The following is a 144,179-nucleotide window of genomic DNA, read 5'->3' as shown; positions in this document are numbered from 1 at the left end:
ACAAGATAGGATAGGACAGGATGGGATGGGATGGGACAGGACAGAACAGATTAGGATAGGATAGGACAGGACAGGATAGGATAGGATAGGATAGGATAGAATAGGATAGGATAGGATAGGATAGGATAGGATAGAATAGGTGTTCAAACTGAGTTTTGAAGGAAGCCAAGGAAACAAAGATGTGGAAGTGAGGAGGATGAGTATTCCAGGCACAAGGAACAGCCAGAGCAGAGCTACAGAGATAGAAGAGCAGATGTCATGTTCAAGAAACAGCAATCAGATCAGTGTGGATGGATTATAGAATGTATAGAGAGAAGGGAAGTATAAGAAGCCTGGAGAGGCAAGAAGGGCTAGGCTGCGAAGAAATTTAAATGCCTAACATAGCCACCCTCATGCAAGGGACTTCAGTATACATGTTGGTTCTCCTTCAAATGCCTTAACCTCCAGCTCAGTCTCTACTCAGTTCTCATTACCTCCATCTCCACTCACAGAGATGGCCATGCCCTTGATCTAGCCATCACCCACAAATGTTCCACTTCCATGTTGATGAATTCTGAAATTCCCTTATCTGGCCTTAATCTCTGATCATTACAGCTTTCCCTATGTCTTATGGCTCCTAACACTTCTTCGTCTTCACCATGACTTCCATGCCCTCCACTCCTCAGTATTTTCCCAAGCCACTACCCCAGAATTGGCAATACTATCTTTTCCATACTTTAATCCTCCAGTGAATCCGTTCTCCTATACACTGTCCTCTACACCCAAATCCCTTGCCCCTTTGACCTATCACTGATCAGTCTTCGACAGACTCAACCCTCGGATTATTCCCACCATCTGGCTCAGCACATAGTGCTGAAAGGAGCTAGAGAAAATCACAAAACCATGCTGACTGAGCCCACTACAAATCTCAACAGGGTCAGCAGTGCAGGAAGGCAATCAGTTAAAACTCCCTAGTCAATTTGCTATTCCCCTCACTACAGTGGCTATTTCAAATATTCTTGTTTCTCCTTAAACCTCCCACAGCAACCCTTCTTCCTGCCCTCTCAGCTAAAGAACTTGTCTCATAATTCAATGAAAAAAATTGAGGCCATTCCTTAAGAGCTCCCTCTTCTCGCCTCCTCATCTCACATCCTTCAGTCATCCTCCCCCACTATTTCCTCCTTCATGCCTGGCCTTTCTCTTTACCAAGACAAAAACCTCTACACTCATCCTTCTGGAAGGAAGTAGAGAGAGAGTAGATTAAGAGAAGGATGGAGCCTAAGCAAAACAAATGCTAATTAAGGACGCACAAAAATATTAACAATTCATTTTGAGGTGGCAAAGCATAACAATCTGAGGGAACACCCGTAAAATGTGGAATGGATGAGCAAGCGAGGGGATATAAATGTGATGGAATACTATTGTGCTGTAAAAACCAAATGAGGAAGAGGATGGTTTCAGAGAAACTTGGTCTTCCCTGATCATATAAGTCTTCTTTATATGAACTGAGGCAAAGTGAAGTAAACCAAACCACAGGAACAATTTATACAACGATATGATACAGACAAACAACTTTGAAAGAATTAGGAACTCTGATCAGTATAATGATAAACCACAATTCCAGAAGACAAATGATAGAATATACTACCCACCTCCAGATTGAGGCAAAGAACTCAGAGTACAGAATGAGACATTGTTTTTCTTGATATGGACATTGAAAATTTTTTTGTTTGACTATACAAAAAAAGGATAAAAGGGGTTTTATTTTTCTTTCGTTCTTAATGGAGATGGGAGCTGGGGGTGGGAAGGAGAGAAAGGGGATTTTTGCTGGTTGAAAAAAAATACATATAATTTAAAAAAAAACTCGACCAAAAATTGGCAGATGCCTTGGCATCAGTGTGAAGGATTTTAGCCTCATTCTTCAGTCAGAAAAACAGATACTCCTGTTTCACAAAGGAGCCAAATGAAATGAGGCAGTCACAATGAAATGGACATATAGACTCTATAGAGATACAACCAAGAGTTAAGGGGGAGGTAATTGTTGGAGAAGAATCAACATACTTCTTCAAATGAGACCTTTAACTTTCCATTTACATATTGAACTGCTTAGAGTAAAAGCATCTTCCTCATAGTATTCTTAATTATGTCACAGGAGCTTCTAAACTCAGTCATTTTCAGTTCGTTAACCAGAATACAAAACCAACTACAAGTATCCCATAAAGTGTAGGGTTATTCATCTACCAAGGCATCAATTCATTTGATTTCTACAGGGATTGGCATTGCACAATTGGAAATCCTCAACCCTTTTTAATGTACTTTCAACATCTACTAAATTTGATAACTGAAGATAGAGTGGAGGAATTGAGCCAAGCCTGGGCACACAATTTGGGTTTGAATCTGTGCCAGTCACATTCCCTGTGATTCATATAAAATTTATTTAAAGCGGCTGGTATGGGTTGGTAGTACTGTATTGTCCATGCCTACTGTGGACAGTGTCAAGCAGATTATTGTTCTAGAGACAGATGCCTTATGGTTCAGGTAGACATCTCCCAAAATCCTCCTCTGGGCAGGTTAGCCCTGACCTTCAGACTTATAAAGGAGGCTGACTTTGACTGACAGGCTCCCCTCTTCCATCCTTTGAACTTCTGGAAAGAAGTAGAAGGATCAATCATGTGAGCCAGGGAGCAAAGAAGGTCAAGGCAAAGAAGAGGGGTCGCTGCTAGAGAGGGGAATATGGAAGGATAACAAAGTCAGGCTTCTGGAGCTGAAGTAGTGTGGGTTAAGTTATGCACAGGCCACATTGTGGAAGATTCTGCATGGCTGGAATCTGTTCTGGCTGCAAACCTAGGCTAGTCCTCTCTAACCTTCACCCTGCTTCCATTTCCTTCTCTCTCTCCTGAGAGGGAAAGTGCCCATTTTCAAATTGGCTATTTCTTCCCACCTCCAGGATGGAAGGGTGTTATTCCTATCTTTTTAAAGTTTATTTACCTTTCTATGTATAAAAGTTTGTTTTCTTTGGCTAGCATAGCACTAGGTGTCACTATGGGTTCTGCTCATCTTAGCAAGTCAGGCACCTGTGTTACAACAGGTTAGACTCATTGTCTGATGGGCCAGACTGAAGGGCCTAGGTTCATAGTAATTCTGACCTTGAGAGTATAGTTGCAAAACATATGAATGAAGTGGTATGCCGGGAAATATTTAACTGGCTCTGGGGGGAAAATATACACTGGACACACTTTTAATTTAATTATATTAACATTTTCTGTATCACTTTCCTAAGTCTAGGCCAGGGGTGGGTGACCTGTGCTGTTGAAGCCACATGTGGCCCTCTTGGTCCTCAGGTGCGGCCTTTTGGCTGAATACAAACTCCACAGAACAGATAATTTTATTAGAGATTTTTTTTGTTTATTTTTATTTTGTTTATATTTATTTTTTAATTTATTTTATTTATTAGGGATTTGTTCTGTTTTGTGAAATTTGGATTCAGTCAAAGGTCTGCACTTGAGGATCTAGAAAGTCACATGTGGCCTCAAGGCCACAGGTTCCTCACTCCTCATCTAGGCAATCTACAAAACAATAAATCAAGGCCAGATTTGTAGCATTTGCCAATTTCTGAGATGTAAATGCTCACTACTAAAAATTTAACAATTATCTCTCCAAGCAGGTTTGGGCTGACCCCAACACATCTTTGTATGAATGGCCATGATTATGTCCCCAGAAAGTCTCTACCAACTCTCTATTATCCTGCCATTGGGATCTCAGCCATGCATGAGGAAAAGTCACTGCCTCTACTCTGTCACTCCCCAGCACCCTTATGCCACAAAGGAAAACAAAGAAATATGTAGGTTGGGGTCAACCATAGGTATTTAGCAGAAATAAGATCATGTCATTCATGTGCAGTCTTTAACAGGATAGAAGAACACACTTAGAAACAGATACCAGTTGTACCCAGCTAATGAAAGGGGAATTAGGTCTTCCAGATTCTCCGTGACACACCTGCTTTTTTTCAGTGTAAACACCTGAGCCAGTAATGGAGATTCAAAGCTTCCAGTCTTGATGGAGTCAATCTGCTCAGTTTTGTTGTTGTCACCACTACTGCTGTCCTACCATGGCTGCCATGCATCAGCTGCCCCATGACCATGGCAGAAGGGCTGTCACCTCCCTCCTCTTAGTGTGTCCTCTCTTCTTCCTTTTCTGGCAGGTTCTTTTTTGTCCTGATGCAGTCATAAACCATTTGATATTTCCCTTGACTCAGAAGGTGAGTGAAAAACTCCAAAGCCGCCTATGGTCTATGGACCATTCTTTCCCCCTCTAAAGGAGACTTTACACCAACAGATGTGAGAAAGCTGTTGGCCAATGAACTGCTAAATTGTGCATGCTATTACCTGAGTGAAATATTAATTGAAGCAATTGAGGATAGCTCAAGAGGAGAGAATTAAAACTTTTGCATTTGACAGTGTGCAATTTCTGATTAGAAGCTCAGAGCTGGAAAAAAAGAGTTAGGGGTTTTTTTTTGTTTGTTTCTTTTTTCTTATCAATTTGTAGTGTTAGAGAGAATACGTCTACCAGGGCCTGTGGGCAAATGAGTCAGCTGCAGTGATTAGGTAGCTAACTGGCTGGGCTGGAACAGGGGTGGGTATCTGCCATTACTGTAGCCTGGTTTGAATAGAAAACCAGTCCTCTAGAGTGGGTACAAGGGAGTGTCTAGAGAGAGTCACATTCCAAAGAAAGGAGTAGGCCAACTCACCAAAAAGTGTATGTGTTGGGATATGGGCATCATGTGGGGTAAGTCAGAATGATTGAGAATCTTGCTGCTTTGCTTACCAGTTCAGCCTACAGCAAAACAGTTGCTACACATAAAATTGTCTATAAAGTTGAATTGTGTATTGAGAAAAGAAAGAACGGGTATACTGGCTGTAGGAGTTTCAGAATGTGGGATGTGGATAAGTTCACAGTATAGAACATGAAATAGTTTTTATGTGTCCTCCTGCATGCTGAATTAAGTAGCATCGATTAAATTAAACAAGTTAATGAGAAATGAATAAGATCTGCCATTTTTACTTTAAGAGTTCACTTACCATTCCCAGTACTGGAAAACAACTTAAATGAGTGTATAGACAGGTCATTAGGATATTAAGTTATTTGTAATATTTTGCAAAACTATATGATCAGTATGCCAATACTATTTATTTCAGGCCCTGCATATAATTCCAATTTCTTCAGTCAACAAGAAAATCATGAAATAAAGTTTGTTTCATATAATAATTATAAGGGAAAGTTTAAAATGAATAAATATATATAAATATGAATATCTTAATGAAAGAGATGATATGAAGAAATTATACCTAAGATTACCATAAAATATTGCATTTGGTCTATTAAGGAAAGTTACAGAAAAAACCTAGAAAGAATGAATATTGCCAAAACTACCTTTGTTTAGAAGTGATTCATTTCATATTTTGACTAACACTTCTCTATGTCACATAGATAAAATTCAATTGGATGAATTTTAAAACATCAAAGAGGAAAATTATTGAGCTTTTTTTAAAAATCTGATTTTAAAGTAGTATAATAAACTGATTTTAAAGTAGTATAATAAACTATCTTCTCCTCAGTTATTAAGAAACCAATTTAAGGGTTTGCCTGAATTGGACTATTTAGTTTCAATGACACTAATCTATGTCCTTTTTTTTATTTGACCAATATGGGATTATGGCTTGAAGGTAGGCAGAATCGGTATCTCTAGCTTCTTCTCCCCTCACCCATCTCCAAGGGAGACTTTAATTCCTGCCAGTAGGGGAAGTAAGAAGATGGGGCCAGAGTCATCAGGGGATACCAGAACAGAATTTTATCTATTTGGTCCCTTAAATATTATTTGTCTAGGACAGGGCTGTTCAAAATGTGGCACTGTGGGCCCCACGGCCCACAGTGCGATTTATGCGACCTGCCTATAAGCATAGAAATTTACATAAATGCTTTAGTAAATGAAGGCGAGCTACCTCAGAGCTCTCATTAAAATGGCAAATCAAAATATATTGTCTATTGTTTCAATAAAAACCTAAGATTGGGCAGCCCTGATCTAGGATATGTGATTTTCAGGTTCAATCTAACTTCTGATCGCTAGCAATTCTAGTTGCTTTTGGGGGGAAGCAGGACCCCAAGTTTTATATCCAAGACTTGATTTCTCTCCCATAAAGTACCAATTATACCAAGAAACTCATGCATTTAAATTGGTAGCAAAATAGAAGTCAGAGAAAGTATTTATACGAGAATGTATACCATACAACAACAGTGTGAAGAAGTTCTCCGGTTGGGAGTAAGGTAACTCAGCTCAATGCAGCGAGTGTCCTAGATCTCATCCCAGAAGTTCCCTGAAATCTCTAGTGTAGCAATCTGGGGACAGGGTAATGATAAAGAATGCCAGTTCCTCTTATATCAGCTTCTTTCTGGAAGTTTTCAGGTGGGGTTGGGATCTTTCATCTTCTCTGTAAAACAGAAGCACCCAAAGCAATTGCAATGTACAAGGTCCCAAAAGACTTGGAAGAAACCTGAAGAGGTCCCAAGCACGAATTCCAAGCAAATCTTTCATTTCTCTTACGCTTGACAACTCTGCCCCACCCCTCTCACTGGGCAGTGCATTGATCTCCACCAAATAGTGAGAAAGTCCCATACCAATGAGCTTTGGGCCTGGGGTCACATTCCTCCCCTGGACCGATTCGCTTTGAAGTCCCTTGCAAAGATTAGTTGGGGTAAGTAAAAAACCTATACCTATACTGCACAAACATAAGCACCAACGCTTTTATATATGATTTTCCTGGTGTCCCAGATAACTTTAATATGATTGAAACTAAAACAAATACACATTTTCAGTACCAAAGCAGAGTTGGCACTGTACAGAGCATCACTTAGGAGGATACTGCAGCGATAACATGCCTAACTACATACAGGACATGACAATGCACAGTTCAAAAGTACACACATATCCACAGCAATTAATGAAAAGCAATAAGTATGGCTAACTAAGGAAAATTAATTAACTACAACAATAACACTATCAATAGGCCTATATATAAAGTACAACTAAAGAAGAAGCAGTAGCATATATGCAAAACAACTAACAACATAACACATAGTCACAAGAACATAAAAATTTTTTAAATCATGCTTCAACATGTAGAAATTCACATGTAGAGCAGGAAACATATAATTACATGCATTTCACATGGTCAGTCTCTAGTATGATTTCTTAGATTCAGTGTAAATATATTTTCATGTCCACCTATAACATCATAACTTAGCCTTGTGACTGGTCTAATAGGTCTAGTTCTCTTGTCGCTGATCTGCCTGCTCCTATAAGAGAGCAAGTAGTTGGTATGGGTTTCCCATCAGGATGATTACAGGCTTGTGTCTACACCCAGGCTGGCAGCCAAGTTAGGTTCGCAATCACTACGTTCAAGCTCTGTGGGTTGAATCTGTAGCATTTTGGGGAAGGGAAGGAGTTGGCTGTGGGTTCAGTAATAATGCACAGTTTCTTTCCCTGGATGTACCACTTTCAGTGTCCATACCTGGGTCAGGAAGTCTTTATACAAGTGGGGGACATGTATACTTATCCTCACCCATTTCCTAAATGAGTCTTCTTTATCTACTCATTAGAAAGCCCAACTAATGATGAACAGTCTAAATAGGGCCCCCTCCATTGTGTGGGACTATTTTGTAAACAGGCGAGTTGCCCTGTGTCTCAATGACCATGTATGGATTAACTTTCAGGTAACTTGTGAGTCCCTTGAATGATTAAAGCAGTCTTATCCTTGTCTATCTCTGACAAAGGATTCTAGTAATATCCACTATGCAAGTTCAAAACGAAAACCACTGGCTGCCTAGGAGAAGATCCGAGGCATCTCAAACCCATGGCATCGTGTACCCATCCATCTGTCACCTGATTGTCTCAAGCTCTGTGACTGCAGCTCATCATCACTGTTGGTGCTGCTGTCCTGCTTTGCCCCCGTGGCCCACACTCAAGAAGCCTGCTCAGGCTGAACTCTGTGGATCATATTGATCCTTGAAGCTCAGGAGTACTGGTCTTGCCTCAGTCATTGTTGGCAATGGTTTCTGTGTCTGCATATATCTGAAGACATCAGGTGCATGAGAGTCATGTTGCAAATCCTGGAAAAATCTCTGCAGTATAATTTTTCCTGCATTCTCAAGATGCATAGAACCTATCTGGGGACAGGGACATGATGGGCACTGCCGTCTCTTTTCCTATCAGTTTCTTTATTAAGAGGAAAATTCTACGTTCAGGCCTTCACCCTGATAAGAGAGGCAAAACTCAGGATGTGAACATTAAAAGGAGTTTATTAAAAAACACCAAGACTGAAACAGCATTGAGGGGATGGCTACAAGGGAGCCAACAACAGGGATTCGTGCTTTTAAAGATACCTCTTCATAATATGATCAAGACAATTCTGATTGATACAATCTGCAAAAAGGAGATGGGCCACTGTGTCTCAACTCCTCCCCAATTGCAGAATCATAGGGAAATGAGGGGCAGGTAGGTGGCAAAATGGATAGAGTGCCAGGGCTGAAGTCAGGAAGACTTATCTTTGTGAGTTCAAATCCAGCCTTAGACACTTACTAGCTGTGTGACCCTGGGCAAGTCAATTAACCCTTTGTGGCTCAGTTCCCCATCTGTGAAACCAGCTGGAGAAGGAAATGGCAAACAACTCCAGTATCCTGGGCAAGAAAACCCTAAATGGGGTCTAAGGATTGAACCACAGCAACAAAGGAAAATGAGATAAGAGATAAGGAGGGTGGGGTGAAAACCCTGCTGAATGTAGAAAGACAGTAATGTAATGTAAATTGTAATATAATGGTACTGTAAAAGACAGAGAAATGGGATCAAGGTACATGCAGACTGGCTGGGGCCTTTCCCAACAGGTTGATTAAGGCTGTGTACCAACTAGCTGGCACATACCAAAAAACAAGCCAGAGTGAAAACAACGGGGTTACTTTGGGCACAAATTTCAATGTCTTCCAAGAAGTCTTTTCCTTCAGCAAACTAAAGTGAGGTTGACATTTTCCATCTTCACTCTCAAAACTGGAAGCCAGAAGTGCCCAAAACAACTGCAGCATCTGCGCCCTAAAGAGACTTGAAGAAACCTTAATAGAGTCTCAAATATAAAGAGTGAACCTTTCCTCTTTCCCTCTCTTGACAACTCCACTCTATACCTCACAGAGGCACAGGACACTGCTCTTTACCAGTAAAGAGAGAGTCTAACATCAAGGGGCTTTGGAACTGAGGTTATATATATGTGGGTCTTCAAGGAACCTCCTCTGCTACTCATGGTCTTGACTGGTCTATAAACCTAAACCTCTTAACTCAGATATACATTATATTCCAGATAAAACTTTAACTCATTTTCCTATTATAAATCTTTTTCTAGTTCAATAGGAAAATTTCTGACTGTTCTAGACTTCTGAGTTTTGCTATCATTTACAAGATTCGTTCTACTATGGCAGTGAAATGCTACTATTTTCCTATAGACAGAAGAAAAAAATGAATTCTTCAACTTTGACTCCATCCCTACATGTCTGTCACCTAAAGGCTACCAGTACCAGCATAGTCAAAACAATTTGTTCTCTCCATTCTGCATTCTAGTCCAGGACCACAAATTCTGTTTCATTCTATTGCCCATTTTAGGATCTTCCTGGGATGTTATGAAAATGTTTTTGCCATGAGAACGTTCAGAAAGAACTTTCTGCGACTCCAGTTACAAGTTAGTATATACAGACAAATGTATTTATGTATTACGTTGATAATAGGCAGTCCCATTTTCTGAATATTAGTAAGCTCAGGACCATTAAGTGCTCATAGTTCTTTCCATATCTTGTTCCCTACCCTGTTTTTCTTTCCTCTCAATGAATTTCAAAAGATAAGATATACCAATGGTTGGCTGTTCAGATTTTTCCAGGAAACTATTTGAACTCACAGGGCTGTGAGGAAAAGCTGATCTTTACAAAGCAGCCTACATTTTCAGACTGTTCATGACTAGATCCAAGGTTTTAAATCTTTGATATTCATATCCTATTTTTAAAAAAAGATTTTTTTTCTTCTTGAAATCTGGCCTTTCCCAAGCAAATTTTAAGCTTCTAGCAGTCTGCACAGTGTAACACGAAAACAGAAGGGAGCAGTCGTATCCTCAGCCTTAGCACAGTGCCTGTGCTAAATAGGCACTTAATAAATGTTTATTGATTGATAAACACTTTAGTTTCCTTCCTCCTTTTACAATGACTTTTATTAAAGTCATGTTGGAAGGAAGAAAAAAAAAAGAAATTCTACAATTCCCAGGAAGACTAAATGGAGTACAACGTTGCATGAGATATATTACCTTTCTTCTCTAAATGTTGATGTTAGGTAAAATTATTAGCTTAATCTTCTCCACTTTTTCCTCTCTTACAGCCTTCGGGATATAAGTCCCCTGGCTGATTTGTCCTTAGGAAGTGCTGGTTATGGGCCAGGCCATTGTGGGACAGCCCAACTCTGACCCAAGGTGAAGGCATCTTGTGACCTCGGGCGAGTCATTTTATCCCTCTGGGATCCTGTTTGTTCACCTGCAAAATAAGAGGGTTGGAAGGATAATCACTAATTCCTCTCTGAGGTCTAACCTATAGTGCTATGATTCTGTGATTCTACAAAATGATGGAATATCTTCCTTTCCTAGAGCCACAGACTAAAACAGAATCCCACAATTTGGTCTGAAAGTACTTTTCAGTGTTTTGGTGCTCCTCCTCCTCCTCTTCCTCCCCCCTCTCCTTCTCTTCCTCTTCTTCTTCCTCTTCCTCTTCTTCCACCTTCTTCTTTTTCTCTTCCTCCTCCTCCTTCTTTTTCTCTTCCTCATTCTCATTTTTGTTCTCATTCTTCTCCTCCTCCTCCTTCTTCCTTTTCTTCCTTCTTTTCCTTCTCCTTCTTCCTCTTCCTCACCTTCTCCTTTTTCTTCCTCCTGCTCCTCCTCTTTCTCTTCTTCCTCCTCCTTTTTCTCTTCCTCATTCTCATTCTTGTTCTCGTTCTCTTCCTCTTCCTCATTTCTCCTCCTCCTCCTTTTTCTTCTCATTCTCATTCTTGTTTTTGTTCTCCTCCTCCTTCTTCCTCTTCTTCTTCCCTCTCTTTCTTCCTCTTCCTCTCTTCCTCCCCCTTCTCCTCTTCCTCCTCCTCCTTCTTCTTTTTCTTCTTCTTTGTCTTCCTCCTCCAGCTCCTTATTATTACCACATACTTGTTATTACTTATCCTAATATTCCTACTCAAGATTTTTGTCCTAGATTTCTTTCCCACTCTTATTAGTCTTTTTCTTTCCTAGTTAGCTACAATAATCAATTTAAGTTTCTTTTAGTCCCTACATGAATCAAAAAAAAAAGATACCTACTTTTTTCTTCTAGAACTAACTTTCCAACTTCCTATGCTTCCAATTCAACTACTCAAACCTGAGGCTATTATCCATATTATGATTGTATTTTTTTTATCACCTTGTGTCAGCAAAGCAATAATCACAATATAGATGATAATTGTCAAAATGCCTATGTGGTTCTGTATCACAAAGTATACACAAAGTATCCTACACATGGAAGGTAGAAGAAGTAAACCATTTATTCAAACACCAAAGAACCAGATCCCAAAACCAATACACCCAATCCATCACAGCAGCAAAGAATTCGATACACAACACCACAGCAGAGAACCACTCCATCCCAAAACCACCCTGCTGGGGTCTTCCCAAAAGCTCACTCACAACCACTACAGCATGTCTGCTCTTTCCCTCAGCTCTAACTGTCATAACTGTTCTCTCAGCATTTCCTATGACACAGTTTCCTTTTCCTGTCAGGAAGCTCCTCCCACCACATGTGACTTAGACTTCCTATGACATAAGCAGGTCACATGGCCTATTAATGGGTGGGAAAGATCTTCAAATCTAAATTGCTATTACACACCTCCTCTTGGTCCTCACAGGGCAGCTACTACCTCAAGGTTTGAGGGCAGTAAACTTGTGGGTACACATGCATGACACAAACTCCCATTAGTGTTCTTCCTAAGAGCAATCAGTTGGTGGCACAATTAGGTCTTAGCAAAGACATTTGCTAAGATAGCATAGTAGCTACAAAACATTCTCTGACAAAAAATAAAACACAACATCTATGGGAAGAGTGGAATCAGACTCAGAGTAGAGTGGTATTGAGGCACTCCTGTAGGATACATGGGTCACAAAGGCCAGAGGTCATAACTCCTAATACTGCAGGGCCTTCTAGTCTTTTATTTCTCCTTGTATGGTTTCCTGTTGCCCAAAGCTGCTTCCCCCCCTTCTGTCTCCATGTCTATAAGGAATTTATTGCTGTTCCTTCAACTGTGCCTCAAACTCAACTGAACTGATGAACTCTCCAACTGCAGACTGGGTTTTTCCTGCTCTGGTGGACACTGAGCCAGTGGTCAGTGGGGAGGGGAGATAAAAGAAATACCCCTCATTCCCTGCAGGAATCCTTTCTACAAAGCACTCCTGAGCCTACAGTCCCTCAAGTTCATAACTTATGGTCAATCGACTAATAATGCACCAGAGCTTCACTATTTAAATCCCTCAAGAGTGTGATTAATTTGCTTACTGGACCAATTGTAGTGATCCTTTCTGATTCATTCAAAGGACTTGTTATTGCCTCATTAAAGTGTGGTTACAGTCGAACAATTAACTTAATGACTTGTTGTCATATTAAAACCTCATCATCTGTGACTAAATCCTGTGACTGTATCAACTGAGTTATCATATCCCCTGTTCCTTACAGTTGCATACTTATTTGTTTATTCATTCCACAAACATCTACAATGTCAAAGGAACTGGGGAGAAGGAAGATAAAGACGAATAAGACATAATACCTGACTTAAGGAGTTTATAATCTAGGAGGAGAAATATGCATATTCATAATGCAAAATAAAATATGGAGAATTTCACAAGAGATATACAAAATGCTTCAAAGGAGTAGTGTTTCAAGAGTTCAAAGGAGAGAAAGGGCACTTCTAGTGAAGTCATCAGAGAAGCTTTCATAGAGAAGGTCGCATTTGAACTGGTGTTCCAGTAGAGCAAAGTATTACAGATACTTAGTCTTTTGCCTAGAGATCCACCATTAGAGTTGTACTTGATGGTCCACTATGGACCTTTTCCACCTCAAAATTTCTTCCATTCCATTTCCTTAGGACTACAGTCTCTCTCGTGTAGTAATTTGGTAATGTTTAGTTAATCAAATAAAGTAATCCCTACGAAGAACTGGTTAACTAAGTAGTTATTCTGTCACCCAGATAACATGATACCTCATGCCACTTTAAATAGAGGTTCTTAGCCTTCATACAAAGGTCTAGCTGACTTCTCAACATCTATGCCAGCACAGCATAAACTATGGCAGATTTTGTAATGCTAAAAAGGTCCCAAGTACTATTCCAGCCACAAAATGAATGCTGAGAATTAATGTAGCTAAGAATAAAGAGGTGCATTATTGGTAAATTGACCATAAGTTATGAATTCTTTAGCCATAGCAATCCATAGCACAAAGAAAAAGCCAAGATCTCCCACTGCATCTGGGGTCATCTCCAGTTGTTCTGACCTATGTGTTACCACTGGACTCAGATGACCTTGGAAGAGAGAGTGAGGCCAGTGACTTTGCCCAGCCCTGCCTCACTTTAATCCAATTCACTTGGAAGTCAAGACATCATTCTCCTGATGTCATTGGTCCCCTCTGAAAATGAGAGACAAACAACAATTTGTGAGTAGTAGTAGCTGCCCCACTGTGGACCCAATTACAATAACAGGGGGATAGAGAGGAATGTGTAGTGTACTATGGTCAAATCAAGGTCTAGCAATGAAGGGAAGGTGACCTCTGTAGTCTTATAAAGAAAAGAGCCTGCAGAGGAGTGAGTGAGGAGGAAAAAAGAAAGATTTAATGGGGGTAGGAGGAAGGAAACAGGCATTACTTTGGTGGTAGGAGGGGGTTCCACTAATGAATGCTCCTAAGGGTGAAGAGAGATGGTCTGTGAAGAGAGATGAGCACCCTATACTGGATATGGCCTGGGGGGATTTGATCATAAAAAAGCTCTACTCATCCTACAATGGGAGAGGAGTTGGAACCCCTGGGGGCAACTGGCAACTGGAAGAGTGGGAGGAAATGAACACAGAGAGGAGATTTTGAGGCAAATGTGGAATAAGACATAACTAGGAAAGGGATCAGTGGTAGGCTGCATAATCAGGGACTTGGTTGTGGAAGGGCCCCACCATGGGGCAGTGTTCCCTCTAACACTTGCAATAATGGACATTGTTTTGGGAGTGAGGCAGGTACAATGGAAAAAGGCAATCTATGGGACCAGTCTGACAAGGCACTGGCAGAAAATACACAGAAGGCATAGCCTAGAATGGATACCTTGGAAACTTTTATCACATGAGAAATATAAAGAAATGAAAAAGACCTGATAATTATAGAGATAATAAATCGAATTTGAGGTTCTAATATATATGAGATTATAATAATGAGGTTCTAAAGTAGATGGGAAAAGGGGTGGATGGTGAAGAGAGTAAGAGAAATCCTTTTGAGAAAGGGGCACAAATGAAATTTAAAAACCAAACAAAAATGAAATTTAAAAACTAATGAACAAGACTAGTTAAAGCAAGGAGAGGAAGGAGAATGTATTTCACTGAAAGGAAAAAGAAGGGAAGAATGATATAACCAGATAAAAGTAGGAGAGGAAAAGGAAATAATAAACAAAACCCCAAAAGGAAAGGGTAACAAATGAGAAAAGGGTTTCAGGGGTGAGGGGAAGGGAACCAGTGGGAACAGGGGGACCTTAAAAAAAGCTTAAAGTACCTAAAAGAGCATAATACCGTTTACAGAAGAGGAGGGAAAAACTCATAAATCAGAAAAAAAAAAAACCTTAATGTTGAAGGTAGATGGAGGAAAATAGAACCTTAACTCTTATAACTTTAAATGGGAATGGATTAAACACCAGTTGAGAAAAAAAATTATTCAAAAAGACTACAAAGAAGAATGGTAGAAGTTACTAGTAGTTTTACCTTTTAAAACAGCAGAAAGTAGTATAAATGAACAGATCTGTGGAAAGCTTGAGTTGAATCCAAATGAGTCACATATTTCCAAGATTATTCCTGTATGAAACAGGAGGAACAACAAATGTCTGTAAAATCAAGGATATTTGTCAATATTTGCATTACAATCTATTTTTATTAATAGCAACAGAGAAACTACCACATTTGAACACTAACATCTCCTTTTCTAATGCAATTTTTTAAAAAAGCAGAAATGGCACTGAAGAATACAAAGTTAGGAAAAATGATTGGACCAAACCAAATATACACTAAGAAAACCTGAAATGGAAATGCCACTATCTTACAAGCATTGAGGGGTTGTTTTATAAGATAGTCTATGAAAGGAAAGATAATAGCAGAATTGAAGAAAATCATTCATGATATTAATACCCCAAAAGAAAACCAAGAAAACATCCAATTACTAATAAGCCATATGGCATTTTCTATTTCTAAAGTCTTCATAAGAATAATCTATATGCGTATTGAAAAAGAAAATATTAGAAAGTGAGCAGATAGGTTTTGCAAATAACTTTCTATAGCAGAGCACATCTTTATAGTCCCACAATTAATTGACTGATTGTTGATTCCATAAAAGTGTTTGATTTATTAAAGCAAAACAACAGTCTTAAGTGCTCCCCATAGATAAGTCTGTTATGGTACTCTATATGTTAAGGTCATGCAAGTTTCCTTGACAAATGCAAACACAAATATAACTTTGTTCAGTGACCCTCTGATTATTAATGTCAAATATGGTATAAAACAAGAAGATAGGCTTGCTAAGGGTGTTTGCCACTGTCAGGGAACACATTTTGTATGAGGTCATGGAAAAAATTATTCCCAAAAGATAGTGAGGTCCTCCAGATCCTCCTATCTGTAGATGTCACTGTACTGCTTGCATTAAACTCAAAATATCAGAATGTCCCTTCAATGAGATCTATGATTAAGAAGAAAAAAAAAGATTGGCCTAATGATCCATGTAGGAAAACTAAATGGATGAAAAATGTCTATTTATCCTGACTGGGACATGTGATTGGGTGATCAGTCCTTTAAGATACTCTCTCCTCTCAGGGTTTTTGGGATACCACTCTCTCCAGATTCACCTCCTACTTCTCTTTTCTTTCTTAGTGTCCTCTGCTGAATCTTTGTCCATTGGTTTATTTCCTAGCCTTTGTTTTGGTCCCTCTTACCTTTCTACACTAATTTTTGAGATCAGTTATCTCAACTGATTTCATGAATTTAATTATTATCTCTCTGCATGTGACTGACAAATCTACATATACAATCCTTTATCTTTTTTTTTTAACTTTAGACCCAAATCACCAAACCCTTAGCAGACATATTCACCTGCGTGTATCGTAGGTATCTCAAATTCAACGTGCCCAAAATAGAAGACATTTTTATTCCCTGCCCTTCCCCACCCCCCAGAAAAAAACCCGACTCCTCTTCCTAATTTCCCCATTTCTGTTGAAGGTATAACTATCCTTCTAGTCACTTAGGTTTGTAACTTTGGAGTGATCTATGTGCCCTGCTCCCTTATAGGCAATCAGTTGCCTAATCTTCTTGATTCTACCTCTACGGTATGTCTTGCCACTATCCCCTTAGGTCCTCATCACCTCTCACCTGAACTACTGTAATAGCCTCCTAATTGATCTCCCTCTCTATAGTTTCTCTTCTCTCCAATTCACCCTGCACAGTTGTCAAATGATAGGACATATCATGTCACTCCCCTGGTCAAGAAACTTCAGTGGTTCACTATTGCCTCTAGGACAAAATCCAAATTTCTCTGGCATTTAAAATCCTTCACAAATATTGCTCTTCCTCAGACACTCTATATTCTAGCCTACTTATGGCTTCCTCTACATGACCCTTCATTTCCTATCTCTGTATCTTGACACAGGCTATTGCCATGTAGGGAATTCTTCCCTTTCTCACATCCACTTCTTGGAATCTCTAATTCTATCCAAAGCGATACTCACATACCATCTTCTACAATAGTCCTTTATAGATCCTCTCATTTCTTGGTTCTTCCTTTTCCCTGAGATCATGATTTCATATTTTATTTTGACATATCTCTGTATATAATGGCTTCCCACAGTAGGGACTAAGTTTCTTGAAGTCAGGGATTGTTTATTATTTTTCTTTTGTATCCAAGGAATTGCTACAGTCCTGGAACATAATAGGTGCCTAATTAATATTGTTTAAATGAATTGAACTAGTATAACAACACCTGTAGTTTCCATAGACGTTGCAGATTGGTAATGAGTTGGGCCCAGAAGTGAACAGAAGGAAGAAAGTGGTTAGGTTCAATTTGGGAAACTTTACAGTACTTTCAACAACCTCAAGATATTCCCCTTTAGAATTCCCCACAACATGCAAACACAAATACCCATATTTTCAAAGCAAATACTCTCTTGGAAAAGCTGTTAGGTTGTGAATCTTATGATGGCACAATCTCCAAGGCTTCAAAGTTGGAACAAGTCACTTTAAGAACAACAGAGAGATTCATGTTGGGAACAAACAGGCTGTAGTATACTTGTAAATTCAATTCCATTTTATTTTTTTGTCCCAAATTCCCTCTCTCTTCCTTCGTCCTTCCTCACCCATTGAGAAGGCAAGAAAAATAAAACTCATTACAAATATATGTAATCATGCAAAACAAATTTCTACCATTAGCCATGTGCTTTTCCCCCACCCCAAGGGGAAAAAAAAGAAAAAATGCTTCAGTCTGTACTTTGTACTTTACCTGGAGGTGGGTAACATTTTATATCATGAGTCTAATCATGTGTAGTAGCTCATTGTATTTATCAGTTATTAAATCTTTCACAAGTGATTATCTTTACAATATTGCAGTTACACTGTAGATTATCCTCTTGTTTCTGCTCATTTCACATCAGTTCATATAGGCCTTCCCAGGTTGTTCTGAAACTACTCCCTTCATCCTTTCTTAAAGCACAATAATATTAAAATCGCATCCAAATATTGTGATTTATTCAGCCATTCCCCAATTGATGGACAATCCCTGTTTCCAATTGTTTGCCACCAAAAAAGAGATGCTATAAATATGTGTGTGTATGTAGCTATGTATGCATGTATGTATATAGATACTTTTCGCCTTTCTTTGTTCTCTTTGGGGTATAGCTCTAGTAGTAGTATTGCTAAGTCAAAGGTGTGCACAGTTTTATAGCTCTTTGGGGATAGCTCCAAAATGCTTTCCAGAATGGTTAGACTAGTTCACAGCTTCACCAGCAGTGCATTAGTGTATCTGTTTTCCCACATCCCCTCCAGCATTTGTCATTTTTCTTTTTTGTCATCTTAGCCAAATCTGATGAATATGAAATGGTACCTCAGAGTTGTTTTAATTTAAATTTCTCTAATTATTAGCGATTTGGAGCATTTTTAATATGGCTATTGATAACTTTTATTTCATTCTCTAAAACTCTCTATTCATATCCTTTGTCTATCTGTCAATTAAGGAATTGTTCTTGTTCCTATAAATTTGACTTGGTTCTCCATATATTTTATAAACGAGACCTTTATCAAAGAAACTTGCTGCAAAATATTTTCCCTGGTTTCCTTCTTTTCTTTTAATTTTGGCTGCATTCATTTTGTTCGTGCAAAAGCTTTTTAATTTTATTTAATCAAAATTATCCATTTTACCTCCTGTGAACTCTCTGTCTCATGTTTGATCATAAAGTCTTCCCCTAAAAATGGATCTTAGAGTTAGTTTCTTCCATGTTCCACTAATTTACTTGTGATACCACCCTTTATATAGAATTTTTGAGCTTATCTTGGTTTATGGTGTGAGATTTTGGTCTATGCTTACTTTCTGCCAGATTATTTTCCAGTTTTTGCAACAATTTTTGTCAAATGGTGAGTTCTTGCTCCATTAGCTGGGATCTTTGGACACTGGGGTTACACTAGGTTACTGTGTGAATATTATTAATATACTTCTGTATATTATGTACCTAATCTGTTCCACTGATTAGCCTCTGTCTAGGTTCATTTTTCTATCATGCCTTTCAGGTAGTTCAAAAAGTCTTAAACGCACTCTCTGTTTTCTTCTCTGAATTTGTGTTTTGATCTTCCCTGCTACCATAGTAGCTTTTTATGACCAGGTTCTTTTTTTAAAATTGTTTTCTCATTTTTTTCAGCCTCTTTTGACTTTGAACTTTATGTCAAAGTTAGGCTCTGCTCTCCTGAAGGGTGGAACACTGTTTCAAACTCCAAGATTTCCCATGCTACTGTTTTCAGAGCTAGCTCTGGGGTTCTACATGTGCTTCCAAGGTAGTGTTATCCTGGGAGACTGCTCTCTTGGTCTGTACCCTGTATATACCCAGGAAGGGTACCCTGCTTCCCTATAGCCGTAAGTACTAGTGCTCCTCTCAGCCCTGATACTGTGACCATGTCCCCTGCAGCCACAAGCACTAGTGCTTCTCTCTGCCCTGGAACTATAGCCTACTTATTGCATACATAGCTCCCAATCCTGTGCCTAGTGTTAGCTCAGGGTTACCTGTAATCTCTTTCTGACCAGTTGTCCAATCCCCTTACTGTCTCTGCACTAAAAGCTACTGAAGCTGTCACTGCCATTGTTGCTACCTCTGAGGCTCACTGCTGGTATCACCACTATGTACACTCCAGGCCAGTCCCTGCCCCATTGTTGCAGACCTCTCTAACCCATTGTTGCAGACCTCTCCTGCCAATTTCCTACATTGTCTTGGGCTGGAAAAAATGTCTCACTCCAACTTTTTATTGGATATGACACTCCAGAATTTAATATGACATGTTATTTTAAAGTCGTTTGGAGAGGAATGTTGGGAAAGTTCAGCTGGATTTCTGCCTCTATGCCACCATCTTGACTCTGCCCCACTTATTTGATTTTTTAAATGATTGTTTTTACTCTTTTTTATCTCTTTCCTTAGTTCTTCTAGGAATTTTTGTTGGGCTTGTGTCCAATCCACATTTTTCTTGGAGGCTTTGCTTGCAAATGTTTTCAAATCATTGTCATCTTCTGAGTTTGTGCCTTGAATCTCCCTCTCATCATAGTAACTTTTTACAGTCTGGTTCTTTTTTTACTGTTTGCTTACTTCTCCAGCTTCTTCTTCTTTTTTATTTTGAACTTAGTGTTAGAGTTCAGCTCTGCTCACCCTTGTGCTGGGAAAAGATAACTGGCCTAAGCTTCTGTTTTTTTTGTGCTTTGCTGTTTTCATAGCTAGGTCTGTGAACTTGTCAGAGCTTCCAAAGTGGTATGATCTGAGGTATGTTCTGGTCAATGCCCTTCCGGTTTGTGCTCTTGTCCTTACCCAGTAAGGGCCTCTGTTCCCTCATAACTGTAACCCCAACTCTCCATCCTAGAACAGTGAAATGGAACAGGGTAATGGACGATGAGGCCATGAAATGCTATCTGATCCTGTTCTCAGTGCCAGCACAGGGGTCCACCTGGAATCACTTTATGATCAGGTGTTCAGTCTCCTTACCAATCTTGGATGTTGTGTGTTCCATGTTGCCACTGCTTCTGCCACCTGTGCCTCCAAGGCCCACAGCTAGTGCTACTTTAGCCACACTGAGCTCTGGGTCAGCTCTCACTCCTATGTCCATAGACTTCCCTTTCTATTCTTCTAATATGCCCTGGGCTGGAAAAAATTACTCACTGTCACTTTTTGTTGGTTATCCCACTCAGAATTCAGTTTGACACATTTTTTAAGGTTGTTTAGAGGGATAGATTGAGAGAGCCGAGCAGAATTGCTCAATTCACTCTATCATCTTGGCTCTACCCCTACATTATTTTTTCGGTTGTACTACTTGTGTCCTTAACTCCCTTTGTAAGTGTTTCTCCATATAACTTATTTTCTAGAAAAATATTGGATTACTGTATGGTCACACTCTGTATTCAAAAGGAAAAATGAAACCTTTACAAGAAACTAGGACTTATTTTTCAAAGAACATTTCTTTTTGGGATGTCGTGCTTTATGTGTTTATTTATGTATGTATTATATATTTATTTGGCAAAGTGCTCCAGAAATAATAAGAACGCCTCTTCCCCAAACCTTCTCCTCTGGCTCTAATAGATACTAAGACCCAGGTCTATTTTCTCCATAATTACTGCTAAAGTTCTTCATTTTAATTTCTCATTCATTATGTCCTCAGAGAAGGTATGGCCCATAAATCTGGACACAGGCCAAGAAGTCAAGAAGTTCTGAAGTTCTTGGTTCCATTCTTCTACTGACACTACAAACTACCCAGTCCATCCACAGTGTTATGGCTTCTGAATATCCTTACCTATAAGGTGAGTAAAATGATTTTTTTTTCTTCCAAGAGGGATCCCAAAAAATAATTGGCTAGTATCTATAGAATATATTCCTATGATAGAAACTCTACTTTCTGGTTAAAAATGGAATAATCTAAAGAAAAGAAAATACCAATGCCACTTCTAAGGTATCTCTGATTCTCTATTTCCAGCTTGACTGGGAGAATGAATGAATGAATGTCAATGTGCTAAGTACTGGGAATACAAATAGAAAAGGCAAGGTAGTCTCTGCCATAGGATTCTTACATTTGAACAGGAGACATCAAAACACAGAAGGCACTGGTGGCTAGGGAAGAGTGTTTTAGTCAAAGAAGACAAATCAATTATTTTAGTCACAGTCAAGTTTAGAAGTGATCTTCAACTGAAAGTTCCTGCAATATTACACATCTGTAGCACCCTCGACATCTTCTATTTCAAAAAATTAATAGAAATGTATTTTTTTCCCTCCCACCTTTAACATCATTGGGGAAAAAAAGAAAAAAGAAAAGAAAAGGAACAAATTTCTTGTTAACAAATATGCTTAGTCAAGTAAAAGACATTCTACAAAGGCATGAATTGAGAAGTAAAATAAAATAAAATTTTAGGTGGTTATTTAAAATATATGTGTACATATACATATATAATCTGATAATTTGTCCTTTAGAAATATGAACTCTATTATTATAGGATAAATCCTATATTATTTCTTTAGAATTCTTTAGAGTTTTTTTAATTTGGATTTCTTTAATTATTTGTGATTTAGAGCATTTTTTTTCATATGGCTACTGATAGCTTTAACATCTTCTGAAAACTACCTGTTCATATCCTCTGACCATTTAGCAATTGAGGAATGACTCATATTCTTGTAAAGTTGATTTATTTCTCTACATACTTGAGAAATGAGAGCTGTATCAGAGAAACTTGTTATAAAATCCTCCCCCCTCTCTAGTTTCCTGCTTTCTTTCCAATTTTGTCTGCATTGGTTTTATTTGTGCAAAAACTTCAATTTTATACACATGACCAAAATTATCCATTTTTACCTCCTGTGATTCTCTCTAACTCTTGTTTGGACACAAAATCTTCCCTTATCCATAAATCTGAAAGTTAATTTTTTTCCATGCTCCCCTAATTTGCTTATGATATCACTCTTCATGTCTAAATTATGTGCCCATTTTGACCTTTTCTTAGTATACAGTGTGAGGTGTTGGTCTATACCTAATTTCTGCCAGACTGCTTTCTAGTTTTCCCAGCAGTTTTTATCAAATAGTGAGTTCTTGCCCCAAAAGCTTGGATCTTTGGGTTTATCAAACACTTCATTACTGTGGTCATTTACATCTATATATTGTGTACCTAATCTAGTCCACTGATCAACTACTCTTATTTATTATCTAGTACCAGATCATTTTGCTTACCATTTTATAGCATAGTTTGAAATTTAGTCCTAGTCCTAGTCTAGGCCACCTTGCTTCACATTTTTTCATTGATCCCCTTAAAATTCTTGACTTTTTATTCTTCCAGATGAATTTTGTTATTATTTTTCTAACTCTATAAAATAATTCTTTGGGAGTTTGATTTGTATGGCACTAAATAAGTAAATTAAGTTAGAATTGTCATTTTTATTATATTAGCTTAGCCTACCTGTGAGTAATTAATATTTCTCCACTGTTTAGATCTTTGTGTTAAAAGTTTTTATAATTGTGTTCATCTACTTGTGTGTGTGTGTGTGTGTGTGCGCGCGCGCATGTGTCCTGGAAGGCAGACTCCCAAGTATTTTATATTGTCTTTAGTTATTTTAAATAAAATTTCTCTTTCTCTTCCTGTTGAGTTTTGTTGGTAACATATAGAAATGCTGATGATTTATGTGGATTTATTTTTTTTTTACTTTTTTTATTATTAATTTTTATTTTTAGTTTACAACATTCGGTTCTACATAATTTTGAGTTCCAGATTTTCTTCCCTCCCTCCCCTCCTCCCTCCCCAAGACAGCATGGAATCCCATATAGCTTCCATGTATAACTTCACATTGAATTAATTTACACACTAGTCAAGTTATGGAGCAGAACTGTGATCAATGAAATGAATCATGCAAGAGAAGAAATAGGACCAAAAAAAATAAACCAACCCAAAAACAAAAACAAAAGAGAGAAAAGGGAAAAATAAAGGGGTGGGGGGAAAGGCAAGCATGAAGTGTGCCTCAATCTGCATTCAAACTTCATAGTTCTTTCTCTGGATATAGATAGCATTCTCCATCGTGAGTCCTTTGGAGTTGTCCTTGCACCTTGTGTTGCTGAGAAGAGCGAAGTCTGTCAGGGTTGGTCCTCACATAATCCATATATCTGTGGTTGTGTATAATATTCTCCTGGCTCTGCTCCGCTCACTCAGCATTATGTCGTGTAGGTTTTTCCAGGTTGTTATGAAGTCCGTATCATCCCCATTTCTTATGGCACAATAGTATTCCATTACCTTCATATACCACAGCTTGTTCAGCCATTCCCCAGTTGATGGGCATCCCCTTGATTTCCAATTCTTAGCTACCACAAAAAGAGCCGCTATAAATATTTTTGTACATATGGATCCTTTTCCCACTTGTGTGATTTCTTTGGGATACAACCCTAGAAATGGTATTGCTGGGTCAAAGGGTATGAACATTTTTATAGCCCTTTGGGCATAGTTCCAAATTATGCTCCAAAATGGCTGGATCATCTCACAACTCCACCAGCAATGTAACAATGTTCCAATTTTCCCACATCCTCTCCAGCATTTATCATTTTCCTGTTTTGTTATTTTAGCCAATCTGACACGAGACATGTGGTATCTAAGAATTGTTTTGATTTGCATTTCTCTAATCAGTAGTGATTTAGAGCATTTTTTCATATGCCTATAGATATCTTTAATTTCTTCCTCTGAAAACTGCCTGTTCATATCCTTTGACCATTTCTCAATTGGGGAATGGCTTGTATTCCTATATATTTGGCTCAGTTCCCTGTATATTTTAGAAATGAGGCCTTTATCAGAGATATTAGTTGTAAAGATTTTCTCCCAATTTTCTGCTTCCCTCCTAATTTTTGTTGCATTGGCATTTTTTGTACAAAAGCATTTCAATTTAGCATAATCAAAATTATCCATTTTGCATTTTGTAATGCTCTCTATCTCTTGTTGGGTCATGAATTCTTCTCTTTTCCATAAATCTGATAAGTAAATTATTCCTTGCTCTCCCAAATTACTTATAGTATCAGCCTTTACTCCTAAATCATGAACCCATTTTGACTTTATTTTGGTATATGGTGTAAGATATTGGTCTATGCCCTGTTTCTGCCCTACCATTTTCCAATTTTCCCAACATTTTTTGTGAAATAGTGAATTATTAGCCCAGAAGCTGGCCTCTTTGGGTTTATCAAAGAGTAGATTGCTATAGTTGTTGACTTCTCCATCTTGTGTTCCTATCCTATTCCACTGATCCACAACTCTGTTTCTTGGCCAGTACCAGGTAGTTTTGATGACTGCTGCTCTATAGTACAGTTTAATATCTGGTATGGCTAGGCCACCTTCCCTAGCATTTCTTTTCATTAATACCCTAGGTATTCTAGACCTCTTGTTCTTCCAGATGAATTTTGTTATTATTTTGTCCTGCTCAGTAAAATAATTTTTTGGTAGTTCAATTGGTATGGCACTGAATAGATAGATTAATTTAGGTAAAATTGTCATTTTTATTATATTAGCTTGGCCTAACCATGAGCAACTGATATTTTTCCATTTATTTAGATCTGAGTTTATTCGCGTGAAAAGTGTTTCATAATTGGATTTATTTTTTATACTGCGACTTTGGTAAAGTTAATTTTTTCAATTTGTTTTTTAGTTGATTCTATAGAATCAACTTCTGTAAGTATGCCATCATATCATCTGTAAGAAGAGATCACTTTCCTTCCTTGGTGCCTGTTCATCTTCTTTTTCTCTTGTTACTATAGCTAGAATTTCCAGTACAATGTTAAATAATAATGGTGATAATGGACATATTTGCTTCATTCCTGATTTTACTGGGAAGGCTAAAAGCTTTCTCCACTTATCTACATTATGGATAAAGCTTGCTTTTCATTTTAGATAGATACTACTTATCATTTTGAAAAGCTCCACTTATTCTTATGCTTTCTAGTAGGTTTTTTTTTTCATAGAAATGGCTGTTTGTGAAAAAGGTTTTTGGGGGGCATCTATTTTGATATAATCATATGATTTTCTTGTTTTTGTTATTCATATGGTCAATTATGCTTATGGTTTTCCTAACATTGATCCAACCCTGCATTCCTGGTATAAATTCCATGTCGTCATACTATATAATTTTTGCTATGATTTCTTGGCTAGTATTTTATTTAAAATTTTTTGCAATGATATTAATTAGGGAAATTGAACTGTAGTTTACTTCTTCTGTTTTCTTCCCTCCCTCCCAAAGAAGGAATTTGGTAGGACTTTTTCCTTACCTATTTTTTTCAAATAGTTTATATAGTATTGGAATTAATTGTTCTTTAAATATTTGGTAGAATTTACTTATTCTGGGGAATCTTTTCCCCAGATCCTGAGGAACATGTTGTCCTGGAGATTATATAGTCCTAGGGATTTTTTCTTAGAAAACTCATTCATAGATTGTTCATTTTCTTTTTCTAAGACAGTTATTTAAGCACTTTATTTCCTGTTCTGTTAATCTGGGCAAATTTGTACTTTTATAAATATTCATCTGTTTCATTTAAATTGTCAGTTTTATTTGCAAGTAATTAGGCAAAATAGCTCCTAATAAGAGATATAATTTCTTCTCATTAAAGGTGCATTCACTCTTTTCATCTTTAATACTGGTAATTTGGTTTTCTTCTTTTTCAAATTTAATTTAATATAATATATGTATATACATGTAATTTATTGGGTTTAAAAAAATAAAACCACCTCCTGGTTTTATTTATTAGTTCAAAACATTTTTATTTTCAATTTTATTAATCTTTCCTTTAATTTTCAGGATTTCAAATTTGGTGTTCAGTTAGGAATTTTAATTTGTTCTTTTTATAGTTTTTTTTTTGTTTCATGTCCAATTTATTGACCTACTCTTTCTCTTTTTATCAATGTATGCATTTAGATATATAAATTTCCCCCTAAGTACTTCTTTGGCTGCACTCCACAAATATTAGTATGTTGTCTCATTGTTATCACTACTTTAATGAAGTTATCATTTCTATGATTGGTTCTTTGGCTCATTCTTTAGGATTAGAATACTCAGTTTACAATTTATTTTTAATCTATACTTACAAGGCCCATTATTGAATGTCATTTTTATTGCATTATGGTACAATAATATTCACAAGGTACATTTACTATTTCTTCTTTTCTACATTTGTTTGGGAGGCTTGTGAGCCCTAATACACAGTCAGTTTTCATGAAGGTGCCATGTACAGCTGAAAAGAAGTCCCTTTGTGTTCCTGTTCAGTACTACCCAGAGAGGTCTATCCCATCAAACTTTTCTAAAATTCTATTTATCTCCTTAACTTCTTTTATATTTTCTTACGATTAGATTTATCTAGTTCTGAGAGGGATAAATAGAGATCTACTATTAGAATAGTTTTACTATCTCCTGTAACTCATTTAATATTTCCTTTGAGAATGTTGATGCCATGCTTAGTATTGATATTACTTCATTGTCTATGATATCTTTTGACAAAATTTGATTTCCCTGATTATCTCTCAATTATTTTTGCTTTTCCTTTGTCTAAGATCATGATTACTAAATTGTCCTGGACTGGAAAAATGTCTCACCCCAACCTTTTATTGGTTATACAGCTTTAGAATTCAATTTGATGTGTTGTTTTAAAGTAGTTTAGGGGGAAATTTTGGGATAGTATAACTTGAATGATCCTTTTACTCCACCATCTTGGTGCTGCCTCTCAATTCTATACTATTTCCAATGAGTATTTCTATCAATGCCTTTCTTATCTTTTTAGAGTCATGTTTCTTTTCTCTGTCTCTTGTTCTTACTCTCCTTCCTTAGTCCTCTAAAAAACATTCAGGGTGAACCTAGATTTAAGAGATATTTAAGACAAAATCCAAGGTGTATAATCACTAGAATATATCTTTTTCTTGATAATTTAGAGTTGGATTGAGGTGTGATATGAAGAATAAATTAAACTAAAATTAGCATAAACCTGGGCTTTCAAAATATTAACTTAATCATGTGGTATCTTAAAATGGGAATAACCCTGCAATCTAAATTTTCATTAAATACAATGAATGAAATAAAATAAAAAGACATCTCAACAAATTAACCTAGAGAGATATGCAATGATAAATTGTGGCTGTTTTTTACTTTAATTGCTTAATAACCTGCTTTCAACTTTAAACAGGAATAATTTCAGTTTACATTCAATGGTGTTCTTCCAAAACATCAAGATGAGAGGTCATGAGTATTAAGATTTAACAATTTAATACATGTCAAAACTTGCCTTCTACTTGTGAGTTTTCAAATTATTCTATATGGAGTTTAATTTAACCCTAGATTACATGGTATAATTACATATTCCCTTAATTGAAAATTTGTTCTCTCTGATTGATCTTTGAAAGTATCCGTAATTTGACAAAGTATATTAGAGGAAAAGAAAGGATACCCTAACTTTATGAATTTGCTGAAAGACTTAGATCTCGCCTTAGTCCTATTTTAACATAACCTAGTTCTTTTAGAGACACTTATTCTATATACTGTACATGAAATATTATACATTAAAATAGTTCTACTACTTGGTATACTTCTTGGAATTTGATCAATATGTATGTCACATATACTATAATTATTAAGGATTAAGATTATATGGGAATGGAAATAGGAAATGTTAATTATTTTTAAATCACTGTTTTCCCCTTAGCTTTTAAGTTATTTATAATATCTTATAATATCTCTCTAAAAAATGGCATCCCTGTGCAATTGTCTGGTCAGTGAATTAGTCTTTATCATCTCCTATGTGATGGAATAACACACTGGACCAAAGTGGGGATTGTTGGCTCTTTGTTTGAAATGATCAGTTTTGATTGTTATTGACTACATATAATTAATTGTGGATTTTCAATTTTTAGATGTTGCTTTTTGTTATGGTAACTACTGATTTTGGATTGTTATTGAATCATTTGATATTTATTTTGCCTTATTAAAAGTTTTTTTTTCATTTTATAGCACATACTATAAACTAATGTACTCTGAAGGTTCTAGCTTGATTCACTTGCTAGCCATATAATGTTGAGCAACAGGTTAAAAAAACTAAGCAGTAGACTATTTCTACATATGATAAATATTCAATTTGCTCTAAGATACTGATGTGTCAAGCAGGCTTTCATTCACAGAGCCTAGAATCCCTATTCTAAATTACTGGAAATGAGCACAAAAGCCTGTTAAAAATCTTACCATCTAACCCAACCAAAACACTGCTATTGAACAATTAAGACTTTAAGTTTGGAGTCCACAGATCCCACTTTAATAAACTGTAGATATTGACATTGAAATATAAAGGCAGAGTAATGGGTAGTTAACATCTCCCCAGCAGAGGGGGAAAAGATTATAAATAAAGAATACATTTCCTAGGGCCTCAGAGAAAATAAGCCATATTAGCAAACCTTAATAAATACCATTGCTATCCTAGACAAGCCACTTCTCTGTGAACTACCATTCATCTCCTGTGTATAATTTCGTATCATTTTTGAATGTAGTCAGAATCATTGATATATACTTTTAAATATGTTAGGAATAGAAGCTTATGTGTAATATTAATGTTTATTAGGGATATGTTTATAATATATATTGATATATTGTTATATTTGTTATATATAACTATAATACCATATATGAACATAATACTATAACTGTAATGTGTATATCACCAAAAGAACTATGCTAGATACTAAGGATAAGATAAAAAGAAGAGGAAAATAGGGGGAAAAATCTAGTCTCTGTCCTTAAGGAGCTTGCAATCCACTGCCAACAAGCAATCTTAACCATTTAGAATGTTCTACCTAGTAAAGAAGGTGGCCAAAGCACACCAGTGAAAATAGATGGTCATCAAATAGAAAACCCAGAGAATGTTTCATGTTAAGTCATTATAGGAATGACAGAATAGAGGCTATGTCGCTCACCAGAAGGGTAAAAGCTCCTTTTTTAAAAATATAATATGAACGAGTATTTCCTAGACACAAGCACAATTATAAAATGTTATAAAATTGTGGCATTATGCATAAGAGGAATTAGGGCTGAGATGATAAATGGTTTAAAGCAAACCAAACCCACCTCATAATTCAAACCAACTCAAAACGCAAGACCTATTGATGGTGGCAGAAATCCCATTATTAGCAATTTAGAATATGGGCATACCTTATTTTATTGCGCTTCCCAGACACTGTTTTTCTTTACAAATTGAAGGTTTGGGGCAATCCTGTGCTGAGCAAGTTTATCGAGCCATTTTTCCAATAGCATGTGCTCACATCGTGTCTCTGTGTCACTTTTTGGCAGTTCCTGCAATATTTCAAACTTTTTCATTATTATTATATCTGTTATGGTGATCTATGATCAGTGATCTTTAACAGTTACTACTGTAATTGTTTTGAGGTCCCACTAACCATGCCCATATAAGACTGCAAACTCGGCCAATAAATGTTGTGTGTGTTCTGACTGCTCCACTGACCTCTCCTCAGGCTTCCCTATTCCCTGAGACACAACAATATTGAAATTAGGCCAAGTAATTACCTACAATGGCCTCTAAGTATTCAAGTGAAAGGAAGAGTCAATTGATATGGCAAACTTAATTGTTGTCTTATTTTAAGAAATTGCCACAGCCACCCCAAACTTCAGCAACCACCTCCCTGATCAGTCAAAAGCCATCAACATCAAGGTAAGACCTCCACCAGCAAAAAGATAACACCTTGCTGAAGGCTCAGATAATGGTTGGCATTTTTTAGCAAAAAAGTATTTTTAAATTAAAGTACATACATTGTCTTTTTTATGCACTTAATAGGCTATAATGTAGTGTAAACATAACTTTTATATGCACTGGGAAACCCCCCCCCAAAATTGCATAATTCACTTTATTGTGATATTCACTTTATTGCAGTGGTCTGTAACCAAACCTTCAATATCTCTGAGGTATGCCTGTACAAGTTAGTAAAACTTTACCCCATACATTGTCACAACGTAAAGCAGAAAAAAAGGATAATAGAAAAATGTATCTTGGAGCAAACTGGCTTCTAAATACAACAAGCCATTTAGAAATTTAGAAATATTTAGATATTTAGAAAACACAGTTATGCCAGGTTCACAATTAGTATGCCACTGGCCTTGGGAGCAGTTTATCTTCCAGAGGAAGGAAAAAAAGACTTCCAAATATGCTGATCTATCATTGGCCATAAGCAGGGCTGGGAGGGTCTGAGACAGGATGATACTGCCTTTTGAAGGTAGCCTTGAAGAAGAATGAAACTAAAGGAAAGAAAGCAAACTATAGGAGTTAGAGGTGGCTTAACACTGAAATGGAGGCATTCCAAAATGGACATGTCAAGAAACGGAAAAAAGTTTCCCTCTTTTTCAGTTCCTATGGTTCTCCTCTTTGAAGATTTTTCCATTTCTAATGGTTCTACACATGAAAAATTAGTACTTTCAGTTCTTGGGGCAGGAGTTAATTGATCAGTTGGATGATGTTCTGAGACTTAGAATATCAGAGAACTCTGGGTGCACATGTAGGGGCCTACAGGGTAGAAAAATCTAAAAGAAAATGGGCAGAAGGACTGGGAACTAGGATGAGATGAATGATCAGAGTTCAGGGTCCCACTCCAGTATCATGATATAGAGGTAGAGGATCCAGATGATATGGAGGCTGGAACATTTCCTATGAGTCCATCCTGGAGTTATTTTTCTTTTTTTCCATTGGGGCAAAACAATGCAGGACAGGAGGCAAAGGTGTCCAGTTCCAATGTGCAGTCAATGTGCAGAATGGTAGAGAAAGGAGTGGCAGGTATTAGGGCACTGGAGTTCTTTTATCATACTATATAGAGGTCTTATCTGGTCTTCTGATGGTGAATGACAATGCTGGTTGGTAACAGGACCTGAGACTGACATCCCCACTGGGGTTAACACATATTTTTTTCACTGATGGGCCTACCTTTCCTGTTGGGAATTATAACAGGAGTGTCAGGTGATTGGGGCAACTTCTGAACTGTTGGTAGTAGACAATCGGTTTCATTAGCTCCTGACCATAGTTAGCACCATCTGATTTGTTAGCTAGAGATGTGTCAGATGTCTAGAAACTCATAAGATATTAGACTATGTTTTTCTGTTCGCAATGTCCTCGGTGTATAACAGAGCTATAGGAGGCAAAGTCTAGTATCAGCTATTTTATTTAGTAAAATGAAATTTGGTCTTTTTACTTCCCCCTGAAAATTCAGGGGGCTGTAGTCAGTGAGAATACTATTGAATCTGCAAATTCTCACAATTTCTTTTATAACTTGTTCTGTAAAGTGGGCACCTCTGTCACTATAAAACAAAGGATACTAAATCTGGAACTAAATTCCTTTAAAGTCATGAGGTTACTGTAACAATATCTACTTTCTACAAGGAAAACTCCACTCTACCCTAAATACTAGCAAAAAGTTACATATATATATATATATATACATATGTATACATATATATGTATATATTCAAAACAGCGATCGACATTGGCAAAATCTACAAATTTATAAAAGGTGCTCGTGTTTGTTTCATCTTTGTAGGTTTCCCAATTTTTTTCTCAAAGATGGAACAGTTGAAGCACTACTGTTGGGCTTATGAAAGGAACCTTGAAGCAACTGTCTCCTAATTGTTTCAGTTAGAATTCTCCACCACCTTCCCGCCATGGTACACATGGGTAAAACATGATTTTGAGGGGAGGATGGGGCAAAGTTGTTCTGGAATCAGTATGAGTTTTTTGGGTCCTCTAAATCAATTTCTAGACCAATATTTACCATTATATTTACCAATATCATTATTGCTAATTATTATCATTACCATGATATTTGCCAAGATGTTCCTTAATGGATTCTACAGCCTGTATTAGCACCTTGAGCATAAAGGATTATTTAAAATTTGGTAATACAACAATTAGTTGATTTTACAAGAAAATTATTTCAACCCTATACTTCTATTACTGTTTAAGTGCACACTGTGTACCTTAACAATAAGGCTTCCACTGGTCAGAGGGATACAAGAAGAGGAATGGGACATTGCTAGGCATATATAGATACCTGCCAAATCAGAGAATGAAAATTGCCCACTGACCTTACATAAGGGAGGTTGAAACAGTTTTCTCAGCCTTGTTTCATACTAGGTAAAAGTCAGAAAATAATTTGGAACAGCAAACATATATTATTCATGACTCTACATTACTCAAGGAGTCTAAGAGACAGACCCATGGCTTCACAGAGGCATTCAGAGGAAAGAACCAAAACAATGGGGTTAGGGAATGGGGGGATACCTTAGAATGGTGCTGCCATTTTCTCCATGGATGCCTGCCACCCTAATCATCTCAGCAATTATAAAAAGCAGATCTAAGTTAATGATAACTATAAAATTTGTCAAATTTCCATTGATATTTGGAAAGATTTCCTTCATCACACCAGTGTGATTTAGTAAAAGAACCCTGGAATCACAGGACCTGGGTTTGGGCTCTGTTGTTTATCACTTGTGTGGCTTTGAGCAAGTTGCTCCTCCCCTGGCCTCATGTAAATTAAGGTTGTTGGACTACAGATTACAGAGATTCCTTCAAACCTTAAATTCTGTGATCTTGAACTCTTTGAAAGTAAGGACTGTCTTTTACCTTTCTCGGTATCTCCAGTGCATAGCGCAATGCCTGGCACATTGCTGGCTCTTATTGTTTATTGACTGAAAATAATGTTCTTAGCCTTCCTTTTTGATCAGGGCACTGAAATCACAGGTCACAGCAGCATCTAGTGGAAATGGATGGTATCACATGTGGTACCAGTAAAGAAAAAATTTGTAAGTGTTCTAGTATATTTGGAACTGCTTAGAATTTGTCATTTAATTCATTAATGCATCATAAGTTAGAGACATTAAATATCATGGTGTGTTTTAGTTGGCTTTTTTGCATTTCTTACATATGTGACAATTGAGAAATTATGGCAAGTGTGTGTCACTGAAACAAGTATTAGCGATACTCAAGATAAGGCCTCGTGTCCACATGAATCAGTTCAAATTACACACAACTTCCATTTGATTCCCATACCAATCTACACAATTTGATCCAAAATGAATAACAGTTGGATCAGAAGTAAAGGGCAAAAATGGAAAATTACAAATAATCACCATAACACCACCATCTATGTTTGAATAGCTAGAAAACAAATTTTAAGGAAAAATTTTCTAGAATACCTTATTTATTTTTTTAAATGGACTAAGGTTAGTTAAATAGTGATTTTACACTGAATCATAGGAATGGCACAATTCCTAATCTTATGTCAGTCAGTCCAGAAGCATTTATTAAACCTTGTTATGTTCCATGCACAGTGTTAAGCACTAGAAATACAAAGAAATGCAAAAACAATCCCTTCCCTCAAGGACTTTACGTCCTAAAATACTGCTTTCTATCAGGTAAATATTGAGATGAATTCGATATGCTATAGTAATCTGTTCTTACTCCAATGGCAAGAAATTTGAAAGAATGTGTATTCTTATCATCAATTAGGGCAAGAATTACAATTAGGATCTCCTTCTGGGTCCTCCTCACCTTATTTCCACACACAAAGATAGTGTGCTATAGTCACAGAGTTATCTAGGATCTAGAGTTGGAAGGAACTTCAAAAGCCATCTAATAAACTCCGGTGAGTCTGCTGAGACCCAGGGACTTGCCCAAAGTCAAATACAGCATCAAAGGTGGGATTTTGTCATGATCAGGCCATTCATTTCAAGTCAAGTCAACTAGTATTTATTAAGCACTAACTATGAGCCAGGCACTATGCTAAGTCCTGAGAATACAAATATAAGCGGAAAGACCGTCCTCAAGGAGCTTACTTTCTAATAGAAGAAGACGACACATAAAGGGAAGCTGAAAGGTGAGGATGGGGTGGGGTGGTACTTCCAAGGTGAAAAGTCCAGGAGTAGAATGAGCTTCCAGGGTGAAAAGTTTTCTATAGTATAGGAGAGAAAATCATAAATATAGCCTGGAAGGGAATAAAGACATGGTTGTCTTGAGCATTCTTCTTAAAATAGTTCTGGGAGGAAACAGCCAATCAGAAGGAGAGATCACAGGGGCATCGTATTTTCAGTGTGAGAAGTATTAGGACAGAGTGAGCCTCTAGTGTGAAGAGGTTTCTATGGTATGGGAGAGAAAGTTTAGAAAGTCAGGAGTACGTTCTGGAGAGGTATTTCCTGGTACATGCACCTTATCTACTTGCTGAAAATCATTCACAACCAAAAGTTTGTGATTGGTCTGACTGTCTTAAGGACTGGCCATAGAAAACAAAGAGCTTCCTACTCAGTGGATGTCAGATGGAAAGATAACTTCCACTCTCACTCTCTTCTGAAAGTATGGCTGGGGCTCTGCCAGCTCCCTCTTGGACTCAAAGAGATTCTCCTTCCTTCTTTCCCTCCTGGCTCTGGCAACTGCTTGCACATGCAGTAGAATGCATGTATTTTAGTTAAGCCAGCGGCTGGATCTCAAAGCTTTAGCATCCTCTTCTTTGTATTTCTTTCTCTGAGCATAGGTGACTGAACACCGATCCTAAGATGAAGATAAATGTGTGTGTGTATATACATATATGTGTATGTGTGTATATGTCTGTGTGTCTATATAGATACAGCTAAACATATATTTAGATCTATCTATCTATTTCTATATCTATCTATATCTATATCTATCTATTGATATAGATATAGAAGGATATAGATATAGATCAATATAGATATCAATAGATATAGGTATGGATATGATGAGGTCAGGGAACCATATGTTTTTAGGGGTGCTCAAGACCCCAAAATGCTAACACACTGGGTCCTGCTCAAATGAATTCAACTCAAGCCTTCTCACAGCCAAAGAAAAACAAAGTTTATTATAGATTTGCCATATTGATTTTTCTTAAGAAATCTCACCATTTGTGATGTTCGTTTTCACAAGCAGGCCAGAAGGAATCTGAGCACCTTCATGGAGGCAAGATGAAACTTATATGCACAAAGATTGTGGGAGGGATCTAAGGTCGTCCTGGGGTGATGGGAGAGAGGTTTAGGGAAGCTCTTGAGGAGGAGTCTATGGAGGAGTTTGATGCGACTGGGGTAACTAGAGATCAGACTCCAGAAATGGAATTAAGGGTGGGAAGTAGCTGAAGGCTACCCAGAGATAACAGACAATGTAGGGCTAGGCTCGTTTAAGGATAACAGATTTGGACATAGACCCTTTGATAGGATCAAGGGTGGAAACTAGCCAGACAATGGAAGGCTAGGTTAGGTTAAGAGTAACCTAGAGATGTGGGCCTAGCCATAATGAAAAGCTTATGGCCTCAGGCAAACGCCTCATCTAGTGGGAAGATTCAAGGGGAGTTCAAGGGGGCTCCCAGATCCTGTACCCCATCAGGTGTGTTTATAGATATAGATATAGATACAGACATAGACATAGACATAGACATAGATATAGATATAGACATAGACATAGACGTAGACATAGATATAGATGGGCTGCCCAGTAGTAAACAACTAAAACAATTTCTTGGAGAAGATAACTTCTGAGAGGAGGATGAGACTGTCATAACCTGGCTTGCCATAAGATGTGGATCTTGAGTGAATTACTGGAATAATGCAGATCAGACTTAAGTGATGGTGAAATGCCTGTTCAATAGTTCCCCAGTGTTTGATTATCAACCCTCTGAGAGAGAATCATATTTGAAGTACTTATTAATCAGTGTTTACGAGACTTGTGTTTTAAGAATTTCTTCTGTAGTGGCAGAAATTAGCTGCTGCCTTATACCTAACATCTACTGCTTTGTACATTGCAGACCTTGCCTAGAGTCCCTCTCTGTCATCAGGATTCAGCTTAAGTGCCACATCCTACATGAAGCCTTTCCTGATTCCCAGTTGCTGGTTTCCTCCCTCCCTAAACTATCTTTTATTTATTTTGTGTCTGTTTCTGCATGGACATATACATGAGGCAGCAGGGCATCGTAGGAGGTTAATATTAAAACTTACTTGGGATATAAACAGTTTTTGCAAGGCTATTAATTAGCTGTTTTACACTTGCACCTCTGTTGATATTGTCTGATCAAGCAACCAAGCTTGACTGTCCTGTATTGGCCTTACTAATGCTTCCCCTGACATCAGCCACTGTAGCTCCAGGGACCCAGGAAGCCACCAGTACACATAGGTCTTACGGGATTTTCTGACTTTTATGGACTTACAAAGCTATTCCCTGGACATGTATATCTCAAAACTAATAATTAGATATATATGGATGTGTCCACATTAGAACTTGGGCATATATTCCTGCAGCTAAATATAAGCCCCAGAAAACATTAAAGCAAGCAATAATGATTATCAGTATTAAATAATATAAAGTTATCTATGTTATTCAAATAACATGAAGTCTCCTTGATCCAACTCGTTCCTGATAACCCAACTCCAAATGTCCTTTTTAATCTGCTATTTCATCCTGGGTCTTAGCTGTCCTATGTAGCTATTTGATCCTAGAAATATTTTCCCTTGGAGATTCTGGAATAGGCCTCGTTCCCAAGGCAGTTCTTCAGAGGTATTCCTCTTAGTAGATTCACTTCCCTGGCTTCAAGTTACTTGCCAAGGTTTCACTAGATAATGCTACTAAAACATGCTAGTGAATTCAGTTTAGTAAAGGCCTGACACAAGCTCTTACATTTGGTCTTCCAGTAACTAGTTCATGAGGTGAAAACTAATTCAAATTGTACGGAGCTAACTTTGTTAATAGCAGAGCTACAAGAACATCAAATTCAGAACTCAAAATTCACCTGAAAGTTCAGAGAACTGCATAGACTTTTCCAATTTCTGTTAGGTGACTGCTTCTAATTTATGTAAACAATTAAGTTCAGTTAAATCATTCACAGAAGAAAATACAATGGTAAGGTAAAAACATCCTCCTAAGATTAAATATTCACCTGATAAGGTCTAAAGGCTGTAGACTGCAAATCATTTTTTCCCTTTATTTTAAGGCTTCCTTAGCATTCTCTAGATGGTGAAATTACCCTATACTAAAACAATCCATGAATCTATGATCCACCAACATTTAACCTTAGTTTTAGGAGGCTACAAACCATCTCCCCTCCCTAGCAAAAGTCCACTAAGATATTTCAGCATTTACAATAGCATTTAAGCTCTAACTTAGAAATTTACAATAAAGATATTGCATTTACAAATTTGGTCTCTAATTAGTTTACAATGCCATAAATTCTTTCTTTCTCATCTGCCTTCATCTCTGTCCCCTCAACTGGCCAGGGCTAAGAAGAGAAACTATCTTGCAGTTTTTCCTGATTATTCTAAAACCTTATCTGTCACTGTAAGTGTAATTAAAGGTGAGTGGAAATAAGTCCCTATTTATTGGGAAGGAGAATTCAACATCAGAATTGTAATATATTGCAGGTAGCAGGGAGAGATGTTTCAGGTATGAAGCCTCATTAATTAACTTAAGCTCATGCAAGATTTTAATTTTTAAAATTAAAAAGTTAAAATTAATTTTAAAAATTAAAAAAGAAATCTCTTATGATGCAGACAGCTTAGGAGAGGCTAGTACCCAAAGAGTGACATGCAGGTGCTTACAGAGGCAGAAGCCTCTTGTCCATCTTATATGGACGGATCTAGTAGCCACTTAACACTCACAAATATGTGACTCAAATCCATGTAAACTAGGCTTTCCCCTGAGGCAAGGAGGTCATCAAAGACTCCTGATTTAATCAAAGAAACAAAGGCCAGACTCTTCAAGGGTACTTGATTAAATAAGTGCTAAAAAATAAAACAGCAAAAGAAAGTCCCACCTTAATTACTGATACACTATGGCAGTCCAAAGCTTTGTTGTTGTTGGCAGCAACAACACTATAAAGTAGATAATTGAGACAGGAACTAGAAAGAATGATATCGCCAGATGATTTCTGACCTACCTCAATATGACACTGGGGTATATATGCCAGAGATGTATTTTTTACAATCAGAACAAGACCAGAAAGGTAACGTTTTTAACCAGACCAAACAGAGCCACTGAGATATTTTCAAAATGTTTAACAAACACCAAGGGGTTATTTAATCTATTCAAAATTTCAAATTCGAAATTCTTATTTTAGACCACCCAATGATCAACTTTGACCACCCCAGGATCAATCTTAATTCCCAGTGATCAACTCTGGATCATCTGGTGATGAGCCCAGAATTTAGAGACAATGGCCACAACACAGACAAATCTCTTATTTATGTTCTTGCAGGAAAAAAAAATTATATGAGGTACTGAAGCAAACAAAACATAAGGTTTGGAAAAGAAATACCTTATTCTCCCTACTTAAAACCCAGAGTTTCTCAGTGTAGCCCTTACTGCAGCCACCTGAATCACAGTGCCATGTTCATCCAAATGTCTGCACATCTACTAGACTGATTTCAGCAGACTTATTATTCAAATACAAGAGATCTAGCTGACCCATAGTAGCTGTCCCCATTATCCCTAATTATGCACCTTGTCACTGACCTTTGCCTTCCCCATGGTCATTCCTGACCCTCCAACCCTGCCATTTGCCTTGAAATCTACTCCCTGGGTCCCACTCTTCTAGGTGTCAGTAGAACCCTGATTCCCCTTCTCTCAGTGCAAAATGAGTGGTCTCTCTAAGCACCAAATCCTTGCAGATTCCTGCAGACCATTGCAAAGTCCTCTTCTCATGTGGCACCGTGGATAGAGCACCTGCCCTGGAATCCGGACGACCTCAGACACTAGCTGTGTGACCTTAGGCCAGTCACTTAACTCTGATTGCCTCACCCCCCCCAAAAAAACTCTTCTTCCTTTATATGTATTTCTCTTCTCACATGGAAGCATTCATCCCACCACTAAAACATGATTTTCTCTTTTCATTTCCATCTTTTGCTCCCCACCTTTTCTCCTGTGGGCTCTCTTCTACCCGAGAGATTACAGGAGTCATTTTCCCCTCCTTGTTAGCCTTTGACTTTATTATGGTACATCATATTCTATCTTCTTTCTTCCCGTCCTCCTTTTATGCACCCTACTATTCTATAATTTAGTCCTGGAATAAAACATTGATTCACCTGTTAGCAGGGTGTTGTGAGGTTTAGTCCAGGATTTTCAAGTCTGTTTCTCCACCATCACATCTATTTAACACCTGCTTTCACCCTTATCTCCTTGTGTTTATTTAGAAATAAATAAATGTTATTTTCATGTTATCCTAGTTTACCTTCCTATTATTTCTGTTGTCTGTGGTGTTTGAGAAGCAAATGATTTGTTCGGGTCTGGTTTTCTTTCTAGGAATACTTTGAACAACTTTTTATTGAATGTCCATCTTCTGGGACTTCTAGAGGAACAAAACTAGCCCCAGCTGGATGATGGGCTCTTTCCTTCAAGTTACATATAGATATACATACATATATCTGCATCATGCCCCAGTTGCCTCTGCTTCCTAATTTTCTGGCTGAGTTCTGCTATAGAACAGAGCATGGCCACATTGTTGTTAAAGCCTAAATAAGCTTCTGCCTTTTGGATTTTGGCAGCCCTGGGATGGGAGGAGGTGGGATGCAGTGTAGAACTGAGTTCTGTTGCAAGCCATGGATTGGTTTGTGCAACCCCACTACAAACGGTTGGATGGGCAGTTGTGAGAGGGGTTGTTGAATGAGGAATTGGCCTTCTCTCTTGTTAGTTCTTTTAATTGTTACCTTGTTTGGATTCTTGGTGTCTTAGACCATGGAAATAGATGAAATTGCTTTATTTTTTATGCATAATTCTTATTTTGGTGAGGTTTGAGAGCTCCTATGGATCATAGAGAATGTCTAGTCCTCCATCTTGTTGGTCATATGACCCAAAAGCTTCTTCTCTTCTCCTCCCCCCCAATTAGATTTAAATGAACACCAAGAGTAACCCAAAAGGGAAAAAGAAATTATTAGAACCAACATTCATTCAGACTGAGGGATGTGCTCCAACAGGGGGAAAGGTGGTTTTTTTCTGCTTTGCTTCAGTGATAAGAGGAATTCAATGGGATCATTAAAAATACATGAGAATCTGAGAGGTTTTTAACCTCTTTGCTATACTTTCTAGTCTCCATCCAACCTGATATTGGGTTCCCCCAAAATTACCCAGTTGCAGTAAGTGGACTTTATCTGTATCCTAAGAATTACCATACTACTGGCAACCATATTCTATTCCTAGCCACAATCCAGATTTTCTGAAGCAAAGTCTTAGGAAGGGCACTGTTTGGCATTTTACACTTAATCAATGAATCAACAAACATTTATTAAGGACCTACCTGTACCAGGTAGTGCCATAGGTGCTGAAATAATCCCTATAAACATGAAGATTATATTCTAAAGGGGAAGACGATGAGCATATACTGAATGAAAATAAAGTGAATAAATCCAGATTAAATATAAGGAAGTTTGGGCATAAGAGGATCAGGAAAGTCTTCATGTAGACTGTAGTACTTGAGCTGTATCTTGAAGGAAGTAAGGTATTCTATGAGACACAGGTGAGGAGGATATCTATTTCAGGCATGGCACCGAGACAATCTTCATGTTGTATGAGGAACAAAGTGAAGGCCAGTTTGGCTGAATGGCAGAGTGGAAGATGGGGAGTAATATACAATAAGGCTGGAGAAATTGATTTTGGCTAAAGCTCCTTAAAAACTAAAGAGAGAAGCTTGTGTTTTATCCTAGAGGTGGTAGGGAGTCACTGGAGTTTATTGAGTGACATAATTAAGTCTGCACTTCAGAAAAATCACTGGCAGCTGTGTAGATGGACTGACATGGCAGAGACTTGAAGCAAGGAGACCAATTAGGAGACCGAGGCAATAATTTAGGTGAGAGGTGATGAGGGTCTGAACTAAGGTAACAGCTGTGTGAATTGGGAGGATAAGTAGAATTTTAAACAAATATGGAAAAAGGAGATTTCCTTTTGACCTAAGTTGTGCATCATTTTACTTTGTTTGCAGTGAATTTAGGGATTGATGTTGAAAAAGAAACTTCCTTTTCCTTCTTTTCCTTTTTTTGTAGGACAGTCCTTTTGTTAGAGCTTGTGAAAGTATATTCAGGTATGTTTCTAAGGAAGGAAGGAAAGGAGGAAGGAAGCAAAAAAGGAAAGGAGAAAGGGAGGGAGGGAGGGAGGAAGGAAGGAAGGAAGGAAGGAAGGAAGGAAGGAAGGAAGGAAGGAAGGAAGGAAGAGATAAAATAAGCATTTAGTGCCTACAATGTGCCAGTCACCTCATCTAGTGCCCTAATTTTACAGATGGGAAAACTGAGGTTCAGAAAGATAAAGAAACTTGCCCAAGGTCAAGTATGTTACAAATAATAAGGCCAGGACCTTATAAGTCTAGATCTATTTTCACTCAACTATACTAGATACCAAATGAAAAATGCTCTATGGTCAAAAATACCTTTTAAGGGAAAACTAGCCTGATGGATGTGGGGGGAAGAGCTAGGATATTTAGGTATTTAGACCTTCCACAGGACTTGTTTGGCTCAGGGTACTAATGGCTCATGCTGTTGACATCATTTCTTCATTGCTTGAATACAAATAACAGGATTGAAGGTAATTGTGAAACAAATTCATTTGGGAAGAAATGCCACAGGAATAAGAAAAGGGGACAGAAAGGTAAACATTGGATGTGGCTAATAGAGGAGTTCCTTAGCTTGATATGCATATTTGATCTGGGATGGGCCTGATTTAGGTGGTTTAGGATCAAGACCAGAACAAAATGAGACTCTTCAGGTCATTCAACAGTTAACAAAAAGATTTATTTGTCTACAGCAGAAGAAGAATATTGAACAAAGATGGGCACTGAGAAGAGTAAAACTGATCAAGTTCCTACCACAATGGCTCCATTGGTGATAAGGTCCTTAAGTTCTTCTACATGACCTTCCACCATTTAAATAACTTTAGGCCTATTTCTGATCAACTCTGACTGCAACACCAAAGGAAAAATTGAAAACTAAAACAGAAACATAGCAAAGACAAGACAAATAATACAACAGTTCCCTGAAGCAGTGACTGAATTTGGGAGGGTCACATGTTCTAGGTCTAAATGGTCACATCCATGTGGTAGATGATGTGGGTAGTTGACTGTGGGTCTTTCAACATAAAAAAAAAGATAAGCATAATCAAAAACAACACCAGGAACATCAAGTCTACAGCAAAGATACTTCAGGTCTCATAGTCACAATCCTCATCTCAGGTCAGGGAAAATTGTCCTGTAGTAACACTCACTTAAGTGTTCCCTAGCACATAAGCTAGGACTTCCCCCTCTTAGGAGCCCACTGGGGAAGCAGTGAGGGGAATACAGAATCTTTGCCCCATGAGAGGTCCCAAGGGTCAGCCCCTCTTCTTCTGGAGAGGTTAGTTAAGCTCTTTTCACCTCCTATTACCAGGAAGAAAACCTCCTTCCAATAATATCCTCCCCTTAGCTCTCCGTGAGGGAGGAGTCATACAGTGGTCACAGCAACGTGAGAGGGGCAACTAAAATGTAATAAATTATTAATTTTATTGAATAAAATGTAAGCTAATAAAATTATTTTATAATTGATTTTATGAAGAGTGGAGAGCACAACAGATAAGTACTCAGGGATATGAACAAACAATTCTCAAAAGAACTACAACTATTAAAAACCACAAGAAAGAATGTTCCAAGTCACTTGTTATTGCTCATCCTTTTTTCTCAAAGAGGACCAGGGACATCATCAGGATGCTATATTGACTTGTACATGAATTGGATTTAAGTGAGGCAGAATGGGAATCAAAACGACTGTGAGGATTCACCTCTGTGATAGGAACAGCTTTTCCTTGACAAGGTATCTCTGTTTCCCTTGACTTCCCTGACTTCTTCCTCTCCTGCGATCTCCAACTTCCTGGCACAGGTTCCTGGCCTAGAGTCATAAAAGGTCTCAGCTGCATTTAGTCTGTGCCTCTCAGATTTTGGTGGTTAACCATTTGACTTGACCTTCTCTTCTCTTCCCTCCCCTCTCCTCCTCTCCTCTCCTCCCCTCCATTCCCTGTGCTTTCCCTTTTCTCCTCTTCCCTCCCCTTCCTTTCCCTTCCTTAACCTCCAAACAAATGGCATTTCTCCTCTGCTATTTCGCTTTTTCCCTTAAATTCAATTTTATTTTCAGCTCTAAATTCTCACACTCTCATCTTCCCTTCCCCCAACTGGGAGAGCAAAAAAAAAAAAATCCAAAAACCATTACAAGCATGTCTTGAAAAACAAAACAAAACAAAAACCTGCATTAATCATGTACAAAAGGAAAAAAAACCTCAATCTATACTCTGAATCTGTCACCTCTCTATCTGAAAGTGAGCAACATGTTTCATCATGAGTCCTCCTGAAATGTGGCTGGTCTTTCTAGGTTTCTCTAAAACCATCCCCTTCATCATTTCTTATGCCACAGTAGTATTCTATCACATTCTGTCCAGCTATTTCCCAAATTGATTGGCACATCCTTTCAATTCTTTGCCACCATGAAAAGAACTCTTATTAATATTTTTGTACATATAGGCCCTATTTCCTCTTTCTTTGATCTTTTTTGGAGTATAGACCTAGAAGCAGCATTTCTGGGTCAAAAGGTCTTCACAGTTTAATAGCTTTTCGGGCATACTTCCAAGTTGCTTTACAGAATGGGTTTACCAGATAACAGCTCCAGTAACAGTACGTTAATCTATCTCTTTTCCCACAGCCCCTCCAGTATTTGTCATTTTCCTTTTTTGTCAACTTTGCCAATCTGCTAGGTATAGGCTTCAGAGCTGTTTTAATTTGCACTTCCTTCACTAATTATTAGTGATTTAGAGCATTATTTTTTCATATGACTATTGATGGCTTGGATTTCTTCCTCTGAAAACTCTTTGTATCTTTCTACAGGAAGCTTTCCCTAACTCCTCTTAATTCAAGTACTTTCCCTCTTTTAATAATTTCTTATTTATCCTGTATTTGTATTGCTTGCTATCCATCCACCCATCTACCCATCCATTCATTCATCCATCCATCCATCTACCCATCCATCCATTCATCCATCCATCCATCTATATCCATCTATCCATCTAGCTAGCTATCTACCTGTAGTCTTTTCCATTAGATTGTAAGTTCCTTAAGAGCAGGCACTGTCTTTTGCCTCTTTTGTATCCCCAGCACTTGAGCACAGTGTCTGGTACATAACAGGAGCTTAATAAATATTTATTAAACTGAATTTGACCATTTATCACTTGGTGAATGGCTCTTATACTTATAAATTTGTTTCTGTTGACTATATATATCTTAGAATTGAAACTTTTATCAAAGAAACTAATTGCAAAGATTCCCCCTCGCAAGTGTCTACTTCTCTTCTACTTTCAGCTGCATTGGTTTTTTTTTTTCTTTTATGTACTCAAAATTGTCCATTTAACCTCCTAAGCCTCTCTCTCTCTTTCTCTCTCTCTCTCTCTCTCTCTCTCTCTCTCTCTCTCTCTTTCATTTGGCCTTGAACCCATATCCATGGATCTGACACATTATTTTTTCCATGCTCCTCTGATTTGTCCATTCCTCTGACGCCACCTTTTATATCCAAATCATACACCCATTTCGATCTTCTTTTGAAGGTGTATATTATGAGATGTGGGTCCATACCTAGTTTTTGCCAGACTACTTTAGGAGTTGCTGTTATCCTGCTTTACTCCTGCAGCCCATATTTGCGAAGGCCTGCAGTCTGCTGAGCCTGAGCCCTAAGAATTATATTGATCCCTGAAGATCAGGAAGGCCTGTTTCACCTCAGCTGTTATTCACAAAGGTTTCCTCTGATGACATTAGATGCATAAGAGTCACGTACCAAGGCCTGAAACAGTCTTCAGTGTCATTTCCATCATTCTCGGGATGCACGGCACCCATCTGTATCAGCCTCTGCACACGTTGCTCTGCTCTGAGGAAGAACTCTATAGTTTTTTCTCCTTTAAACTACATGGTATTAGAGACAAAACTAGAGCAGGGGTCATCCAGTCTTCCCAAACCAAGTCTTTGAGATTGTTCTCCTGGTGGATATGATTCATGTGCAAAAAAAATGCCAGTTTTCAACATATGGAATGTGTATACCTCAGGGAGTATGGTCTTTGCCTTACTCATAGAGGAAGTGGAGTTTGGGGAATTAATTGTGACATTCAGTTTCTCTGTAGAAATGCCTCCTTTGAATAGAGGGGCTCCTACATCTTTTAGCAATTCCTCCTACTCCAAGGATCAACAAATCTGAAATTCCCAAGAACAACTACCTATCAGTAATTCTGCAGGCATATCTCCATGGTCAAAATTCTCAGGCAAGATTAGAAAAGCTTCCTGAATTGTCTCACTTGCCTTAACATCAGTAGCCTTAACTGTATGTTTTTCCAATCCTTCTACTTTTCTGTCCAATATCCTTAAAATGGCCTCCTTCTTGAAGTATGGGTGTACTCCTGTAGACTCCATGATTTTCAGCTGCAAAAGCAAGCAATACTCCTCAGTGAACTTTTCTAGAGATCATTCCACATGTGCCAATATTAACATATGAATATTAGTGCATTTCATAAATGTACAGTATTGCAACAATAGTCTGTGGGATTAACAAAGGTTTGGCTGCGATTCTTTGATGTAAACCATTGGGGTAGGCATTTGAAAGGTCAATACTGAATTCTCCCCAAGAGCTGAGAGCATTTCAGAAACTGGGGATGCCAGTTGCGTGTGCCCATTTACTCAGCTGAGGACAGGCAGGGTGCAGTAATTCTCTCTGCTCTGCCTCTCTGTCTTTCTCTCTCTCTCTCTAGCTTCTACTGAGGGTCTCCAGAAGAGAACAGAACTCAGGGCTCATTTCCTCAGTGACAGCAGAAACAGCTACTGCATCCAAATGTGAAACAGAGCATTTGAACTGGTCTAGAGAGTCTCTGGTTTTGTTGCTTTTTGCGCTGTTTGAGCAGTCAGGCAGCAGCAGTAGCAGCACCCACGGCATTCCTTGGCAAGCACAGGAAGGCTCTAGCAGGCCTATAGCAACCTTCTGCATGGGGGAAAGGGGAGAGGGGGTTGGTGAAGAGGAAAGGTCAGCCATAGCTGAGCTGAGTCAGGCCTCAGTAGAGGCGGCACAATGATGCTGAAGCCTACCGCACTTCTGTCTCAGCCTAGGGCAGAGGAGTTTTGGATCTGCCATGACTGTATCAGAGAGGACAGCAGGTAGAACTTTAGGTCACAGTGGCAATGGGGTATTTATTGTGTGGGGAGGGTGTGTGTGTGTGTGTGTGTGTGTGTGTGTGTGAGAGAGAGAGAGAGAGAGAGAGGAAGGGAGAGAGACTTGCTCGAACCTGCACTTTAGGAACACCATTTTGACTGAATGGAGGATGGATCGAAGTTGGGAAAGACCTGAGTCAGGCAGACCCACCAGCATAACCACAGGCTATTTGCCCATATGTGTCACCTTTAAGTGCAAGCTAATACTTATCTATGCAATTTTCTCTAAAACACCCAAGCCTTTGAAATTTTAATTCAGGAGACAGACAGATAGACAGGCAAACACAGAGACACAGAGAGACAGACACAGAGACAGAGACAGAAAGAGATAGAGAGACAGACAGGGACAGAGATGACATATACTTAATTGGCTTGAGCCTTGTTTGGAAATCAATTCTTTTTAAGGGATAATACAATGAAATGGTGGGAAAATTTCTTCTACGAATGTTAGTTCGAGATTCTGTTGAGAGTGATACGATTTGACACTCCTCTAGAAAGTTAATGTTGTTAACCCATATAGCGGCCAAAGAAAATGAGAGATTGACAAAGGTCATCAGTTAGTGTCACCAGAGGTGTTCTATAAATGTCATTGCTTCTGGGTAAGTGGTACCTGTCACCTCCTGCCCTCTCAACCAGCGTTTTACAATGAAAGGAATGCTAAGCTCTGAGAAGTAGTAAATAGTGTAAATAGTAGTAAACTAGTATACAGGATAGGTTTCATCAGCAGAGAGCCTGCTGTGGTAGAGAACATCCAGGAGCAGCTAGCGGTGCGACTTTTTCTGAATAGGGATTCACAAGGCCTTCTGCTCTGTATACTCTCATGAGTTCTATAAGGAGGTCTCCTGAGGCAGGAAGATCAGACGTCCAATTCAGAAGTAAGTGGACAAAATTCTTCCATCACTTTCAGAGTCTGCTTCACTCCAGGAGAAAGGAAGAAATTTGTTAAATTTTGCCAGAGTAGGTGTCAGCCTTGGGAGCAGCAACAGTTAGATTTACCCCATTGGCATCTTTCCATTAGTCCCCATTGCATTACTTTCCCCCTGCACACAGTGCTGAGGCAGAGTTGTTCACCATGTGCTTTCCAGGGATGAGAAGAGAATGGCCCTCCTTTCGATTATTTTGTTTTTGTTTTTTTGGGCAGGGCACTTGGGGTTAAGTGACTTACCCAAGGTCACACAGCTAGTACAAGTGTCAAGTGTCTGAGGCCGGATTTGAACTCAGGTCCTCCTGACTCCAGGGCCGGTGCTCTACTCACTGCACCACCTAGCTGCGCCACCTCCTTTCAATTATTATATTTCAGTGAGCAGAGGGTCCAGTCTGATACTATACCGTATATCTCTCTTAATAAGTATGAGAATCCTAATGAGAACTACATGGAATCTTTGTCAAGAATCTAAACAGTTACCATTATCTTGCCAGAGTATAAGAAGAGAGAGCTAATTTTTTTTTAAAAAAAGGGAATTAGATTTCTTTTAGAGTTGCAAAATACTGATGCTCTGAAAAACTTGTAGAAATCCATTCTAAGATTTTCTCTCCTTTTTGCACACTGCCATTAAATTATTTAATTCACTTGCTCTTTTATTTCTCTTTTCCTCTCTTCCTCAAGTCTGGCACTGTCCTCCCCCTCAGAAAAAGCCAACCCAAAAAGTGATTATTAAATTTAGCTTCTCCTCCTGGCTCCGCTTTTAGTCAATCTCACATGAAAAATTGAAACAGTAAAAGATTAATGTCTGGATGCTATGAGGTTTAGGGTTTTGCTCATTAGTTCCAGTTTGGGTTGCCATGGTTAACATCATCATGTAGAAGGCTTTTACAGCGGGAATGGCAGCTTCAAAAGCACATTTTATAACCCTAATTCTGGCCTTTCCTCAGGGTGCTCATAACCCATCCCCATGTATTAGCTATAATTATCTGGAGAGACCTGAGAAGTAGCTATTATTTACCCCCATTGTACAGATGAAAAAAACAAGGTCTTGAAGTTAAGCAGCTCGCTCAAGGTAAAGGAATAAAATCTGGATTAGAACTGATTCAGGGATCCCCAGCAGACTTGCCTTTGCCAGCTCTTTATTTACCATCAAATGGAGCTAGAATAACTCAAATAGTAGCTTTCGAACTGGAGGGAGGATATTTGAGGCTAGGGTAACTGCCTCTCGGGACTAATAATAAAAAGGTAAGTAAAAGTAAGAGACATTGACTTTTTGTCCAGTGATTTTAAAATGCCTCTAGTTGAGGTTTTGTAGAATTTTTTAAAATTCTGTAATGAACGCCAATATGATTGTAAAACACATTTCCTGCAGCAACTATTGTTTGAAATAAGTACTTCACCGTGTATTGTAGAACTGGCAGAACGAAGGAGCCTAAAATAATGACTGAATCACTTCTTGCCTTCTAAAAGGCCTATCTGAAGGGCTTTTGAAAGACATAGACTAGACTAAAACCTGGCAGTTCTGAGGAAATGTTCAGCGTTTCTGAAACCAAATATTCTTCCTCTCAGCTGATTTTCACATTCCATCCCCAAATTTTCAAGTGCTTTCACTGTTCAGAGCGAGTAGCTATGTCACAGGTTTCTCATGCCAACAGAAACCAGAAAGTTTTCCAACGCAAGGGATTTGTTTGGCTAACTTCTTCCTATGCCTGGCCCAGAATTTCCTGAGCAAGCATCTCCTCCTGCTACTTAACCATGTAAAAAGGAAGAACAGAGAAGAGCTCAGAAGAGCTTCTTCCTCCCTTCAAGGTGAATTAAGTTTCTATTTTTCAGATTTCCTGTCCATTTCCAAAGGGACTTTGGGCAGAGTTTCTGGTGTGAAGAAAAGTCACCCAAAGGATTTGCTCAGCCTGATCACTTTTGCTTTCAAATATGATGGGGCAGGGGTGGGGGAAAGAAAGGGAGAGACAGAGAAATCTCTAGCTTCCCTGGAACATAAAAGCAGGTATACAGAATATGTTTCCATTGGCTGCTGTCTCTGGGCTCAGAACACCAGAAGCAGCTCCACTCCCAAAGATGACAGTCAATTGGACTGCACTTAAATGAAAAATAAACATATGAAACCATACTTCCCATTCTATAGAACACTGTAGAAGTGTCTAGTGTTTCTTTTGGGACTAAAACTAGATACATTCATCAATTCATGAAAAGGAGGTGGGGTGGGTAGGGGAAATCTCATTGGCTGGTTTCTGGGAAAATGCACAGAGCCAGTCAAAGGTAACAAATCTATGTCAACCAATACTTTCCAAATTAAATAAATATCCTTGTTATTCCACATCCTTTTGAAGACTAGGCAAGAAGTACTGCAAATTATTTTCTCCTTTTGGTTTTATAAGGACCTTTATAATCTGGAAACATGTTCACAAACCTCCCCCAGCCTAAACTAATTTTTTAAAATAAGAAAACTCAGGACTCCACTAAAATTCTACCCATAGGCCTCATCGTTGTATGGAGGAGATCCTAGGTTTGTGGGGGTCTTCCAAGGTTTGTTTTGCAATCTCTGGCAAATTCTATCAAACTGAGAAAATTGGCAATATGTTGCATATTTTTCCTCCCAGTAGCAGCCTAAACTAAATTTGGAATTATTCAATTCCAGAAAATCAGTCTCAGGTTTACGGATTTTTTTGGATATGGCAATTCATCAGGACCATCAACCAAGGACCAGAAGGGTTATGATCTGCATCAGTGATGTGAACTCCCATAAAGATGAAATATTGAAGTATTGTTCTAAGAAAATTCAATATTTTTAATACCTCTTAATGTAGGCTAAATCATATTAATACCAGAAACTCACTGATAGTTTACGGACTGGCTCTAAGAGACAGTAGCAAACCATCCTTTGAAGAGAGGCAGGGTACCAAAGTTATTTTTCTACCGCCCACTAGAGTGCTTGATTGGTCTTGTAAAATCTTATATTAAAATGCAAATAATCCTGATTAAAGTCACATCTTGGTCAAGGGTAATAGAGAACATAACAGATGAAAAAAGAGCCTCAGCGAGATTAAATGACTTACCAATCATCACATTGCTAGTAAATTTCAGAGGCAGGATTTAAACCCAGGACTCCCCAACTCCAAATCCAACATCCCACTCACTATCTTACACAGTCACCCCAACTTTCTAAAGATCCTCCAGGTCTACAAGTTATGAGACAGTTAGGTGGTACAGTGGATAGACCCAAAGTCAGAAAAATATGAATCCAAAGGTTGTGCCAAGGTCATCCCCTCAACTTATTTGCTCAAAAGATATTTTTCTAATAGCATTTTTGATACAATAATTTCCCAAATTTCACCATATGGAAATTTAGAAACACAATAACATACACAAAGTCATGTTTAAAACATGAAACAAAACATTACCAGTCAGATGGTGTTCATTCCTCCTAACACATTCCAAATTGTTTTATATAAAAATTAGCATTTTATACTAATCACATCTAAAACCTGATATACAATTACATCCAATTAAAGAAATAGTCCTAACAATTGTCAATATTTATATAGTGCTTACCATATCACATATTATATGTCACTGTTACATACTTCACAATCATTATATCATTTGATCCTCACAACAACCCTGGAAGGCGGGTGCCATTATTATTTTCCTCTGTACAGATCAGAAAACCGAGGTAAATGGAGATAATTTGCTTAAGGTCACAGAGCTAATAAATTTTTGAGACCAGAGTGTAATTCAGATTTCCCTGCATTTTTCTAGCATTTGATGCCACAGTTAATAGGAGTACACATTTCACCATATCATAATTTAGTTACAGGACAAACAATTCAAATACCACAGAACCACAATCAGGATCACAAAATATTTAGCAGCTACCATGATAAAGGAGCAGAGAGCTTGTAATATGAAATTCCAGAAGATAAAGGACCTTGATTACAACTTAAAATAACCTGCCCAGCAAAACTGTGTATAATCATTCAGGGGAAAATGGTTATTTATTAAAAGAGACTTTTCAAGCATTCCTGATGAAAATACCAGAACTGAGTAGAAAATTCGACATTCAAATACAAGGCTCAAGAGAAACATAAAAAGGCAAACATAAGTGAGAAACCATAAGGGATTCAATAGCATTCAATTATTCACATTCCTATATGGGACCATGATCCATGTTACCCCTAAGAACTTCATCATCATTAGTGCAGTTAGAAGTCTGCTGAGGTGTGAGCATATTATGTTGGGACCACCTCAAAAGAAGAATGGAAGGGTGAGAAAGAAAGAAATTGGAATGGGGAGAAGGAAGAATGGGAAAATAATTTCACATAAAAGAGGCACACAAGGAAGAGTTAGGATGAATTAGAGTTAGAGAATAGGATGGAGGAAGAAACATAGTTAGCAGTCATAACTATGAATGTGAATGGGATGAACTTACCCATAAAACAGAAGACGATAGCAGAAAGGATTAGGAACCAGAATCGAACAACAAAAAAATCAGAGGTGTCAGTCAAGATCTCAGATAAAGCAAAAGCAAAAATAGATCTAAATAAAAGAGATAAACAGGGAAATTATATTTTGCTAAAAGGTACAATGAATTAACATTAATACTGAATATATATGCACCAAATGGCATAGCATCTAAATTCTTGAAGGAAAAGTTCATTGAAATACAGGAGGCAATACAAAATATACTAGTGGAGGACCTCAATTTACCCCTTCCAGAGATGGATAAACCTAACTATAAAATTAACAAGAAAGAAGAGATTAACAGAATTTTAGAAAAGGTAGATATGATAAACCTCTGGAAAATATTGAATGGGAATAGAAAGTAGTATATCTGTTCTGAGCTCTGTATTGCACCATTACATAAATTGACCCTGCATTAGAGCATACAAATCTCACAAACAAATGCAGAAAAGGAGAAATAATACAATAACAGTTACTTTGAAGAAATGGTCTTTAAAGCATCGATTAAAAATTAATTGGAAACTAAATAATTTAATTCTAAGAATGATTGGATCAAAGAACAAATCATAGAAACAATAAAAAATTTCATTACAGATAATGACAAAATGAGACAATATATGAAAATTTGTGAAATGCAGCCAAAGCAGTGCTGAGGAAAGAATTTATATCTCTATATGCTTGAACAAGCCATAAATAAATTCCCTAAGGAAAAAAACAATCTCAGGACTAAATGGATTAATAAGCAAGTCTACCAAACATTTAAAGAACAACTAATTCCAAAACTATATAAACTGTTTGAAAAAATAAGTAGTCAAAAAAAAAGAAAAAAGTAGTCCTACAAGAGAAAGAATTCCTTCTGTGACACAAATATGGTTTTGATATTTAAACCAGGGAGAGCCAAAACAGAGAAAGAAACTATAGATCAATTTCTCTAATGAGTATTGATGTAAAAATTTATAAATTCAAATGTGTAAAACAAACCCACAGAAATTACAAATAAAATTTGTAAAAATGCTAGCAAGGAGATTATAGCAATATATCACAAAGATTATACATTATGACTAGGTTGGATTTATACTAAGAATGCAAGATTGGATCAATATTAGGAAAACTATAAGCATAGTTGACCATTTCAATAACAAAAACAACAAAAAACATATTATCGTATCAACCGATGTAGAAAAAGCTTTTGACAAAATACAATACCTCTTCCTGTTAAAAGCATAGGAATGAATGGAGCCTTTCTTAAAATGATAAGTAATATCTAACTAAAAACAAGAACAAACACTATTTGCAATGGGGATAGACTATAAGCCTTTCCAATAAGACCAAGGATGAAGTTAGGATGTCCATCATCACAATTATTATTGAATATTGTACTAGAAATGCTAGTTATGGTAAGAAGACAAGACAAAGAAATTGAAGGAATAAGCATAGGCGATAAGGAAATAAAGCTTTCACTTTTTGCAGCTGATATGATGGTATGCTTAGAGAACCCTAGAGAGTCAACTAAAAAACTAGTCAAAACAATTAATAACTTTAGCAAAGTTGTAGGATGTAAAACAAACCCACAGAAATAATTAACATTTCTTATTTTGCCATCAAAAGCCAGCAGAAAGAGATAGAAAGAGAAATTTCATTTAAAATAACTGCAGGCAGTAAAAAATACTTGGGCAGTCTACTTTCAAAGTTACACACAGGAATTATAAGAACAAAATTACAAAACATTCTTCACAGAAATAAAGACATATAAATAATTGGAGACATTTAGACTGCTCATGGGTATGTGTATGATATATATGGAGAGAGAGAGAGAGAGAAAGAGAGAGAGAGAGAGAGAGAGAGAGTGTGTTAATATTAAAAAAAATGACAATCCTACCTAAATTGCTTATTCAGTGCCATACCAAACAAACTATCAAAGAATTATGTTATTGAGAAAGAAAAAATAATAAAATTCATCTGGAAAAACAAGAAGTCAAGAATATCAAGGGAATGAATGAAAAAAAATGGGAAGGAAGGACTAGCAGTACCAGATCTCAATCTATACTACAAAGTTGTAATCATCAAAACAATTTGGTACTGAATGAGAAATGGAGTAACTGATCAATGGAATTTATAAGGTATGTGATATACAGAAATATATGAGCACAGTAGCCTAGTGTCTGATAAAGTAGAAAATCTCAGCTATTGAGGGAAGAAATATTTGACAAAAACAGGCTTTCTTGAAATGAAAATTTATTGTTATATATTTTGAATCCTCTCCTATGTTCTGCTATGCACATGACATGCTTTTTTTCTTTCTTACTTTATATTTGTTTCAATATTTAAGTTTATGATATGTTTTTGTTTCTTTTCTCTATTTTGTATTTGTGTTCTGATAAAATAAATTTAAAAAAATAAAGAAAAAAAATAAGAGGGGAAAAGGAGACAACAAATGGATGCTCTATATAAATGCATTGCTTTCGTGGACTTGTATCACACTAGCAAATTACTAATGCACATAGGCCCACACAAAGAGTAGTGACTACTGGTAACGGGGATGGAAACTATTGCTGCGCTTCTAAATTCAGATGGGTCCAACTGCAGGCAATTCACTACATGATTAATTCAAGCATTCATACCCTTGTGCCCTCACTATGGCTTTTGCTACCCAAGACTGGCAGGCCAATACCTTTACTAAAAAGTATCCCTCAAGGGCTCACACTCTTTAACAAGAACTTAGACAGATTTTGTTTGATTTTGTTACAGGTATGTTAATTTGTGGTTATTTTTGCAGTAAACAGCACCCAGAAATAAAATTTATTCTCCAGGAGTTAAAGTATTACCTGATGCCAGGAGCAACTGGAGAAAATTGAGGAAGAAATAAGCCGGGGAGTCAGAGGCTCATTAACACTCCTTTAATTAAAGCAAGACTTTAATAGTACAGGTTTAAAAATAGCAACCTAATGGTTTCTAAAAATAACACTCCTCATTTTCCCCAAATAGTCTGACCTCCAATAAATTTAGAGTGCATTTCCTACAACTAATAAGGTCAGACAGTCTTATAGTTTTTCCATCACACTTTTAAAGAGTTAATGAACTAACTTTAAGAACTAGGAACTTTCACAGCCTTCTGACAGAGCTCTAGGAGGCTCCTGAGTTTTCAGTACAAGGTAGTCATGGAATCAAAACTGCAAGGGCTCTCCTGGTGCCTCCAAAGGTTATACAGCCTTCAGGCTTCAGAAAAGACTTTCCAAGGCTGGTCCAGATAAGCCAGTGCTATTCTTGCACAGGGCATGCAAGTTGCCTTGGTAATGAACAACTTTTACCAACCAATGCTTACCTAAAGAGCTCCTTCAACCCACCATCTATTTGGAGGTTTGTTTTGTTTTTCTCCTGGTTAACTGAGGAAGTGAGCATTCCAGAGGGGGAAAGAGAAGGGAACAAGCATTTATTAAGTGTCTATATGTGCTAGGCATTGTTCCTGACTTTACAAATATTGGTCTAATGCTTGTGGAGACCCCATCACCTTAATTAGATTGGCATCTCCATATGGAAGTATAACCCCTGTCCCAAAGCCCAATGTATGGAACTCTCTCCTTACTGGTAGAGATTAAGGCCCCATCCTGTGTAAGCGGCAGGACAGAGCTGGTGAGAGGTGAGAGACCTCTAGCTCCCTAATCTGGGGACTCTCACCAGTCCCCACTTTGGGGACTCTCCATATGAGATTCTGGAGTGTGCTTCCAGCTTCGAGAGAGAAGACAGAAGAAGCCACCACCACTTCAGGTTGCTGAAGGAAAAGACTCTTGGGAGATGTGGGAGGAATAGGTAGTCCAGTGGACTTGGGATGGGGGTTACGGAGGGAACTGCTTCTGGGTGGGAGGTGCCTTGGAGAGGCTAGAGCATGAATGGATATTCTGTTACTGGCTTTGCTTGGCCTAGGCTTGTATTATCTTGCATTTCAGTATTCAGGTTTTTTGACTTGGCATGTTCTTCTGGGAGAAGCCAGGTTGGGAGGAGCCTGTTTCCTTTGGCTGGGTAGCTGGAGCTGTTGGCTGCCATCATTAGGGACTGAGTTAGAACCAACAGTCTCTTTTACAGCATTTGTGCACAGGGGAGAGCGGTGTCTATTTTACTCATGGCTTCTGGTGAGAGAATCCTGTTAGGGAAAGGACTATGAGACCTTCCCTTCCTGAGGCTATATAGCAGCTGAAAAACAAGCCCGGGCCTTTGGCCTTTTCATTCTTTTTTTTCCATTCTAGATGCAGAGGAGTGAAGTCTCTGATCTTAGGAGTTTCAAAGACTAGGAACACAAGCCACAGGAATCTGAGAGTCCAGGAATCTGGACCAGGTAATGCAGTCAGCCCAGCACTGAGGCCTCAAGGAGCAGAGATTATCCTCAGTCAATCAACTAGCATTTATTAAGCTCTTACTATGTACCAAGTACTGCACTAAGCACCAGAGATAAAAAAGAAAGGCCAAAACAAAAATAAAAAACTACCAAAGAAAAGCAAAAAAAAAAATTCCTCCTCTGAAGAAACTCACAGTCTAACTGGGAAAAAAAAAACATGAAAACAACTATTTATAAACTGGATAAATTGGGGGCTGTCTCAGAGGGAAGGAGCTAAAATTAAGGAGGACTAGGGAAGTCTTCTTTCAGAAGGTAGGACTTTAGCTGAGTCTTGAAGTAAGGTAGGGAAGTTAAAAAATGAGATGAGGGGAAAGGGAGAAGAGGGAGCCCTTAGTTAGTGAATGACCTCAATTTTTTCAGTGAAACTTGAGTTCTCACCTAAGAAGGTAAGAGGCAGGGAGCCATAGGAGATTGAAGGAGAGATGAAAAGGTTTAGAAAAGCTGCTATGATGAATGAGATAGTGAGTCAAATGAAATGAGGGCCCAATTGAGATTAGGTAACATGAATTTGTAGTGGCCTCAGTTGGTAGAGTTTGAGATTTCCTCTGGCTTTGGGAAGATTGTCAGGGCAAGATCTTTACAGGTTATGGGGGCAAGGGACTTGAGAGAGGTATAGAGTTTAACTGGTTCACCAAGCAGTTAAGAAGGAGAAGGGAGGAGAGTATAGCCAGTGTTGGACTGGTAGCCTGGAAAAGAACTGAGAGCAAAGGGACTGAATGTCATGATGAGAGCAAAAGAATATGTTTTAGGTTTGCAAGACAAAAGGAGATGTGGAATGATAATAGACTGAATCAGATAAAGGAATTTCAGAGTTCATGAACATGGAAGGCGTAAACTTGTGAGTAAAGGCAAGATCGAAGGCATCTGAGATAAGGTTGGGGAATTGTTAGCCATATAAAAGCAGTAAGTTGAAGGACTGTGAGATTAGGTTGTTTGAGGGAATATCAATGTGTATGTTGAAGTCCTCTAGCATAAGGTGAGAAGCTGGGTAGGAGAGAAAGACGGTGAGACAGTCACTGAACTCACCAAGATAAAAATGAGAGGGTTCTGGAGGATGGTGACAACTACTACAATCTCGATTATGTGATAAATATGGATTATATGAACCTCAAAGGAAAAGAAGTTACCGGTGGTGGTACAGTTAGAGCCTAGAGTTGTATTGGAGAGCAAAGAGGATTCCAACTTTTCCACCTACAACGACCTGGGGTCATGAGTTGAGGTTATGTGTAACCAGTGCTAGAAAGAGTAGCTAGTCATCAGGAGGGTGCCAGCTGTCAGGGAGAGCAAGAAGATAGAAAGAGTGGGAAAGGGAAAAGTTTAAGACAAAAGCAAGTTTATTAATTATGGAGCAGGTATTTCAGAGAGCAGAATGCAAGGGGTGGGTAATTTAGAGTGAAAAATTAGAGGGATGAGGTCGAGGAGACCAAGAATGAAGTTTGAACAATGGCAGCAGGGGTTTCAGAATCACTGGGTTGAGCAGGGTAGGTTATTGTTGTCCATCGAGGTTCAGTCTGGCAGTAGAAGTGTCCAGGGCACTGGGCATCAGTATGTATCTGGAAATGGGGTAGGGAGGGCTGCCTCGGCCCGGGCAAACCAACTGTTGAGCAGTCTGGGCAGCCAAAGAAAGTGCCTGAACATGATCCAATGGCTACCCTTTTATGGCATCTTTATGTGCTCCTTGCCTAGGGGTCCCATATCTGGGTTTCACATCAATCCACCTGAGGGCTAAATTACTTAAAACTTCCCCAGATTGGTTTGATGGTGTCCTAACTTGCAACAGCCTAGGAAAGAGAGAGAATTAATTCAATCTGCCACATGTACGAGTCACAGAATTCTGGCCAACAACAGATTTCCACAAAAGGAAGGAAGTAGGAAAGAAGTACCCAAAACAAACTATGAATCTGCTATGAGACAGGTAAATTATTACCACATGCAAAAAGAATGCTAAATACAGGACTTTCATAAGCAGATATCTGACAAAAACACATTTAAAATAAGATGTAGTGATTTAATTTATAACTACCACTAGAGTCTTCTGGAAAGCTGATATTTAAAGCTCATTTGGTCATGTTCAAACACACTCCCACATGCATTCCTGCACTCCCCCTCCCACACAAATCTTGATCTCTTCCTCTGGAAGATTCAGATCTGATTAGGTAGTATTAGTAATATTATAATTTTTATCATATTGGGAGAGCCTAACAATGAGCAAGTAATATCCCTCCAATTATTTAGGTCCATTTTTATTTCAAAAGTGTTTTATAGTTGTAGTCATATAATTACTATGTGTGTCATGATAAATGGCCTCCCAGAAATTTACAAAATCTGTAGTTATTTAGTTTATAGTTATTTAGTTACATCAGTTTATTTGTAGTTATTTCCTTTTACTTCTCTATCTGTTGGGCTTTATATATAAAATAATGCAAGGATGATGATTTTTGTGGGTTTTCTATCTTTCTACCTTACTGACATAATTGTTTCAGTTAATTTTTAGTACAGAAGGTTCTCTAAGAAAACCATAATATCATTTGCAAAAACTAAAAAATCTGTTCTTCAATTATGCTTATTACCTCAATTTTTTAATTTTGTATTTATGGAATAGTTAGCATTTCTAAAACTACATTTTAAAAAAGTGGTCACAATGAACATTCTTTTTTTTTCTTATTTTGAGGGGAGAAGGCAAGAAAATTGGGGTTAGGCGACTTGCCCAAAGTCACACAGCTAGTAAGTGTGTCAAGTGTTCAGAATTGAACTCAGGTCCTCCTGACTCCAGGGCTGGTGCTCTACTCACTGCACCACCTAGCTACCCTACAATGAGCATTCTTGCTTTATTCCTGATCTTTTTGGAAAGGCCTATAGCATTTTCCATGCTAACATTTGATTCTAGATCAATTCTATTTGTCTTATTAGAGGTCGTTTATTCCTATGTTTTTTAGTGGTTTGAATATAGAGGTTAAATTTTATCCAAAAAATCTATATGTTAATATAAATGTGTTTTTATTATTTTTCCCTATCAATATAGTCATTATGTTTATGATTTTCCTAATTAAATCAGTCCTGATTTGTCTGACCTAGTTATAATATGTAATATTTTAACATAAAAGCTTTTTGTAGCCTCTCTTAACATTTTATTCAATGTTTTGCATCAATGCTCATTAAAGATATTGGTCCATAGTTTTCTTTCTCTGCTTTATCTCTCCCTAGTTAGATTGTCAATACCATAGTTTTCATAATAGAAGGAGTTTACTAGAATCCTTTCTTTCCCTATTTTTTTTACAAACAATTAAAATACTTTGTAATGTCAAAATTATTTCTTGAATGTTTATACTTCAGTTACAAATCTGTTGAGTTTTTTTTTTTGCCTTAGGGAATTTATTTATAATTTGTTCAATTTCTTTCTCGGAGTCTGGGTTATTTAAATTCTCTATTTCTTGTTCTTATTTCTTCTTTCACTTTCAGAATTTATATTTTTTGTATGTAGCCCTTTTTATTTGTTGTTTTTCTAGTTTCATGCCCAAATCACTGACCTGTTCTTTCTCTCTTTTGATGCTGAAAATGTTTAGAGATGGAAATTTTCCCCCATAAGGACTTTTTAGACTGCATCCCCAAAGTTTTTTATTGTTGCCAATGCTCATTGTTGCCATTTTTTTGATAAAATTGTTTATTATTCCTGTCGAAGTGAGTACTGGGCTTTGCTGGCCGAGCACAATAAATCTCTGTGCCATGGAAGTGTGCTTATCCAGGGAAGATGATTTCTGGGCCCTAGAAAGCAGCCCATTCAGCTACCACGCTTTCTTTCCTTTGCAAAAAGGAAAGGATACTTTTGTCTTACAAAATTCCCAGGTGATTTTGAATACCAATGTAACTTTTCATGACATACAGGGCTTTCATTTCTATTCTGCTACTACCTAATTCCAGGCCACCCTATGCCATCAGGATGCCCATTCTAACACAGAGGAGTGAAATGACCCAAGGTCACACAACTAGTTAATGGCTGAGCCAAGATGAACTGAGGTGTCCAATCCACTGTGCATCCAAATACATCAAACAGAATATCACCCTCTTCTTCCTCTAGTCTTTCAGGTGAGAAGGTAAGGACAGACAATCTCCTAGCACTCTGCGAAAGATTGCTTTGTTAATTGCCAGGATTAACTGCCTATGGAAATCCCCATTATGGAAATAGTAGCAACAAGATAATATTTAACCTATTTCCCTTCCTTCTCCTATTCCCCACCCCCCGCATACCCTTACTGCATTTTTATTAGGATTCCTGAAGTACCAGAATAGAAACAGCTCCAGTTTGCCAGAAGAAGCTGTATTCCCAAGAGAGCTTAGAAGTGACAGCTGCAGGTGACCACAGGTAAACAACTGGCTCCAAGTCACCGTAAGTACCAGCAAACATGGCCAGCACAGCAGTCCAGCTCCTGGGTTTCTTACTCAGCTTCTTGGGGATGATTGGTACCTTGATAACCACCATCTTGCCTCACTGGAGAAGAACAGCTCACGTAGGCACCAACATTTTGACAGCTGTGTCGTACCTAAAGGGACTTTGGATGGAGTGTGTTTGGCACAGCACTGGCATCTATCAGTGCCAGATCTACCGGTCTCTGTTGGCCTTGCCCCGTGACCTGCAGGCATCTCGTGCCTTGATGGTCATCTCCTGCCTACTCTCTGTCATTGCCTCCACTTGTGCTGTTATTGGCATGAAGTGTACCAAGTGTGCTAAAGGCACCCCTGTCAAGAACACCTTTGCTGTCTCTGGAGGAGTCCTCTTTATCTTGGCAGGTCTACTATGCATGGTGGCTGTCTCCTGGACAACCAATGATGTGGTAGAAAATTTCTACAACCCGTTGCTACCAAGTAGCATGAAATATGAGCTTGGGCAAGCCCTGTACCTGGGCTTCATTTCATCATCATTGTCCCTTATTGGCGGGACTCTACTCTGTATGTCATGCCAGGAAGATGAATCATACTCAGATTACCAGACACAGTCCAGAATGGCAACAGCACCTCCATACCAGCCTCCCACTGCTTACAAGGACAATCGTGTTCCCTCAGTGGCATCAGCTTCCCACAGTGGTTATAGACTGAATGACTATGTATGAATGACTATGTAGAGATTTTCCAGTGGGTCTCAGCTGCTTAGCTGTATAACTTTCTGGGAGATGTCTGAGTCTCAGAACTTTTAATTTATGGAACATTCTTAGCACAAAATGTATGACTGTCCATTTTTTGAATGTGAGGGGAAAATGGGAACATGCTTTGAAAATGGGGATAAAGGAAGAACCGGGGGGAAAGAGAAGAAATCCATAACCTACCAAGGACCACAAAACTTCCATTTATATATTTAGTGTAGGTATTTATATTGGAAATTCAATGATATATCTAATTAAAAAAAACTTGGAAGTTTCACTCATCCAAGTTCAGTTTCCAAAAAGCTTTAGTTTTAGTTAGGTATTTTTCTTAAAGTATAGTATTAAATATTTTCCTTACCAGACTATGGCCCTATGACCTACTGAAGCATCTGGTGGATTTGTAAGCTGATAACTTTTTGTCTTAAAAATTTCTAAGTAGATATGAAATTACTCATTTGCACAGTTCTTTATTGAGAAAAAAAAGAACTGTCCCTGGATAATGGGCTTATGGGAACTAATGCAAAATCTAGGCTAAAACCTATGAATTCATTCCAATGTCTTTCCAAAAAGGTGATCCAGCAATTAAAATACTTGCTTTAATTGGTCTAAAATCAGGGTTAGCTCAAGAAATAATATTCTGCCACTAATTAGTCGCCACTTTCTAGAGGCCTCATTTTCTTATCTATAAAAGAAGAGTATCTATAAATAAGGATATATTTGTGACTCCTTCTACCCCTAACATTCTTAAAATCCACCTACACTGAGAAAAAGGTAGTTATCCAAAATGTCAAAACAAGCAGTTTTATCTGCATGAACACATCCAAATGTTAAAGACAAAGTAAGTAAATATTTATAGTAAGATGTTAAATAAAAAGAAGAACCCGTCTCCCTGGATAGCAATTTGATGTACTTCTGGCAATTGAGGGATAGGGACTGGACTGGTGATTTCATTGAAGGGGAACTCACAGATGAGGGGATCCTTTCTACCAAAGCAAGCTGGCACCTTATTTACAACTTTAGTCTTAAATGAATTGCCTTAAAGCACTGAGGTTAAGTGACTCAGAGATGCTCTTGTTCCTAGGTCTCCCTGACTCTTAAGGCCAGCTTCCTAACCGGTAAGCCACAGCTGCCTCTTTCTGAGTGTTTATCAAAGCAATTCCCAAGATGCCCAGATGAGGCTGGCACGGGCTTACCCTTCTTCACTAACAGGTTTTCTTCCTTCAAATAAGATAATATTTGTAAATAAATAATATATAAATAATTTGTAAATAAATAATATTTGTAAAGTGCTTAGCACATGTAGTATGTTTAATGTTGTAGATGTTTAATAAATGCTTATTTCTTTCTTATTTCTTCCTCTCTGTCCTTCCTTTCTTTCCTCTCTCCCTCCTTCCCTTCTTTCTTTCCTTTCTCCTTTCACTCCTTCCTTCCTTCTTTCACTCCTTTCTTCACATTCCTTCCTTCACTCCTTCCTTCTTTCCTTCCTTCCTTCACTTCCTCATTCCTCCCTCCCTTTCTTCCTTCACTCTTTCCTTCTTACTTTCTTTCCTTCCTATACTCCTTTCTTTCCTTCCTTCCTTCTTTCCCTCCATCTTCTTGGGCTAGTGACACAGCTTTCATCAGAGAAACATGTCTTCCAACACATCTTCTGAACCATATGCTGAACATTTGTTTGAGCTTCTCTCACAAGCCTGAAAGAAGTAATATCTGGGTCAATCAAACCGATTCTGTAGAGTTGTGTTCTGATTTTTTTAACTGAGGTTATTTTTTGTGATTTCATTAGTGCTGTAAGGAAAACTACCAGGAAATTACCAATGTAGAAAACTCCCCCTAACAATGCAGATGGGCAACGATCCAGCAACTTATTGCCTTAGAGAGTTGCCTGAGGAACTCTGAAGTCAAGGAGTTTGCCTGGTCACACAGCCAGTATGTCATAATAGAACTTGAATTCTGGTATTCCTCAATTCCTGACTAGTTTTTTATATACCTCCAATGACTTGGTTTACTTTTTTAAAATAATGAAACTTTGGGGCTTTATAACTGAAATCACATAAGTGAGATTCATTTCAGTCTTTAAAAAATTAATCATATCAATTTAGCTGGAAGTTATTCCCATACACATGAGTCAATGTGCTGTTTTCATTCTTTTGATAATATTGGCTGTTTTTTCCACATTTGATTTGTCACCACCTCTCTGCACGAAGCTCTGGATGTGAAAAAAAAATGATGCTGAGAACTATATACAAGGATCATGTGGTCAGTCAATAAGCATTTATTGTGTTCTCTAATAGTGTGATAAGACCAGGTTTTTCCCATTTCCCCAAAATAGGAATTAATTGTCCCTAAAAGACAGCAAAGTTGTCCCTGGGACTTAAGCGGCCCCTGCCTCCCTTAACACAGTTTCTTAGTCCCATAAAGTGCATAATGAGTCCCACTATGTGGAGTCAGGACTCCTTTAATTTGGTGGATTTCTTAAGACCAACTGATTTTCCATACCTTGCTCTGTGAACCAGACACATTTTCCTATGGAGATAAAGAGGTAGGGGTGGGGTCATACCCAGAGAAGCTTAGTTCTGCTGTATCTTTGTTGCGCATGCACAAGTTATCTTGTTTCAAATCTTTGCTTCTTTTTTTTAATTGTTCAATGACTTGCCAATTCCTCATTTCATCCCAACATTAAACCTATTAGTAATAACAAGGTGTTTTCATTAGACTTACCATTTGGGATAGTTGGCAAATGGGATAAGAGGAGAGCCTCATGCCTCACATCATGGTTGAATTGGGAGAAGAGCCCTATCAGAATGACTTCAGACTTTAGGATCTCCCACCATACAATTATCCAGGTATGGGCGAATTAGTAAAATGTGAGCAGGAGGTTGGGACAGCTGTGGCTTGGGCAAATACTGCTATGAGTGCAAATAGGAATTCTGGGAATGGTGAAGGGGTAGTCACTGAGCTCTATTCTCTACCAGCTGGGCAGAGAGTAATGACACACTCTCCTGGAAGGAGCTTTGAGTGTGGCTTTTAGAACATAGGACTGATAAGAAAGACACTGATGGTTAGTCCATGAGTACTAGTAAAATTACAGGATGATGGGGGTGGATCCAAGATGGCGGCTGGTAAGCAGGGACTAGAGTGAGCTCCGTTACCGAGTCCCTCCAAAAACCTATAAAAAATGGCTCTGAACCAATTCTAGAACGGCAGAACCCACAGAACAGCAGAGGGAAGCAGGGCTCCAGTCCAGGACAGCCTGGATGGTCTCTGGGTGAGGTCTATTCCACACAGAGCTGGGAGCTGGGAGCTGGGAACGGAGTGGAGCAGAGCCCAGCCTGAGCGGCGTGGACCATCCAGACCAGAAGCCGGGCGGAGGGGGCCCTAGCACCCTGATTAAGTGAGCTGCGGCAATTACCAGACCCCTCGACCCACAAACACCAAAGACTGCGGAGAAGGTTAGCTGGAAAAGCTGCAGGAGTAAAAGGAGTTCGCGGTTCGGCTTCCAGCCCCAGGGGCAGCGGAGGTGGGGCAGCTACAGCTGTTGTTACTTCCAGCTCCAGGCCCACCTGGTGGGAGGAATTAAGTGGCGGATCAGAGCAGGGGTGCACAGCCTGCCGAAGATCTAAGCCCAGTTCGGGTTGGGGTTCTTGGGGAAGGAGCAGTGCGGGTCTGACAGAGCTGGCACCTCCCCCCCAAACGTGGAACATAGAACTCGTTAGTCTACAAGCAGTCATACCCCACTGAAAAACTCAAGGGTCAAGTTAGTTGGTTGGGAATATGGCCAGGCAGCGAAAACGCGCCCAGATTCAGTCTTAGACTTTGGATTCTTTCTTTGGTGACAAAGAAGACCAAAACATACAGCCTAAAGAAGACAACAAAGTCATAGAGCCTACAACAAAAACCTCCAAGAAAAACATGAACTGGCCCCAGGCCATAGAAGAACTCAAAAAGGATTTGGAAAAGCAAGTTAGAGAAGTAGAGGAAAAATTAGGAAGAGAAATGAGAAGGATGCGAGAAAACCATGAAAAACAAGTCAATGACTTGCTAAAGGAGACCCAAAAAAATACTGAAAAATACACTGAAGAAAACACCACCTTAAAAAACAGTCTAACTCAAATGGCAAAAGAGCTCCAAAAAGCCAATGAGGAGAAGAATGCCTTGAAAGGCAGAATTAGTCAAATGGAAAAGGAGGTCCAAAAGACCACTGAAGAAAATACTACTTTAAAAATTAGATTGGAGCAAGTGGAAGCTAGTGACTTTATGAGGAATCAGGATATTATAAAACAGAACCAAAGGAATGAAAAAATGGAAGACAATGTGAAATATCTCATTGGAAAAACCACTGACCTGGAAAATAGATCCAGGAGAGATAATTTAAAAATTATTGGACTACCTGAAAGCCATGATCAAAAAAAGAGCCTAGATATCATCTTTCAAGAAATTATCAAGGAGAACTGCCCTGATATTCTAGAGCCACAGGGCAAAATAGAAATTGAAAGAATCCATCGATCGCCTTCTCAAATAGATCCCAAAAAGAAATCTCCTAGGAATATTGTTGCCAAATTCCAGAGCTCCCAGATCAAGGAGAAAATACTGCAAGCAGCCAGAAAGAAACAATTTGAGTATTGTGGAAACCCAATCAGAATAACCCAAGATCTGGCAGCTTCTACATTAAGAGATCGAAGGGCTTGGAATGCGATATTCCGGAGGTTAATGGAGCTAGGATTAAAACCTAGAATCACCTACCCAGCAAAACTGAGTATCATGTTCCAAGGCAAAATATGGATTTTCAATAAAATAGAGGACTTTCAAGCTTTCTCCTTGAAAAGACCAGAGCTGAATGGAAAATTTGACTTTCAAACACAAGAATCAAGAGAAGCATGAAAAGGTAATCAAGAAACAGAAATTGCAAGGGACTTACTAAAGTTGAACTGTTTTGTTTACATTCCTACATGGAAAGATGATGTGTATGATTCATGAGACCTCAGTATTAGGGTAGTTGAAGGGAATATGCATATATATATATATATATATATATATATATATATATATATATATATATATATGTTTATGTATATATATATAAGTGAATGTGTATGTATATATATATATGTTTATGTATATATATAAGTGAATGTGTATGTATGTATATATCTATGTGTATATGTATGTATGTGTATGTATGTGTATATATATGTGTGTGTTTATGTATATGTATATATATATATTATATATGTAAAAGAGAGAGAGCAGACACAGGGTGAGTTGAAGATGAAGGGAAGATATCTAAAAGAAATAAAATGAAATTAAGGGATGAGAGAGCAACATACTAAGAGAGGGAGATAGGGAGAGATAGAATGGGGTGGATTATCTCACGTAAAGGTGGCAAGAGGAAGCAGTTCTGTGGGAGGAGGGGAGAGGGCAGGTGAGGGGGGAATGAGTGAACCTTGCTCTCATCAGATCTGGCCTGAGGGGGAATACCATGCATACTCAGTTGGGTATCTTACCCCACAGGAAAGAAGAGGGAGGAAGATAAAAAAAAATAAAAGGGGGGGGGATGATGGAGGGGAGAGCAGATGGGGGTGGAGGTAATCAAAACAAACACTTTGGAAAGGGGACAGGGTCAAGGGAGAAAATTCAATAAAGCGGGATGGGTTGAAAAGGAGCAAAATGTAGTTAGCCTTTCACAACATGAGTATTGTGGAAGGGTTATACATAATGATACATGTGTGGCCTAGGTTGAATTGCTCGACTTCTTAGGGAGGGTGGGTAGGAAGGGAAGAGGGGAGAGAATTTGGAACTCAAAGTTTTAAAATTAGATGTTCAAAAAAAAAAAGTTTTTGCATGCAACTAAAAAATAAGATACACAGGCAATGGGGCGTAGAAATTTATCTTGCCCTACAAGAAAGGAAGGGAAAAGGGGATGAGAGGGGAGGGGGGTGATAGAGGGGAGGGCTGACTGGGGAACAGGGCAACCAGTATATATGCCATCTTGGAGTGGGGGGGAGGGTAGAAATGGGGAGAAAATTTGTAATTCAAACTGTTGTGAAAATCAATGCTGAAAACCAAATATGCTAAATAAATAAATTTAAATTAAATTAAATTAAAATTATACAGAAAAAGTTCAGCACTAGGGAATTAGGGGTCATTTAGCCTCACCCAAGTCTAAGGCACCGTCTAAAGCTCTACCCCATTTGGATCATTCAGGGGAGACCACAGAGGATGCGCCATCAGAGGAAGGACTACATTAAGGGCTCAGAATCTGAGTGGGCCCTTTTTGCAACCTTTAGGCATATTACGTTTGATAGGGCCAAAGAGAAACCTTTAGAGTCACTCTAACTATCCCATGTAGTTCATGCCATATAGTATTGTGTTCCCAAAGAGGAGAAACTCCTTCTCTTTTGATGAGAGTGAATGAAGCTGTAGCACTACATTATACCTGTTCTCTTTATAACAACATCATGTTACTTGTAAGGAAGGTAGATGGCACCTGGAAGCTTAAAAAGGACTACAGGGAGCTGCACAAAGTCATCACACCCAACATGATAGCTATTCTTGATCTCATCACTGTTGTAAACCAGGTAGGCCCAGGCTGAGTGGGATGGGGGTCAATGATGCCAAAAACAGGCCTCTAATCCAGGCCCTGGAACCCTGCTTTCTCTACTACTGCAGTGGGCCCCTACCTTTAAAAATCTATTTCCTAAGGAATGCTATTTTGCCTAGTTTGCTGATGGCTCCATTCACTATGGGAGCAAATGGACACCAGCAGCCACTCATCTAGTAAAATGGAATGCTCTAAAGATTAGAGGTCCTTCTGGCGCACTAAGATCCAGGCTGCAGTGTTGGTATGTAAGACAGCCTTTGGGGATGGGGAAGAGAGGATCTTCATCTATATTGATTGCTAGGCAGTGAACATGGGTCTGGCCAAGTGGTCTGGGGACTGGAGAGCACAGGACTAGACAATCAAAGGTTCTCCCCTTTAGAGGAATTTCACTGCTTCCAAGGGCATACAGTTGTTTGTGGGGCATGTTGGGACCCATCAGAGACAGTATATGCTAAACAACCAGGTTAGAGCTATCATGAGAACAGCAAAGGTTGGGGAGTGGATTCATTGCCAGTATGGACATTGGGGTGGTGATACCATGCTGTGTTGGGCAGAGAGAATCATATAAAATGATCTCCATGTGCCAGTTGCAGCACCTACTTGCCCCAAATGCCTTTATCCCATCCCCAACTGGCAAAATGACTCTCTAATCTCAGAGCAAGAGGTTTGCCCCCCTCTCCAGTTGAACTGACCAGGTCAGGTGTCTCACTTCTGTGATGATGTGTCTAAGGCAAATCAATGCTACCATGGGAAGGGGAAGAGCTCTGCAATTCAGAGGTTTCTAGGATCTAGTCTCCAGGATGACTTTCCTGATAAGAATGAATTGGTTTTTTTATTACAGTTTCAGCTGACCCTCTCTAGTGCAACGCTATCTTGGCCACAAGGTCCCTACCCCCTCAGAAGGCTCCATATACCCTGAAAAAGTACTTCAGTTTCCCCTCTAATGGCAGGCTTCCTTTCCTCTGGGATAATTCAGACTACTCCCTCCCAGAAAGCCTCTTGTTTCCTTCAAGTCCCACCTAAAGACCTTCCTTCTACAGGAAGCCTTTCCTGATTCCCCTTAATTCCTTCCCTGTTGATTATTTCCATTTATCTTGTAAATAGCTTGTTTGTATATAGCTATTTGCTTGTTGTGTCCCTCTGCTTTCCCACCCCCCATTAGACCGTAAACTCCCTGAGAGCAGGGACTGTCTTTTGCCTTCCTTTGCATCCCCAGGGCTTAGTACAATGCACTAAATAAATGTTTATTCACTGATTCACTGGCTGACCTAGGAGGGATATTGTTAGGAGGTGTCTTGCTTTCTAATAGCATGATGGAGGTAAAACTTTCATTATATAACTATGGTGTGTTGGGGTCCCTGCTACCCCAAAACTTGTTGGGGTCCCTCTCACCCCAAATCCCAGGCCATGAATCATTTCTCTGACACACTGACCTAATTTTGCCTATAAGAAGCCCTGTCAGAATCCTCATAATTGCTCAGGTTTTATCTGAGGCCCGAATCTCTACCTAAGTATGATAATAAAACTGAGGTTTTCATCCCCATAATTTCCATGTTGTGACAACAGCAGATTGACAGCAATTACCTACCGCATGAACTCATTTCTGCCATAACAAACCTCATGTAGGTGATGCCATTCATTCCCAGTTCTTTCTTTCGGGGTTAGTCTCTTTAGTCAGCACCCTCAGCCACAGCCCTTTAAGAGAAGAGTTTTCTTTTTAAAGCTATGAAGGAAGAACAAAGGAAATGAACATGAAGTGCCAGAGAAGGTTATCATGGAAAGCCTGTTCTATCTCACTTACAAACAAATCTTCCCATGATTAAGACTGCTGACTCTGAGGCCTAGAGTAATCTGGGTCCATATTTCCCCTGCTTTTGGAATCACTAAGTTGTTTTCGTTTCTCTCAAGCCCCCTGCTGGGAAAGTCCCAGCAACTACATAGAGAATGTCTCTCTCACTGACAAACTACATGTAGCAGTATTCCTTCACCTATTTTTCTCTTTCCTATGATCATTTAATCTCCAAGGGCATAAAAAAAATCAATAACACATCACATGATCATATTTTCTTAAAGAAAGTAGTTTCCTTTAAAAACAACTGGAAAACCTTAGCTCAGGAATTTCAGTACTAGGCACATATAACCAAAAAGATCGATGATTTTAAAGAACAGGAAAAAAAAAAGGTTCCATATACAGCCAATTCATCTGGACTTATGCAAAATATGTCCATAAAGGTGGAAGGAGTAGGGCAATGAAGGTGGGAGAAAAATATAGTCAGATCTGTGCCTTAGGCATATTATGGATGGAGAAAAAATGAACAGAGAATCAGTAATTCGATCTCAGTGGTTTATCCTGCCCTTATCAGCCAGCCCTGGGCATGGCAGACAGGAATCCATTCAAGATAAAGCCAGGCTCTTGGGGTATTGGGGCACCAGTGTCAGTATAGAGGGCTATATTCAATAAAGCAGTGTTTTCCAAAGTGGGAGCTGTGTCCCACCCCCAAGGGCCATGGTGGGGCTCAAACAATCCAAGAGTGGGAAGAGGGCTAACATCTCACCTTCCCTCAAATAGCCTAGCAGGAGGCTCATCTCCAAACAATCATGCCTAGCTTTATCCCCCAACACTCCCACACTATGCCCCCTCCTTTCTTTGCTCAAGCTCTCAAACTCCTCACTTTTGATTCAGGCATAAGCCTTTCTAGACAATGACGACCTAACCATTATGCAGGTGCCACTAGTAAAATTCATACTCAAACTCTTACCCCGGGGTGGAGCCAAGATGGCGGCTGGCAAGCAGGGAATAGTGTGAGCTCTGTACCAAGCCCCTCCAAAAACCTATAAAAAATGGCTCTGAACCAATTCTAGAACGGCAGAACCCACAGAACAGCAGAGGGAAGCAGGGCTCCAGCCCAGGACAGCCTGGATGGTCTCTGGGTGAGGTCTATCCCGCACGGAGCTGGGAGCTGGGAACGGAGTGGAGTAAAGCCCAGCCTGAGCGACTTGGACCATCCAGACCAGAAGCCGAGCGGAGGGGGCCCTAGCGCCCTGATTCAGTGAGCTGCGGCAGTTACGAGACTTCTCAACCCACAAACACCAAAGACTGCGGAGAAGGTTAGTGGGAAAAGCTGCGGGAGTGGAAGGAGTTCGCGGTTCAGCTTCCAGCCCCGGGGGCAGCGGAGGTGGGGCAGCTACAGCTGCTGCTGCTTCCGGCTCCAGGCCCACCTGGTGGGAGGAATTAAGTGGCGGATCAGAGCAGGGGTGCACAGCCTGCCGAAGATCTGAGCCCAGTTCGGGTTGGGGGTCCTTGGGGAAGGAGCAGTGCTGGTGCGGCAGAGCTGGCACCTCCCCCCCAAACGTGGAACATAGAACTCTGTAGTCTACAAGCAGTCATACCCCACTGAAAAACTCAAAGGTCAAGTTAGTTGGCTGGGATTATGGCCAGGCAGCGAAAACGCACCGAGATTCAGTCTCAGACTCTGCATTCTTTCTTTGCTGACAAAGAAGACCAAAACATACAGACAGAAGAAATTAATAAAGTCAAAGAGCCTACAACAGAAACCTCCAAGAAAAACAGGAACTGGTCCCAGGCCATGGAAGAGCTCAAAAAAGATTTGGAAAAGCAAGTTAGAGAAGTAGAGGAAAAATTGGGAAGAGAAATGAGAAGGATGCGAGAAAACCATGAAAAACAAGTCAATGACTTGCTAAAGGAGACCCAAAAAAATACTGAAAAATACACTGAAGAAAACAACACCTTAAAAAACAGATTAACTCAAATGGCAAAAGAGCTCCAAAAGGCAATGAGGAGAAGAATGCCTTGAAAGGCAGAATTAGCCAAATGGAAAAGGAGGTCCAAAAGACCACTGAAGAAAATACTACTTTAAAAATTAGATTGGAGCAAGTGGAAGCTAGTGACTTTATGAGAAACCAGGATATTATAAAACAGAACCAAAGGAAACTCTTACCCCCATCACCCCCAGCTGAGCCAATCTCCCCTCAGAAGGCAGTGACCAGTGAGGAAGAACCCACTACCCTTTTTATTTTGGGTGAGACACAGTTGAACAGGATGGGCAGGCAATCTCCATCTAAGACCAAATTACATTATCTTTCCCTCCAAAGCAACGTTCCCTTGCAAAGTATGAGAGTACCACCGTCTTTCCAGTCACCTAAGTTCAAAATCTTGGAATCATCAACTCCCCTATCACTCCACATACCCCAATCAGTTTACAAATTTTGTCATTTCTATATCCATAATCTCTCTACTCTCTGTCCCCTTCTCCCTACTCATTCAACAACCACCCTATTTCAAGTTCTCATCATGTCTTATCTGAACCATCACACAAGAGCTTCCTAACTGGTTTTCCCATCCCAAGTATCTCCTCTCTCCAGCCCATCCTCTGTACATCTGCCAAAGTGATTTTCCTAAAACATTATTAGTACAATAGCGTGTAAATAAGTCAATAGATATATTGGGAGTGCGTGCTCAAATTATTTTTTACACAATCAAAAAAGTTTGGAGATCACTATAATAGTGATATAATATAATAGGTCAATATAACATAAAAGCTGGAATTCCTTCTTGGCCTCAGGATCTGTTGGAACACATGAGGCCTGCCCCCTGAGCAGCCTCACTGGACTGTATTCTTCATGAAGCAATAACCAGCCTGCAAGGACACTGCTTGGTGACTAAATAGTTTGCTAGAACTGTACAGGGTCAGGATGGTGGCAGCCAAGTGGGCCCAGAGCACATGCTGTACAAAGATATGAAAAGGGGGAGCTGTGGAGAGGGCACAGGGGAGTTTGTGCCAATCACGGTTGACTATATGTCCGAAGCGGAGAAACTCAAATGACAAGAGAGCAGATGGCAGTAGAGAGGGTGATGGCCCCTGGCACTGGGGAACACGTGTGAAGTAGGGATTTGGACATGGAAGACCATTTCCTCCTACCTTGGCAAGGCAATCAACAAACATTTAAGCTTTTACTATGTTAGGCACTATATTAAGCTCTGGGAATACAAATACAAGCAATAAGAAAGACAGTCTCTGCTTTCATGCAGTTTACATTCAAATGAATGAAGCTGAAAAGAGGGGAGGTGCCTATCCTGGGCACCCTCTTTAAATGGAGGTTCTGGGAGGACCCCTCCAATCAGAGAGAAGGCTTTGGGGCAGAGAGGGTACTTCTGAAGTATAACTTCCAGTGCTAAAGTGATCTTCCAAGATTGAGAGGTTTCCGAGGCGTCATGGAGGAGTCCAGAGCAGTGCAGCCTGTTGAGAAATTAAGTTGGCCTGAATACCCTCCTTAAATGGAGTTTCTGAGAGATCCCTTCACCTAGCATAGCATAGTTAAAAAAAGGACCAGATTTAAAATGAGAGGCCCTAGTTTTGATTTCCAGCCCTGCTTTTCACTAATTGTGTGACCTTGGATCTCCAGAAGACTTCACCCTCTGGACTCAGATTCCTTATGTATGAGGTGAAGGAGTTAGAGCAGCTAACCTCTAAGGCCTATAAGCTAAGCCGCTGGCAAAATCCATACTTATCTGTGCTCCATATAACTCTGTGAACAGTAGTGGTTTGAGATACTGTGAGACCCCTAAATACTGCACTGCTTTCTTTGTAATGACTGTTTTCAAACAAAGAAAAATTATACTTTTGGAAAAATACAATTTAAAATGTTTTTTGGTATTATTTCTGTCATATGAAGTATTTTCATTTATATGTTAAAAATCTTAAGTTTGCAAAAATATGTCATAGGGAACAAGGAAATTAAACATTCCTGGCTGTGCTTCCCTTCCGCCTGTTCCTAGCTCTAGCCAACAAATTCTGCTCTGAACCCTGGTCATTCAATCCCTTCTTCCAGCCTGGAACAAGGGCACAAGAAAGAGAGCCAGGCTAACTGCTTTGAATTTGCTAATCTTGAGGCCCGAGGCATGTGCCTAGTAAATCTACTGGATAATCCAGCATTGTCTGTGAAGACCAGTCAGTTGCTATAGGAATTCTCATTATGTAGCACAATGATCTCACTCACAGTACACATTGGCTGCAAAGAGGTTTGGGTCAGTGGATAAGCCACTTCTCAGACTCTTTGTGCCAGATCAACATCTCCCTCCCACCCCTCATGGAAAAGGAAATTCCAGGTAATGATCAGAGTATAGGCATAACCTATTTTAGATCTTCATTCAAAATTCTTCACTTTAGAATAGGTTTCACCATAGGATTCTTTTGAATGGTAAGTGTCCAAAATACTGTTTGACTTAGAAAAATTCTATTTACATGTAACTTTCTAGAAATGAATTTATTGTTATGTTAAAGTGAATTTCTTTATACATGCTGAGTCTAGTCCTTACAAGAAGGCTGTGTGGATATCCTACTATGTTGCTTCAGTCCCAAAATTACTGAATTTACTTGGAGATCAGAAAGATAGGGTAAGTCCTCACCATTCCACCTTTTCCTTAGAGAGTTTGAGCCTTTGTTCACCAAGTCCACTGTTAAAGTGGTTATATCAATGGCATTCTGCTTACAAATTCAAAGCATAGTTAATTTTCTTAGATCAGATCAATGATTATTTGGAAGTGTAGGAGAAATCGATAGTGCCTTACCCACCTAAGTAATTAATAAGTATTTCTTGAATTGAATTGGATTTGCTGAATTGAAATCATTTGGCGACGATTGTCATAGTGATTTTCATGATTTTATCTCACTGCTGATGCCAGAAATTCCTTTAATGGGAGACAAAGCTTTTTTTCTTTTTAATGCACATTTAGGGATGACAAAACAAAAATAGCCTAGGGAAACTAACATGTAGACTTAAATTCATACTAGGGCACCTTTCCTGAGAGCTGGTTTTGATGAGTACCTGAGGGTAGAGGAGAGTATAGTGGAGTTGGAGAAATGAGACTGAAAGGTAAAATATAAAATCCTTTACAATAATATTGGAAGTGAGCATAAACTTCATGAAGACAAGTCTCCCAGTCAGTCAAAAAGCATCTCTTAAGCACATTATGCCAGGCACAGCTTCACATTCTAATAGATGAGACAACATGAAAATAACTCTTTACAGACAAAATATATACCATAGAAAGGGAAGGTAATTTCAGAGGAGAGGCACTAGCAGTGGAAGGGACTGGGAAAGGCCTCCTGCAGAAGCTGGGATTTGAGCTGAGTCATGAAGGAGGCCAAGGAAAACAGGCGAAAGAGGGGAAGAGGGAGAGTTCTAAACTTGAAGGACAGGCAGTTAAAAGGAACAGAATTCATAGCGGGCATATCATGTACACAGAACAGCATGACAGCCAGTGTAGCTGGATTGGAGGGTACATAGCAGGGGGGAAAGTATAAGATGAGAAGGGAGTGAGGGTTCAAGCTGTGAAAGGTTTTAAATGACAAATAGCACAATCTACATTTGATCCAGGAGGTAATAGAAAATCCCTGGAGTTTACTAAGTAGGAAGACTATATGGTTAGATCTCCAAAAGACTCTAGTTGCAAAAGTTTGTTTAAAAATGTAGTGTTAAAATGATTCTGAAGTTAGGATCATCACTTTAAAATTTGAGAATAAGTGGAAGAAAGCTGAACAATAGAGTATTTATTTAGTGCGTCCATCCTATCTGAATCTGGACGACAGCACCACTACCACCAACTTATCAAAGGTAAGGCTGTCTCCATCCAGACCAGGCCTGCACAACCTGCAGCCTGCCAAAGGATTTCAGGTGGCCTGCAAAAAATGTAGAGGACAATTTCCTCTACATAGAGGAAATTTTCCTTGACATTTTTCGCAGCCGCCCAAAATCCTTTGCTTACAGCCCACGAGCTGCAGGTTGTGCTGTCCTGGTCTAGACCCTATCAATTGAAAGGCTGAGAGTCATTACTGGTCACATAGGATTTCTCCTTCTTGCCTATTCTGAAAGCAGCTTCAGTTTGAGCACTCCGTGACTTGTTATCGATCACATCCAGAAGGGCAGTGCTTTGCAACCTGTATCTTAGCACGGTTCTTATTATTTTCACTGCATCTCAGGCTCAGTAGAGCTGGCTTGCTAATGCGTGTCAGTTTCATTCAATATCTCTCACACTTTCTGTGTGAGAAAAGAACACATTGACAGAATAATCCCCCTCTTCACTTAGCCTTTGCATCTGAGCTGCCTGCTTTTCTTCTCCACCCTGAGCAGTACAAATATTAAACAACAAACTCGGAATTGTGCATGAGGACCAAAGACTTAGAGGATTAAGAAACTCTGAAGCATTCACTTTGGACACAATGACTGTAGAAGGATTTCTATAAGATAAAAGCTGAGACAGATGGAGATGGTGGATAAAATTCCTAACAAAACAAGGCACAGAAGATCACTTCATCAACAAACTTTTACTGAGATGCAGAGTCTGCTATCTGAATTGAGACTACAGTATCACTGGGGGAGGGGGTGGCGGGGTGAGGGTATATCACATAAAAGACAGCATGGAAGCCAGTTTGGGCCTGGCAAGTAAAAGGCCCCAATCTTCCCTTATCCAAGCCGTATTCTGATGGCCGACAACAGTGAAAGTCTGGGTATATTCAGACATGGAACTGAAGTCATTTCCAAGGTCCAGGGAAATCTGGAAATACCTGGACACTTTCTTGCCCAATCTTTGTCCACTATTAATGAATAAGAATAATAACTCTTACATCAAAATATTTTAAGGATTTCCTGACAACAACTAAGAGGGTAGGTGTCACAAAGATTATAATCTCCATTTTGCAAATAGGGAAACTGAAGTTGGAGACATTAACTAACTCATCCATGATCACATATCTAGTAAGTGTTGGAGCCAACACTATGTACTACAACATTAGAGACACATCTTCAAGCTGTTTTATTATCTTTAAAAGCAAGGCAGAGTTGTATTATACACCAATGGAAAGCTTCTGTATAGTTTTTATCCCTGTTAAAATGCATAACTACCCTAAAAATGGTAACATTTTATGCTATTAAAATAATAAATGAGAAGAATAAGCACGCTAACTAATATAATGTTGGTCTAATTAGGAAGGTCCAACCATTCTGGAAAGAAATTTGAAACTAAACCCTCAAATCACTGAATTATGCATATCCTTTAGCTTAGTAATACCACTACTAGGCTTATACATGTGTACAAAAATATTTACAGCAGCACTTTTTTGTTGTAGCAAAGCACTGGAAACAAAGTGAATGCCGATCAAATGGGACTGGCTCAATGAATTATGGTATGTGAATATAATGGAATATTATTGTTCCCTAAGAAATAACTAAAGGGAAGGATTCATAAGCATTTTTGAGTGCTTACTATGTCAGGCACAGCGCTAAGCACTAGGGATAAAAGGAAAGGCAAAACAGTCCCTACCCTCAAGAAGCTAACATTCTAATGGTATTCAGAGAAACCTGAGAGTAACTTTTATGAACTGATACAGAGTGAAGGGAACAGAACCAGGAGAACCATCTATAAGATGGCAACATTGCAAAGGAAAACAGCTGTAAACATCTTAAGATGTACGAAATACTCATCACAGTTCCAGAAGACTGATGAATCGTTTCTCATCTCTTGGCAGACAGACAATGGATTAAAGGTACAGGGTGAGATACATTTTCAGATGCGTCCAACGAGCGGATTTATTTTGGATGACTATGTCTATTTTTTGCAAGAGAGGGTTTTTATTTATTTATTGGATAGTTAATGGAGGGAATAGATCAGAGAGGTAGAGATAGTGATAAGAAAGATAAAGAAAGGAAAGAAAGAAAGAAAGAAAGAAAGAAAGAAAGAAAGAAAGAAAGAAAGAAAGAAAGAAAGAAAGAAAGAAAGGAAAGAAGAAAGGAAGGAAGGAGGGAAGGAAGGAAGGAAGGAAGGAAGGAAGGAAGGAAGGAAGAAAGGAAGGAAGGAAAAAAGGAAGAGAAAACCTCCCAGAATTGCGGGAAGAAGTTGTCATACCGAGATGCCAAAGATCCCACATCTTCTGAAAACACTATTGTGACATAGAGATGTACCACTTTACTATGAGAAAGAATCAGTTCTAGATACTCTCTGCCCCAAACCAAGAATTCACAGAGGGACTCCAGTAGAGATCCTGGGATAGGCAGGCTAGGACATGTAAAAAGAAAGCACAGAGGCCAAATCACGAAGGGTTTCCTGGAGTCTTCAGAATAAATCTAGCACTCCCTGCCTGAGGTCACAGATGCTTGAGCCCAGCTCAGTTTAGCCTGAGCCCTCCCTGAGGTCATGGCTGTAGAAGAATTTTGGGGCAGGTGGGCAAGGGAGTGTGCTGGTAAATGATTAACAACTCACTCTTCTGGGGGAAATGTATATACAGTACACTTTTAAGTTTAATCTGCATCATTAACACTTTCTCTTTTAAAGTCTAGAAAGTCAACAAAACAATAAATCAAGCCCTGATTTATAACTTGGCAATTTCTGAGCTGTAAATGGCCATACAGAAAATTTAGCAATCAGCTCTCATGACTTAGTTTAAGCTGACTACAGCAAACCAACAGGTAGCCTAACACATCATTCCTTCCCTGAGTCAAATACATATAACATACACACAGTTAGGTAGATACAGATATATTTATATAAGCCTAGCTCAAGTCTTCCCTCAGCCCTTGGCTTATACATGTGTACATGTCCTCTTTTGGCACACTGATGATGAGGGTCTCCGGGTCTTCATAAAATTTTTCTTTGACCTCATCAGAGTTCACCATAGTGGGAGCATGCACACTGATGATGGTGGTGTGGTGCTTTCCTACAAGGGACAATCGCATTGTCACGAGTCTGTCATTTGCTCCTTTTGGGAGGCATATAAGCTTGTTTGACTAGCTTAGTTTTCATCGCAAAACCGACACCAGTTTCACATCACTCCCCTTCGCTTCGGCCACTCCAGCTCTGTCTCTAGAAAGCTGGCCTTCACTTGCCAGCCTTGTTTCACTCAGGGCTGCTATTTGGATGTGATACCTGCTAAGGTCTCACGCAACAAGAGCTGTTTGTCTTTCAGGTCTACTGGATTTTGTGTTGTCCACGAGCATGTGCACATTCCATGCATCAGCGGTGAATGGAATCATCTTTGCAAAAGTTTTGTACTTTTTTTGTGTGTTTTGACTTGTGGTAAGTAGGCCAGGATTAGGCGATGCAGACAATTTTTAGGACACCTTTTCTAGCTCCTTCATCACACCAGAAGGTAAGCAATGGATCCTTTAAAAAGGCTGCTCCGACACCCAAGGGGCTACCAAATCCCACTGCTGCTAACAGTGAGAAGATGACCCTATGGCCTGGGCCACTTGTGTGCAGGGTTGTAACTACAGCTCCCAATGTATCTGCACCTGCTGCTTCATCACATGTCTGTTACCACAGGACTTTGAGATAGGTAAAAATGGTAAAATGGTATGGGTAATGTCTTTTGATTTGCTCACAAGTTGGATTTAGGTGAGACAGTTGCATGAAGTCATCAGCCTCACTTTCTTTTCCAGAGTCATCAAAGTCCTGTGGCAAGACAAAGTCAATATCACTGGGGGATGCAGTGAATAATCTTAGTGTCTTCAATGTCTAACCAAACCCTAAGCACTCCACAGTACTTGCTTCAGTTGCCTTCATGACCACTAGAACAAATTGTTCTCATCTACCCATTCTGCTGGGGAAAGTTTTCACATTCTTAGGGTAGACACCTTCTTAACTCACTGAAGTGTTTGAGACCCTTTGGTTACCCACAACCTGGTTTAGCCTGTCTGCCAAAATGGTTTACTAGGGTATGGCAGCTGGGTATACTACAGCTTCTTGGATACACAGGGACAGTGGGTCAATCAGGTATGTACCAAAAGTGAAAAACCACCATAAAGAGGGCTTAGCAGACTTCACGCTGGAGGTACTAATCTTCCCTGAAAACATTCTACAGATGGCTAAGTAGAATCTGAAAGATTGCCAATCACCTCCTGAAAGAAATCTCAAAATGAAAACTCGCTGGAATATTATAGTCAAATTCTAGAGCTCCCAGTTCAAGGAAAATACTACAAACAGCCATAAAAAACTCAGGAAAAAATTCAGAAAAGAAAAAATAATAAATAGACCATTTTCAGATCACAATAAAATAAAAATTACATCCAATAAAGGGCCCTGAAAGCACTGGTTAAAAATTAATTAGAAATGAAATAACTTCATCCTAAGGAATGAGTGGGTTAAAGAATAAATCATAGAAAGAATCAAAAATTTCATTAAAGATAATGACAAAATAAGACAACATACCAAAATTTCTGGGATGCAATGCAGCCAAAGCAATACTTGGAAGAAAATTTATATCTTTAAATGTTTATATCAATAAAAGAGAAAGAACAGATCAACAAATTGGGCATGCAACTAAAACAACTAGGAAAAGAGCAAATTTATTCAGTCATTTTTCAATCATATACAGCTCTTCACAACACTATTTGGGGTTTTCTTGGTAAAAATACTGGAGTGGTTTGCCATTTCCTTTGCCAGTTCATTTTATAGATAAGGAAAGTGAGGTAAACAGGGTTAAATGACTTGCCCAGGGTCACACATCTAGTAAGTGTCTGAGGCCAGATTTTAACCCACAAAGATGAGTTTTCCTGACTTTAGGCCTAGCTCTCTAGCCAGTGTGCACCACCTAGCTGCTCCAAGAATGAATTAAACATCCCCAATTAAACACCAAAATAGAAATCCTGAAAGTCAGAGATTAATAAAATTGAAATAAAAAACCATTGAACTAATATACAAAACTAGGAGATGGTTTTATGAAAAAAAATAAACTATTGGCTAATTTGATTTTTTTTAATAAGAAACCAAATTACCAGTAACAAAAAATGAAAAGAGTGAATACACAAACAATAAAGGTGAAATAAAATCAATTATTAGGAACCGTTTTGCCCAACTATATGCCAATAAAATTGACAATCTAAATGAAACAGATGAATATTTATAAAAACATAAATTGCCTAGATTAGGAAATACAGCTTACCCAGAAGAAAAAGAATATTTAAATAGCCATATGTTAGAACAAGAAATTGAACAAGATATAAATGAGCTTCTTAAGACAATTAAAAAAAAAACCAGGACTGAATAGGTTTACAAGTAATTCTACCAAACATTTAAAGAATAATCAATTCCAATACTATATAAACTGTTTGGAAAAAAAAAATAGGTAATGGAGTCTTGTGAAATTCTTTCTGTGAAACAAATTTGGTTGTGATACCTAAATCAGAAAGAAAACTATAGAACAATTTGTCTAATCAATATTAATGCAAAAATTTTAAATAAAACATTAGCAAGGAGATTTGTATCAGGAATTCAGGGCTGCTTCAATATTTGGAAAACTAAATATAATTAATTATATAAATAATAAAAACAACAAAAATCATAGGATTATTTCAATAGATGCAAAAAAAAAAGCTTTCGACAAAATACAATACCCATTCCTATTAAAAACATTAGGAAGTATAGTAATAAATGTACCCTTCCTTAAAATGTTAAGTAATATCTATCTAAAATGAAGACCAACCATGGATAAACTAGAAACCTTTTCCAATAAGATTAGGGATGAAGTTAGAATGTCCATTATCATCATTACTATTCACTGTTGTTCTAGAAATGCTACCTATGGTAGTAAGATGAGAAAAAATAATTGAAAGAATAAACATAGGTAATGTTATAGGTGATAAAACTATCACTTTTGGGGACAGCTAGGTGGCACAGTGAATAGGGCACCAGCCCTGGAGTCAGGAGGACCCAAGTTCAAATTCGACCTCAGACATTTACTAGCTGTGTGACCTTGGGCAAGCCACTTAACCCCAACTGCCCTGCCTTCCCCTTCCCCCCCAAAAAAACTATTACTTTTTTGCAAACAATATGCTGATATCCTGAGGGAACCTAGAGATGGGGTGACAAGTGATAATATTATCTTAAATTAATTTATTTATTCAGTGCCATGCCAATCAACTACCAAAGAATTGCTTTCTAGAATTAAAAAAAAAATCATCTAGAAGTCAAGAAAATCAAGGGACTCAATGAAAAATGGAAGGAAAGGAGCCTAACAGTACTAGACCTCAAAATATGTTACAAAGTAATAACCATCGCAACTCCAGGGGACTCACGATGGAGAATGCTGTCTTCATCCAGAGAAAGAACTGTGAAGTTTGAATACAGATTGAGGCGCACTACATGCTCGCCTTTTTTGCTTCTCTTTTGTTTTTGTTTTTGGATTGTTGTTTTTTTTTTTCTGGTTCTGTTTCTTCTTTCTCATGATTCATTCCATTGGTCATAATTCTTCTCCACAACTTGACTAGTGTATAAATTAATTCAATGAGAAGTTATATGTGATAGTTATATGAGATTCCATGCCGTCTTGGGGAGGGAGGGGGGAGGGAGGGGAGAAAATCTGGAACTCAAAATTATGTAGAACCGTGTGCAGTAAACTAAAAATAAATAAATAAATTTAAAAAAAAAACCGAAAAAAAGAAAAAAAAACAAAGTAGTAACCATCAAAACAATTTGGCACTGGTTATTAAATAGACTGGTTGATCAATGGAATAGATTAGGTAACAACAGTATACAGAAGCAAATAAGCATAGTAACCTAGTGCTTGATAAACCCAAAGATCTCAGCTGTTGAAGCAAGAGCTCACTATCTGGCAAACTTGCTGGGAAAACTAGAAAGTAGTCTGGCAGAAACTAGGCTTTGAGTCGGTACATGATTTATACATAAAGGGTGATATCATAAGAGAATTAGGGGAGCATGGAAGAAACCACCTGTCAGATATATAAATAGGGGGAGAGTTCATGACCAAGCAAGAGATAGAGCAGTTCACAGGAGGTAAAATGGATAATTTTTATTGTCTAAAATTAAAAGTGTTTTGCATAAACAAAACCAATGTAGCCAAAGTTAGAAGAAAATTAGCAAACTAGGGGGAAAAATTGCAGCAAATTTATCTGCTAAAGGGCTCATTTCTCAAATACATAGAGACTTGAGCCAAAGTCATAAAAATAGGAGCCATCCCCCAATAGTCAAAGGATGTGAACAAGCAGTTTTCATAGGAAATGAAAACTACCGATAACCTTATTTTAAAAATGCTCTAAACACCAACAACTAGAGAATAATTAAATTAATTAAAACAACTCTGAAGTACTACCTTACATGCATCATATTGGCAAGATGAAAGAAAAAGAAAATGACAAATGCTGGAGGTGATTTTGGAAAATAGATATACTAATATACCACTGGTAGAGTTGTGAACTGGTCTAACCACTTAAGGGAACAACTTAGAACTATGCCCAAGGGGCTATAAAACTGCATATCCTTTGACCCAGCAATACCAATACTATATCTATACCCCAAGGAGCTAAAAAAAAAAAAAGGAAAAAGACCCATATGTACAAAAATATTTATATCAGCTCTTTTTGTGGTGGCAAAGAATTGGAAACTGAGAGAATGCCCATTAACTGGAGAATGGCTGAACAAGTTGTGGCATATGAATGTGATGTAAAACTATTGTTTTATTTTTTAATTGTTTTTTATTGTTTATTGTTTTACTGCAAGAAATTAGGAAGATGATGATTCCAGAAAAAATGATGCAAAGTGAGCAGGACCCAGGAAAACAATTTACACAGAAACAACAATATTGTAAAGATAATTGGTTGTTGGTTCCGCTTCCAAGGGTCAAAATAGTGGAGCAAGAAGTAAGTCACTCTTACCCTTCCTTATTGACCTCTGAAAGCCCAAAAATTATCGCCCCAGGATAAACCCTGGAACAGCTGAGCCAACAGAACGATAGAGTGCAGCAGTCTTATAGCCCAGGAAGCTTGGTGGATTAATGTGAAAGGCCTCTCTCACTCTGGGGGAGGGGGAGCAGTACAGGACAGGAGGCATCCCAGCAAGCCAGTGGCAAGTGCCACTTCAGCAAACCAGGGGGAGATCTTGAGCCCCAGGGTGGTGGAATGAGCAAGTGCCAACACCAGAACTTCCCCTTCCTCCCCCCAGTGCCTCAGCACAGGCAGGGCAACTGGTAGACGCCAGCTTGGAAAACTACCATGTGCACAGGTGTTCTCTAGCAGCCATCTCCTGGTGCTTCAGCACAATTCCAAGAGGCACAGCTCCAGACTGGCAGACATCCTCCAGCAGCCAAATATTTGAGTGCAAGGCCTGAGTGAGCAGGCATCCCCCAGGGGCCAGACTCCCCACCCCCACCCTGAAAGCTCCAGTGTTGCTGACCCCAGCTCAGCACCAGGTAAGCTGCCAGACCCCTACAGTCTCTAGCTGCCAGCACCTGAGGCCCCAGCACAAAAAACCAGTGACCTGTCCCAGGCTCCCAGCATGAGAAGCTTGGGTCAGTGACCCCTATGCTTCAGCAGGAGAGCTCAATTTTAAGAGCCAGGAAATAGGCAAACACCATGAGTAAAAAGCAGAAATGGACAATGACCATAGATCCTTATTATGGGGACAGGGAAGATAGAGGCACAAATTCAGAAGAGGACAACATTGTCAATATGCCATATCTGAAACCTTAAAGGGGGATATGAACTGGACTCAAGCCCAAAAAGCCTTGGAAGAGGGCAAGAAGGATTTTAAAAGCCAATTAAGAGAAGTACAAGAAAAATTGGGAAAAGAAATGAGAGGTATGCAAGAGAGGATCAATAGCTTGGAAAAGGAAGAACAAAAATTGACTGTAGAAAAAAAGTCCTTAAAAAGTAGAATTGGCCAAATGGAAAAGGAGGCACAAAAACTCACTGAAGAGAAGAACTCCTTAAAAAGTAAAATGGGCCAAATGGAAAAGGAGATACAAAATCTAATAGAATAAAACAATTTGTTAAAAATTAGAGTTGGGCAAGTGGAAGCTAATGACTCTATGAGATATCAAGAATCAGTCAAACAGAAACAAAAGAATGAAAAAATTGAAGAAAACATAAAATACGTCATCGGTAAAACAACTGACCCGGAAAATAGATCCAGGAGAGACAATTTAAAAATTATTGGTGTACCTAAAAACCATGATGGAAAAAAAAAAGCCTGGACAGCATCTTTCAGGAAATTATCAAGGAAAACTGCCCAGAGGTCCTAGTACCAGAAGGTAAAATAGCCATCGAAGGAATCCACCCATCATCACCTGACAGAGACCCTAAATCGAAAATACCAAGGAATATTGTAGCTGAATTCCAAAATTACCAAGTCAAAGAGAAAATACTGCAAGCAGCCAGAAACAATATAAGTATCATGGAACCACAGTAAGGATTATGCAGGACCTTGCAGATTCTACGTTAAAAGATCAGAGGGCATGGAATACGATATTTCATAAAGCAAAGGAGCTTGGATTACAACCAAGAATCAACTACCCAGCAAAACTGAGCATAATCTTTCAGGGGAAGAGACAGACATACAATGAAATAGGGGTCATCCAAACCTTCCTGATGAAAAGACCAGAGCTCAACAGAAAATTTGATCTTCAAATACAAGATCAAGACAGGCATATACCTTTTGGTAAACAGGAAAGAAATAACGTGTTATTAGTAAGGGCAAACTATCTACATCCCTACAAGGGAGGATTATAACACTTATAACTCTTGAGAACTATATTGTTATGCCATTTAAAAAGTGGTTTACATAGACAGGGAGCTGGGTATAAGTTGACTTTGATGTGATGATAAAAAAATCTAATTAAGTGGTAAAAAGGGATTGTACTGGGAGAAGAGGAGAGGAGGAAGCAGACAAACGTAAATTACATCACATGAAGTGGCACAAAAACCTATTAAAATAAAGGGAAAGAAGGGAAGAAGATGAGCATTATTTAAACCTTCCTCTAATCAGATTTGGCTCAAAGAGGGAATAACATAATCAGTTAGGTATAGAAATCTAACTTAACTTATAGGAAGTAGAGGGAAAAGGGGAAAGAAAGAGGAGGGAGTGGATAGAGGGGAGGGAAGAAGTAGTAAGAGTAAAGGGGAACAAAAGGAAGGGGGCTGATAGGAGGGAGGCAGTAGATGAAAGCACAACTCTAGTGAGGAGGGAAAGGGAGAAAGGAGAGAGAAAAGCTGACTTTGATAGACTTGGCTCTTCTTAGCAATGCAAGGATCTAAGACAACTCCAAAAGATTCATGATGGAAAATGCTATCCACATCCAGACAAAGAACCTTGGAGTCTGAATGAAGATGGAAGCATACTGTTTGCTCTCCTTTTCTTTTGTTGTTTTGTTTTGTTTATGCTTTCTCGTGGTTCCTCCCATTAGTTCTAATTCTTCTTTACATCATGACTAATGTGAAGATGTTTAATATAGATGTACAAGTGGAGCCTATATCAGATTCCACACCATCATGGGGAGGGGGAAGGAGAGAGTGGGGGACAGAATTCAAAACTCAAAATCTTAAGGAAGCGAATGCTGAAAACTAAAAATAAACAATTATACAATTAAAAAATAGATGATTGGTTGTTGTCCTTCATTCTCAAAGAGAATCAAAATGCCATCACTGTCTTATAACAGTCAAGTTACAGTGTGTCTGACTGGCTGCTCAGATCAGTACGAGCTCAGAATGCTCTAGCACAGGTCAGGCACAAATAGTACATGTGAACATTTTGGGTGGATTCTCTAAATTTGTGCATCTCCTGGCTTTTTTGAGCTACTTCAATTCTGCTTTGCTTGCAGAGCATAGCACTTTCTCATGCAGAGTGACCCTGTGCCAGTGTCTTCCATGTCACACAATCAATTCCAAAGTTCTTAAAAAAAACCTTGAGAGTGGACTTGTATCACTTCTTCTGACCACGATGTGAGCACTTGCCCTGTGTGAGTTCTCCATAAAATAGTCTTTTTGGCAAACATACATTCAGCATTTGAAAAATATGGCCAGCTCATCACAGTTGCGCTCTCTGCAGCAATTAACTGTGAAAGATTATAACCAATACAATGATTCCCTGGAACTCCAAAGGACTCATGATATAAAATTCTATCCACCTCCTGAGAGAAAATTGATGGACTAGAGTGCAGAATGAAGCATTTTTTCCTTTTTTTTTTCAGAACATGGATAATGTAGAAATATATTTTGTATGATTTCTTACACATAATATCATTTCTTGCATTCTCAATGGGTAGGGGAAGATTTAGAGGAATGGTAAGAATTTGGAACTGAATCGGGGGGTGGAGCCAAGATGGCAGCTGGAAAGCAAGGACTAGAGTGAGCTCCCTGCCAAGTCCCTCCAAAAACCTATAAAAAATGGCTCTGAACCAATTCTAGAACTACAGAACCCACAAAATAGCAGAGGGAAGCAGGGCTCCAGCCCAGGACAGCCTGGATGGTTGCTGGGTGAGGTCTTTCGCCCACGGAGCTGGGAGCGGAGCAGAGCCCAGCGTGGGCTGTGCAGACCAACCAGACCAGGAGCTGGGTGGAGCGTGCCCTAGCGCCCTGAATCAGTGAGCTGTGGCAGTTGCCAGACTTCTCAACCCACAAACCAAGGACAACAGAGAAGAACTGCAGAACCCACAAAATAGCAGAGAGACACAGGGTTCTAGCCCAGGACAGCCTGGATGGTCTCTGGGTAAGGTCTATCCCGCATGGAGCTGGGAGCAGAGAGGAGCAGAGCCCAGCATGGGCAGCACTGACCAACCAGACCAGGAGCCGGTTGGAGCATGCCCTAGTGCCATGAATCAGTGAGGTGCAGCAGTTACCAGACTTCTCACACAAACCCCAAACCCCACAAACCCACAAACACCAAAGACAACAGAGAAGGTTAGTGGGAAAAGCTGCTGGGGACAGAGTGATAGAGTTCTCAGTTCAGCTACTGCCCCAGGGGCAGCAGAGGTGGGGCAGCTACAGAACTATAGCTGCAGTTGCTTCCGGCCCCAGGCCCACCTGGTGGGAGGAATTAAGTGGAGGATCAGAGCAGGAGTGAAGAGCCTGCTGAAGATCTAAGTCCAGTCCAGGTTGGGGGTTCTTGGGGAAGGAGGAGTGCTGGTGTGGCAGAGCTGGTGCATCCCCCCAAGCTTGGAACATACGACTCTTTACTCTACAAGCAGTCATACCCCACTGAAAAACTCAAGGGTCAAGTAAGCTGGCTGAGAACATGGCCAGGCAGCGAAAACGCACCCAGATTCAGTCTCAGACTTTGGAATCCTTCTTTGGTGACAAAGAAGACCAAAACATACAGACAGAAGAAGTCAACAAAGTCAAAGAGCCTACATCAAAAGCCTCCAAGAAAAACATGAACCAGTCTCAGGCCATGGAAGAGCTCAAAAAGGATTTGGAAAAGCAAGTTAGAGAAGTAGAGGAAAAATTGGGAAGAGAAATGAGAAGGATGCGAGAAAACCATGAAAAACAAGTCAATGACTTGCTAAAGGAGACCCCAAAAAATACTGAAAAATATACTAAAGAAAACAACACCTTAAAAAACAGACTAACTCAAATGGCAAAAGAGCTCCAAAAAGCCAATGAGGAGAAGAATGCCTTGAAAGGCAGAATTAGCCAAATGCAAAAGGAGGTCCAAAAGACCACTGAAGAAAATACTACCTTAAAAATTAGATTGGAGCAAGTGGAAGCTAGTGACTTTAGGAGAAATCAAGATATTATAAAACAGAACCAAAGGAACAAAAAAGTGGAAGACAATGTGAAATATCTCATTGGAAAAACCACCGACCTGGAAAATAGATCCAGGAGAGATAATTTAAAAATTATTGGACTACCTGAAAGCCATGATCAAAAAAGGAGCCTAGGTATCATCTTTCAAGAAATTATCAAGGAGAACTGCCCTGATATTCTAGAGCCACAGGGCAAAACAGAAATTGAAAGAATCCACAGATTGCTGCCTCAAATAGATCCCAAAAAGAAATCTCCTAGGAATATTGTCGCCAAATTCCAGAGCTCCCAGATCAAGGAGAAAATACCGCAAGCAGCCAGAAAGAAACAATGTGAGTATTGTGGAAACCTAATCAGAATAACACAAGATCTAGCAGCTTCTACATTAAGAGATCAAAGGGCTTAGAATACGATATTCTGGAGGTCAATGGAGCTAGGATTAAAACCAAGAATCACCTACCCAGCAAAACTGAGTATCATGCTCCAAGGCAAAATATGGACTTTCAAGCTTTCTCAGTGAAAAGACCAGAGCTGAATAGAAAATTTGACTTTCAAACACAAGAATCAAGAGAAGCATGAAAAGGTAATCAAGAAAAAGAAGAAATTGCAAGGGACTTACTAAAGTTGAACTGTTTTGTTTACATTCCTATGTGGAAAGATGATGTGTATGATTCATGAGACCTCAGTATTAGAGTAGCTGAAGGGAATATGCATATATATATATGGTTATGTATATATATGTATGTGTATGTACACACACACACACATACATATATATATATATGTATGTACACACACACACACATACATACATATATACAGAGAGAGAGAGAGAGAGAGAGGAGACAGGGTGAGGTGAAGATGAAGGGAAGATATCTAAAAGAAATAAAATAAAATTAAGGGATGAGAGAGGAATATATTGAGAGAGGGAGAAAGGGAGAGATAGAATGGGGTAAATTATCTCGCATAAAAGTGTCAAGAAAAAGCAGTTCTGTAGGAAGAGAAGAGAAGGCAGGTGAGGGGGAATGAGTGAATCTTGCTCTCATCAGATTTGACCTGAGGAGGGAATACCATACATACTCAATTGGGTATCTACCCCACAGGAAAGAAGGAGGAAGAAGATAAAAAAAAGGGGGGGGGAATGATAGAAGGGAGGGCAGATGGGGGTGGAGGTAATCAAAAACAAACACTTTCGAAAAGGGACAGGGTCAAGGGAGAAAATTCAATAAAGGGAGATAGGTTAGGAAGGAGCAAAAAAGTCTTTCATAACATGAGTATTGTGGAAGGGTGATACAACATGTGGCCTATGTTGAATTGCTTGACTTCTTAAGGAGGGTGGGTGGGAAGGGAAGAGGGGAGAGAATTTGGAACTCAAAGTTTTAAAAACAAATGTTCAAAAACAAAAAAAAAAGTTTTTGCATGCAACTAGAAAATAAGATACACAGGCAATAGGGCGTAGAAATTTATCTTGCCCTACAAGAAAGGAAGGGAAAAGGGGATGGGAGGAGAGTGGGGTGACAGAAGGGAGGGCTGATTGGGGAACAGGGCAACCAGACTAAATGCCATCTTGGAGTGGGGGGGAGGGTAGAAATGGGGAGACAATTTGTAATTCAAACTCTTGTGAAAATCAATGCTGAAAACTAAATATATTAAAGAAAAAAAAAGAATTTGGAACTGAAAATAGTTTTAAAAAATATACCTCTCCCCCTTCCCGTCATGAAAGACATTTTTCCCCTCCTCCTCTAATTTTTGCCAAAATCTTTTATACCCTATGTCTTGTATCCGATTGGAGTTTGTTATGATATATGATATGAGATGCTGATTGGTCTAAATACAATTTCTGCTTTTCTAACCCCAACCCTTACTAAGCCTTGTCCCATACGTACTTTTCTCTCTTCTGACACTACCATCACCCTGGTGCAGGTCCTCATCACCTCAAGTCTAGACTACTACAGTATCCTACCGGTTGGTCTACCCGGGACAAATCTCTCCAACACTTCACTCAGATCTCAGTGGTCTTCCTAAAGTGCAGGTCTGACCACGTCACCTCTCCCCCAACTAAATAAATTTCAGCAACTTCTCGTCACCCCCAGAATCAAATATCAAATCCTCTGTTTAGCATTCAAAGCCCTTCAAAACCACCACCACCACCCACTATCTTTCCAGTTTTTTCACACCCTTCCACATATTCAGCAATTCAGTGACAATGACGTCTGTTTTCCCTTGAACTAAACATTACATTTACTAACTGGACACTGCATTTCCAGCCCAGGGTTAACCCACTCTTTAAAAATCAAAACAAAACAAACAAAATTGTATTAAGACATGTTTCATGAAAAAAAATTAAAAAGGAATGAAGAAAAAAGACGGTTTCAAAGAAACCTAGGAACACTTATATGAACTAATGCAGAGTAAGGTGAGTAGAATGGGGAGAACAACTTACGTTATATCAACAATGTCAAGAAATACAATTTTAAAAGATTTCTACTCTGATTCACACATTTATCAACTGCACTTCTAGAGCACCAATAATGAAGACTCCTACCCACACCTTCCAACAGAAAGGAGATGAGCTACTATGCAGAACAAGAGACATTTTTAGAGGTGGCCAATATGGGATTTTATTGTACTTAACTCTGCTCATTTGTTACAAAGATTTGTAACTCTGTCTCTGTCTCTCTGGTTGGTGGAGTTGGTAGGGAAAAGTGAGAGTGAAAAAATGTTCATTGAGAAAAGATTTTAATTTTAAAAAGTATATTAAAAATGGAGCATGTTCCCTATTCTTGGCAGAGAGGTGGTAGACCACAAGTACAAAATGAGGCGATCAGGCAGCTCTCTGTTCATTCACTTTGCTTATCTATACTTCTTTTTTAGAAAGGAAGATTCTACAAGGGGGATCAGGATGATGGACATACGTTTTAAAGTTTTCTAAAAGAGAAAAAAGTAATATAACTCAGTTTCATGGGCTGATTTTAGATAGTTATGAATATTTATTACCTGCCATCTTAGCTCAGGTAGATAGCAGGTAAATTGATTGGATTTAAAGCAATGAGAAGTAGAATTTTCATAATGCAGGATGCCACTCACTTTTTGTATAGTGGACAAGGAGATGATTCCTGGCAGACTGTCACTGAGTAGACAACTAACTTCATTATGATTGCCTTCCTTTCCACCTGGTTACACCTTTGGGTCAGAAATAGGATTCCAGTCAGACAAATAATCTGTGCAAAGCGGGCAGAAAATTGGAGAACAGCCTTTTTGTTGTTGGGGCTTCATCATATAAAGCATATGGCTTTGTGAAAAATGATTATACCAATCTGTTACCAGAGCTCAAAATACATTACTAGAATTTACTAGCAGTAAATACATTACTAGAAATAAAAGAACAGCCAGTCCTTTTTTTTTTCCCACTCTTTGTGAACCCACCCTATCACACTGATGTAAAGTCAAACAAATGATTCCATTGCTTTATATCCAGGCAATCAATTTGCCAGCTACCTACTACAGCTAGAACAGCAGGTAATAAATATTCATGATTGCCTAAAACAAATTTTTGCTTTATTTTCCAACCACACAATTGTTCCAGCTTCTGGACACCTGGGTTCTAATCCAAACTCTGATATTCACTACACCTATACACCTTGCATATTGTCATTTAAGTTTTTGGATTTTTTTAATTAAGTCTTTATTATTTGGGGTTCAGAGCTGCCACTTCTGCTGGGAAGGTTACTAAGTTGGCTAAGGCCTTTCTAGAGGTCTGTTAAAATTAGCTTAGACTCTCAGTTATTCTTTTTTTTTTTAATCTAGGTAAGAAACCAGATGGGGTAAATGAAATGTATGACACTTGCCTGGATTCTTGACAACTCCCATCTGGGTGATAAATTTACAAATTCATTGGCTCTGGCTCAGTAGATATCTTATGGCATGTAAATCTCTCCTCTCAATTAGTCTACCATAAGCTCTCCAAATGTAGCCTTTTAGTGTAAATCTCACAAGTCTAGCTTTGAAATCTAATTCCCTTAAGTTTATCTCCATAAAACTTCATTTTTCTTCCCTTGGGTAATGTGAGAGATTCTGTCTCTCCATTCCTTTTTCCCTCTTATATAAATGAAAACTGTATAAACTTCCTGAAAACTCTGACTGGGGTTCAGAGCTATTTTTTCTGAGCTCTGAACCTACGCTTAAACATAATAAAACCTAGATTTTATCCTCTGGGCTCTCTGTGTAGGGACTGTGTCATTCAGCAGCAATTCTCTCTCATAAGAATTCAGTGGGAATATTTTCCCCATATCAATATGAAGGTATTTCCCATTTTGGGGGGCCTCAGTTTCCTCATCCTTAAAGCTGAAGTGACCATGGTCAATACAATGACCATTCATGATTCCAGAGGACTAAGGATGAAACATGCTATCTGTTACAAAGAAGTTTGGGATTTAGAGTGCAAGATGAAACGTGTGTGTGTGTGTGTGTGTGTGTGTGTGTGTGTGTGTGTGTGTGTGTGTAGCCACTGAGAGAATTTGTTGACTATATTTGTTGCGAGAAATTTGTTTCTCTTTTCTATTTTTTTTCCTCAACAAGGTGACTGAGATAAAGGGGAGGCTGCAACAGAGGTGAAATGTAAGCATTTTCAGATGAGCTCACTTCATTACTAATTTTACTTAGAGACCTCTCATGAAGTTGGAGTAATCTGCAAATTTTTGTAATGTAAAAACAAAATGGTAAAACTTTAAAAAAATTGAAGTGTGGACCAAATTAGAAAATGTCCAATGGCCTTTCCAACTCTAACGCTATTGTATTAAAAAAGCTTAGTTTTTTAAAAACGTTTTATTATTGTTACCCGTAAGGACTGAGGTAAGCAAATCCAAGACACATGGTGGGCTTTTTAAAGTAATTTTTGAAATGCAAATAAAGTAATTACGAAAAAACTTTCCAGCTAAGTGAAAGCTATAATTTAAATTACCAATCATTTCATACCCTCTAAAATCCAAAAGATCAAATGTAAAAGAGATTACATTTTCTTCTTTTTTAAAGATCTAATCTTGGAGAAAAGTTTCATCATTGGGAAAATGCTTTAGAACAAGGGGCAAGGTTCATGGACTTTCACAACAATTTAAACATTTCCAGATGGCTAAAGAGGTTTAGAGTTCCATCTTTAGGAGAACAATGCCGGTATTTAATCTAAGGATAAATACTTTAATTCTCCTGAGTTAAAATATGTGATAAATAGAAAGCATAATTATTTGCTGAAAAAGCAGTACAAACCAGTATCTTCTACTACAAAAATCAGGCTTCAAGAGCTTGCTGCACCTGGGCTGGATGGGGGACAAGTCACATACTCCATCAGACAAGCCTCCTTTGGGACCCAAAGGCCTCTCCTACTTTGGTCATATACTATGGCTAGATAATGAAAGTTCATCAGGAATCCAGTCTTCCAGACTTTCAGCTACTTAAACCGTGGCTCCTTTCATTTTCAGAAGATGGTGAAGTGGGTGTTTCATTGAGCCTGAGGCGTTTTGATTCTGGAGAATTGCAAAGAGTGTCTTCAGGTATCTCTACAATATTGAGAAGCATAAGTATGTGGTTATGAAAAGTCCAACAGAATGTAAGCTCTTTGAGGAGTTAAGACTATTTAATTTTTGTATGATGCTTTGCACATAGTAAGGTGCTAAATAAATTATCTGTTGAGTAGGAACTAAAAACTTCTTAAAGTCAGATGTAACTTATTTTAACAAAAACAAATTCAATATCAGTTAAGAGAATGAATTGTGTGGAGGAATCCCAACTAGATTAAAGTGGCAAATACAGGTACAATCTTGATAAATATGGACTCTACCCCATTTAAACGTAATTGCCCTGGGGAACTGGGAAGGCAGGTCAGCCTCTGTGAGAATCCCGTCGGAAATCTCTGCTGAGTTATTTATATGGAACCAATAAGTACTAATATACATGACAGTTTTAAGAAGTTACACCTTTCATCACTAGAGGATGACATGACAAAACTAACAAGAGATATTAACTTTCAACTCAATGGAATTTAAAATACCTCTGGTTTAGTTAAACAACCAAAATTTACCTACCTGGCTGACATACTTCTAGAGATGGGATAGAAGCTGCTGAGTTGACTTGTGGAGTACATGTCTGCCCATCTGTCTTTAAGGCCATTAAGTTTATTCTCCTAAATTAAAAAATAAATAAAATGATAGGGAACATGGTTGAATAATGGATAGGCATTCATTCTATTCATGCCTGATAACCAAATTCAATTTTTTTTTCAATTTTTAGGAAACAGCACAATGATTTAATAATTTTTAAAAGTAAAGATTAAAGATTAAAAGTAAGATTATGCTTAAATTTTCAGCTGAGAATTACGCAAGTATTCTTAAAATGAAATAAAGAGTTTGGGGAAAAGAGCACAGACTGGAAAAGAAGTTTACTAGTGATAGACAATTCAAATTATAAAGAAATGGGTTAGACCCGTCTATGATAAAAGCTTATAAATTTCTAGCTTGCCTTAATAATTTTATTCTTCAAAAAATGGAGAAAGCAGTGAATTGGCCCTAATCTTGACACAGAAGTAGAAATTATGGGAAAATGTGGGAATCTGTGACCACTCCATCTTAGAATTTGTGATAGTAGGAACATGAACCCTAAGATTTTAAAGGATTCAGAGAAAGGCTAAGAAGAATCCCATTACTTAAAATTCTATAGGGAAAATCTGCGTATGTGGACCAAGAAGCTCTCAAGGAAGAAATCATGAATATGTAATAGAATTCAAGTAATAAAGAAATGATAGTTTTAGGAATTCAAAAACTCAAAATGAGCTGAAGTTGATGACAAATACCACGTTTTTCTTAATTCTCACTTACGTTTCAATATTCTTTTCTTATGTCCTTTTCTATAATAGCTAGCATTAATATATCACTTTAAGGTTTGTCAAGTGATTTACATATATGTCATTCGAACCTCACAATAACCCTGTTAAATTGGCTTTATTATTATCCTATTTTATAGATGAAGAAACTGAGATGAGTGCATTTAAGTGACTTGCCGAGAGTCATGCAGCTATTAAGTTTAGAGCTGGATTCAAACTTTCTGACTCCAAGTCTAGAACTCTACACACCATGCCATCTAGTTGCCATCTCCAAATATCATTCTCTCTGGCAGAGAAAACAGAAGCAAGGTACAAATTAAGTAGTTCTACCTTTTATTCATTATCAGCACCTCACTTAATCCAAGTAGTGATCTATCCCCTTAGGAAAAAAAAGCCAGTTCTTAATGTCAACTTGAAGAGAGGGCTCCAGTGGAATGTTCCAGGGGTGCATCCTTAGCCCTTTGTTCAATATTAATTTGAATGAAGGGATAGATGGCAAGGTCATCAAATTGGAAACTGCCACAAACCTGGGAGAGACATAGTCGTATGATAGAAGACCAAGAAGGTCCCACAATGAGCTCAACAGGCTAGAAGAATAGGCAGACAATAGTTTGTGGGGAAAAAAAGACCTGGGGGTTTTAGTGAAATTCAAGCTTACTACAAATCAATGGTGTGTGATGTGACAACAAACAAAGTTAAGGCAACCTTAGGCTGCATTGAGAGGCCAAATATGTGGAACACAAGAGGGCGCTATAGTCTTGCTATAGTCTCCCCTCATTAGGCCACATCTGTAGGATTTGGTTCAGTTTTGGCTACCACACTTTCAGCGGCTTATTAATAAACTACAGGGAATCCTAGGAAATGACCAGGACAAGGTGCTTCGAGATCAAGCCATCCTAAGGTCAATGGAAGCAACTGAGGATATTTACCGTGGAGAAGAGATTGGAGGGGAGGGGGGTGTGAAAACCCCATGGATATGAGAGCTATTTTCAAATGGCTTAAAAGCAGTCAGCTTGGAGAGAGAGCAGCACTGCTGCATAGACCTCCAGCTGTTAAAGCTGCATGGGGGCAGCAGAAAAGGCAGATCAGGCTCAAACTTCCCAACAACTAGTTATCCAAAAGTAAAAGGAGCTGCCTCCTGAGGTCATTTCCCCTCATCACAGGCCTTTCTGCCTGCGGCACAAACAGCAGCCCACACTTTGGCTACAAAGCCTATGATGAAAGGCAATAGAAAGCAATAAGTACATAGGACTAGTTGTCAGAGATAAATGGTTATCGCTAGATCACAAAAAACACGGCCATCTACTGAAAGACAGAGACATCTTCATTATAGAAACCTCTTATTTTTAAGGTAAAGTTAAGGTAGGGATGCTGTAGACATTCCTCTACAAGTACAGTGTGGACTAGCTGCCTCCTGAGGTCTCTTTCACTATGGAATTCTATGAAGGAGAATGCTGAGAAAAGAATAAAGTGAAAAGATCTGAACATAGTGGTGGGCAATTATCACCATTAATGGTTTTCTCCTCCCAACTCTCCAATCTTTTAGGGGAGATTGTTTTATTTTAACTTTGGCTTGGAAATCCATCACTTGGTTGTATTGAGGTTTTTCTGCAGAACAGGGTTATCTCTGAGGAAGAAGGTTAAAAGTTTTAAAGTTTGTGAAGCACTGGATGAATACCCACATCAATGAGACCATGGATCCATTGAAGTATATCTGAGCTAAGCAAGAAGGAAGAGGAATTGCTATTTGAAGAGAGCATTGTTACGATGAACTCGAATTCAATTAAGTGGTTCTCCTGCCTACGGCACAAACAGCAGCCAGACACTTTGGCTACCAAGCCTGCGATACAAAAGCAACTGGTAAATAGTATTAGTCATCATGGATAAATTGTTATAACTAGATCACAAAGCACTGCTATCTACTGAAACACAGACCTCATTGTAGAAACCTCTTATTTTTTTTTAGAAGTATCTAGTATGTCTTCTTCCCCGCTCTCCAGTTTTTTATAATTACAATTTTCTATATTGGCTAACTTTTTTCTTACCGAGGAGTTGTCTTACTCCAGGCTTGTAAGGTATTCAATGTAATTCTCCGGGGTTGGTTTGACTTTATGTTCTGACTACAAGTCTGCAGAGTTTTCTTCTCTTCTGATGACGGATTCAGGGAGCTTCTATTTCCGAGAGGACTCATGGGCGAGTCCTTGTTCACCGTTAGGGCTGGAGACTGCCTGTTCTGAAGGGGTGTGAGAGAATTGTTTGGATCTTGGTTTCTACTGGTAGGGGTTCCTTCCACTGGCCTGGGGCTTGGGGAAGTCACTCGGCATGTCTGATTCTTGGCTTTCTTCTCTGCTGTATGAGGAGTTCTCACATTCAAAACAGGTTTCTCCTTTAAAGGCACTCCAAGTTCATCTTTCTCAAATGTCACAAAGGAGCAATACCCATCTGTAGAAGAAATGGCCAGGAAAGCCCCATCACTGGACCTTTTTTTTTTAAAGAAAAGAAGAAAGTAAAAAATGTTTTACAGAGCTTGTTACTCTACATGTTGAGAAAAGAAATTGAAAATAAAACTAAAAACCAAGATACTACGAAATATATTTACCAAGGGTAAATCTGTACCCTACAATGCTTGCCTTATGTTATCAGATCTCACCTAGAGAACTAAACAGATAACTTGGAAAATTGTGGTTAAATCTTGAAAATGGGATCTAAGTGTGTTCTCTATTTCAAGTGGATCCAATTAGTCAAAGTTAAACTTTGGATGAAAAATGGTCTTTCAACTACAAGGACTAAGTTCCAATCCTGTAACACACTGGATAATTCATTTAACTTCCATAAACCAAAGTTTCTCCCAGTAAAGATGGAGATAATGTTTACTTGTACTATCTAACTCATGGGTTTGCTGTAAAGAAAGTACTTTGTAAATCTCAAAGTGTTAAAAAGATAATTTATTATTTGTAATTCAATTTTATCTAGATTCATCTGTTCACTTCCTACTATTGTAACAGGACTCAAACTGTAACAAACTATATAGTAGCTTCCTATTAAAATTTAGATGCTTAAAAAAATCAGTGAGGAAGGGAAAAAAGACATTCTTGTCCCCGGGTACTTTTCCAAGTACAAATAATAATAATAATGATAATGACAAACATTTATATAACACTTTAAAGTTTACAAAACACTTTACATATATTATCACACTTGATCTTACAATACAGGATGTCCCAAAAGTCTTAGTGCAGCTTTAAGCTTTAGTAGAATTTAAATTTAATAAATAACTGAAATTTAATAGCTTATATACATATAATACACCTAATATATGACATAGCATATTATATAGATATAAAATATATATAATAAATCATATAATACATATAACATTAATAGCTTTAATGGCTTAAAGCTACTATATATCATATATAATAATATTAAATAATAGCTTAAATAGCTTTAACGGCCTAAAGCTCACTAAGACTTTTGGGACACTCTGTATATTGACTACTATACATCACTCTTCATCACCGAACAAAAATTACAACAAAGATCAGGTATGGAAACACAAAGCTTATGGTACTACCTTGGCAAGATGTGCAACTTTTCTCTACTGGGTCCCTTTAATCTAATCTACTAACTTCTAGAAATGGATGTGGCAGATGTCTCAGGTTACCCCAGAGTAGTGGGAAAAAGGATAAAACATTTTGATAAAAACTAAGATACGTTTCCATACAACACCATATCTCAAGGGTAAGAAGGTACAGAGACAAAAACTAAGAGTTCAAAGTCCCCCTCCCTCCAGTAACTCACCATGAAATATCACTCAGTGTATGATAATGTATGTTGGACACATAACCAAAAGGAAAGGACTGCTGGGTGTCATAGAAAAGCACAGAATCTTCGGAAGCCACAGCAAACACCAACCGGTAGGGTAGGCTAATCAGTTCCAGTCCTGACTCCTGTGATGCTTTATCTAAAGCAGAAAAAAAGCCATAAGGAAAGAAAAATTAAAAGAAAAAAAAAACTTCAAAGGAAATGACAGGCAAGCTGCCAAAACTGAAACCTCAACCCAGGAGTTTCATCTAACATAAGTTAATTGAAAGTCAGTTTTGAGCACTTAAACTACTAATATAGGTATTAATGCATTTTTAATCCTAGGCAAGTCAGAAGATAATGTGAAGAAATTGTAATAACTTGGACAGAGCTTCCTTGAAGCAGAAAAATGAGATTAAGGATCAGTCAATTGATAAGTAAATGCCTTAAGCACTTTACTATATGTCAGTCACTTTGTTAGGAACTGAGAGCACAAATTTAAAAATGGAATAATTCCTTCCCCCAAGAAGCCTACATTCTGGGTGACATTTTAGTGCTCAGACAGATTATTTAACATTTATTCATGTCAGTTTTAAAGGCTGATAAAAAATAACCCAAGTGATATTTTTGCAACTTAGAAAAGCTAAAAGGAAACACTAATAAATCACACAGATAAAAAGCTATCCCTGTTACATATAAAAACCAAAGTAACTAAAAAGATACCCTCTAGTACTGGGCACTACAGTCCCATTATTGATTATTTGGAAAGTAAACTGCAAACTAACTTGCACACCGCCTACAAAAAGGTTCTTAGAACTTGGAAATCATTCAGTCTTGGCCTCCAGCCATGACTGTGAAAAAGCCAACCTCAGCAACTCATCTTTCCTAATAACAAAGAGACCATAGTCTCTTACTGTGATATGCCTCAGAGAGTTATTTCAATTACTTCTGTTGTACTACTTGTATTACCTACTGGCCTCAATTCAAAGTAGACTGGACAGCAGCGGACAGCCAGTGTTGCTTTTCCAGGGCAGGGGAGATGAGCAATAGGCCTAAAGGAACCATCATAATTTTAGGAAAAAAGCAACAATAAGTACATAAAGAGATTTTTAAATGTTTGTCTACAAACCATACCTTTTAAGATTCTTTCTGGAGAAAACATAAGTTGTATTTGTTACATTTTCACCGGACTCAACACAACCTGCTAAATTTTCAGGGACAAGAGAAGAAAAGATTATGGGGGGGAAAATGACATTATTAAACTATTTCAAAACAATAGCATTTACCTTTGTTTTGTTTAAAAAATAATCTTTGCCTAAAGATGGTTTATGCTCTTCTACAAGATTCTTGTGCCTGAGACTATTATCTTCCTTTCCTGTTATTCTCCAACTTCAGCTAAGCATTCGTACTGCCTGATTCTTTGGGCTCACACACACCTACTCACTCTTGAGGGGACCAATTCTGGTACCAGGCAGGGAGCACATAGAGAAACCACTGCCTCAAAAAGGCTTTCACGTTAATCTTGTTCCATGTGCCCTTTTACTCAGACCCTTTGCCTAGACCCAGACCTCTTACTGACCAGTCCTCATCTCCTGGACACTCTCTCCTCTTTAGGTTTTCATAACACTTTCTTCTGGTTCTGTTCCTACCAGTCCGACTCCTTTCTTCTTAGTTTTATTTTCTGAATCTTTATCTAGGTCACGTCTGCTAACTGTGGGTGTCCTCCAACGCTCTGTCCCTGGCCCTCTTCCCTTCTCTCTCTATACTATTTGGCGTGGTGATCTCATCAGCTCCTATGGATTCAATTACTTCCTCTATGCAGGTGAATTTCAGATCTTTTTATTCAGCCCCAACCTCCAGTCTCACATCTCTAACTGCCTACTAGGACCTGTCAAATTGTACACTCTGGAGACACCTAAAACTCAATACGTCCAAAATTAAACACATTGTCTTTACCCCCAAACTCTCCCCTCTTCTGAACGTTGTTATTTTTGTCAAGGGCACCAGCATCCTCCCAGTCGCCTGGGCATTACAACCTGGGGATCATCCTTGACCCCTCACTTTCACTCATCCCACACATCCAATCTGTTGTGAAGTCCTGTTGTTTTTATCCTCTCCCTAGAAGCTCCAGTAAATGCCCCATTCTCTCTTCTATGCCATAGCTACCAGCTGGTGCAGGCTCTGATTACCTCATTTATGGAGAATTTCAATAGCCCTCTGGTCAATCTCTTCGCTTCAAGTGTCTCCCCACCTCAGCCTACTCTGCACTTAACTGTCAAAGTGATCTTCCTAAAATACAGGTGTGACCACATCATCCCTACTATTTAATAAACTCTAAGGCCTCCTTATTACCTCCAGAATCAAATATAGAATCCTGTTTGGGTTTTAAAGCCTTTCATAATCCAGCCACCTCCTACTTTTCTAGTCTTTTACACATTACTTGCTTCCACAGACTCTGTGATCCAATGACATTGGCCTCGCTGTTCCTCACACAAGACTCATCTCCCAACAGTACTGGAATGCTTTCCCTCCTTGTTTCTTGTATCTAGCTTCCCTGTCAAGAGTGAGCTTAAATCCTACCCTCTAAAAATGGTGATACTCATCACTTCCCTACCAGTTTCTTCCCTCTGAGAGCATCTCCAATTTATTCTTACATGTACATAGTTATTTACATATTATCTCACCCCTCACCACCCATTAGAATGTGAGATCAGTGAAAGCAGGGAATGTTTTTGCCTTCCTTTGTATCCCCAGTGCTTAGCACAGAGCCTGCCTGGCACATAAGTATCTAAATGTTTCTTGACTTGTCTTACATGGGTGCCAGACCCTTTGGCTCTCTCCTATCTCAGCTTGTGGTGTGCTGGAAAGAACACTAGAGTGGGATTCAGAAAAGGTGGGTTCAAGACTTAAATTCTGCCACTAAAATCTTACGCGGTTCTACCATTTACCTTCTAGATGCCACTTTCCTCATCTGTAAAAGGTGGATGTTGGAAAAGATGATTTCTTGGGTTCCTCCTACCTTTAACCCTCTGGGATTCCCCACTCTGACTCTATGATCACCTGAACTCTAAACCTTGTGTGCACAGACCTGTGGCACCTGCTTGCACCACCATCCTACAACCACTAGAAATTGCCTTGCTCTGGGAAACGCAATATGCCTATCAGCTCTTATGTATTCCACCAAGAGAAGTACCTGAAACCAGTATCAAGGACAAGAAGCCTTGGTCCCAAAATTAGTAATTACACCTTAGCTGCTCTGGTATATGGATTCATGTTAATCCAGTGGCCCTGTCTGTTCCCTGTCCTGCCCATCCTGGCCTGCAGACACCTGACATCCTTATATGCCTTAGCCAACTTCAAGCTGTAGCATAGGACCACAGCCTAGATATATATATATACCTCTCAAAAGAATAATGAAATAATGCCTTGCATACAGTAGTGATTTAACAAATATTAGTTAAAGATCCTTTAACTTTTCTTTCTTTTTCATTGAACCTGTGATTTCATCAGTGTAGGGAGCTCCAAGTGAGAAACTTACTAGTGCAATAGAGACTGGCCCATTCTCTTCAAATTATAGTTTTTGAGAGTTGTCTGGGAGTACTGAGAAACTAAATGACTTGCCCCAGGTCACATAACAAATAAATATTAGAGGTCTTCCTGACTCTGAAACTAGCTCTCTAACCACTATACTACACTGTCTTCTGTTGTTCCTTACCTTAAATGACTTCTCTGGACTCAGTAACTGGTAAGTTTGAATTTTATGACTTAAAGTGTTTGACATTCCCTTATGCAACATAACTTCCACTGCTAGACTTCCGTAGCTCTTGCCACACAAATTCTGGAGTAAAGGGGTGTGTATGTGTGTGTGTATGTGTTATGTAGCTACATTGTCTCTTAGTTTTAGTTTTGAAAATGTAATCTACATAAACCCTATTGGTCCAAACATGAACCACACTCCTGAAATAGGATGTCTTAAATACTACTCTTGGTGTGAGTACAAAAAGGGCTAATAGATAAATTATATTCTTTCTTCCATTACCTGGTGTGAGAAGCAAAGATCCATCAGGAGTAAAACTAAGTCTACGAAAGAATGACTTCATGCTATCATCGTGAAACATTCGGTAACTTCTTGCCTATAACATGAAGAGATTTCAAAATAGTACTACAGATCTTAATTATATAGATACATTTAGGCTTGAGGGATAAAACAAACAATATACAGTGACCTACTCCTATTTTGACTAAATAACCTTTCTCTACAGATGTCTTTGTTCTTCCTCCTGAGTTTTTCTAGAAGCTAGGCCATTCTACAAATCAAATTCAATTTAATAAACATTTATTAAGCACCTGCTGGATGCATGGGTCCAGGTAAATTTAAGTATGGTCTTTCACACCATTCAACTTACACTTATACACTGATAAAGTGCTTCTCTCACAGTAACTGTGTAAGGAAGTACAATTATTTTTATTTCCATCTCATACATGACAAAACTGACACTCTTTCAAGCTAAATGACTTTTCCATAGTCAAACAGCTTGGTAATTGTCAATGGCCAGACATGAACACACGTCTTCTGACTCCAAATTTACTGTTCTGACCACTATAGCATAGTTCCTCTATCTGCACCATAACAAATACATAATGTTTTTGATGATGACATGTGTGGTGCAGGTTAGGAGCTCTTTAAAGAGAATTACAACATTTCCCAATTGAAAAATGGTAAAGGGAAATTTCAAACGAAGAAATCAAGGTTATCAATAGCTCCATGGGAAAAAAATTCTCCAAATCAGTAACTCTGAGGGCAGCTAGGTGGCACAGTGAGTAGAGCACTAGCCCTGGAGTCAGGAGGACCTGAGTTCAAATCCAGCCTCATACATTTGACACACTAGCTGTGTGACCTTGGGCAAGTCACTTAACCCCAATTGCCTTGCCTTCCCCTCCAAAAAAACAAAACAAACAAAAAAACAAAAACAAATCACTAACTCTGAGGTTCCACATTACATCCATTGGAATGGCAAAAGAGAGGAAAATGACAAAAAGAGGAGCTTTGAAAAAACAGGAACATTAAGGCACCACTGGTGGAACTATAATACAGCCACTCTATAAATCATTTTTGGGACTTTGCCCAAAAAGTCACTGGACCATGCAGATCCTTTGACCAGGAATACTACTGCACTACAGACAGAGATGAGAACTGGTCCAGGCATTCTGGAAAGCAGTTTGGAATTATGCCCCCAAAGTTACTAAACTATGAATACACTTTGATCTAGTGATACCAGTACTAGCTGTATGCTCCTAAAAAGGCCAAAGAAAGAGGGAACAGGTCCTATATGTACCAAAATATTTATAATGGCTATTTTTATAATGGCAAAGAACTGGAAAGTAAGGAGGAGACCCATCAACTGGGCAACGGATTAGCAAACTACAATATATAAATACAGTGGAGTGCTGTGAGAAGATTTCTGAGAAAACCGGGAAGATCTGTATGAACTGATGCAGTGATATGAACAGAATTGGAAGAACAATTTTGAAAGAGTTAAGAACTGATAGCGAATTGATCAACCATGATCCTAGAGGACTGATAATAGAGAATGCTACCCATTTCCTGGCGGAGAAGTAATGGACTAAAAATGCAAAACAAGAAATACATTTTTGGACACGGCCAATATGGGAATCAAGTTAAACAAGCTCAATTAATTGAGCACCTACTCTGTGGGAACTTTAAAGCACAGGCATAGCCAAGCTTCTGCTTGTAAGATCCTAGAATTAGAAGAGACTGTTGATAAGATTTAGAGGTCATGTAGCACAATTCACCCTTTTTTTTTTTTGCAGCTTTTTTATACCTTTTTTATGGCAACTTGCATAACTACCAGTAGAGTGGGGTAAAAAACTGATGCCTTTTGACTTTTTGTCCAGCATTCTTCTACTTTATCACATCATTCAACATGGGATAAATTGAAGACAATCAGGGAGGGAAGACACTGGCATTAAGGGGAACCAAGAAAGGTTTCATTCAGAAGGTAGGATGTTAGCTGAGATCTGAAGGAAGCTAGGAAAGTGAGGAGGCAGAAATGAGGAGGGAGAGAGGTCCAGGAATAAGAGACAGCCAATGAAAAGGCCCACAGCTGGAAGATGGAGTGCCATGTGTAAGGAGAAGCAAAGAGGCCAGTGTCAATGGATCAGGGTCCATGGAGGAGAGGAAGTTATAAGAAGACTGGAAAAGAGTAGAAGGGGGTTAAGTTATGAAGTGTTTTAAAGCCAAACATGGGATTTTTTTATTTGCTCCCGGAGATAATAAGAAGCCGTTATAGTTTATTGAAGGAGAAGTGGAGTGTAGGGTGGGATGTATATGACACGGTTAGAGCCTGTGCTTTAGGAAGATCAATTTGATAGCTGATAGGAGGATGGACTAAAATGGAGAGAGGCTTGAGGGAAGGGGAACATCCAAAAGGTTACTTCAAGGGTCTAGGTGTAAGGTGAGGACCTATACCAGCATGGCAGCAGTGTCAGGAGAGAAGAGGGTGCATATGAGACATGTTGTCAATGAAGAAGCAACAGAAGCTGACAAAAAAAGTGCATATGGCAAGGATGACACGGAGGTTTAGGGCCTGGGATGATGATGGTGTCTTGGACAATAATAGAGAATTCAGGAAGAGGGGAAGGTTTGGGGATAAAGAGAATGAGTTCAATTTTGGACATGTTGCGTTAAGATGTCTCCTGTGATTTTCCTAAAGCACAAGTCCAACCCTTCTACCTCCATACTCAATAAACTCCAGTGACTCCTTATCACTTCCAGCGACAAATACAAAATGTTTTGTTTGGTGTACAAAGTGCTTCATTATCTAGCTACCCCCCCTACTTTCCCAAGCCTCTTATACCTTACTCTTGTACTCTTCAACCCAATGACACTGGCCTCCTAGTTGTTTCATGAACAAGACTCAGGTCTGGGCATTTTCTCTGTCTGTCCCCCATTCCTGGAATGCTCTCCCTCCTCATCTCCACCTCCTGGCTTTCTTGGCTTCCTTTAGTCCCAACTAAAATCTTATCTTCTGTAGAAAGATTTTCACAACCCCTCTTAATTCTAATGCCTTCTCTCCTTTAATTATTTTCTATTTATCCTGTATATAGCTTGTTTGTATATATTTGTTTGCTTGTCATCTTCCACCTTAGACTGTGAGCTCCTCAAGGCAAGGGCTGTCTTTGCCTCTTTTTGTATCCCCCATGCTTTGCACAGTGCCTGGCAAATAGGAGGCATTTAATAAATGTTTACTGGTGGCCTGACTATGGAACATCCAGTTTGAGATGTCTAACAGGTAACTGGAGTTGAAAGACCAACCACCAGGAGAGAGGCTAGGGTTGCATAAAAAGATCTAAGAATCATTTGTATAGAAATGATCATACAATACATGGGTGCCAATAAGATCACCAAGCAAAACTGTATAGAGGGCCCAAGATAGAGGCTGGGGGGACAACAACAGTTAAAAGGAATGGCCTGGATGAAGGAAACTGAGGGGAGACAAGTCAGAGAAAAGAGTGATTAACAGGATCAAAAGCTGAAGAAAGGTCAAGAAGGACAAGGACTCAGAAAAGCCACTGGACTTGGCCATTAAGAGAGGACTGTAACTTTGAAGAGAGCAGTGTCAGCTGACTGTGGTCAGATACCACACTGCAGAAGGTTAAGAAGAGGGTGAGAAGAAATGAAGGGGACCTATTATTGACAGCCTTCTAAGGAGTTTGGCAACAAAATGGAGGAGACAGAGGACAACTGCTAGTGGGGATTAACAGATTAAGTGATTTTTCTTTGAAGATCAGAAAAAAATGGGCATGTTTGTAGACCACAAGGAAACAATCAATAGATAGGGAGAGACTGAACATTTGTGCGGCAGTGGGGATAACAGAAGGGGCAATCTCTTGGAATCAGGAAGACTCATCTGAGTTCAAATCTGGCCTCAGGCCCTGGACAAATCACCTAACCCTATTTGCCTCAGTTTCCTCATCTATAAAATGAGCTGGTGAAGAAAACAGCAAACCACTCCAGTAAAACCCCAGACAGAGTCACAAAGAGTCAGACATGACTGAACAACGACAACCATCTCAAAGAGAAGAAGGGATAGAATGAGAATTTGTTTTACTTAATTGTGCGTATCTATTGCAAGTATTTGTTTTTCTTTTTTTTTTTCAGTGGGGGGTTGGGGAGGAAATTAATACTCAATAATTCAAAAGAAAAACTTAAAAAAAAAAAAGGAAAGGCCGTGTGGAATACTGTTGGCCTCAAAGATAAAAGACCTGAATTTAAGCCCTACTTGTGACAGAGACTAGCTGTATGAATTTGGATAAATAACCCATCTCTCAGGAAACTTAGAAAACTCTAAGACTGTCGATTGCAAAGAAGGTACCAATCCACATGGCTAGAGGAAATACCTACACTGATGAAATCATAGATCCAGTCAAAACACATAAATAAACAGAATTCTAGTATTTCTTAAATTTTGAAAAGTATTTCAACATTGGCCCTTCCCTCATAATGAATGGTGGTTTTAAAGGTTTGTGTATATGTTTGCTGAAATGAACTGATGTCTTAAAGCCCAGCCAATGACTGATCCTCTTGAAGGCACAGGATTTCAAGGTCCTTTGGGAATCCTTAGTCCTTGCTATTATTTTTAGTAAATGAGTTGTCGGCTCTAAAGGAATGCTAGCAGGATCACTGAAAGGGGAAAAATAAAGATGGCAAATCTTTCATAATTTGGATAAGGGCTACAACAGTGTTGTACCAAAGTGTTAAACTGGAGTTAAATGACATTTCAACAGCAGTGAGATTTTCAGTGCTGAGAGATGCTTTTGGATAGCATACACTTGTCAATCCTAAGGGCCTCCTCTCTACAGACAAAAAAACAAAACAAAAACAAAAACAAAAACAGGGGATGACAATGCATGAGGATAAAGGTAAAAGCCACTGGTACTTTAAAAATTGCTAACACACTCCCTTATTATAGCAGGGTGTATCATCTAGCTTTAAGTTAGTAGACAAATGGTTAAGAAAAGTAGAGAACAGTATCCTGGGGACAACTTGGGTGTTGGGAAAAAGATGTCCTTATACTGGAGAAAATGTTGGCCACGTGATAACCCATAAGGTAGATTCTACATTGGTGACTTCATCCAAATTGCTCCATTTGGGGGTTAGATAGAAGAGTCCATGCTCTACTTTTCTCCTCAGGAGCTAACTAGGCTATAACAATGAGCCGTAAGATTCACAAAAATTCCCATGTTGAATGATGTGATAAAGTAGAAGAATGCTGGACAAAAAGTCAAAAGGCATCAGTTTTTTACCCCACTCTACTGGTAGTTATGCAAGTTGCCATAAAAAAGGTATAAAAAAGTGGCAAAAAAAAAAAGGGTGAATTGTGCTACATGACCTCTAAATCTTATCAACAGTCTCTTCTAATTCTAGGATCTTACAAGCAGAAGCTTGGCTATGCCTGTGCTTTAAAGTTCCCTTTAATCTGGCCAAAAATCACAGACAAAATTTTATTAGAACTCCGATGTCCTATTTCTGAATCTAATGTAATCCAGAAGGAAACCTTCCTAGACCTATCTATAAGTTCCAAAACATAACATATAAAATGTTAAAATGGAAATAAAAAAGATAATTACCTCGCCTTCAGCTCCCACCCCAGACAGCATCTTTGTAACGTTGAAGGCAACACGCTTCTTCTGTGTGCTGTATACCCGCAACACCCTAAACAAGAGACAGGTATTAGCTTTGTTTATTCTTGCAAAAGAACCATGTCTTATTTCATTAAAAAGAATTTTAAAGCACCAAGACAGAAAAGTTAGAATCTAGCTTTCCTTGACAAAGATCTCAAAAAAGATCTTGTGAATGTACCAGACTGAATTCTGATCAGGAAAGTCAAAAAGAAATAACAATGACTCATATTTCCAGCCCAGGGCAGCTCAGGAAAATGAACATAAAGGCCTGTGAACTCTAGGTACAGGGTCTGGCCAGAAGGATGTGGCTGTGGCAGCAGTGGCAGCAGGCCCATTCAAGTACCCAGAGAAGGAAGGGACAGAGACCCAGAAAGAGATCCTAGGGGATTCCTGAGCACACGCCGGGCACAGGAATGATACCATTTGCCAGCTCTATCACCACCACCCAGTGCTGGGTCACAGATCCAGCCAAGAAAGGAGGTTATAAGTGTTGGTGCCAGCTGTGTGGCTTTGGTCCCAGGAGCAGAGCACAGCATCTCAGACCAAAGAGGAGCTGGCAGCTCAGTCACTCTGAACCTGTAGAGTACCTCCATTGGGCCAACAGTGGCTGAGTCAAGCAGCAGTCTACTAAAACTCCAAACCAGAAACAAACCAACAGACCCAAACCTGTGTAAGGAACTTGAAGAGCACAAACCTGGAGGGTGGTGAACAGATTTCCCTTAGATCATACCATTTGGGGAGCACTGAAAGTTTGTAGACTCCCAGTCTGGGTGGTAAGAGCAATAGAAAGACAGAAGGGTAAAAAGGTCATGGCTAACCTTACCCTCCCTACCAAGAAGTGTGAAGAACCTACCACTAACATAAAGTCCAAAGTCAGGAAGTGGTCTGGAAAAATGAGCAAACAAAAATACAAACCAACCACAGAGAGCCATTACATGACAGAGTAGCTCAACACATAGAAAGATAGAATAACTTGAAAACATCTACAAGTGAAGCCTTGAAGAAAAATGCAGCCTGAACAAAAGTCCAACAAGAATTACCAGAATAGTTAAAGCAATAATTGAAGGAGGTAAAAAATGGTTTTTGAAAACCAATTCAAAGTAGGGGAAAGAATGGGGAAAAGGTAAGAGTTAAGGAAAAAATATAAAGAAAAAATTAAGTTTGGAAAAAGGCAAAAATCTTACTGAAGGAAATAACTTTTTGAAAATTAGAACTGGACAAATGGAAGTTAATGATTCCATGGGACATCAAGAAATAAAAGTCAAAAGACTAGAACTGTAGGCTATGCACTCTCTTTGAAAATGCCTCCTCTTTGTCTTGCTACCATTTAGACTCACCCATGTGATTTTCTTTCTCAGTAATCTTTGTATCTTGCACTTTTCATAAGAGGAGATAATCTGTGAAGCAGCTGCAGCAGCTACAACTGTGGCTGTGAAGACTGAATAGTGTGTAAGATACTAATGTCTCTCACATAGAAACAGCAACTTTTTATGGGTGTGGCTGTGTTGTTTTGTGTGTTAAATAAATATGATCAGAATTATTAAAAATTAAAGTTTGGGGTGGGGCCTTGAGTCATTCACATTTGTGTTTTTCACACCCTGCAATCCTAACCCCGATATCAAAGGACAACTGTAGACAATGCCTCCAAATCTGTTCTTTCACTCTCGTTTAAACCCTCTGCAATTTGGCTTCTAATCTCATCATTCAATTTGAAACTACTCCCTTCAAAGTTGCCGATGACCTTTTTAATCAACCCTCACCCTGTTGATAAGCTATTCAATAAATTCCAGTGTCTCCCTATTATCTCCAGGATCAAATATAAAATCATCCGTTTGGCTTTTAAAGTCTTTCATAACCTGCCCCCTCCTATATTCTTCTTCTACCTTACTCCCCTTCCAATGTGCTCTATGATCAAGCAACTGTTCCTCACACAAGATACTCCCTTACCAGCTTTGCACATTTTTACTGTCTGTCCTCCATAAATGGAACATTGTCTTTCCTCATCTCTACCTCCTAGCTGTATTTGTAATTAGGGTGGGACTTTTTTGCTGTTTTCTCTTTTGGAGCATTGTTGTATCAAGTGCTTTTGATGACCTACTTACTCAAGGGAAAGCCTAATTCACATAGGTTAGAGTTGCATGGTTGTGATGCCCGAAGAAGTGTCACACGGTTTTGAGTCACATGATTGTGACACCCTTTGACCCTGAACAAGGTATATAAACTCAGAGGTCAGCATTTTGTTTGGGGCTCTCACTCACTGGAAGAGTGTCCTGTGATTTGACCAGTCAAGACTCTGGGTATTAGCCGTTGGAGCCCCCACCCCCGGCTTTGAAAATCCAGATGTTGGTGCTTTTCTCTCTGGTAACTCTGAATATAATGTTTCTGTCAGACTTATCTGTGTTCATTTATCTGTTTATATAATTTCTGCTTGTAATTTCTGTTTGTATTTGCTCTGAAGTTCAGGATGCTGGCTTTTCCCCCAAACTAAGTGAATGATATATGTATGTTTAATTAAACAGAGCTTGTTAAACCCTTAAAGTTATTTTCTTTAGAAAGGCAGATTAAAGAACCTGTGCTAACAGCCTTCCTGTGTGCTGGTGTTGTTGGTCTTACACCCCCACAGCAGCTGCTAGCAACGTTGTTGTTACACTAGCTTCCTTCATATCTGAGGTAAAGTCCCACCTTCCAGAAAAAGCCTCTCCCAGTCCTCCTCAATCTTCATGCCTTCCCTCTGAGGTTATCTCTAACTTATCCTGTATTGATCTTGTTTATACATAGCTGTTGCATATTTTTAAAATTAGACTGAGAGTTCCTTGAGAGCAGGAACTGTTTTTTGCCTTTCATTGTATCCCCAGGGCTTAGCACAGTGCCAGGGACACAGTAGGCACTTAATAAATGCTTAACCCATTAACTTGACCTTGTCCTCCTGGATCCTCTCTCCTCTCTGGATTTTTGTGACCCTGCTCCCCTGTAGTCCTATTCCAACTTGATTGCTCCTTCTCAGCTAGGTATTTAACCATGTCATGCCCCCTATATCTGGATGCTCCCGAGAGCTATGTCCTGGGCCCTGGTCTCTTTTTCCAATATGTTCTCTTACTTCATGATCTCATCAGCTCCCTTGGGTTCACATATCATCTTTAAGAAAAAGATTTCTAATGATGAGTAGGCAGACTTCAGGAAAACCTGGAAAGACTTATATGAACTGATGCTGAGTGAAGTGAGCAGAACCAGGAGAACACTGTATACAATAACAGCCACAGTGTGCGATGACTGACTTTGATAGGCTTAGCTCTTCTCAGCAATGCAAGGACAAGGACCTAAAACAATTCCAAAAGACTCATGATGGAAAATGCCATCCACATCCAGAAAAAGAAATATGGAATCTGAATACAGATTGAAGTAGACTATTTTCTTTGTTTTGTTTTATGTTTTTCTTTCTCATGGCCACTCCTATTTGTTCCAATTCTTCTATACAACATGACTAATGTGAAAATGTTTAATAGGAATGTATATGTAGAGCCTATATTGGCTTGCACACCATCTTGGGGAGGGGAAGGCGGAGGAAGGGAGAGAAAATTTAAAACTTATAGAAGTGAATGCTGAAAACTAAAAATAAATTAACTTAATGAAAAAAGGAAAAAGAAACTCAAAAATGAAAAAAATAAAAAAAGAATGAAGGACAAAAAAACCACAAGCCTTCTAAACAGTCTCTCTTCTTCAAGTCTCTCCCTACTCTAATCAATCTTCCAAACAGTTTCCAAATTTATTTTCCCAAAGATGAAGTCTAATCATGTAACTCCCTTCCTCATTCAATAAGTTTTAATGCGTCCCTATTACGTCCAGGATCAAAAATAAAGTCCTTTGTTTGCCATTTAGTGTTCTTCACCCCCTGGCTCCCTCCCACCTTTCCAATTTTCTTTCATTTTACTCCCTCCTCCATCTACAATACAAGTCATACCAGCCTATTTGTGGCTCTTCATAACTGACAATCCATCAATTCTTTTTTCCTTTTTTTCTCACTGTTCCCATGCCTAGTATGTTCTGCCTCTTAGCCTCCACCTTCCTTTAAGACTCAGCATCAATGCCACCTTCTATTGGAGGCTTTTCTCATCTGCCAAAGCCTTCCCTTCTATATAAGTTAGTTTCAATTTATTGTTTATATATTTATTAATTTACATACTATTCCCTCAACTTCAAATGTAAACTCCTTGAGAATACTAACCTTTTTTTGCCTTTCTTTATATACCCTGTGCTTTATACAGCTCTTGGAACTCAGTAAACACTTAATAACTGTTCATTAACTGATTGGCTCACCAGTTCAGTTTAATGGTCACCTGCCACTACCCAGAATTTAGGGTGATGATCAAGGTTGCCAAAGGGAACAGGAAAGCAAGGAAGCAAAGGCAAACGGGAATGGAAGAAGAAAGACTCAGGAGAGGCGAGGAGTATGGAAGTGATCCAACCTTCATCAGCCATAGTAGCCTGGGTGAACTTGCTCAGTGACACCCCTTAGTGAAACACTTGCCACCCTCATAAAACAAAAAGAGTTCCTACCACATCTCAACCCTTGGTGGCAAGGTCTAAAAAATTTCTAAGTGATCATCCACTATAAAAACAATCTTGAAAAAATTCCAGCAACTGAAGGAATTTAATACAAATACTAATGTGAAACAACTCCTTAATTCACAGTTCATAAATTTTCTGAGTTAAAAACAATTATGATAGGCAGGAACAGTATCATCAGCATCAGTTCTACCCAATAGATGATGACACCTTGGACATTATTATTGGTCATTGTCACAAGTCTGGATCATCTGCATCAAGACAGTTAAGAGGTCAAAAATCTCCAACATGCAACCTGTCCCAGGGCCTGAGTTGGTACTAAGACTGGCCCTAGTTCCTATACCCTGGCCTATGAGATAAAACTTCCCCCTCTGCAGTTGATCCATCGGGGATGGTACCAAATATTGAATACTTGAGAAGTCTACTGAACTGATCCAACCATTCTGGAGAGCAAGAAGTCTACTGAGAAGTCCTTCTTCTATGGGGGCTCAAGCTCAAGTTTCAACTTCATCCAGGGACTAAAAGTTATCAACAAGTCAGCTAAAGTTTCCTTTTTCCTCATGTGAATTCCTGTTTGTCATAAACACACACACACACACACACACACACACACACACACACACACAGGTTTCCTCTTCCCCCAGGATAGTTTGGATAGCTTCTTCCCAGAAAAAGTTCATCACAGTAAGGGGTGAAATTATTGGGAGGTCTGATGCTTTTTTAACAACACTGGGCAGTTAAAACTTGAGTGTGTACATATACAAATACATATATACACACACAGACACAAAATGTTTTAACTTTGATATATGCTATCTATCACCATAATATGTATCATACGTAACATATAAACTTAACATATATACTAGGTAGAACCATCAGTAAGCCAAGTAATATAATATTTATTCCTCAAGAACTGGGTCCACTTTAGGTGTCCAAGGCTATAACCTATTATAGTTCACTATAGTCTATTACAGTCCAAGGCTATAACCTATTCTTTCTTCAAAAGAAAAAACAGGTATCTCAGTAAATGAGGACTATCCAAACATCACTAATTACACCTGAAGCAGTAGGAGAGTACTGGGAAAGGAGTATAAATCCAGTCACCAAACCCATATTAAAAAAAAAAAATCTCTCTCTCTCTTGCTTACCTCCATTGAGCAATGGCTAAAGAGGGAATTCATCTTTATGGGGTTGAGTATAGAGAACTCCACAGTTTATCCACCTAAAAATGGACAAAGGGCAATCCTCGTCTGAAGTTTGGATTCAATCAGTTTTGCAAGAGCACATTATATTTAACCTCTCCCAGTAAATGGAACTCTTTACAATTTGACACATACTACAAATTGCCCCCATTAGTATATGGTCATTAGCTATTGCTCTAATAATTCATAGACTTGCTGGTAGATGTAGCCTTGGGATTCAGGTAGACCTGAGTTCAAATCCAGCCTCAGACACCTAGTAGGTATGTAAACCTGGGCAAGTCGCTTAACCTGTTTGCCTCAGTTTCCTCAACTGTAAAATGGTGATAACACCACACAGTTATTGTAAAGAGCAAATGAGATAATATTTGTAAAGCACTGAGCACAGTGCCTGGTACATAGTAGGCACTTAAGAAACGCTTGTCTCCTTCCTGCATACCCAAGTTCCTAAGTATTAAAATCCTCCAATCCTCTGACTCCATCAGTAGACAAAGTCACTTCTCAAGAACTGGTGGTGGGCAGTAGGGGCAGGGGGAGGAAGAGCATTGAGGAGGGGAGAGAAGAGAAAAGGCCCTAAGTGAGGCTCTGTTACAACAGGCTCACCCTCATGATCACCTCTGATACTGTTTTCCCTGATTACAGCTTTTATAGGCAGGGCTTAATGTATTCTCTAGAGACACCTCTAGGTCAGAGGTGCTATCTTCCACTCTTAGCCTATTAGTCCCCACCTCCATAATCTTTGCCTCTCTCATGTGTATGAAAAGTTTTCTTCTGATTTCAAGGCATTGGGAGAGGGGTGAAAGGGGGAGAAGTGGGTCTTCTATCTTGCCCAAGTTGGAAGTGCAGCGGCCATTAAGGGCCCAGTCCCAACAATGATTAACATGGAAGTTTTAACCTGCTACATTTTTCTGACAGGGGCTGATTCATTCCTTTTTAGGCAGCCCTGGTGGTTCACCATCTTTGTGCCAGACTTAGGGTATTCACCAGAGCTGCTTTGGCCCCACTGAAGCTCAGAACTCTGGAACTCAAGGGATTCTACCAGTCGCAGCCTTTACCAGCATGCCTTTACCAGGCATGAGCTACCATACCCAGCTAAGGTATGGTCTTTAAGAATAAAAAGTTCAATACAGACTTCCAGAAAAGAAGGCTGCCTGAACAGAATTATATAGTCTAGCTCCCACGTACCTACTATAGCAAAGCCCTAAAAACTGATAATGATCAAGAAATCCAATGAGAAACTAGTATAGAATGATAACAGCATAAAAGACCACAGATAATAAGAAAGGTATTCCTAACAGCAAGAAAAATAGATGGAGATAGGAAGGAAAGGTTAAGAAGGAGGATAATACTAGGAAGAAAATACTGATAAGCAAAACAAACTTCCTGATCCAGAAAGGGGAATTAGAAGAAAAGAAAAGAAGAAAAAAGAAAAGTACAAGCTAAAGAGCTGCTCAACAAATGGAGAATGGATGAACAATTGTGGCACATGAATATAATATTATTGTGCCTTAAGAAATTATGAAAAATGGAATTTTAGTTGGAACTTAAAGGAAGACAATTGGGCAGAGATGAAGAACCATGTCAGGCAAGGAAGATAGCCAGAGAAAATGCCCAGAGCTAAGAGATGGAGTGTCTTGTTCTTGGAATAAGCCAGGAAGGCCAATGTCACTGGATCAAAGAGTATATGGCAAGGAGTAAGTTGTAAAAAAACTAGAAATGTAGGAGAAGGCTAGATTATGATGGGCATTGAATGCCAAACAGAGCACTTCTATTTGATCCTGGAGACAACAGAGAATCACTGGAGTTTATTGAGTAGGGGAATGACATGGCCAGACTTGTTTACCTCAGTTTCCTCATCTATAAAATGAGTTGGAGAAGGAAATGGCAAACCGCTGCAGTATCTTTGTCAAGAAAATCCTACAGGGGGTCATGAAGAGTCAGACATGAATGAGGAACAACTGAACAACAACAATATATGAGAGGTATTTAATAAACATCATTCTTTTAAAATCACTGGGGAGCAAAGATAAAAGGGGCGGCAGGAATACACTGTTTGTGGAACTTTGAATTGGCCTAACCATACCAAGTATCAATTTGGAATTAAGCACAAAAATTAATTAAACTGTTTATATCCCTTGACTCAGCAATCCCAGTACTAGCTACATATATATACTAAGGAGAGGTTTCTGAAACTCTGGAGAAGGGAGCCAAGATGGCGGCTGGTAAGCAGGGAATAAGGTGAGCTCCGTACGGAGACCCTCCAAAAACTTGGCTCTGAACCAATTATAGAACGGCTGAACCCACAAAACAGCAGAGGGAAGTAGGGCTCCAGCCCAGGACAGCCTGGATGGTCTCTGGGTGAGGTCTATCCCACACAGAGCTCGGAGCTGGGAGCTGGGAGCTGGGAACGGAGTGGAGCAGAGCCCAGCCTGAGCGGCGTGGACCACCCAGACCAGAAGCCGAGCGGAGGGGGCCCTAGCGCCCTGATTCAGTGAGCTGTGGCAGTTACGAGACTTCTCAACCCACAAACACCAAAGACTGCTGAGAAGGTTAGTGGGAAAAGCTGTGGGAGTGGAAGGAGTTTGAGGTTCCGCTTCCAGCCCCGGGGGCAGCGGAGGTGGGGCAGCTACAGCTGTTGTTACTTCCGGCTCCAGGCCCACCTGGTGGGAGGAATTAAGTGGTGGATCAGAGCAGGGGTGCACAGCCTGCCGAAGATCTAAGCCCAGTTCAGGTTGGGGAAGGAGCAGTGCTGGTGTGGCAGAGCTGGCACCTCCCCCCCCCAAACGTGGAACATAGAACTCTGTAATCTACAAGCAGTCGTACCCCACTGAAAATATCAAGGGTCAAGTTAGTTGGCTGGGAATATGGCCAGGCAGCGAAAACACACCCAGATTCAGTCTCAGACTTTGCATTCTTTCTTTGATGACAAAGAAGACCAAAACATACAGACAGAAGAAATTAATAAAGTCAAAGAGCCTACAACAGAAACCTCCAAGAAAAACAGGAACTGGTCCCAGGCCATGGAAGAGCTCAAAAAGGAGTTGGAAAAGCAAGTTAGAGAAGTAGAGGAAAAATTAGGAAGAGAAATGAGAAGGATGCGAGAAAACCATGAAAAACAAGTCAATGACTTGCTAAAGGAGACCCCAAAAAATACCAAAAAATACACTGAAGAAAACAACACCTTAAAAAACAGACTAACTCAAATGGCAAAAGAGCTCCAAAAAGCCAATGAGGAGAAGAATGCCTTGAAAGGCAGAATTAGCCAAATGGAAAAGGAGGTCCAAAAGACCACTGAAGAAAATACTACTTTAAAAATTAGATTGGAGCAAGTGGAAGCTAGTGACTTTATGAGAAATCAGGATATTATAAAACAGAACCAAAGGAATGAAAAAATGGAAGACAATGTCAAATATCTCTTTGGAAAAACCACTGACCTGGAAAATAGATCCAGGAGAGATAATTTAAAAATTATTGGACTACCTGAAAGCCATGATCAAAAAAAGAGCCTAGATACCATCTTTCAAGAAATTATCAAGGAGAACTGCCCTGATATTCTAGAGCCACAGGGCAAAATAGAAATTGAAAGAATCCATCGATCGCCTCCTCAAATAGATCCCAAAAAGAAATCTCCTAGGAATATTGTCACCAAATTCCAGAGCTCCCAGATCAAGGAGAAAATACTGCAAGCAGCCAGAAAGAAACTATTTGAGTATTGTGGAAACCTAATCAGAATAACCCAAGATCTGGCAGCTTCTACATTAAGAGATCGAAGGGCTTGGAATGCGATATTCCGGAGGTCAATGGAGCTAGGATTAAAACCTAGAATCACCTACCCAGCAAAACTGAGTATCATGCTCCAAGGCAAAATATGGACTTTCAATAAAATAGAGGACTTTCAAGCTTTCTCAGTGAAAAGACCAGAACTGAATAGAAAATTTGACTTTCAAACACAAGAATCAAGAGAAGCATGAACAGGTAATCAAGAAACGGAAATTGCAAGGGACTTACTAAAGTTGAACTGTTTTGTTTACATTCCTACATGGAAAGATGATGTGTATGATTCATGAGACCTCAGTATTAGGGTAGTTGAAGGGAATATGCATATATATATATGTTTATGTATATATATAAGTGCATGTGTATGTATGTATGTACCTATGTGTATATGTATGCATGTGTATGTAGGTATATATGTGTGCTTTTATATGTGTATATACATACATACATACATATATATATATATATATATGTAAAAGAGAGAGAACAGACAGGGTGAGTTGAAGATGAAGGGAAGATATGTAAAAGAAATAAAATGAAATTAAGGGATGAGAGAGCAACATACTGAGAGAGGGAGATAGGGAGAGATAGAATGGGGTGGATTATCTCGCATAAAGGTGGCAAGAGGAAGCAGTTCTGTGGGAGGAGGGGAGAGGGCAGGTGAGGGGGGAATGAGTGAACCTTGCTCTCATCAGATTCGGCCTGAGGAGGGAATACCATACATACTCAGTTGGGTATCTTACCCCACAGGAAAGAAGAGGGAAGAAGATAAAAAAAAATAAAAGGGGGGGGGATGATGGAGGGGAGGGCAGATGGGGGTGGAGGTAATCAAAACAAACACTTTGGAAAGGGGACAGTGGGTCAAGGGAGAAAATTCAATAAAGCGGGATGGGTTGGGAAGGAGCAAAATGTAGTTAGCCTTTCACAACATGAGCATTGTGGAAGGGTTATACATAATGATACATGTGTGGCCTAGGTTGAATTGCTCAACTTCTTAGGGAGGGTGGGTGGGAAGGGAAGAGGGGAGAGAATTTGGAACTCAAAGTTTTAAAAACAGATGTTCAAAAACAAAAAAAAAGTTTTTGCATGCAACTAAAAAATAAGATACACAGGCAATGGGGCGTAGAAATTTATCTTGCCCTACAAGAAAGGAAGGGAAAAGGGGATGAGAGGGGAGGGGGGTGATAGAGGGGAGGGCTGACTGGGGAACAGGGCAACCAGAATATATGCCATCTTGGAGTGGGGGGGAGGGTAGAAATGGGGAGAAAATCTGTAATTCAAACTGTTGTGAAAATCAATGCTGAAAACCAAATATGTTAAATAAATAAATTTAAAAAAAAATTTAAAAAAAACCTAAAAAAAAAAAATATATATATATATATATACACTAAGGAGATCAAAGAGAAAAATAAAAGATACAATCTATACCAAAATGTTCATAGCCATACTCTGTGGCAGCAAAGAAATGGACAGAAAATGGGTGCCTATCAATTGAGGAATGACTGAAAAAAGAGGTGACATATTTATATATTATAGTGCATTAAGATATGAAAAATCTGAAGAAATGTATGAGAGCCAGAGTCACATAGTGGCTAGGGTACTGGACTTGGAGTCCGAAGATCTTTGTTCAAATTCCACCACAAACTCTAAATCTGATATATTATCCTGGGTGTCACTTAATCTCCTTGGGACTCCATTTTCTCATTTAGAAAATAAAAGAGTTGGACCTGATAACCATTAAGGTGATTAAGAATGGCAAAATTAGCAAAAAGTGATAAAATTCAATGTCTGCAGAATTGGAAGGAAACAGGCATTATATAGAGGAGATGGTTGGCTGGTATAAACATTCTGGAGAATAACATGGCAATATACAATATGTCACAAAATTGATCATATCTTTTGATCCACTGTTTACTGAATTTATCTTTAAAATACAATATACTGGGGAAATAGGGATCTAGTTTTATAAAAATATTCAAAGCTGATTTATTTGGAATACTTTAAAATGTACAGGATGTTTTTACATAAAGGAAAGTAAAAAACTGGAATTAACCAACAAATCTAAAAACTGAAAGATGGTTAAATAAGTTCTGGTACATCAATATTACATAATATTAGTGGTATATTGTTAATGTTATTATGTTAATGTTACTCTTATATAAATAAGAAACAGAAATGAAAAACATAAAAGTAAATATGGAAGAACTTCTGTGAGGTGACAGAAAAGAAATACAGGACTAGAATAATATATTCATTGTTGACTACATTAAACAAACAAATAAACAAAAACGTAGTAGCAGTTAGTAGTTATTTTTTATGTAGTACTTTCTATGTGCCAGGCACTGTACTAAACACTTTAAAATTATAATCTCATTTCATCTTTACAACAAGTACTTCAGGTTGATTTGAAAGGGGCCGAAGAGAAAAAATATTTTTGTTTATTGTTCATTACTTTACATGATTATTCTTTCCTATATGCTAAAAGTTTTATGCAAGATTTCTATTTTTATTTTGCATGTTTGTCACTAATTATAAGTATTACATTTCTAATCAATAAAGAATCCACATATATCATGATATCCAAAAAAATGTCAAAAGATCTAAAGGAAGATTCTCAAAGTCTACAGGCTAAACTTCCAGACTGTTTACAGGAGGATATGAATACGTTGAGAAGGCATAAATGGATTCTGATCTTTATCAGTGGAAGGAGTATACAAAACAATGAAATCATAAGATGACTGAATATTAAAAAAAAAAAGGAAAATGTTAGAATCGCTCCAAAAAGACCCTATTTTATAACTCCCTATTTTAAAATGTCCTTTACCATGATATTCAAACATATTTAAAGAAAATTAGGAATCTGCACCTGCTTAAGTCATTCAACAAATATTTACTGAGCACCTGTTATGTACAATGTCTTCTAGTAGATGTTTTATAATGAATGCTTGTTCTACCAGAGGAAAATATTAGTCATTTGATTATTTAGAAAATCTAAAATAGGAGAAAAAGGTAAAATGATAGAAGTATTACAGTTATAAAAGATTAATACTGGTTAAAATATAGCTATTAACACTCAAATTTATTGCATATGGCTGTCACTAAAAAATAACCAACATTAAATGTCACTACAATTTCAAGAAAGTGCAGAAAGAGATAGTTCCTAAAGCACTGACTCACCTGTCACAGCTCAGCGTAGCAATATATTGACCCAAGGGATCCCAGGTGACTCCTTGTACATAACTCTTGTGCTCATTAAATATGGAAACTTTTTGTCCTAGAAAAGCACACCAAATAATATAAACCCTCTATTCAAGTTTAAATGACGTAAATTACTAAGTAATATTCACCTTGCAGTGTTCACTTGAAAACTAACCATGTTCTTCTGGCTGTGATATTTATTATGTTTATGTCTTGTATTATTTAATTTCTTGTGTTTACATATTTTCCTCCAATTAGAATGCAAGACTTTTGAGGGCAGGGACCATGCCTTGCTTATTTTTGTAACACCTCTCCCCTCCATATCTCTTCCCTGTCACATAGCACAATTCTTTTCACTAGATACTAAACAAAGAAAAGAAATTGATCTGCATTGGTAGAAGAAATTTCCTACCGTGAGCTACATATCCAATGAAATAACAGGTCCAGAAGAATACCAAATAATTATTTTCATTGTAAAGCAAGCTGTAAGTATAATACAATGTACAAACACATGCCTCTTCTGATAATACTTGACAGAATTGTGACAGAATTCTTTCTGCCTAAATTCCAATAGGAAATTGAGAGAGAAATACTTCATTTATTCAAAATACTGCATCTAAGGAATTACCCCTTTCATATGTGACTTTTGATCACTGAAAAAGGAAGAAAATGAACTTTTGAAGCAGAAAAGGAGTTTCTGTATAAAAAAAACAAATTAAATTAACTTGGAAAGATATGATGGGTATATGGAGAGTTTAATAGCAAAAAGAGGCAGAAAAAGGAACATTTGTTTATGGAAAACTGATAAAATTCTAGTATGAAGAAACAGTTTTTTCCATTAAAAGCATTGCTAGGAGGACCAAATAGAGAAAAGGATCTGTTTGAAGACACAGAACTGGCTGAGGCTATGGGCACTGTAGCTCATTCACTTGCACATAACTTTTTTTAGAGATTGAAAGGTTAAAGTCACAAGGTGGTAAATCAAACAACTGTTTGGAGATGATGAGATGATTCAGTAAAGACTCTCGGCTTCATAACTAATAGAAAGGCCATTTCATGAGGTTTTCCTTTTAAAGGAAGGATGTGTCACGGAGCACCAGGAGGCTCAGACTTGAGCCACTAAGTGCACTGAAAAGCCCAGCTGGAGGAAGGGACAGACGTAAAGGCAGAAACTGAGTGAGAAGACAAGTAGCAGGATAGCAGTGGACAAACAGGCTCGAGCTGTGGTACTTGGGGGCTGTTAACTTGAAGCTAAGTCTCATTCTGGGGACTGGCTGAAGGTCACGAGCCTTTGAATTGGAAGAGCTGAAGTTGGCCGCAATTTCAGCTATCGCCCTGTCTACAGACTGAAAGGTGAGACTTCTCAGAAGCCTCTGGTTAATTTGTGCTGCTCCCTCTAGCTGGAAGTCAGGTATTGCTGTTGCTTTGCTGTAAATATAGGTTGAAGCTGATTAGACAAACCTGCATCTCACTGAGTGAAAAGGTGGGAGGGCTTGTCTGCATTACTCAGAAAGTTAGCTTGGCAGTTCACTAGCTTAAAGGAATTGTTTATTATCATGATAGTGTAACTACCTCAGGACCCTTTTAAAGGTAACTGCCAGGTAAAAGATTTTGTCACTACTTCATCAGTTCCAGAGGTGAAGAGGTTTACCCAGCAAGAGCAGCGAGGACCAGAAGGGGGCCAGTTAGCCGAGAAACAGCTTCAAGGACATCAAGGCCTGAAGCAGAATTCTCTGCCGCCCCAAGAACATGTAATGTCCTCATTCATACATCTCCTGGATACGTTTCTATAAATATGTACCCACTCTCCCCCACAGATACTGTATCCATTGTTGGGAGAATGTGACCCAGGTTTATGAGGTAACTGTGATGTAGTTTTTATTTCCACATTGCTTTATAAAATAATCATGATGTATCGAATATTATTGATTTTACCTTAAGTAAATGTTTTGTTTAGGATTTAATGATGTCATTATCATGACTTGTTTTATGTAAATGGGAAAAATACTGGTGGAGGTTCAAGTCCCACAGTGACAAGTAGAGGAATATATCCCACCCTCCTGCTCCCCCTACCCCCCACAACAGGGTTATCGGTAAGACCTTGAGTTTGAAGTGCAGTCACATGGGAATAGTCTTTCTCTGGGAACCCAGGCTTGCCAGTATGAAGACAAGTTGGGATGAGTGAACCAGCCCAGAGAAAAAGACTGCCCATGCCCAGTTCCACATATTACCTTTTGTGTCTGTGTGAGTATGAGACGGAAGGAAGTGGAGAAGAAAATCCATGTCAGGCATTCCACACAAAATCACAAATTTTAGATATATAGGGTGTTTTTAAACACACACACACACACACACACACACACACACACACACACACTTTCCTGAGGTAGCAAAGGAAACAGAATAGCATTCAATAATATGTGAGTTTATATGGCAACTGAATTCTATGTATAAATATAATTTCCTCTAAAGATATTTAGGGAAGAAAAAGAACAAAGGTTATTTAAGATTTATTTCAAGTTCTACTGCTAAACATAACCGTTTATTTATTTTAACCAACATGTCCCATTTCCATCATACCTTGGATTCCACAACAGTTTATATACTCAGTTAACATTTTCATGTACTGATACCTAAATACAGGCACAGAGAATCTAAAAAAAATTATCATTCACAAAACAAGTATAACCTAAACCCTGATTTATGAATTTTTTTGCATATATAATTCTTTACATACAAATATAACAGTACTGACTACCCAGTGTGTACTATGATTTCTTTCTCTAGTAACTGATGGTAATGGGTTTCTGTCGACGCATCCATAGTCTCATCCTAGTCAGGTGACCAAAAGCATGAATTGAATTAGGAGTCATCTCTCAGACCAAGGAGAACAGCAAAATTAGTTTTCACCACAAGGAACAAATTTATATAATCTTGGCCTCACTAATTCTAACACTTAGGTTTACAACCAGTCACAGACAGTTGTAACACAAATAATATATCAACATTTATATGAAGTTGTACATAAACACTAGACAGACAGATGAATAGAAGGTTGACATGGTGTACTTAGTTGAAATGGAAACAGATTTATGGAAGAGAAGAGAGTTGTGAAGGCTATCCTAATTAGCAGGAAGACATCTTGGGAAAAAGTAATGGACAAAAGGTACAGAATGCAATATACATTTTTAGATACAGCCATTGTGTTGATTTGTTTTACTTGGCTATACTGATTTGTTACAAGGAAAGTCTTCCACTGGGGAAGAGTAGTAAGTACTGAGGATGATGAAACCTAATGTACCACGTATGGGTGGAGCTGTGAATGGATACAGTCATTCTGGAAAGCTTTTTGGAACTATGCCTCCAAAGTTACTAAACTGTGCATACCCTTTAACCAAGAAATAGTATTACTAGGTTTATACCTCAAGGGGATGGAAGAAAAAAGAAAAGGACTCTTATGTCCAAATTATTTATATCAATTCTTAATAGAGAACTTAAAACTAAGGGGATGATCATCCACTGGGAAACGGCTAAACAAATCATGGAATATCAATGCAATGGATATATATAACAGTACCACGAGAAATGATGAAATTGGATGATTTCAGATAATCTTAGAAAGACCTAGATGAATTGATACAGAATGAAGTATATAGAAACCTGGAGAAAAATGTATATCATAACGATATCACAAAGAAAATCAATGCAATAACCATCTACTAGAAGACTAATGACAAAGCATGCCAACTACTTCTTGACAGAGATTCAAGATGAAGAATAAAACATACATTTTCAGACAAAATCAATGTGGGAATTCGTCTCATTTGACAATGCATATTTCTAACAAAGGCTTTTTTCCCCCAAGGAGTAAGAAAGTAGGGAGAGTAGCTCACCTCTCCCCCACCCCCAAAAAAAAATAACAAAGAAAGAAAAAAGGGTTTTTGAGGCATCTTTTTTTTTTAAGCAGGGAACAGGAAGAAGCACAAACAAGGAAAACAGCTTTGAAAGGTGCATGCTGAACTTAGAAAAGCAAGCTGTATATAATAGCGATTTGCCACTTTGTATACAACCTTCTTATTCTGTTTGTTAAGTTCAAGATAAAATTAATTTTAGTTTAAGATACATTTTTCTGGGATTTTTTTGTATATTGAAATATCAATATTTATAAGAGTTCATAATAAAAAAAGAAGATTTATATTAAAAAATAATAGTAATTGGAGAGAAGAACCCTTTAAAAAAAGGGTGGAGGAAGGGGGTGAAACTATTTGAGTTTATTCTAGTCATGAAATCAACCACTACGTAGGTAGGTAAGCCAAATCTGCAATCAGGAGTGATGAGGGGTAAAAGAAATTCTTTAAATTGTAGTAACAATGATCTGATTTCTAAAGAGAGATATGATGGTGCAATTAATCAACCAGTGAGCATTTATTAAGCATTGAACAGTCTTCTTAGACATCACTCCCCTAAATGTACTCTATGGCCCAGCCATACTGGGCTATTTACTATTCCTTAAACATGATACTTGCTATCTCACTTTGGTGCCTTCGCAGTAAGTAGCCCCTCAGTCATCCAGGCATTGTGCTAAGTGTTAGGGATACAAAGAAAAAGCAAAAACAGTCCCTGACCTCAAAGATCCTACATACAATTGGGGGGATACATGTGCATATATGGGTAATAAAAAAGATACAAAGTACAGTAGTTACAAGGTAGCCTAGAACAGAAACCTTAAGGGTGGAAGGCAGTAAGAGTTAGGGGACCAGGAAAAGCCTCCTGGAGAAGGTAAGAGATGCAGGTGAGGAAAGAAAATTGCAGAAATTCTAGAAAGGAAAGGGGGAAAGGCAGAGACAGGAGATGGTACAACATACGTCCAGAACAGGAAGCTAGCCAGTACAGTTGGATTTTTGAGTGTGTTTAGGGGAGGAGAGACGGGGATATTGGAAAGACAACAGGGAGACAGACTGGGAAGAACTTCATATGACAACCAAAGATTTTGTTTGATCGTGGAGATTCCAGGGAACCACTGAGATTTACCAAACAGGGGATTGACGTGGTCAGTTCTGACTTTCAGGAAGATTACTTTAGCAGCTGTGTGGAGGATGGGTTGCAGTGGGAAAAGATGAAGCAGAGACACCACTCAGGAGACTATTACAATACTCTAGTCCTGAAGTAATGAAAGTATGAACCAAAATATGAAAGGGATGAATACAAAGAGGTTGCGGACAGAAACAGCAAGAACTGACTGGTGAGTGAGAGAAAGGAGTTGAGGAAGTGGAGTAGTTGCAAAGCAGAGTGACAGAGTGAGAAGACTGCCTGTGACAGTAAAAGAGTTCAGAAGATATATGGGTCTGGAGGGGAAGAGGGGAAAGAAAATGTTAAATGTGAAAAACCTCCAGCTCATTCTGTTTGAAATGCCCACTAGCCAGTTAGTGATATGGGATCAGAGCTCAGCAAAGAGACCAAGCTTAGATGCATAGATCTGGGAACTGTCTTCTCACAGATGATGGCTGAACCCATGGGAGATGCTGAGAACATCAACTGAGAAAATACAGAGAGTAAAGAGAAGAGGGTACAGGGCAGTGGGCATGACACGGATGAAGATCCAGCAAAGGAGGGTGAGAAGGAGCAGTCAGATGAAGAGCAGAACAAAAGTGTCAAGAAAACCCAAAGAGGAGAAAATATCCAGGAGGAAAAAATAGTCACAGTGCCAAAAGTTGCAGAGAGGTTAAGATTGAAGAAGACTGAGAAAAGGCCATTAGATTAGGTATTTAAGAGATCATGTGTAGCTATGAAGAGAGCATTTTCAGTTAGAAGAAATAGGAAGTTAAGGTATTTGAAGGAACATAAAATATATGCTAAAGTATCCTAATATAAAAGCAGGAGTTAAGGTAAAGAAGGCTGTGAGTGAGGCATTGAACTAATTCAGAAAGGAAGATGTCCTGGAGTTCACTAGATAATAGCCACCAATATCTGGATTGGGTAATAAATTTGTATAGAGCGAGTCTCAAAAGTAGCTGGATACAGGTGGTAGAGGGAAAGTCTGAAGGTGGTAAGAAGCCTTCCAACTCCTCTACCAGGACCAATGAGCTGGGAAGTATTAAAGTACAACCAGTACTGGAAAGGAGGAGCAGGGATGCAGTATTGTCCAACGAGAGTTAGGTCTCAGTGAATGCTAGAAGATGGGAAAAGCAAGAGAGGAAGAGGTCGAAATGAAAAGAATTTTGTTAATTATAGATGAGAGGGCAGCTAGGTGGCGCAGTGAATAGAGCACTGGCCCTGGAGTCAGGAGGACCTGAGTTCAAATCTGGCCTCAGACACCTGATACACTTACTAGCTGTGTGACTTAGGGCAAGTCACTTAACCCCAATTGCCCTGCCTTCCCCCCTCCAAAGGAAAAAAAATATATATGAGAAGTTTTGGAGGGCACATTGGAAGGCAGGTCTGGAATGCGATATAGGGTTAAGATGGATGAAGATGGAGTAGATGGCTGGAGTTGGTAGGAGGGGTATGTTATTTAGCAGTTGATTGTTAAATATCACTAAGGTAAGGACATTAAGAAAGGGTGAGAACATCCTAAACTTGGGTGAATGTATTCAGACAGAATATCTGTAGATGGGAAGAGGTCTACTGATTAAAAGTAGATGATGAGAAGGTTCATGGGTCTCCACTAAGCAGCTATCCAGTGATGCCCCAGGCATGGAATACTCATGGAACCTGGTTGTATAAATGTACCATTCATTAGAAAAATCAACTTTCCTGAAAAGAGGTTGACCACTGCCACTCCTCAAAGAATTATGGTACTAGTATGACTAGAGATGGGTGAGAGTAACCAACAGTAGTGAAGAGACCAAAAAGTGCTGTGTAAAGGTTAGTTTTAAGAGGTATATTTGAGCTCTCTGTTCTACACAACCAAAGAAAAACTCAAGACTGAGCAAACCTGAACGCAGTGTGGAATCAGTGCGTCTTACTTTGTTTTGCTTCTAGAGTTTTTGACATTATTGCATAGGGCTATGGGTACACTAGACATTGCCACCTTGGACCATTTTACCATGAGAAACCTTGCTTTTGACTATATCCTGTTAATATGTTACTTGTTACCAGAATGTTTCAGCTGCACCTAACAACTCTGAACTTTTCTCCTGTCTTTCAATTCTATACTACTTCAATTTATCTTTTCTCAAAAAATATATAGTCAAAAGACTATAAATTGCACATATTTTGTCCAGGTTTGGCAAAAAATTTGGTTATGGCATCTATTAGTGTGTCTCCAGTCTTTTTTTTTTCCTTAGAGCTATGAGAAATGGAGAATACCTTAGCCAAACTGAATCAATTTTTCAACACCACTAAGTCAAATTCATGTATGGCAAGAGATTTTGTGTAAAGAAATTCCTTACTGACTTTTCTAGCTATTTTTGCTATGAGACTCTTCTGATCTCATTGTCGTCAGGGAAGAAGACTCACTCCTTGAATGTCTCCTATTAGATACCCAAGAATTCTCTTCAACACTGACAGTTACGTAGAGTTCTTGGCAATCTCACCAAGCATTCTGGTGCCCAAACAATGAGGCCAACCCACTACCTACTGCCAAACTCAACTGCTAGATTCAGGTAGAAAAAATTTTTATCCCTACCTTTGGAAAGTTGACCACCTGAGTAAATCCACTGAAGGTTTTTTGTTTTTCTTTTGCTTAGTGCTTTTAATTTCCATGTAGTATGGACTTTATGTTTTCCAAAGATAAAAATGCCAAAAGAAATTATCAGTTACCTTTACCAACATCCCATATGATAGCTGTATTATCTACAGAGGCAGAAGCCATTAAATTTCCATCAGTCATCCAGCAAATATCATACACATCTTCTAAGTGCCCTCTAGAATGCAAATTAGAGGCAGAAATATATTAGATGTTATCTTAGTAGTGTGGTTTTTTAAACATAAATTGTTTTAAAACAGTTATTTTGGTTTTTATGTATATTAGAATGAGATTTCTTTAAACAAAATTCTACTGAATTAGAGACCACATATTCATACATAGCTACAGTCAGCGACATCAAAATAAATTTGTAACTTAAAAAAGCAAGCAAATTTAATTGAATTTTGTATTAAGATATTTTAACTTGAAAAAGATATCTCTGTCATATATAGTAAGTTACCTTAATGTTTTAATGACAGCCCAATTTTCTTTATTCAGTTGTGCCTCATCCTCATCCTGAAATGCAATTTGTTCTGGCTCCTTGTTATCATTAACCTTCCACAACAAAATGGCAGCATCTGCAGGGTATTAAATTTGATTACAGACCATACTTTATTGACTATTTCTGAAAATATTATTGTTCCCTGAAATGTTCTGTGATTCCATCAAAAAAGATCTGTGATTACATCACCATGGAGAACTCTGAAAATGTGAACTCCCTTTACAAAACAGGCAGTATCCTAGACTCAATAGAAATCCTGGAAAGTTGTCAAGAGGCCCACATAGGTTAAGGCACTCAGCCTAGATCATGTCAGAGGTAAGATATGAGCTTAAGTCTCTCTGATTTCCAACCCCAGCACTCTAGGCACTTCAATTATTCATTATCATACATTATTATTATAACTTATTTTGGAAACAGCCTTTAGAAACTTTAGTGGAAATGGAAGATAAGAATACTTTCAATTTTCCTTCCAACTCTTCATCCCTATTGAGCACACACAAAAAATAGAAATCAGTCTATTTGTTATCAAGAGGAATTCTAAATAGAGAAAGGTTAACTCAAGGGATAAGGATATTAAACCATTTCTATCTTGCCAAGGCAAGGAATTTAATTCTTACTATAACAATATGTAAAAAAAAAATAACAATATGTATTCATCACTTTCTCACTGTTTAGAATGGATATCTACAGATTTCAAAAGAATGACAAGCAGAATCAATTATCTATTTCCCATTCCAAGGTCAAGAGAAAAGAGCCACTACAAAATATGTCTGATCCTTTCAGCTATAAATGTCAGTCTTTTGATGGCCCAGGAAAAACAAGCACATGACTGGTTTGAAGGTTCAAAATGGGCTTAAAACCTCACCATCGGTTTTCATTGACTCTTCTCTCACCTGGAAATACATACCTATAATTAGGTGCCAAGTCTGATCACTTTTACTTATATCATATCTCCCTTATCTGCTACTACACTAACTCAACCTCATTATACCCATACTAATTCTCCTCTAAATTACTTTAATAACCTTCTAACTTACCCCTTGCTTTCAGTCTCACCCATCTTCCATCTAGCTTTCACAATATTTCTTAGGTCACTTTTTTAATGTAATTTAAATTTTTTTTTATCATGTCATTGTCCTGCCCAAAAAGTTTGCAGTGGCTCCCTACTGCCTATATAAACTCTCTGGTAGGATATTTAATGCTATCTACAATCTTGAGCCAATCAACCTTTCCAGTTTTATTTCATAATACTCCATTTTGTGTTCTTTATATTCCGGCCATGCTTTCCCTTAGCCTTATGTTTTGCCTTCCCCATTAGACTGTGAGCTCCTTGAAGGCAGGGACTGTCTTTTAACTTTCCAATTTGTATCCCCAGTGTTTAGCATTGTACCTGGCACACAGTAGGCACCTAATAAATGTTTACTGATTGCCTGGCTGACCTTATCCTAATCCTTCCTACTTCCAAGCACTCACAAAGACCAGGTCCATGCCTGGAAAACACATGCCTATCTCTGTCTATAGAAATCTTTTTTTGCTTTTAAGAACTAGCTCAGATGCCATGTTGTTCATGATCCTCCCAAATGAAAGTGATCTCCCCTTGGTTACTATTACATTCTACCTTGTATCAGAAGATCAGACAATTTAAAATCCCAAGGAACCAAAAGGACTCTAGCACATATCGTCTGCCCCCATTAGACTGTAACTTTTTTCAAGAGAAGTACTATGTGATTTTTCATTTTTTTATCATCATCATCTACTACAAAGTCATAAGCACCTATTAATTATATATGTCATTATATTTGCTAAATGGAGCTGTTGAATTTAAAAACCTATTTCCCAAGCCAAGAGTTCACATTTCACCATTTTACTTGAGTCCTGAGTATATAGCTTCTAGAAATATAAACTAAATATAATAGTACTCACCATCTCCCCCAGATGCTAAGATTTCGCCATTAGGAGAAAACCGAACAACATTTACTGCTTTGGTATGGCGAGCAAGATTGGACAAAAATTCTACAATGGCTTTTCCATCTGGTCCTTTTTCTACTTTCCAGATCTGTTTACCAAAAAGAAAAAAAGCATCATTAATACAAACAATATCAGAAACAACCATCAGAAACAAAACAATTTCCCTTTAAAAGTGCAAAATAAAGGCCCCTCTGGAATAAGAAAAGCTTTTATTGTGTGAGGTGTGATAAGAAAAATAGTTTAGGGCACATGTTCCGTGGGTATTCAGGCAATGTCAAAAGCGAGACCCTCCCTCTGTATCCACCACAGGTAGAGTTCTTCTGTTGAATTTAGGGAAAAACAAGGACAAGAATTGGATAAGATGGGCAGGTGGGGATCATTATATTGTTTATGGTTAAAAAGCACTTTCATAAATATTATATCCCTTGATCCTCAAAATAATACATTCAGACTGACAGAGCCAGGAAATCAAACTAGAGTCTAATTCTAACTAGTCACATAAAAATAATAATTGGCAATGTGAGGCAGTAAATAAGATTTGGTCTTAGAGACAGGAAGTCCTGTGTTCAAGTCCCACCTGTGATATATGATATCTGTGCTCCCAGGTCTCTAAGACAAAGTTTTGGAGCAGGCGGATGATTTGAGGGAAGGGGTCCCTGCAACTAACAACATCACAGGCCCAGACCAAAAAAGTAAAATGCTTAGCATCGTTTCACTTGATCCTCTCAACCTCATGAGAGTTTATATTAACTGCATTCTACAGATGAAGTTGTAGAAAGGAATAAGTATGTATATGGCACCGACTATGTGCCAGGCACTATCCAAAGTTTTTTTTTAAATCTGATTTGATGAGATGAGGTTAAATGACTTGTCCCCAACCCACTCTCCCCCTCCCCACAGTGTCAGAGATATGATTTGAAGTCAGATCTTTCTGATTTCAAGTCCAACTCTCTACCTACTTTATCATACTTTAACTATTTACTTTATCCCTAAAACAACTTAGTCCCCTAATGAACAAACTGAAATCTGAGAATTTTAAAATAACCTGTACCAAGTTACTGCTAGACCATGACTGAAAAAGAAATGCAACCTTGTTTTTCTTTCAACCTCTGTTGGCTGGTCATTTTGAGCTATGTAAATATATAGATTAAAAAAGACCTTCTAGATCATTAGTAAGACCTTTTCATTTTACAGAAACAATCTGGGACCAGAACCCAGGATCTCCTGACTTCCCAGTCAACGCTCTTTCCATAGATGAAGAACAGCTCCCTAATCTGAGACTCCTACATCGTTTTTGCCATCATTAGCTTGGAGAGTTCAGCTAAAAGTGGGGTCTATAATTTGACCTTTTAAAAAAAATTTTCTGCAAGAAAGGAACTTACCCGCACAGCTGTGTCTACTCCTGAAGAAGCCAATCTATGAATTTTCCCATCGGTGCCATGCTGGAAGTCCAGGCTGTACACCGGTTCTTTGTTGTGCCATGCTATTTCACAAGTAATGACCTTCATTCTCTCTGGGACCCTCAAGTTCTTGGCAGCGGGTTCTTTTAATAATGACAGAGAACACCAAGATACATTGTTACATGCACAGGTTTTAGGAGAGGGCACGCGCGGCAACACTGTCACCCTGGCCCAGGGAGGGGACAGGGGCTCCTGCCAATCCCGGGGCTTTCACTCTTGGGCCCCCAGAAAAGGACCACAGGATGCACCGCCCAGATTGACCCTCTCGGCCTTCTCCTACCCCGCACCCCCGCCCGCGGGGACGAAGACTGGAAGAGGGCGAGGAGGCAGGGCAAGGGGGCCCAACCCACGGCGCGCAGCAACGAGCAGAGGAAACCGAGGGAAAAGGCCGACTTCTCCAGGAAAATCCGCCCTCGGGAGGAAGGAGACTTAGGCCCTAGAAGACGCTGATCCCGCCAGAAAGCCGCAGCACGGTCTCTCTCCCGCGTGACTCCTTGCCAAGTATGATGGTAGTCGGCCTTCTGCGCCCTGCAGGGCGTGAGGACCCTCCTCCCGCCAACTCCCCTCATGCACTCTTCCCAGGATCGGGGAAGCAGACCCCAAATCGGCCCATCCCCAAACCCACAGCCCGCCCGCGGCGATGCATACATACATTTCGAAACAAACCACGGCTCTTCTTCGCTCTCCAGGTCTCAGCCCTGCCTCGAGGGGGGAGCTGGGAAGGCAGAGAAAGGATCCCAGTCCGGCAGACCCAAGACGGGACACTTTTTCACTGCCCGCCGCAGTCGCCGCCGCCGCCGCCGGTGTTCCCGCGCTAGAGCCAGCGCCCCACCCTCTCGCCCTAAAACGGGAGGGAGATTAGGATTGGAGCGACCTCGCACCGCCCACCTCGTTCTGACCCGCTAAAGCGGATGGAGAGCGGTGGAGGCCGAGCGGCGAACTGTGGCGGGATGGCGGGGCCAAGCGAGGGGCGGGGCCAAGCGAGGGGCGGGGCCAAGCGAGGGGCGGGGCCAAGCAAGGGGCGGGATGGATCTCGCTCCGCCCGCCTCGCTCTGACCCGCTAAAGCGGAGGGAGAGCGGCGCACGCCAAACGCCGGAGAGCAACACCGGCCAAGCTGCGAACAGCGGCGAGAGAGGGGCGGGGCCAAGCAAGGGGCGTGGCGGACCTCGCTCCGCCCGCCTCGCTCTGACACTGCTAGAGGGACGGCTGAGCCTGGCCAGAGCCCGGGGCGGGGGCCCTGCTACCCGGCTCGGGGTGCTTCCTAGCTTCATTCGCCCGAAATTTAAGATTTCAGCCCTGTTCGATGAACGTTACAGACATTGGAGTTTGGGACCTTAGGAAACTGAAATCCAGAATGGCTTTGTTCGGCATCATCACAATGCACATTGATGTGGTCCCTAGAAAAGAGCATGGAGTTAATTTCGGTGGCTTATCAGTTTGTGTGACTCACGGGAAGCCAACTTCTCATCTATGAAAAAGCGCCTCTTAGTCCCAAAAACTGCTGATCAGGAGTCTTTTTCTCCTACTCCCCACTCCACCCTCTCCCCCATAGGAGAAAGCACAAATGGCGGGAAGAAAAAAGGTAAGTCTTCCTCAGGGAGAAGACACCAGAGCTGAGCTTTAAAGGAGGTGAAGAGTGCACTCCAGGCGTGTGCAAGCCGCAGGCTAGGGGAGGGTCTGCTCGGTGGCTGGGACAGCCCCTAGGCCGAAGGAGCCAGAAAGTACGGGAGTAAAGTCCAGAAAGGCAGGATGACCCAGATGGTGAAGGGATTCCAGTGCCCCGTCCGCTGAAGATTTCTGAACAGGGGTGGCACCGTCTGTCCTGAGTTTCAACTGTTCTGACAAGTAGGTAGAGGATTGACTGGAAAGGAAAATAGACCGGAAGCAAGAAGACAGATCACTCAATTGCCCAGGTGAGACAATTTTCACCTATCCCTTTCGATTCTTACATTTGGCAGGGGGGGGCTCTACAAAATGAGTGATTTCGGGGTAATCAGGTGTCTCCGCTAGGGAAAAGGATGCAAGAAAACTCAGAGACCCTGGTGTCCAAATGAGATTAAAGCTGGCCAGGGCCTCAGGATGTGGATGCAAAGTTTTGTGTGCTTACACATTTTCATCCATATTGAGGTGGTGGCATGTTAGCTCCAAAGATGGATTCCCAGGTGTCTCCTTTTTGACTCGTTAGGGATCCTCCTTGCGGGGGAGAGGTTGGGGTAGCAAGGATGAGGCAGGAAGGAGGGAGAGAAGAGGAGGTTGGACCAGCAAGGTGTCATCCATTAACTGCTTCTAGAGTTACACTTTGAAATTTCTAAGCATTGTGATTAGCCTTTCCCCAAAAGTTTTAGTAAAAAGGTGTGATTTCAAGATGCTTTATAACAATTTTGGTTCAAGCAGACACAGTAATCAATCATTCCATGAATTTATCATTGGGGGATATCTCAGCTGTTTTTCAAAGGGGAAAACAGAAGAGGAGACAGAAGCTATTAGAACTAAACAAATATCTCAGCCTTTGTCAGGATGGCAGCCTTGGTTTGGATTTCTTAAGAAAACTCACCTGTGCCCAGATGGTGATGAATTAAAACAAAGAACAAAGGTGCCAGTTTTTTCATGGCTTGAATTTCTGACAACTCAATTCTTAGGTGTGCAGGTCAGTCTTTAAATCTTACACCATACACGAGGAGTATTAAACTGGTCCTTTTGTTCAACACTTCCTACACAAGGGTATCTGTAGAGAACTGAGGCAAACAGGGTTAAGCGTAACACAGCTGGTGTCTTGAGGCCAGATCTGACCTCAGGAAGATGAGTCTTCCTGACTCTAGGGCCAGCATTCTATCCACTATGCCAACAGTTATACCCTTGACTCAAATCTAATATCCTTTTCTCAGTCTTCATCCTTCTTGACCATACTGGAACCCCTGACAAGCAGTATCTCTTCTCTCTAGGTTTTAGTGACACTACTCTCCTAGTTTACCTCTCTGACCATTCCTCTCAGTCTCTTCCTGGATCTTCACCCAAGTCACTCCTGCTAACCCTAAGAGTCCCCCAACACTTTGTCTTGGGCCCTCTTCTCTCCATATACTATTTCCTTTTACATTCAATTTTTTTCTATCACCAAAAATCCACCTCTCCCTCCCGGATATTCCCAAATGAGAAATAATAAAATCCCCATTACAAACTTGTATAGTCAAGGAAAACAAATTTCCATATTCGCCATCTCCCCCCAAAATGTCCCATTCTACATTCTTCTCTATCAAGAAAGGGATAGCATGTTTCATCCTAAGCCCTCTAGCATCATGGTTACTAAATCTTACAAAGTTACTTGTTTATTGTTGTCATTCTTCTCTTGGCTTTGTTCACTCTGCATCAGTTCATACAAGTCTTCCCAAGTTTCTTTGAAACTATCTTGATCATTTCTCAGAGCACAATAGTATTCCACCACATACCATAAATTGTTCAACCACTCTCCATTTGACAGGCAGCCCTTCAGTTTCCAATTACGTGCCACAACAAAAAGTTTTATTTTTCTACAGCCTTAAGAGTTTATTTTACTTAGGTTTAATTGTTCCCTTAATCTACTTTTCGCTCTTACTCACTTTTCTGTTTCTCTGTTGAGTGAAATGCATTTCTGTATCTTAATTCTGTGTGTGTGTGTGTGTATAAATGTTCTCTCCTCTGACCAATTAAGAGAGCTAATAATATTACAATTTGATTATTTAAATCTGTCACTAGCCTCTTATGCTTACTACATACTCTCATTCCCTTCACTCATTTTTTAAAAACATTTATATTTTTATTTTATTTTTTTTAAAAAAAATTTATATTTTTAAAGTCTGAGTTCCAAATTCTCTCCCCTCTACCTCCTTCCCCACCCAAGGAAAAGATAAGCAATATGGTATCAATTATATGACTTTTGCTCATTTTTAAAAAAAAATAGGTTATTTTATGGTGAATAGTAAATAGTAACTGTTTCTTTTTTTATTTAATTTATTTAATATTTTTAGTTTTCAGCATTTTCACAAGTTTGAATTATAAATTTTCTCCCCATTTCTACCCTCCCCCCCCACTTCAAGATGACATATATTCTGGTTGCTCCATTCCCCAGTCAGCCCTCCCTTCTGTCACCCCACTACCCACCCCCCCATCCCCTTTTCCCTTACTTTCTTGTAGGGCAAGATAAATTTCTACACCACATTGCCTGTATATCTTATTTCCTAGTTGCATGCAAAAATATTTTTTTTGAACATCTGTTTTTAAAACCTTGAGTTCCAAATTCTTTCCCCTCTTCCCTCCCCACCCACCCTCCCTAAGAAGGCATGCAATTCAACATAGGCCACATGTGTATCATTATGTAAAACCCTTACACAATACTCATGTTGTGAAAGACTAACTATATTTTGCTCCTTCCCAACCCATCCCCCTTTATTGAATTTTCTCCCTTGACCCTGCCCCTTTTCAAAAGTGTTTGCTTTTGATTGCCTCCTCTCCCTATCTACCCTCCCTTCTATCATCCCCCCTTTTTATCTCCTTCCTCCTTCTTTCCTGTGGGGTAAGATACCCAATTGAGTGTGTATGGTATTCCCTCCTCAGGTCAAATCTGATGAGAGCAAGATTCACTCATTCCCCATCACTTGCCCCCTCTTCCCTTCCTACAGAACTGCTTTTGCTTGCCACTTTTATGCAAGATAATTTACCCCATTCTATCTCTCCCTTTCTCCCTCTCTCAATATATTCCTCTCATTCCTTAATTTTATTTTTTTAGATATCATCCCTTCATATTCAACTCACCCTGTGCCCTCTGTCTATATATATCTATATCTATATATATATGTATGTATGTATGTATATATGTATAGTCCCTTCAGCTACCCTAATACTGAGGTCTCATGAATTATACACATCATCCTTCCATACAGGAATGTAAACAGAACAGTTCAACTTTACTAAGTCCCTTATGATTTCTCTTTCTTGTTTACCTTTTCATGCTTCTCTTGATTCTTGTGTTTGAAAGTCAAATTTTCTATTCAGCTCTGGTCTTTTCACTGAGAAAGCTTGAAAGTCCTCTTATTTTACTGAAAGTCCATATTTTGCCTTGGAGCATGATACTCAGTTTTGCTGGGTAGGTGATTCTTGGTTTTAATCCTAGCTCCATTGACCCCCGGAATATCATATTCCAAGCCCTTCGATCCCTTAATGTAGAAGCTGCTAGATCTTGTGTTATTCTGATTGCATTTCCACAATACTCAAATTACTTCTTTCTGGCTGCTTGCATTGTCTCCTTGATCTGGGAGCCCTGGAATTTGGTGACAATATACCTAGGAGTTTTCTTTTTGGGATCTTTTTGAGGAGGTGATCTGTGTATTCTTTCAACTTCTATTTTACCCTCTCACTCTAGAATGTCAGGGCAGTTATCCTTGATAACTTCATGAAAGATGATATCTAGGCTCTTTTTTGGATCATGGCTTTCAGGTAGTCCAATAATTTTTAAATTCTCTCTCCTGGATCTATTTTCCAGGTCAGTGGTTTTTCCAATGAGATATTTCACATTGTCTTCCATTTTTTCATTCCTTTGGTTCTGTTTGATAATGTCTTGATTTCTCATAAAGTCACTAGCTTCCACTTGCTCCAATCTAATTTTTAAGGTAGTATTTTCTTCCATGGTCTTTTGGACCTCCTTTTCCATTTGGCTAATTCTGCCTTTCAAAGCATTCTTCTCATTGGCTTTTTGGAGCTCTTTTGCCATTTGGGTTAGTCTATTTTTAAGGTGTTATTTTCTTCAGTATTTTTTGGGTCTCCTTTAGCCAGTCATTGACTTGTTTTTCATGGTTTTCTCGTATCACTCTCATTTCTCTTCCCAATTTTTCCTCTACTTGTCTAACTTGCTTTTCCAAATCCTTTTTGAGCTCTTCCATGGCCTGAGATCAGTTCATGTTTTTCTTGGAGGCTTTTGATGTAGGCTCTTTGACTTTGACTTCTTCTGGCTGTATGTTTTGGTCTTCTTTGTCACCGAAGAAAGATTCCAAAATCTGAGTCCCAGCCAACTTACTTTGACCCTTGAGTTTTTTAGTAGAGAGTACTTTGTTCCAAGTTTGAGGGGAGGGATGTGCTGTTGTTTTCAGAGTTATTTCTACACAGCAAGCTCTGCCACACCAGTGCTACACTCCTCCCCCAAGAACCACCCACCTGGACCAGGCTCTGCACCCCAGCTCAGATGTGCCACTTACCACCAGGTAGGCCTGGGGCCAGAAGCAACTGCAGCTATAGCTCTGTAAGCAGCTCAGAGCGGCATCACCTTGGCTGCTCCTGGGTGGTGGCCTACTGAGAACTCCTTTCACTATATCCCAGCAGCTTTTCCCACTAACCTTCTCTATTGTCTTTGATTCAGGGCACTAGGGCCTGTTCTTCCTGGCTCCTGGTCTGGGTGGTCCAGGTGGGGCTCAACGCTGGGCTCTGCTCAGCTCCACTCACTTCTGTGTGATAGACCTTACCCCACGACCATCCAGGTTGTCCTGGGCTGGAGCCCTGCTTTGTGGGTGCTGCAGTTCTAGAATGTTTGGAGGGACCTAGCGGGGAGCTCACACAAGTCCCTGCTTTAGAGCTGCCATCTTGGCTCCCCCCCCTATAACATTTTCTTGTTTTTTTGTAACATCTTCCCCTCCTACTTTAATTTTTTTTTCTTCATTAAAGGGGCCATCCCTCGGTCACCTTTTTTTGTTTGTTTTCTTTTGAGGGGGGAAGGGAACTGGGGTTAAGTAACCTGCCCAAGGTCACACAGCTAGTAAGTGTGTCAAGTGTCTGAGACCAGATTTGAACCCAGGTCCTCCTGACTCCAGGGCTGGTGCTCTACTCACTGCACCACCTTGCTCACCTTCTTAAAGAGGCCTATTCACTAAATGGGCGTTACCTCACTCAAAGTGAGAACCTGCAAAGACCTTAGCCTGAAAGGGCCAGGGTCTCCCATTGCATCCTGGACCATCTCCAGTCATCCTGGTAAATATCAGGCCACTGGACCCAGATTGCTCTGGAGAAGAAAGCCAGGCTGGTGACCTTGCATACGCTTCCCTCACTCAAAGTCAACTGCAAGTCATGTCATCATCTCCCTAATGTCACAGTCCTCTTTGAGAACGAAGGACAAACACAACAACTTGTATTCAAATGAAATCTTTTTTTAAAATTGTGACTGTAGGATTCTTTTCAAAATACTGAAAAATGAAATTGCATATGTTTGAATGATGGTATTTTCAAGTCTGTTATCTTAGCATTTACTATGATTCTCTTATCACAGTTTTTTTGTTTAAAAGCCTTAAGTGTTTTCTCTTAGAGCAGGTTTCTCCTTTTCCTACTGATGCATCTTTACAGGAAAATTTGTTTTAGAAGTAAGAAAATGAACTTTTGTGTAGCCTGTTGCTTTCATTAAATTTTAGAACGTTTTTATCCTATTGCTTTTGAAGAAAATCAGACTATATAAACTTTGAATTTTCCAGTTGTACATGGTCAAAGAATAGTTTTGCAAATACAGAATTTTTTGTGAAATATAAAATATTTTGATAATCATAACCTTTAAGGGCTATGTAAATGCTAACTCATTATCATTATAATTAGTCCCTTTAATTACTCATTTTCTTTGGCACATTATACCAAAACATTCAATAATCATTATTTATGGATAGTAGTTTAGAGAATCACTTAAACATTGAAAAGTATAACACTGGTATAGAAAGGCTGAGTCTATCTTAGAATATTGGACATGGAAAGGTTCAGTTGAATATTAATGACAGAAATAGGGGTGTTTAGCCTGAAGAAGAGACTTGTAGGGGATATAACAGTCTTAACATTTTGAAAAGACTGTCACATGGAATATAGTTAGACTTGTTCTACTTGACATCAGGCAAAAAGTAGGGAGCAATCAATGGAAATTACAGAGGTAGATATCAATTTTATTTTAAAGGAAAATTTATGACAATTAGAGCTATTGAAATGTGGAATGGGCTGTTTAATGAGGTAATACATTCTCCTTCTCTAGAGATCTTTGAGCAAAGACTGAAAAACTGGGTATATTGTAGAAAGGATTCTTATTCAGATACATGTTGAACTAACATCTCTTCCATCTCTGAGACTCTGAAAAGCTTTGTATTTGGAACCATGGATTGGGTTGAAGTTTAAAAGGATTAGTCAGAAAGTGATTATTAGGTAAAGGAAAAATTGAGATTAGGCTGTTTCCAAGGTGCTTCTGCCAGGCAGGCAGAACGTCTAGTAATTGTTGATAGGAATAGATTATAAAGAATGCTAAAGAACATCAGTAGGATGAAAATTAGATAGAAGTCCATGTTTTTGCCAGTGGCTACACCCTCTAGACAAACAGAGGCCTAGGAAAGATTTTAATTTAGAAAGGCCAAGATCATCTGTTGCATTCTGGGCCATCACCAGTCATCTTGATTTTTGTCTAGCCACTGGACTCTGATGATTCTAGAGACTGAGACTGACAACTCTGCCTCACTTAAATCAATTTCTCACCTGCTCTCACACTCCATAATACAATCAGTTGCTAAGTCCTACCATTTCTATCTTCCTAACAGTTTTCATATATGCGCCCTTCTCTGAAATACCAACACCCTGGTACAGGCCCTCGTAGTCTCACACCTAGACTACTGAAACAACTTGTTGGCAGTTCTTGCCTCAAGACTCTTCTATTCCAGGCCATCCTCCACTCAGCAGTAAAAGTGATCTAAAGAGTGGTCTGACCATGTCAAGTATCCATTCAACAAAATCCAGTGGCCCTCTACATCTCCAGGATATAAAATCCTCTGACATTCAAAGCCCTCCAGACTTTGGTCCTTTCTTACGTTTTTCTCCCCTCTGTGTACTCAGCAGTCTAGTGACACTGACTTCTCTGCATACAACTCTCCGTCACCTGAGCATTTTCAGCCTGTACCTGAAATTCTCTCCTGCTTCATTTCCCACCTACGGGCTTCCTTCACATCTCTGCTAGTATCCCAGCTTCTACATGAAATATTTCTCAGTCCTTCTTAAATTTCAGTGCCTTTCCTCTGAGATAATCTGCAATTTATCTTGCTTGTAAATAGTCATTTGTATATCTTCTCCATGAGATTGTGAGGTCCTTAAGAGAAAGAACTGGTTTTTGCCTCTTTGTATCCCCAGTGCTTAGCATAGTACCTGCGACATAGAAGGTACTTAATAAATGTTTCTCAACTTGACTATGTAATGTTTGAATATATGATGTATGAACCTTGAAAGGTAAATTTGGACCTGGCTATTTTTTTTCCTTTTTAAAAAGCATACACATATATTTTATTTATTTCATTAAATATTTTCCAATTACATGTTAAAAAATTAACATATTTCTTAAAATTCTGAATTCCATATTCTCTCAATCCCACCCACCACTCCTCCAAGGCAAGCAATATGATGTCAATTATACATGAAGTCACGCAAAACATATTTCCATATTAGCCATGTTGTAAAAGAAAGCACACAAAATGAAGAAAAATGAAGTTTAAAAAAGTACGCTTCAATCTGCACTCAGAGCTCATCATTTTTCTTTCAGATAATGGATAGCATTTTTCAACATGGATCCTTTAGAATTGTCTTGGATCACTGTCTTGGTCGGAGTAGCTAAGTCTTTCACAGTTGATCATCCTTACAATATCATAGTTACAGTGTACAATGTTTTCCTGATTCTGTCCACTTCACATCAGTCCACTAAGTCTTCTTAGGTTTTTCTGATACCATCCTGCTCACTATTCTATCACAATCATATACCACAACTTTTTCAGCCATTCCCAGAGGTCACAAGAAGTTTCTGAAGTTCACTGAGTATGAGAATGACTTATGCTTTAGGAATATTATTTTGGCAGCTATGTAGAAGATGGATTTGAGAGATAAAGAGAGGCAATGAACTAGGTTAATGAATCCTGTGAGTTCCTCTCTTTCTCTGTAGTAGTGTGAGAAAGGCATCAAGTATAAGCCTGAAATTGTGAATTTAGGTCATGAGACATATACTAGTATCCTTTAAAGTTTAAATTTGCTTCTTTGCAACTTCCACCCATTATTCCTTATTCTGACCTCTAAAGTCAAAGAGAATTAACCCTGGTATATCCTTCAGACACCCTTCTCAGTGGCTTCCTAAATTCTGTTTTCCAGGCTCAGTATCTCCAGTGCCCATGATCTTAAGGTCTGCACCATCTTTGTTGCTCTCTTCTCAAAGATGTACTATGTACCTTATCAGAATCCTTCTTAAAATATGGCTTCCAGAAATGAGACCAAGGCAGCATACAGAAGGACTCCCCTCCTCAGTGCTGGACATTATGTTAGACTAAAGTCACATTAGCTTTATGATCTGCAATAGCATTTGTGATTATCTGCATGCAGATGATAAGATATCTTATCTCCCACAATATTCTTCTTATAAGACCTATTACCAGTGTGGTTGAAGAGACCACTAAGATTACAATGATCACTCATTTGATGGTGCTAGAAGCTATGTTGTAAGCATGCAGCCTGACCCATTAGGCACTAC

At 39.0% G+C, this 144,179-nt stretch overlaps 2 protein-coding genes across 2 annotated transcripts; one reads left to right on the top strand and one right to left on the bottom strand.

The window, feature by feature from the left end:
* The first annotated feature begins 61,033 nt into the window (after positions 1-61,033).
* CLDN14 (claudin 14) lies at positions 61,034-61,738 on the top strand. Its single transcript, XM_036747787.1, has one exon. The coding sequence runs from the start codon at positions 61,034-61,036 to the stop codon at positions 61,736-61,738; it is 705 nt and encodes a 234-aa protein (XP_036603682.1).
* A 31,911-nt stretch (positions 61,739-93,649) lies between these two features.
* CHAF1B (chromatin assembly factor 1 subunit B) lies at positions 93,650-133,721 on the bottom strand. The gene is made up of 13 exons (XM_036745970.1): positions 133,567-133,721; positions 132,140-132,272; positions 130,175-130,292; positions 129,789-129,892; positions 122,007-122,103; positions 109,234-109,318; positions 103,622-103,715; positions 100,717-100,786; positions 100,552-100,634; positions 99,580-99,742; positions 97,824-98,258; positions 94,985-95,082; positions 93,650-94,459 (listed from the first exon to the last, which is right to left on the bottom strand). Exons 1-13 carry the CDS (start codon positions 133,690-133,692, stop codon positions 94,347-94,349), a joined length of 1,719 nt encoding a protein of 572 aa, XP_036601865.1. The 5' UTR covers positions 133,693-133,721; the 3' UTR covers positions 93,650-94,346.
* Between the last annotated feature and the right edge of the window lie 10,458 nt (positions 133,722-144,179).

The sequence above is a fragment of the Trichosurus vulpecula genome, chromosome 2 (genome assembly GCF_011100635.1).
Source record: "Trichosurus vulpecula isolate mTriVul1 chromosome 2, mTriVul1.pri, whole genome shotgun sequence".
NCBI lineage: Eukaryota > Metazoa > Chordata > Mammalia > Diprotodontia > Phalangeridae > Trichosurus > Trichosurus vulpecula.
The sequence above is the reverse complement of the archived record's forward strand: the minus strand, read 5'-3'. Positions and strand labels throughout refer to the sequence as shown.

Bases quoted from the DNA above. Each gene is read 5' to 3' on its own strand.
- CLDN14 (XM_036747787.1), top strand. From the start codon at position 61,034: ATGGCCAGCACAGCAGTCCAGCTCCTGGGTTTCTTACTCAGCTTCTTG.
- CHAF1B (XM_036745970.1), bottom strand. From the start codon at position 133,692: ATGAAGGTCATTACTTGTGAAATAGCATGGCACAACAAAGAACCGGTG. The intron at 95,083-97,823 runs GTAAGAAAAAAG...TTTTTAATTTAG, and splicing joins TGGAGTAAGACAACTCCTCG to GAGAATAAACTTAATGGCCT. The intron at 94,460-94,984 runs GTAGGTAAATTT...TCAATATTGTAG, and splicing joins TCTAGAAGTATGTCAGCCAG to AGATACCTGAAGACACTCTT.